General features: G+C 44.1%; 1 protein-coding gene across 2 annotated transcripts; it reads left to right on the plus strand.

Moving 5' to 3' along the window:
* The first annotated feature begins 52,702 nt into the window (after positions 1–52,702).
* Positions 52,703–118,711, plus strand: SPRED2 (sprouty related EVH1 domain containing 2). Of its 2 annotated transcripts, none has more exons than XM_074922145.1 (6): positions 52,703–52,865; positions 90,695–90,872; positions 92,182–92,350; positions 95,196–95,260; positions 114,666–114,815; positions 115,238–118,711. In XM_074922145.1, the coding sequence occupies exons 1-6, from the start codon at positions 52,819–52,821 to the stop codon at positions 115,886–115,888; spliced, it is 1,260 nt and encodes a 419-aa protein (XP_074778246.1). In that variant the 5' UTR covers positions 52,703–52,818; the 3' UTR covers positions 115,889–118,711. The 2 variants fall into 2 exon arrangements, with proteins under 2 accessions (XP_074778246.1, XP_074778332.1); XM_074922231.1 differs by lacking the exon at positions 52,703–52,865 and adding an exon at positions 81,152–81,190.
* The last annotated feature ends 3,185 nt before the right edge of the window (positions 118,712–121,896 follow it).

The following is a 121,896-nucleotide window of genomic DNA, read 5'->3' on the forward strand; positions in this document are numbered from 1 at the left end:
TGTGTAATACTACTCTTTACAGACACAGCATATCCTAAAACAGATGAGCCAGCAGTATTGTTCCGTGGAGCTTTCTCTGCCCCCCCAAAAAAGAAAGAAACCACTAAAATAAACCTAGCAAGCCATGGAAACTGATATTATTTCCCAAGTCATCCAAAGGAGTGAAGACAAGATAGATACCCCTGTGCTTAAGAAATTATGTTAGAATAAGAGATGAGTTCAGCACCCCAAACTGGAAAGAAAAAAAAAAATGTACAGTTCCAAACTGTTTTCTGTTCATCTCATTTGCAACCAGACAAACCTCATTAGAGCTGAATTTCTGCAGAGCATCACAGTGACATTCAATGGACCACTTGCAAAGTGTGCATTTCCTTCAAGTGTCCAGAACAAACTATGTGGACCTGGAGCTGGGGCCAGCTGTTTGTTAGAAAGCCAAGCTTCGGGCAAAACAACCTTCCAAGCTTCCACACTTGCTCCAATTTGCCAATTAAACATACAAAGCAAATAATGGGGAAGGGGAAGAAGGAGGGGGGGATCACAGTGTTGCTTTGCCAGAAAATGTCAAAATAAGCCAGAGATAGGAGCCAGTAGAGCTACTTACACCACATTATAATATGCAGAGCATTGCCTGCCTCCCAATCCTGATAGTAATTTGTCATTATACTGAAGCCTCATTGCATTTGTTTCCTTTAAGGGAGCCAGAAGTCTCACACACCACCCCTCATCTTTGAATGAATGTGGTCAGGCTGCCTATCAAGACGTTACAAGGGAAGGCCAGGATCTGTGCTTTGGAAAGCAAACAGTTTCTGTGCCTGTGAAGAAACCTAACAGACACAACGTAATGTGGAACAGTCTGTCCCAGCAAAGGGCTGAACTACTAATCCTCTCTGGTACCGGCTAAAAGCAGCAAATGCTCCTGCTCTGGAAGTGAGATACAGCTCTCAGCCAACTCAGGCAAGCAGTCAGCTGTGCAAAGGATGCCTTGGGATGCCTCTCTAAATTTCAGCACCTGTCTTCTACCTGCACCCTGAGGCAGGGAGCCATGCACTTGGCAGACTAAAGACAGACCTGTGTAAGACCTTTATATTAGACTCATCTTGAGCTCCGATTTTGTTTGTGCACCATGAACACAGAACTGGACACCACTCTGAAAAAGAACAAGGATTAAATCCTCTCATTTTATCCACCTCTCTGGTACTCTGAGGAACATTTCTGGCTGGGAACTGTGACTTATGTTGGGTGTCAAAGCATACTCACTATGATAGCTCAGGTCTCTGTGCAAGCTAATCTACCCTTAAGGAGAAGCCTTATCTCAGCCAGAGTTGGCCTGAAACAAGGTTGCCCTCCCAAACATTCACTCCCCTCTCCTGCTTCTAAAACATAACCTACCTGCCTTGAGCCAAGACTCCAGCATTGTGTGGGTTGCCTCTCTACCCTGTGATTCCCCATGCCTCTAAATGCAGAACTCAGCTCTATTTGCAACCCTGTCCTTCCTTTTCTAAGTTGTCTCCCTTTTCAAGCATCCAATCCCGAGGGAAAGGTTCCACAGTAGCTTGAGCTCAAGCCTGTTTTGATCCCATCTTCATCTCTGTAATGCAAGACACATAATCCAGCCTTCTTCCTTGCACTGTTATTGGTGGTCATACATATAGACCAGTTTAAGGAGCCAGCACAGCTGAAAATAACCCACAGCAAACTGAGAAAAAAGAAGTGATTAAGTTTCAGACAGATCAGTCTTCTGAACAGATTCACTGCACAGGAATGGAAAAGGAGGGACATGGAAAAATGTAACAAAGCACTGTGGACCTAGTACTGTAGAACTGTCCCTACAGGCAGTAGCCAGGTGAGCAGTGAACCTGATACTTGCTAAACGCAGGAAGCATGCCTGTGTCAGCTGATGGGTCATAGCTTAACAAAATGGGGGCAGATGGACAGAAAGAAAGGAGGAGAGAGCTAGGGTGGCTTCAGCAAGCTCCATGCACTTGAAGGCCAGCTCTGAGCTCTGCACTGCCCAGTAGCTCTGCACTGCCCAATAGCTCTGCACTGCCCAGTAGCTCTGCAGTACAGACATACATATTCATCGATCTCAGAGATTGCAAGTGAAACCATCATCAGTGACCCTGATTCATCTGTAATTTCCCTTTCTAGCTCCAAATGTGCCCTATGAAACTGTTCAAGAGACTCTATGATTTAGGAAATACACCTACTTCGCTTCATTCATCTATTTCTTTAATTATCAGATGCCCATCATGTAGTTAGAAAGCTTATGACTGCCCTTAAAATATAGCTGATATCCACATTTTACTACAAGAAAAGCAGCAATCCTTAAAAAAGATAGATTATTCCAACTCACCATCATGTTTTAAACTATAGCAATGAAAAATGTCATTGGTAATTTGGACGGTTGTTGAATATGCCAATAGGTTTGTTTTGTACTCTGAAAGGGAAATCAGATAATTGCTTTGGCAAGACTGCACATTACTTATTGTACATGGTTACTGTAAAACCTCCAGCAAAGGTATATTTAAAAAAAAAAAAAGAAAAAGTTTTCAGAGACTCTTAAGCCTATCCTCTAGCCCCTAGCACCCTCTTGTTTTCCCACCCCAAAATTTCACAGCTTTACTTTATGCCTGACTGCAAAATCAGCATAAAAAGTAAAACCTAACAGGAATTGGGTGAGCCGTTTTTAAGTAAAAGCGAAACAGATTTAAAAGGATTTTGGTCATTTTTTGAATATTTAAAGACTGCAACCACAAAATCAAAGTTTTGTGTTTCAGATACTTTTATGTACTGGTCTAACCAAAACCAGCCTTGTATAAAAATACAGTTTTGCAAGTCAGCCCACTTCCATAAAGAGAACTATCCCCTTAAGCTTCTGCTAAAAGGTCATTTGGCCTGCAGGACTTGCCCCCTTCTCTCCTACACTCCAGCTAGCAGAATGGGAATGACCCAACATCCCATAAACCTCTAAACCCTTGAAACACCAGAGGCACCCAAGTCAAAGAGTAAGAAAAGCCATTAATTTGGCGTTCATTTCCCTTTTTAGATGCTTGGTGAGAGCTGTTTCTGGACCTGGATCCTGCAAAGGCTCAAACACAGGTTTAGCTTTACACACTGCATGGGGTTCCATTTACTTCAACAACTGCAAACACTGGGAGGCCCAGGGACTTACAAACTGGAAATCAGGCTCCACTATCTCTTTAAAAAGGATCACATCTATCTGGAAAGCTCATCTGCATCTGGGGGGATTGGGGTTGTTAACCTATTACAGTTAACATTACACCATGATTAGTCCAACTGAAAGAAAACAGCAGGAAGAAAAAAAAAAAAAAATAGATCCTACTTCCTCTCCACTCCCAAGTTAGTTTATTATGTGTATTTGATGGCCCTTTCACGAAGAGGCAGTAAGACCCTGAACCTGCAATGACCCCTGTTTCCACACAGAACATATGGACTTCAGTGTAGGGGTTTGCCTGGACAGGGCTTATTGTCAGCTGAGACTCAAACATCCCCAAGCAAGCAGAAAAACAAAAACGTATTTTAATATTCCCCTTAAAAAATAAGCCTAGCAAATTCTGAATATTCTGTTTCTATGAGACACTTCCTATCCTGTTGTTCTACAACGAACACATCACTATAGGTGCTGTGTTTGCACTATTTATGTGTAAGGCACCATTCTGCAGCATCTTGAGCTGTGTTACGGAGCACCTTCAACTCTTTCTGAACCCCGCTAGAGTTGAGGGCACTCAGCCCCACTCCGGATGGGACACAAAACTAGTTTACTTCAACCTTAAGTGCTGGAATTGTTTGTGATTTCATTGAATCCTTGAATTTATCTGTTCCCCTAACATTTGCAACTTCACTGAAAACAATACATGTAGAAAACACTAGCATCACACATCCTGCTGAAGATTAAGTTAATTTACAGAATCTAGCCTTTAAAACACAAGGATTTCACAACAAATCTGTTGCTATAGCAACAGAGTAAGCTTATGTGAACTTCAGGCATTCATATTCATAGAAACTCCTGAAGCAAGACTGACTGTTGGCCATAACATCCCCACTCTTGCCAAGTTTCAAATAGTGCATGAATTATGCCAAAAATAAATGGGTGTGACTAATACAAGCACACAGAACACCGAGGGAAAAAGAAACACCCAAGCTTTTGCCTCTAAGGCAACATTTGTTGATAGAAAAGATGGGCATTTGGAGAGCATGCCTTTTCCTTCCCTCTATCTTTTTGCTTTACTTGCACTTCATAAAAGCCCCACATGCACATTTGCCTCCCATAAATTGTACGACTGCTAGTAATCGCACATCTTTGCAGTCTATAGAACAAATCTTTTTTTAAAGACTTGCTCCCTTTGTACTCCCCTGGTATTTAAGGAGCACGTGTGTGCTGGAGGAGGAAAGTCAATCTGTTTTAACTCATACCGTTCTCTCTCACAAAGCTGCAAGCAATTCTTTCTGCAGCCTCTGAAAAAAGCATACCCAGCCTTAGCCCGTGACAAGCTCTGCAACATCAAATCCATCTCTCTCACATCCTCTCCCACCCGTCTCATCTCTGCACCCCAGCACAGCCTGCCCACTCTCATTTACCGAGGTCAGACTTTTCTAAGGGCCAGCCTGCATATAACGTGCTGTATCCAGATCCAGAAACTTCCTGCTAATTACTGTGGTCACACTTCCTAATCCAACAAGCATCAGACTGCACAGTAGTCTCTCAAGTGGAATAGGTCACCTAGCTATCTGCTGCAGGTCATTCAGTTGCCAGATTTTTCTTGATGAAAGACAGTTCTGCAAGGTAGCTGTTCCAACATGAACAGCAATCTAGACTAATTACATGTGATACACCTACTCTGACTCATGAGATAGCACAGAAGGGAGGGAGGAAGGGGCAGAAGATGAAGAGAAACAGGAAGAGTAAGCACAGTAAGTCCTTAACTCATCTAAGGAACAGAGGAAAGTTTCACACTTCCCACTCTTCCCTATGGAATAGAAGGGTTCTGCAAATTTTGAATTCCAAGAATTTATTCAAATCGAGATTTTACCCCTCTTTCTCTACCTGCCCCAGCTCCTCTCCTTGGGCCGTACAGCAGCTCCAATTCCCATTATGATTCCACCAAAACCAACATCTCCTTCTCAGAACTCAGTAACTGCTTTGAGGTCTGATAAACTCTACAGAGGCTGAACAACACATTATTCAAAACAAAGATGAAGGCAGTGGAAGCATCTCTCTGGCTGTTATTTCACCCCATGTTCCCACAGGCAATTTTACAGTCTTTCACTCTGCCCAAATCCTGATTTTTGCTTAATGACGGAATTAGCCCAAACACATGCTGTGAGAGAAGAATGTGAAAAGATGGAAGGGCTCAGGAGACCAAAGTAGACCATGGAGCAGAGGTTTTGCAGTAGGAAAACATAAGGCCCGTAAGATTAACTTTACAGCTGATTTTGAAATTCAGTGTTGGGGATATGGAAGATGGATTGCATGCATTGCCTCAACATTCAGTCCACCATCTCAGATCAAGTGTTAGGCCCTGAACTCATGTCCTTTCACAGTGTGTTTTGGAAAGAATGGTGGCTTCCCACATGACTCCTGTCAGGCATTATGTCAGTGTGCCTTCCCTCCTTTCAGGAGTGATGACATCCACAAAACTTCAGCTCAGCAACTAAATGTGGACAGAATTTTATCCAGGCCTTAAGATGATCACCTCACATCCCCTGTGAATTTATTAGCATAGCTGTTTTTCATTTATCTTGACAGCAAATTTATTTCAAGTGATTTGAATAGTGTTCATTACAGAGTCTGAAGAGAAACTGATAAAAGTCAGCCAGGTCAACAACTGAATGCAAGAACATGCCACCTCTTCAGAACAAAAGAGCTAGGTGAGATAGGTTAAGTAAGATGCAACTTGTTGCAACATGGTTGCTTCAGGAATGATGCCACTTGGCTGGGTTTCCTTGCATGTGTCCCATTGTTGGTGGAGGTTATAGTGATCCAGACACTACGTTGCATTTATTGTTTGCTGCTGCACCAAAAAAAAAGGAAGCCACCGATGTGTTGCTGGCTATTTATAGTATCTTCTGTTAGGATGGCTACAAATGTTCAAGAATGAAGAGCTGTGAAATACAGTAGGTCCTTTTGCCTAGGGAGGGTGAGAACACAACTTGCTGATCCATTTTGGCAGTCCATTGACAAGTCCACTTGTGCAGGATAGAGAAGGCTACTTGCAGTTTTCAGGAGCTAGGCCTGGAAGTTTGGAGATCTTGTGTGAAATATGAAAACAACAGAAAAATAAGGGGGAGGGGAAGAAGGTGAGAAATCGCAAAAGCCACTCACGGCCCATAGATTACTTAAGAACACCTGTGTTACCTGAACACTTGACCTTGCTTTGCCCTGGATAATTCATAATGCTGGCATTGAGTCACCACTTGCCAGGAAAATCGGGTTGGGTTGGTTACTCACCATCACATGAGATGGGCCTGTCTCCAAACAGTGCAGATTCAACCAATGCTGAAAATCGCACGTATTCATAAGCCTTTGCCAATTGACTGCCTATTTCCCAGCCATGAGGGTTTTGGTAGTTTGCCCTCCAGCCTTGCTGCTAACAGCACTCAACATAATAACATCTTTTCCGAGGATGGTGGGGCACTAGCAAACACTGTAAAGCCAGGTCTGCCCCTCAGGGCTTGCTCAGAGCTCTTAGAAAAAGCTTACCTTGGCTAACACAGGTCTTGGGTCAAACCCACTCCCCCATACCAGGCTACAACAGCCAGCAGTGGGGCAAGGAACAAAGAAGTGGACTCACCCACTAGATATTACACCACCAATCATGGTTGGTGTCCTCTTAATTTATGTTAGAGGTCACTCCACTCTAACCAAGGCCAGTCATCTCATTCTGAAATGTTGGCTATGGATTTTGTCTTCTTGTTTCACAATCACATTTTGCTCTTGATTGATGAGTTCTTGAACTCTCATGGAGCGCTTTCGCTTCCATCTGGTCACAGTGTAGTGTTGTACCATATTAATACATTTTCATTTCAGAGTTATAGTAAAGGGCTTCTGCAGGATGCAAACCTGCACTCCCTCAGGCTTTAAACCATCTGTTCTTTCAGTACTATTAATGCCAGCACCCGGGGAGCAATACGGACAGTCCCTGGAAAGGACTAGCAAGAAGATCTAGAACTTGCTTTTATTTCTACCTGTTACACATCTTTGGTGCCCTCTACCCTTTGGCAGAAATACTGAACTACCAGAAAGAAGCAAATTCCTACAGCTGTGCTGGCTGGCCAAGTAGTGCCCATTGCCTTTAAACGGATTAATTCTATTGTTTGGAGAAGCACGCAAGTGAGTCTTGGCAGAACAGATTTCAGAGTGACTGTCCTATAATAGCAGTTTAGCTTAAGGAATTACAGGAGTTCCAGATGTGGGCCACCATGTTCAAACTGGTATTCTTAATACCAGTTCCCAGAACAGCTCAGGACTTGTAGCTCCACCTGTGATTAGTTGACTTCACTAAAAACCTGAGGTTTTGTCCCAGTCAAGCTCACTTTTCCATTTCTTCCCTCTAGAACAGATAAATTTATTTCTACCTGTTTTAACCTATTGTACTTATTACTCTTTTCTCCCAGAAAAATGTTGCTGTTTCTAGACTGCAGGTTTTTTTGAGGAAAAGAAACACTAGTTTCAGGTCAAAAAAAGCATGCATGTCAGTCTGTAGTTGTTATAGCCAGGAAGATATTGCTCTTCTGTGAACAACGAAAGGACAGTCTCCACAAAAGTGCAGAATGTTCTGGACACTGCTACCAAACTGCCCACCACGTACACAGCTGTGTCAGAGGCAGCCTGTCTAAGCAAGAACAGTAGTCTGGGCCTAACTACCCCTAGGGGAGACAGGTTTGGGCTTGGGTGCCTCAAGGCTTCCCTTTGCTTGCAGTGCGGGCAATATCCAAAGGTCCTTTGATACTTTGCTCACAGGTAAGTTCCCAAATACTTCTAGGAATTAAGGAGTCCTCTGTAAATTTGCCATGTCATAAGTATGAATGACAAAGGACATGCTATTGCTTGTTCCCATTTTCCAGTTCGCGGAATCCAAAAGGCCGTGTACTTTTAGTAGAGACCACACTGACCTTACCATGAACTACTTGGGGCCAATGTAAAAGACTCCCACAAATATTCATGGATGTGAAACAGAGCCACTGATAAGTGTTTGTAGAAGAATCCTATTTCTTGCACTAAAGGAGCTTAACTACTTGTAAAAGAGAGGAAAGAAACTACATTCCTAAGTATTATTTTAAATAACTCCAGTGCTTTAAATAAGTGCACTAAATATCTACTGAAGTGTCAGATTCAGAATGACTCTGCTCTTGGTAAATGAAGGCTTCAGTTTTCCTGGTAGCAAGATGGAGAACTGGTGCATAGAGATGAAAAACATTTCTCTCATTAATTTCAATGGGTCTGCCTGGAGACCCAAATCTTAAGCACATGCTTATGTACTTGATTGAACACAGAAAGGACTTAAGCACATGTTTAAGTGTTTTGATGAGTGTTGCCATATGAATTTCAACATGGATTTACAGATCTATGGCTTGACTGACAGACTCTACCCTTTCAAACATATATTATCTAATTAGTGCCTGAAGGAAAAGGCCTAGATATAGAACATTTGTCTTTTAGCACACAACTCACACAGCATTTCATGACGTCTTGACACTTATTAATTGCATTCAGTTTGAATATAAACACTGTCACATGATCCTTAATCAAGAATTGGCTGAAATACCATAAATAAAGGATTACGAGCAGAGAGCAGGGAGGATGTGTCTCAGGGGATGCCATGGGGAATTTTGGTTGTGTCCAGTCTTGTCCTCAAACGATAAGTAAAATAGAATTAAAAACAAGCCAGAGTTTGCAGATGGTAGAAAACAGGCACGAGAGGAGCTACAAAAACAGAGTACCTAGAAATGTTTGAAACTTGGTGGAAAGAAAGAAAGGAAGGGTTATAATAGGAAGAAATAAATTTCTATCTTCTTCCTCTCAGCTGGAACAAAGACAGTATTCTCAACACCTTCTGTTCAAAGAGGTAAAAAGCTCCATGGATGATCCAAAATATGCACAGAGCAACAGTAGAAACAGTATCACAGTATCATACAGAGCAATAAGAATGAAACACTGTCTCCAGGAAGAAAGTCAGAAGAACGATTCTGTAAAACTACCGTGTCCTCTAAAAAAAATCCTAGCAGCAGGAGTGACACCAGTATAAATCCCCTTCCCACCTCCCCTCTCTCTGCAAACCTTCTTTCCTGAGGCTATTCCAGCTTTGCCATCTCCAGGTCTATGGACTTCAGTCATCCCAACCCCTGTTACAGGCTGGAACTTGTGACAGAGGCAGGATGAACTGCTTTTCCTAGCTCGTCATGACATCTGGGAAATTCCTTCCTTGCTCTAGCAATCAGAGCCTGGCACCAGGACGCGACTGCCACCAACGGGCAGTGGAAGAAGTGGATGACACAAAAGCACCTCTGGGTTTTAGAGTCTCCTACAGGCACATATGATTTTGCATGTGTTCACAAGAGCATTAAAGCTCCTATGGGATTGCAGGATAAGAGCCTAGACTTTCACTGGAAACCAAGAAGAGGGCTGCAAACTCTGGTACCCTCTTTCTGTATGGATTATGCTCTATCCTTAAGCTAAGAGGAAGCAAAATCCTGGTGCCTGCATTCTGTATTTGTAGAGCTGCAAGAAGTTAGCCCAAAGACATTTTTTCACATTAGTTTGGCATTTGCTAAAAGCCACTACAGTTGCGTTTATAGCATATCATTTTTCAGATGACCAGAAGACTTATTTTCATCTGCTTGTCAATTAATACATTTATCATTCAGACCTTTCCTTTAAGTAAAAGTGTTCTCTCATAACTTTCATACCATTGTAAATTTTTACCATGTGGGGGTATCAAGTAAAATTCATCAGAGCTTTCAGTCAATGTGAGATATATAGAGATATATATAGAGAGATATATGAAGAAAGTGCAGCAACAGTATTAAATTTCAGAGTAAAATCATTTATTCTGCCTAACAATGAAGCTGCTATCTAGAAACAAGACTGATTATTCATAATACTACCCACTGCTATTACCAGAACTCTTTACAGCCCCCGATAAGCTTTTATCCAACATGTTTAACATGTCAAAGTCAATTTTCCTTTCCACATGTATATTTCATAAGGTTACTTAAGTATACAACCAGACACCCAAGTATTAAATAGAGTATACATTTGTTTGTATTTATTTAATATTACTCTAGCTCTTGACAACTTTAAAAGAACACACATCTTAGAATAACTGAGGTTTCTTTAGGAAAAGATCTGTCATGAAAAGTTATGTTTTTTCTAAGCAGCTTAATGGTAGAGGGTTACTATTTTAAAATAGGAAGAAAGATTGTGTAATTCTGTATCTTTATAGTTACATATTGCAATATACAGTATAATTTACATAGCTAGAGTAACAAAGGACGAGGATATCTCCCCTAACGAACACCCAGCAATGGTGAGCTCCAGATAATGTGAGAAGTAAGGGGTACACCAGGGAGTACACAGCAGACATACTGACCACACACATTCAACTCAGATCCACCGGGCCTCCTGTCCCCTACACCACCACCAGTTCCAAGCCAGCTACAGGATTCATTGACAATGCACTGTGCAGGTGGGGCTGCAATAGCTCAAGTAAAGTGACAGTACTTAAGACATAGATCAGGTCCTCCAGTACAGTCAACACTGAATCAGACTTTTCAGCCCCCCTGACACCAGGGCAGACTGTCTCTGCCTGTGCTCCCACTTCTGTCAGCTAACTGCTCAAGGGCTGCTTAACAGCAATGCCACCACTTCTGGCGTCGAGCTACTCCTGAAAGACATAACTGTTCTTACTTACTCCTGCATCTGAGCCAACACACCCTGTGTCTCTGCACAGCGCAAGCTTGGGTCGCCCCACAGCCCAGGTATTATAACCAACAACCCAGCCAGCCACTCAAAGAACCTGACAACATCCCGCACAAAGCCTCATCTCCCCAAGGAGCACCACAGCTTCATCTGAAGCACCCACCAAGATAACACCCACTGCTTCCTCCTCCCACCTCCAAGCCCACCCTCATCAGTTTCCAACATACCCACTGGAGTTAACAACAGATCACTCACCCTTCAGAGAACAGCTTCTGCTGCCTGGTAACCTCAGGATGCTGCTGCACCTCAAACGCAGGGCCCCATCTCCAAAACCCTCCTTCCCACAAGGGCACAGCTCTCCCACGCCACTCCAACTGAGTATCTTTTTATAGCCCAGCCTCCTCATGCTGCATAGGTCTCCTAGGCTGAGTGAGCGCCTTTTAATGCTCCTCTGACTGGTGAGGGTGGGAATGTGCCTCCCCACACTGCTTCACAAATACTGAACAACCTCACATAGCCTCTGCAGGACAAAGAAATTGTCATGTCCCCAGTGGGGAAACTGAGACAAGCAGCTTGAGCATCATCCCTGTTGACTGGCAGCACCAAACCTGTGCCTTCCTTGCATGAGCGCAGTAAGTCAGGAGTAGCTGTGTAGCCCATAAGCAGATCAGCTCTTCACACACAAAAAGCCTGTCTGAAGTGCCCAACACCAATGAGCTCTGAAGCTGATTTCCACAGAGTATGAGCAGGGCTCTCTTTTGGATGAAGCACCTTCACAGCCAAAAATGAAAGCCTGAGGAAAGCTTATTATCCATGAAACGCAGACTAACCAAAAAAATACAAAAACCCTTGGCATTTTGAATTTAGCTTACCTTGGAGCATCCCTGCTAGTTTAGTGGAAAGACACATAAGCATACAAACACAGAAGTACAGGTTAAGAACAGCTAGCTGAAACCTAGAGCCCAGTTTTCTTACTGTTCACAATTCTAAAATAAGCCTGTTTGGGGTGAGGATGTTCCTCTGCTTTCATATCACCAAAATCATGAGCAAAATCTAAACTATTCCTGGTAAAATACTTCTGGAACATTCAGCTTTAAAATACATGCATTTTTCCTTCACGCTGTACACTGAATATACCTGACAGCACAAGACAAAATGCAACTTTTTTCTGTCTCTTTTGTGTTCTTCTGAATAAATACAGAAAATACTGAAGATTTTCCCCTAAGTTACTTTGGAAAAGCTCCCGCAGTCATTCTTGGAGCCTACTGAGCTATCCCCCTAATAAATGCAACACCCAGAAAGATTGAGTTCATGTCACAGAGACACATCCTTACAGCTGAGAATCATTTTCAGGCTTTGAATCCAGCTAGAAAGAGACACATTAGCAAATGCAGATGACACATTACTATTTCCTTTTAAATGAGGTTTGGCCAGCACACATGATGAATTCTGAGAGCCTTACATGCTATAAATAAATAGCTGTGATTTTTTTATTATTATTATTTGGAGAATCAGGCAAGCTTTTTCAGTTTGAGATTTAAACGAAAGAGCCCACGCTTCTTCCCATTTAGAGTGTATACCTTGGACAGCGCTGACAACAATTAAAATAGGGTAAAAAGGCTTTCCAAATGCCTTGGCTTTGTCGGGATGACCACTGAACTTTAATAACAGTCTCAATTAATTAAGACAGGAAAATACCAGAATCATAACAACAGTGTTATTTTACTGGCAGGCTACTGGGTGGTAAAAAAAAAAAAAAAAAGAGGATTCATCTGTTGGCCAGCAATAAAAATCAAAATAACTGCAAGTAGCCTCAGGGCTAGAATCTGCTCTTATTTACACCATCCAGGTAATTCCATTTATTGCAGTGGGATTACTCCAGGCAGATACTGTGGTCATGCAGCTGTTTAACACCTTGTGCAGAATAGAGCCCTTCAAGGAGAATTTGGCTTTGTACATTTACGCTTTCTATCAGGCACATAGCCCTAAGGGGCCATAATGAAATGTTAAATAAATAAAGTAAAATAAAAATAGGGACTTCTGGCTCAGGTTTTAACTCTGCCCTCCTGCACAAGGTTCCAACTGATTTACCAAGTTAGTATTGTGCCTGGGAGGCACAGAAAAGTATGAGGGGTAAAGAGCTCATTTCTCCACTACTAATTCCTATTATCGTTAGCTGGAGTCAAGAATAAGGTGGTTCAGAGTGAAGATGTCAGAAAAAAAAGATCAAATAACACGAGCAGGCAATAACAGCACATTGACTAGCTACAGCAGCTGGATTACAGGTGGTAGTTCTTCCTCCCAAAGAATAGCTGGCATAGGAAACAACTTTCAGGGTGAAACACAGGACACTGCTCAGGAGGGCAAGAGAAGATACAGTCTTTGAATGACTTCTTCACTGCAGCAACCCTGAAGTAAGATATCTTCCTAGAAGGAGGAAGACAGACTTTATATTTTCACATGCTCTATGTTTCCTTACATTTCTCAGTCACTGTGGAAGAAGTGTCAGTTGATGATGAATGTATTGCTGGAAGGTGAGTGATATGGCTGGGGATCTATCCCCTGCAAAGGGTCTTTCTGTCAGGCTACACATGAAGATGCTGTCTTTGGTTGAGGCCAGTGCACCAGGGAAATGTTTGTGCTCATCAGTAGTTCAAAATGGTGTGACCAGGAATAACAGAAATTCACTCACTGCCACCAGCTCAGGCAGCAGAGTCTTCATCTGGGTGACTGTTTTTTCCTGACCTTTCTCAGTTGTGGCCCACTGGTGAAGCATATTAAAACAGATGTACTGCCTTCATCAGATCCCTTCAGCTCCTAAGTAGGATCTTGCGACCTCATCATAGTAAACTATGAAACAGATGATCTGCAATACAAAATTACTTCCAACAAAACTGATTCAACTTCACAGGTCTTTAAGGACCAACTGCTTAAGGGCATGATTTCAAGAGAATGTACGCAGATGCTTTTAATTAGACACAGAAAGAAGTGCTTTGCTAATGTGCAGCTGTGAAAGAGAAAGGTTGGCTTGTTAAGTGTAAGATTTCTCACATACCTGGAATAATACACCTGCCTAAGTTTGAGATCAGTAACTGTTTTGTATCTGCAATACTGTTTTGTACATGCACTAACTGCTGAAGGCCAGGCAACAAACTGTCTTTTGTCTGCACTGAAGTTGCAGAAAAGTCTCAGGCAAACAACTTAGCAGAGAGAAGACAGTGTGTTCCATCGCATAATACAGATGACATTTTTCTTTACAAAACACTGCAGGTTGATGGCAGGGTATCAGCACAGAGAAGTTATCTGTACTTGGTGACTAATTCACCTTTGGAAGGTATTGCTCCTACAGCTGACAACAGACTCAGACAGGAGTCCTGCCCCTGAAATCATTTCCCATCAATCTCAATCACTCTGAAAGGCTCAGCCACCAAAGGTTCCCAAGTCAGCTGGCACATGAATGTTCAGAGCCTGCCAATATTTTGTGATCCACCTATTGTAAACACACAGCTAATGAACGTTCATTCCCTTGATGATTCTTTTGGAAGGTGGAGACACACCTAAGAGTGCTTAGGACGTATGTAGTACTCCAAAAAATTGATAAATATTCTGACACATCCTAAAAGAGAGGCACCAATGCCTTCAGCCAAATAAATAATGCTAATATTATATAAAGACATGAGTTATCTCAGGAGCCTCAATATATTAATTTCAATATCACTGAACATTGCAGTTGTTAAATATTCTGACCCCATAGCTTGGAGAAGGATGGGGACGAGACTAATGCAGATGAAAATTGTTAGTTGTTATGGAAACCTTTGAATAATTGTGATGGCAGTTTTGTGTCAGTCGGTGGATTATATATTTCTGCCATCAGCAATGGCCATTGCTAACCCATAACGTTCACTTAGCAGGATCTGAGACTGTGCAGTTCTTCCAGCAAGTAGGATGCCCTGACTGTGGGAGAAATGCTGACCTGCAACTGAAAATGAGATGTGCCAGGGCTGCTGTCCACCTTCCCACTGAGCTAAGCTATAACATGGCAATACAGTACCAGTAGCCTACAGGAAGACTTGAATCCTATTTGTCTTGATGCCTAGAGGGACTGCTCTTCTAAATAGCTGGGCACAAGATAAAAATTGTGGTATAAATACACTCATGTGCACACAGACATGCATACACTTAAACAGAAAATTGAACATTATGTTTTAACAATATTGTGCTGAGAACCATCATGAAAAAAATTTATTTGACTTGAGTTTCTCTTCACTACAAATCCCTAACGGTAGATGATGGGACCCTTTAAACACAGTAAGAATTTGGCAATATGAAGCCACTTGCAGATGTTGTGTCTGACACAGCACATCTCCTGTAAGGCTGTACTCACTGACCGCCATCTTAGAAAGCTTCGAGGCATCAAGGAAGTTGAATGCAATCTTCCGGTTCTCTCTGTCCTTCCAGTGTGGCTTCCACGGAATTGAATAAAAAACCTGCCTCTGTGTGTGATCATGTTGCCATCTAGTGACCGCAACCTAGAGAAAACTAAAGCCCGAACACTCCTACACACAAGCGCAGACAACGCTGTTCTTGAAGCAACAGGGTCTTGTATAACCGAGACCTCAGAGGAAGTCTAAGCTGTTGCCAAGATATACGGGATTATTTCTCCTAAAGTTACAAGTCTCAGTTAAGCAGAAACAGCAAATTCCTTGAGTAGGATAAGGAACTGAAAGATCACAGAGGTTGTAGCTCTTGCAGTATCATTTTAGTGCCACCCTTCAGCTCTAGGGCCAAAACGGTGGTTCCCTTTCCTGAATTCACATGGAGAGTTGGCAAGACCAACCACGATAGTCAGTCATGGCCAGCTGGTCTCTGCCATTCCTGTGAGGTCTGCTCAACTTTTCCTGTTAAGCACAAAGAAGAATAAAATGTCCCAGTACAGGTATTGAACGGTGCAAGGCCTCTTCCACTGCTTGCGGCACCTGGATTCAATGGCAGATTTTCTGGGACAGGGAAAAATTCAGTTATTTTCTACAACCCAAGGGATGTAGGTACCCAGCACTCTTTTTTAAATGACCAAGATATGTAGGCAAATAAAATGTGGGGATTCCACATGCAGGCACTTCTTGAAGTGAGAGTTGAAATGGAGTTGAAATCCACCTCTCACTGCTTTTTAGGCATCTTTCACCAGTCTTGGCCCAAAGACACTCAATCTCCATAAAAGTTGTGTGAGTGTTTTTCAAACTTAGAATTATGGTAGCACACTTCTTTTTTGGCAATTTGAAAAGGCACTTTCTTTCATAAACATGTATGTGCTCAGTCCATTTATATGTAGATAACTGCACATATGTGTGTGTGTGCATACACATGTGCATGTATAAATACACATATACACACACAGAGCATCCTCTCCAGGGTACAATCTTCATTTTTTTTCCCTATATACACATTGCTACAAAGTCAGTTGTAGACAACTGGCCAAAGATACAGAGATGAACTTATATGTGACTTTCCGCAGTATCTCTTGGCAAGTTTTTCACCCTGCCTAAGCACCAGACATTACCATCCCAAGTCTCTGTAGCCTGAAAATGACTTCTCCCCACAGTATCAGGTTTTGTGCGATTTGTCTATGTTTTTCCCCTTGTTGAAAGAAGACCTTCTGTTTCTGCTTTAACAGAGTCACACATCAATCTGGATCAGTATCATCTTGTTCGTTCTGTCTATAAACATACACACACACACAGAGTAACAAAACCAGCTCAGTTTTCTTCCTATTATTCTCTGTATTATCTCTTTCTTTTGCTTTGGGATCTGAAAAGCCAATGATTTGTTTTCACTAAAATATGAATAAATTTTAGGCCATATATTCCTTGATCAAATACAGACAATGGAAGGCTAGTTTCAGCATACTTTTCTCCTTAAACTGTTATAGAAGTCTCAGTGTGGTTTCCTGAGAGATATGATACACACAAGAATTGCTAGCAGATATAATTTACTGGCTCCAATTTATTAGAGATCAAAGAATGGGGAAAATAGGCCTCATCTTTCTTGTTCTTCTTGGCAGTGGAAGTTTTAGATCACTAAGAAAACCAAAAGACTAGAGGAAAAGAAACAGCATGAAGATATACAATTGCACTCGGGAGAAAATCATGATCATACTGAAATACCTAAGGGACCTAAGGATGGCTTCCAAAAGCCTTCATAATAATTAAATGCATAAACCAAGTCAGATGCAGATTACCAAGCACCATGGCTCTTATCCTCAACAGCCATAAATCAATCCTGACGTAGCTACTCTAGTGTGAAATAACTGAAGCACTTCCTCCACTCTGGTGATGCTCTAGGGTTTGGGATGGGATAGGTCCAGTGGAATATGGAGGAGAGGATGCAGCTACATACATCCCTGTTTGGGAAATAAGGGAGTCATAATCTTTTCCATTAAAATGAACTAGCTGATGAAGCCAACCTCTGCCACTCATGTGAGATTTGCTCAACTTTTCTTGCTAAGCACAAAGAAGAAAAAAAAAAGGTGAATCAGAATGAAGGATGGTCATGTGCAGCATTGCTATTTTTGTTCTATTATGCTATATATGATTATTCATGTAGTCAATTAATTTTTCGCCAAAATAACTCACTAGCTGAGACTAGATTGAAATTTTGTTCTATTCTGTAATACGGGAACTTATATTCCTCAGGCGATTCCTTAAAATCAGATTTTCTTTCAGTCTTTAGCAAAGTGCTCCCTTTCCAGAGAGACCACCCAGAAGAAAATAGGAAGTTTCACAGTTTCATATTCTTTGAGGAGCAGAATGCTGAGTTCAAGCCACATACTTCCCCAGCCACCAAGGAGTTAATGTGTTGAGGAGCTACTTCATGTTCTGCAGCTATGTATGTACAGTGTATGTACAGATTAGCAATGGCTGGAATGAAAGAATACAGCCCAAGGAAGGCGGAGCATTCTCAGAAACAGCAGTCTCGCAAGAAGCTGTCAAGGGAATAGATCCAGAACTCCCAGGAAGAACGAGATGGACCGACTGGGGACAATTAAGAAAAATCCTTCCATTCTCTATAAAGGGGAGAACAGAGCATCTTCCTGAAGTTGTGGAGTCCCTGGAAACCCCCATGAATTTAGGATACAGAAGGGACTGAAAAACCAATAGACTGGACCATTCATAATCTCTTGGAGGATAACAGCAAAACCCCTCACAAGAAGAGTGGAGTCTTCCCCAGCATTGTTTCCCTATCAAATGTGCTCCTGATGTCAACAGTGCTTCTGGAGCAGATTTCACCCCAGTGCAAACCAGACAGCCACTGGCTGCTTGTTTTGGGGGTCAGACACAGTAGTTGTCTATTACTGCCTAGCTATGTAAAGTTTCAAATAGCAAAGCAAAATACTTCGATGGTAGTGGCCAGTCTCTCCACTCAACACTTACCTGACAAGAAGCTGTGCTATGCTGCTAGAGAAAGCTACCCAAAAGGCAAAAGGTAAGAGTCCATCCCCAAGCCCATTAGTTCTTTGGTTACTATTGGCAGTGCTAATGATTAGCAATGACTATTGAGAGATGTATGTTTGAACTGGCTGATTGACTGACATTACCGGCTCCTTTTAGGCAGACACCTGAACAACCCCCAGCCCCACCTAGGAACTTTCTTACTGAATCTTACCCAATTCCAGCTCCGGAAGCAGACACAAGTAGTCATCTCAGAGAAAGATACAGGACACTAAAGATCAACAATAATCTGTCCTCCACCACTGTCTTTGGACTTTATCTTGATTCCATCAGGTTTTTTATACTTATAAAAAAACACATTTAGCATAAACTACTGTGAAACTGGTTATCTTAATTATGCAGACAAAGAGGATTTCTTCTGTCTCTTGCTGAGTTTTGGTCCCAATGTAATTGAGCGGCAATGAGTTTCACAGACTAATTCTATGTTATGTGAAGATGCATTCCCACAGGGCAGCTGTGATCCCCTTCTAGGAATCAGCAACTTTGAAGTTTTTCTGTTACAGTGAGCACAGCCTCTGCAGCCATCTCTGCTTCCTCCTTTCTTCTATGGGCCCTCAGAGGACAAGAGCATGTTCTGGCTGGACCAGTGTCACAGGACAACGATCACAATACAATAGCTCCCCTGCAAATCACTTTATTAAAACTATTAAATGATCAGCAAGGAGCAGGTCTCCTTAAAGATCAGAGCGCCAGCTGGACCAACGTTTCAAGCTGGAGTGAGGGCAGGTTATATAATAATAAATTATGTTAAATTAATCAGTGCTCTCTCACAAAACAGGAGTGAATGGGGGACTGAGTCATGAAAAGTGTGAGACTGGGATATCTGATGGGAGGGCATAATGTGCAGGGACTCAAAGATATTACAGAATCACAGAACCATCTTGGTTGGAAAAGACCTTGAAGAACATCTAGTCCAACCATTAACCTCACACTGACAGTTCCCAACTCCACCAGATCCATCAGTGCTGGGTCAACCCGACTCTTAAACCCCTCCACGGATGGGGACTCCACCACTGCCCTGGTCAGCCCATTCCAACACCCAACAACCCCTTCTGGAAAGAAATGCTTCCTAATAGCCAGTCTAAACCTTCCCTGGTGCAACTTGAGGCCATTCCCTCTTGTACTATTGCTTGTTACTTGGTTAAAGAGACTCATCCCCAGCTCTCTGCACCCTCCTTTCAGGGAGTTGTAGAGGGCGATGAGGTCTCCCCTCAGCCTCCTCTTCTCCAGCCTAAACCCCCCAGTTCCCTCAGCCGCTCCCCATCAGACCTGTGCTCCAGACCCTGCACCAGCTTCGTTGCCCTTCTCTGGACACACTCAAGTCATTCAATGTCCTTTTTGTAGTGAGGGGCCCAAAACTGAACACAGGAATCGAAGTGTGGCCTCACCAGTGCCAAGTACAGGGGTAAGATCCCTTCCCTGTCCCTGCTGGCCACGCTATTGCTGATAGAAAATTGTTAGTTCCACTGCTACTGTAGAGGATGTACCAGCAAGTTATGTTCTACAGATGAGGGAACAAGGAGAAAATTCCTGCCATAATTCCTACACTATTCCTTATTTGGGGAACTTTATCACATCCCACCTCCTTTACCCTTGTAAGGCACATTAATCTGTTCTACAGCAGTGACTTCCTTCTGGTACATGTGGACTAGTAAAGCTGAATGCACAGCATGACCTCAGCACTTGTGTCAAGAACTTTTGTGCCTATATGCCTCTTCTGGGGATGAAGACAGGAGCAAAGCTTGTGATTTGTATTCTGTCAATCAGCAGGTATTCTTCAATTCCTCTGAGCATAACATGCCTGGGTAGAGCAAAAAGATTGTCCCATTTTCCCAGACTAATATTCTCAGCCCTGGTGCGGAAAAGCCAGGCAAATACATGGCCTGACTTTCAGACGCGTCACAGAATCACATAATAGTTGAAGTTGGAAGGGACCTGTGGAGATTATCTTGTCCAACACCTCCAAGTAGGGTCACTTAGAGCAGGCTGCCCAGAGCCATAAGCCTTGCTCCTATTGTTTTTAGTGGGACATACTGGTGCTTACAGCACCTTTCCAGGACAGATCTCTCTTCTTAGGCATGAATTTTATTATATAACAATATATAGATGAGGAAAGCAAGTGGTGATATTTCACAGGAAGCAGTGCTATTTGGAATGGAGATGTATGCTGATACAGAAGACTGTTTGTAAAGCAGCTATTTCTACATACACCAAAAGAAAAGCAGAAAAGTTTAAAATATTTATATGCAGGATTAATTCATGGCCTGTAAAACTCTGACTGTAATCTTACATCAGAATGAGCCACCTGCTTATTTATCCATCTTAGTAAACTGAAAATATAGAAATAGCAAAACTGCACAAACCACCCCCTCCCCTGAAACAAAATACATGTTGCTAACTCAACACTGAAACAAAAAGAAAAGCAATCATCTTTGCAAATTATTTATTGAAATTCTTAAAGAACGCATTGGCAACAGTTGTTTAAAAATAAGGCTTCTTAGGCTGTGGAACAATTCAGTAATGAGAAATATTATTCTCTTTGAAAGGTCTTGAAGCGCTTTGTAACAGACTGCTATTGACTTTATAGATGGGAAAGCCAAGGCCTTGCAGAGTGATATGATTTATCCAAGGTCATTTTACCACTCAGTAGTGGAATGAGGACTATAAACGAAGTTTCTTAATCTTTAGTCCTCCACCAGCTTCCCTTAGCCTTACTCTATCGCAAGTACGACTGGAACAGCAGCTGATAACTAACTTGTTTACTTGTGGGCTCTCACACTGTGCTTTCATCAGAATCCATGTGGAAATCTGGTAGGATGTAACAACACTGGAGGACACACTGCCACAAATCGTTCTTCCTTAATGCAATTAAAGACACTAAAATGCAACAGGTACCCACTTCCGCATGAAGAAAAGCTAGTGCAATTTCATCCTAGACTTGAGTGGAATGACCTTGGGTAGGAAACGCTGGGGACCAGCTTTGTGCAACTTGGTCCCAGTTGACTAACCAGAGCACTGCCTCTCCCTCTCTAAAGGGAGCCTCATCGAAATCAGTCATTAATTTGCCACCTCTTTCTTGCCTCCCATCACGAGTGGAACAAGCAGGTGCAGAGCTCCCACTGTGGAGGGTGCTGCCGTTGAAACCCCTGCCAGATTCCCACTCCTGTTCCCTTTGCAGGTACGTCCATCTTCAGACACGTTAAAGCAGCCCCGAGCAGAGGGGCCTCAGCTGAAGTGCAGCCACCCTCCAGGTAAGAACGACCCGGCCGAGGAAATCATTGCCGCCAGAGGCTCAGAATTACCTGTTCCGCCCGAGCAGACAACCCCCGAGGCCGAGAGAGGGGCGGCGGGAACCGAACCGATGACCCGCCGGCCCCGGCCCGGGGCCCCTCCGGCCCCGCAGTGCCACAAGATGTCGCCCTCCCCACAGGCAGGGCCGGGGCCGGCGGGGCGGCCCGGGAACCCCCCTCAGGGCCGGAGCCGCCACCGCTCCGGCGGGAAGGCGGCGGCAGCGGCGGCGCAGTGGGGGCTCACCGGAGCTGCCCCAGACCCCCCCGGTCCTCCACCTGGCGGCGGCGGCGTCTAGCTGGCGCGGAAATGCGCCGCCGGGAGAACGGCCGCCATGTCGCGGGGCCGCCGGAGGGCCGCCCCGCTGCGCCCTTCCAAGGCCGAGGGGGAGACGGCTTTCGGGGCCCGCTGGCCTCTTCGGGGCCTGCCGCCTCTTCCCTGCCGTCCCCCGCGCAGGTCCGAGACCTCGGTACCGCTTGCTGAAAAAGGGAAAGTTTAGGCACTCGGTTTGGGGACCGACAGGGCCTCCTGAGGCGCAGGCTGCCTCCCCTTCACAGCGGTGCATCCTCCTGCGAAGCCGCCAAGCACTTCAAACGGGCTGCCACTTAGCACCCAGGGCTTGGGAGGCTCCAGGTCTGGGAGCCTGATCAGGGGCCTCACTCCTCTGCTTTACAAAACTCTTCCATGGCCAGCTCATTCTGCTCTGCTCCTGTGACACCGCTTAAGCCTGACTTATTTTTCACTCTTGTCTTCTTAGCAGTGAAAAAAATCCAAATCCAGCAGTCTAAGAGGATGACTGTTATTCCCTGTTGCTAGGAGCATGCAGTAGCATCTATGGTGACTCAGTGTTAAGGTAAAGCTACCATCTTTACTAAAAATCCTCATCTGGACCAAACATCCCTCCAAAAAATTACTAAATCCAACAACTTGATCCTAAAATGGGTCTCTTGCAAGGCTCAGCAGCCTCCACTCCTGTTCAGTTGACTCCTGGAAGGCAGTTACAAGTTAGGACTAAAAGACCTGGCCAGGATGCAAAACAACTGCTCTGCTGAAGATTCATCCACCTCACACTTACTTGTCAGCTCCTTCCTTCTAGAGGGTTACCACCTTCCAACTCTGTAGATGGGATCACCTCATCTAAGTGCTGCCTAAGCCACTTCAGGCACAATCAGACAGGCTGGCTCAAACAGCCTGAATTGGTGGGCTGAGGTTAGACAGCAGATTTTCGTTGAAGCCCATAGTGCTAGATGGACAACTCCATCAAAGTGACAGCGGTATTATCTTTCTGTAGGTCCAGCCTTCTGGGCTGTCAATCTCCGGTGGCTTCCCAGGCTGAACGACTCTTTTGAACATACCACTAACCTTTCACTAAAGATGTTTTGGTGATCCTGGAGGAGGCCTCCTCTCCCTGCCATATGTTACAACTAGATCCAGCCCAGACCACATGCATTAGTACTCCAGTTCTGAGTCTGAGGGGCTCATACACATGTGAACATAAGTGTGGAGGAGACGGGAAGAAAGAGGTCACCCACAGCAGCCTCTGAGCAATTCTGTAATGATGGCGTGTAGTAAATGACGTAGGAGGGTTCAGAACAGGAATCTGCTCTCAGAAAATATTTGCCCTCTGTGACCCGAGGAGTCCTGCTGATGTCAATGAAACAGGAGTGGCAAGCCCTGGTCCTCAGTAAGGAGTCAGATTTCCCCTTTTTTTATATATTCATAGGATTATTATGAACATCTGGTAAACAAGTTCTTTCTTAACAATTGACAAGATTTTGACCATTTCCTTTCAAGACAGCTGGCTTAATGTAGTTAAGACGCAGACTGTAGGGTTTAGATTCACTCTTTTTTTTCATATGTAGCTTCTTTCACACAAGAACCAAACAAAGTTTCTCCTTATGCATAATTGTATCACCAGCAAACCGTAACTGCTGGGGAGAAAGTTTTCCCTAAAACTGCGTTTAAATCCAAGCATCCCCCTTCCTTTTCAAGACAGACACAGTGGTACTAGCTTTGTGTGATCCAATCTTTGTTTGGTACCTCTGGAAAAGAAGTTTTAACAATCCTAACTCTGTGCAGGAAGTTAGAGAAAAGAGTTACACAGTAATTCAATGCACAACAAGGAGATAATTAAACCTGGCGCACAGGCGAATCCTTTGTAATTGACTCCCTGGATCAGATTTTGCTGGCAACCCTTGGAAGTGAAGATTAAAAGAGTTTAACAGCTTCCATTTTCAAAAAGTGATTTTTAAGAGGAAAATACCATACTTCATTAAGAATTTTGTGGAGCTGCCCTGAATTATGTTCTAAACAAGACATACTTCGTCACTTTCTTTGCTTACATTAGTTCTATAGATTCAAGTGCATTCTAGGGGAGGTTATTTTTTGTTACCATGGTAAAAATTATTTTAACTGTATATGATCAGCATTGCCCCCTCTGTTTTGCTCATAGTCTCTTCTACTCCTCCACTTTCCCCTTCCAAATATATAAGCTTCAAGATTTTTTCCTTCTTCCTTTCACTCACATAGGTAACAGAAAAACAATTTCTCAAACATATCCAGTGACGACATCTGTTTATTACCTGGTCTGGATAAAAACCAACTCTCTTTGTATAGCTAAGTATTCAAGACAAATCCAAAATTTTTAATAGCTAGAAGTTAAACGCTCTTTTTTTAGCCTGGCTTCCTAATGAAATGAGGCTAATGTGATCCTGCTGTCTGTTTTCCTCTCCTTTCCCACCCTCCTCCCCCATTCAAATGCTTTTAAACCTGTTGGCCAATTCCAGCTAAATTTGGCAGAGAGGTAGGAAAGTAATATCTTTGCAGCCTCACCGGGCTTAATGAAAATCAGCACTGGGCTGAGAAGAGATACCCAAATGAATGCCCTTGTTTTAGGAAAGACCATGTAGTTCCAGCGTCACCTGTTTGGCTCACGGGGTGACCCAGCAGCGCACACACAGCAGCCAGCCTATACGTTGGTCACTGGAGCTTTCCCACCGCAAGCAGATGCTGCTATAGATATACATATATGTATAGGAAAGCAAGTGGGACTTACATGATGGGGTGAACTAGAGGTGGTGTGGGCTGTGCAAGTCATTGGGTGAAGCTGTAGTTACAGGGTTGTGTACACAGAGGCATGGGATAAAGATGCATAGGAAGCAGCTTTCACGGCATCAGCTGCTCCCAGAACAACGACTCACAGTGACTGATACTACCCACTTGGTAATAGCCACCTTCAAATAGCACAGTAATCCAAACTGGCACAATTCTTTCCCCATGATACATTTTGCTTTTCTACAGCAGTTTGGGTAGGACACGTACAAGAAGACTTCCTGTGCAAAATACTGAACGGGAATATTTCTTATCTTCCATAGCCACTGCCTCCAGACAACCTATATTATGCCCTTTTCATCCTGGGTGGGAGCCAGGACTGCTGGAGTGATGAATCAATAACATCCATAAGGAAAATGAAATGGAGAAGGCTCTTACTCAGTACATTTCTCTTTTGTTAATTGTTGCTGTATTTCATTCCAGTCGCCCATCTTTCCAAACGGCTGGGACTGTGACTCAGCTTCAGTAGCTTACATGCTCAGAAAAGAGAGAAGTCACTCTCCTGGGGCTGATTTCACTATTGCTCCATGAGTTCCATTGCTTCTCAGGTTTGTCCATCACATGGATCCTCTTGCAGGTCTCAGCCATCCCACACCCCGGATCCCTGTCTTGTCCCAGGCAACCAGCCACAACAGAGGAGGACAAGGACAGCAGCAGGGACCAGCAAGATAATCCTGCTAACAGGACAGCTGCATAGAGAAATGCTGGCTTTCCTCACCTGGTACCATTGGCCTATCCTCATCAGCCACATAATCTAAATGACAGAGCATGAACTGAGCCTAAAACCAGAGAGAAACAAGACCCACTGTGGCAGAAATGCCAGCACCGGATGGACAGCAATGCCAACTATGAAGGGCAATTACTTCTTTGGCTGTGGCACTTAAATCCAGTCAATTTGTTTTGTCAGTCATGAGTCAGCTCTGAAGCAAGCTTGTGCCTTCAAGGTATGGTATAGATGCTTCAGAGCTGACACCTAATAAGTCATTCTGTACGTATGGAAAGCTTAACACTGCTGTTCCTGGGTAGCAATTCCACTAGATGGCAGGTTGGAAGGAGGGGTTTGTGTAACTGGCAACCAGAAAGAAGGAGCCAAAATAAAGTTAATGAGATTTCTTTTTAAGATAACTGCTGTGTCCTCCTCAAAATAGATCAAGGCCCCTTAGGTGGATACTGAGGGAAAAGCGTAGTAAAAGCAAAACAAAAAAGCAATGAATAGCAACAGGAAAATAAACTAGAAACATATGTAAAACAAAGACAGAGGCAAAACAGACGGGCCTTTCCAAGCCTCACCCTTTAAAGCCCCAGGTCCTGGAGCCAGGAGATTGCATGCAGTCCCCAGTGTCATTAAAGTTATTTTCTCCTTCTTGCTATCCTCTGCAAAGACTTCAAAAACACAGCATAGATGTGCTTTAAAGAAAAGCCAGAAAAGGCACCCAGATTTGGCTAGCAAACACTGGGTCTTTAAAACCAGAGTGACCTGGTAATTCTTTGAGATTTGCCCCACAACTTTTGAACAGTGATGAAGTGTTCAAAATGCTGGTAATACTGCATGGGTTGGATGAATTAATAGTTTGGGCCCTGGAAACACTATACAGCTATGCTGCCTTCTGGCCATAATGAGACTGTTTTCATAAAAAAGTGTTTATGTGCAAATATGTAGTTTCAGGTCAGAGAGAAACGTGGTATCAGAAAGTAAACAATGAGGACAGAGTTGTCTAGAGACATGCTGAAGCCTGTAAGCTCTGTATTTTAGAGCTAATATTTCCAAGTGCATCTGGAGATGGTACATTTATATTGCTAAAAAACCCAGCTCACACCACAATGACAATGGGACACTATAATGATATTGGTGGGACACTGTAATGATATTGGCAGCTGACTGCAAGTCTTCTACTGCTAATGTTTTAGAATAGGTCAGACACCACAAGCCATATTTAGAGCATGCTTTTCAGAGACACTGGCCACCCACAATTCCTACAGGGCTAGGCACAGACATCAAGCCAACAGCTGTAAAGCTCTTACTTCCAATGTTGCATTTTCAGTCAACACACGAAGCTTAGGTAGGGAACATATTGTCAGGAATGTCTTCTGGGTTTGTCTTTTCTTTTTTTTTCAGCTTGTTTCCCAGTTAGTCTTACTGAGGAACAAGAAAATCAAATGACTTGCATGGAGGTCACAGAGTGAGTCATCAACTCAGCCCAGTGACGGTCAAATAATGCTTATTTGTAAAACTATAATTTTATAGTGCTCTACTGCATAGCTTTAAAAATGAATGTATGGGAAAAATACACCCACATATGACAAACGTACTTATACTCTCTCCGCTTTGGGTGGACGTTCTGTTAGTCACAGGGAAGCATCTGTGTAAAGCTTTTTTTGTTGCTGCTTTTTGCTTCTCTAGACATTTCATCAAATGGTCCCTGAGTCAGAAGAAGTGGGTTTTGCTATTAAAGTCTGTGTGGAGGCTGCATTCCAAAGCTGTTGGAGGATTCAAAGATAAATATTCCTACTTTGGGGAAAAGGAAAAAAAAAAATCAAACTTCTTTCATTTTAAAAAAACCAACAACAACAGCAATCCAAACTGAATTTAATGTTTACAAAGACAGCAAATAACTAATGATCCTGCCTGATAGTCACTTTGGAACTGAAACCCAAGAGGAGTTTCATTAAAGTGCAAGTTCCTTTAAAATTGCTTTCAATCGTATAGCGTATGCACCTACTGCGCTAAAAAAAAATGGTATTGATTCATATTGAAACTAATTCCAACAGCAACAAAATATTAGCCAGCAACCTCATACAGCCACTGTGCAACAAACAAAGCTCTTTGGAGCAGGAGCCATCTCTGTTCTGTGATTTGTATTTTGTGTGGTAAGGGCGGAATGCAAGCCTGTAATAAACTGTCTCAAGAAAATATTTGGGGGTGAGCATATAGGCTACAGCTCTTTTGGCTTGCTACTTTGGAAGCCTCGTGTATCCTTTCAGATAGACAGCTTGCATGAACAAAATGAGGGAGAGCTGTGTAGTGGAAGATGGTCAAATCACCCCATCCTGTGAAAGCATTTCCCATACACATCTAAAACCTGCAGCTGCAGAATGCACCGGAGGTGTAATACAGGGAGGGCGGACTTCAACTTAAATCTAGGTGCATTGCTCAAAGCAGCACCCCTGCCTTAGTTCAGGGCAGCCGCTGAGCGGTACCTTCAGACCCACAGTTCTCCCTGCTGGTCTGCCACGGACAGCAGAAATGACAAATAAGGTCTATGCTCTCCCTGTGTAGTATCTGTCATTATGCCTTCTGTGGAGGTACCATAGGCTGGATGGGCTTGGAAGGATTTTACCCTCCTGCCTGAGGCAGAAAGAGTGTTTTCTCCCTTTTGCCCTGGGTGCGCTGACATGCAGGAGGGAGGGACTGACTTGTTCAAGGATAGGGAAACCCACAGCAAAGCTAGGCCCAAAGGCTGAGGGCAAAGCTGAGTTCTTACCCCATCCCACTTTGCTTATATCCAGCAATAGCCCATGGCTGGGATGATCTACTTCATACTGAAATAACGCCCTGGATGATGGGAGGGATTTTAAGAAATTCATCTAGCCTCCCTCCCTCCTGGAGCTTTAACTCTTTCTTGCTTGTCTTTGCAGTGAACAGCTGAAGAGCTCTGCTTCACTGGCTCTTCAAGGTGGACCTGGACACAAGGGGAGGCGATGAGCCTCTAGAAGTGAAGCTTTGCAGAAGGAAAGCTGTTGAGTGAGACTGCACAGGAGAAGGGGACAATTTTCTTTGAGCTTGCCTGGTCCCAGCCTCACATTGCCATTGTGATCACGACCTAAGGAAAAACAGTCCTCAAGCAACATTGATGAGCCTGGTACACCTCATCTCCAATAGCCAGATCACCAAGACAGTTATAGCTCATGTCCAAGAAAAGCTAAGAAGATGAATGAATAAAAATGTTGAAATATTAGATCATCAGTAAAACAATGAAAACCTTAAACAGATACAGATAATGTTATTGCCTTTTTTTCTTTTTTTTTTTTTTTTATCTTCAAGCTGAAAACCTGTTTGGGCCAGAATTCTTTGGAATTGTGCTACTGAATGTGCCTATAGTTAGGAGATAAAAAAAAAAGAGGCGTTAAAGCTGCTAGGAGATGTGATCATCACAATAAGGGACTGGTTGCAGCCTGCAGGAACCTGAAAAGAAACTGGTGAGTGCAGGAGTTAGAAGGCATTGCTATGACAACAAAGCAAACCACCCCTGAAGAGAATAGAAAATATGTACAGCCATGCCAAGATCATAAGCAAAGAAATGTATATTCTAAGAGGAGGCAAATGAAACATTGACTTGGAAAACAAAATTACGCCTTTAGCATGATTTCTTCTTTATACGTGGCACCTCTTTGGGAAAAGCATGCATTTAGCAGAGGGAGAGAAACTTTCATCAAAGCACCTCTTTGCCCAGTCCTTACACTTTGAGGAGGTAGCAGAAAGATCTTTGCTTTATGTTTGCACTCTCAGATTTCAGTTAGCCGTGGTTGTTTAAGCTATCCATAAGGTGGTCTCTATGTTTTTTCCAACCAACATTTACTGTGCTTGTGAACAAATTTAATTCTAACTTTCTTACATTTTCCTCCTAATAAAATTAATCTCATTTACCAGAAGACGACTTTTTACTCACATTCAAAGCCTAGGATAATGTATGGAGGGTCAAACCTAGAAATTCCTCTAGCATTCTGGCAGAGAAGGTTTCCATGTTCTTCTACAGCTGCACATAAGTCATTAACAAGATCTGTCCAAGCAGTTTTCTGGACCATACCTAGCAGAAAGCTCCCTGGTGACACTGATGCTTGATGACAGTCAGCTCTTGAAATCAGAGCCAGCATGGATGTTGACATAATGGTCCACACTTTGTGTGCTCAACTAGAAGGGGGAAAATCCTCTGGTTCTCAAAGTGAAGGAGCAAACAAGCAGGCTGGAGGAGTGCACTATGACGAGAGTGTGCTGAAGAGGTGGTGAGCAGCATCTAGGGTTTGTTGAGGAGAGCAGAGCTGGGAAGCTTTGTGCCGCGGGATTGTTCTGCATAGGGCATGTCCTACACTGAAGAACTGAATAGATACTGCTGGAGACAGAGTAGCACCAGGCCCTACCTGGATGGTCTTTTGATGGCTTTTGAGATTGATCTTCTAATTTAGCTCTGGAATGGTAGGAGAGAGAGTGTTATATGCACAGGCTTGGGTGGGTTGTCCTCTGTCGTTACAAGGTCCTCATGATGCAGACCCCTGTCTCCTTCCAGCAGACCTGAGCAGTTCTGCACCACTTTCTGGCATAAATACTTTCCTACTTCAGCCTCAGAGATTTTGTTCCCCTACGGCACTCCTCAGCCAGAGACTGAAACACAGAGCTCAACTGTCACAAATATATGCTGTACCCCATAATACATCTGGAATATCAGCAAACTAATGCCTGAAAAACATTGTCCAGGGCTAGGAGATACCTTGCAGTAACAACAACAAAGGTGTAATTGTCCTTGCCTGTCCTGCAAAAGCTACAGCCGTGCAACTGCATGGGTTGAACCTCCTAGCAGAGACACTGCCTGTGCCACCAAAGGGAATTTCAGCCTACGGCAACGCCACCTACGTACCCAGACACGCTAAACTGTCAGAAACACTCATCTGTCAGCATAGCTCTGTCTACACCAGTGCCTTGCCAGCAGTGGGGGAGTTGATTTCTTTCCACACCCTAGAATTACACTGGCAAACTCTGTAGGTTACACTAAGCCACAGAGTACAGGCCACGTGTGCATACACTTTATTGGCCTTCATTTGATCCTGTGCATTAAAGGCAGCTGGGCTTCCTCTCTTTCCAACTAAATAATAATTACACCTATTGTTCCCAGTGGGCAAAGAGACCCTGTTCACACATATCCAGAAAGACAAGGCATATAATTAACACCTTGCTGGGATAGAGAGCTTTTGTTCAGGTTACTTATTACATGTCTTGCAGCCTGAAAACAGTGTTTCTTACATTCATTTCAGTTCATTTCCTCCCTGCCTCAGAGCTTAAACTCCCTGCTTCTTCCCAGGTCCTTGTGCACGAATGGGTCCAGCAGCAGTGCTCAGTAAACTGAGTCCAACAGTTTAATCCCAATGTCTGAGCAGGGGGTCCCAAACCATCATGTGCATCCCACGTTCCTGCGTGCAGGCAAGTGCTGTGGATGTTGTTGCTGCTGTCAGACCCATTTGCAAATCAATGACAAAGGTCTCCACCAAAGGTGCAAGGCAGAGGACAGAGCTCTCCCCTGAGAAGAGGGTGAAGTTCCACCAAATGGATATGCTTAAATAACAGCTCATTGCTCTCCTCTTCCTCCTTCTTCTCTCTTTGCTTCCTTTTCCTGTTCCCATCCTCATTGCAGCTCTCATTTTCGCTCTGCGCTCTGTCCCTTCCCTTCCCATGTGCTGGACTCCACCCTTGGTTGATCATGTGGTCAAAAAATCTCCTTTTTTTGTATGCATGGATTTAATTTTTTTACTTTTTTCACTTGGGTTTATTTTTTCAAGCCTCTGTCTCAGTGCATTCAACTGAAGGATCCCAAACAGGCTGAAAACTGGCACAAAGTGGGAAGCAGAATACTCACGGTTGAGAGCAGAAAGGGTGTGGACAGGGAAAGGCAGGATATACTTCCTTCTTCTAGCAACAATCTGCCATTAGATCAGGTCAAGCTGTCTTCTGCAACTTTGTCATTTCTTTTACCAACACAGCAATATGGATTGTGGTAACCTACAAGGAGGTAGGAAGGTCAAACTACATCATTTTGTCAGTAATAATGTTGCATAGGTACAGTTACAGCAGCAAAGAATCAGTTCATTTCAGGGCCAGAATTTCATAGGCAAAAGCATTGTATTGCCAGAGTAAGGTCTATCATTGTGACATGAGCTTCCCAGGAAGGCAATTCTCAAACCCACTTTTAGACATGGTGCTGCTCCCCAGCACCCTGAAAGCCCCCCCCCCCCACACCCCCTGTACCTGAACTACTGACAAGCCTGCTGCTTGCACTTATAGCCACCAGCGCTCAGGAGTAAAGGCAGAGAGCAGGAGCTGAAGAGCAGAAGCTACATTCAAGCCATGAAGAACTGGAGCAAGAGCAGAAACCAAATGGTTTGGCACAATCAATGCAGGTTTTGGCCATCGACTGACAAAGGAGCAACTGTGGCTCCTGCCTTACAGCAAGAGGCCCTGGCAAGCAGTGGGGTTACCAACGCCCAATCAACGGGCGTTTTGCGTAGTGAACATTTCATCACTTCACTTCAAGCTCGCTCCAGCTGGTGCTACCTGATTTGGCAAGGTCTCTGCAACCCCAGGGTAATGTTTTGCCCACTGATAGCTTTAACTGCAAATATCCAAACCATCATACCAATACAACCTGAATGAGGAGGAGCACTTACATCAGCTTAAAGACATCCAAGTACCAAGTTCCTTTGATGGAACCGCTCGCTGCTGCCTATCATCAACATGAAGCAAGGGGTCAGCTCTCTATCAGAGCACTCCCAAAGCAAGTGGATTAATTTAAAACCCCTTTATCAGCTCCATAAACGAACACGGTGCACAGCTGGGTTGGTAGCATATAACATCTTCACAGCCTTAATACACATAAAGCAGCACTGGTGCTTTGAGAATAAAAGGTCCAAAAAAAGACCATTTCACACCTGTACTAACTTAATAAAGACAATAATAGCTGTGTTTTGTAAATGGAAAGTGCAGCCACACTCATGCCATCCTGGCAGACTAAAAACTCCTGTCTTCTTTTGCAGTCTCTAAATGCAATGGCATCTGGTGCCTTGGGGTTTCAGCCCTTCTAATTAACTAACAAGCTTTATCTCCCACTGGTGCAACTGAAAGGTGATTCTGTGATCTCAGGAAACATTAATTGCTCTTTTTTTTCCCCTGTTCTAATTTAAATAACATCCAGTCCCACCCTACCAAATAGCCATTGTAAGGAGCTTTTAAAAAGTCTGTACTTAGCACAATGAGATTGCAGCAGCCAGGTAAGCAATTAGGCAAAATAAGCAGCAATTTCTTCTAATACAACAGCCATGCAAAGGTACTGCTCATTTCCTGTGACAACTACTGTATCTAAATGATGTAGGATGTTTAAATAGATTTGACACATAACATTTTGCTAACGATCTCTGGTTTCAGACCTCAGGTTATGAAGCAGCACGAATGTCACCTATCTACATATCCCACCAGAACTGGTAGGACCTAGACAGGCATGTAAAGCCACCATGACAGCAATGTCCCTACACATGGTGGTATTATTGGACTATGATTTGAAATGTTATTGTTAGAATCAGCAGTTTAAAACCTGATATAGCAAAAAACCCAACCCAAAACAAACCAAACCCAAACAAAAAAATCCAGCCTCAGCTTCAGTTCTCCTTTTTTTCCAATTCTGTGCTCAACTATACTTCAGCAGCTGCCTCTCGAGAGGCTAAAATATCCCCACAAGAGTCAGGCACAGCCAGGAGAAGGACACAGGGTGCTGGTGGTGGGCACTACTTCCCCCATGCCATGAAGTTAGACCAGGGCAGCAGCCAAAGGAGTGTTTTTTCAGATTCTTTTGTTAACAGCAAGTCGGGAGAGTTCAGCAGTGCCCAACAGGCCAGGCAGAGGCAGAAAAGGATTTGACTCAGCTGCCCGGGACACTCCTTTCCTACTTCCCATGGGAGGTCTCTAATCTGCTTCTACTGCTGGTGGCTGGAGATAATAGTAGCTATACTGCCTTGGGCATTTTTTTCCAGGATCTCATCCGGTCCCCTGAATGGGGACAGCAGATGCACTTCCCTAGGTTCCCAGTCCGTTCCCTGGATTAAAAGTTTTCTACCTTGCCCGTTATCTCAGAAGGAGGGCTCTGGGAAGCATGGTTTAGCCCTGAAAAAGGTCCTGCTGTGAGGAGACAGGGGGAGCGTGATTAAAAACAAAAGCAGCAGCAAAGCTGGACCGCAACATCTGATTGAAATCTCAGGTTTTACTCACAGCTTACTGAAAATCCCCCCCACTTCCAAATTTTCTCATGACAGAATGAATTGCTCTATCAACAAGTGTAAAAGGAAATGATTAATTTACCCCTCCCATGCAAACTGATTACCAAGACTTCCATATCTTCAGGACCTGAGTAATGAATGAGTTTCCTGTGATTATAGCAAGGCACACCAGGAGGGCTCTGGTGTTAGCATTCACGCCTCTGGGTCAAAAGCTGTAAGGACCACACAGCGTATTTGTGCTCATCAGAGACAGCAGCAACTTTTTTAGCAGAGCAAACAGTAACTCCTGTAGTCTTTGACCTTCTGCACAGTAGTAATCTTGTTCAAAAAAAAAAAAAAAAAAAAAATCTCTGTTTCACACCACACGATATGGTACATAGAGCACTAGGCTAATGAGAAAATGCTGGAGTCCTGGTTTCCCTGCCATGCAAACCAGAGCAAGGGTAGCATGCCAGCTTGGACTTTCTTTCCGAAATGTGAGGCTCAGCTTGCTGCAAGAAACACAAGAGGAATCGGAAGCTCCTATGTCTCAGAAAGACAAAATGCTGCCAGCAATTAATGGATGGTATCTTGCTTTCTTACATGACAAGCCTCACTCCTGGTGAGATGGGAATTCAGCGTGAGCTGGAAGTTGCAATTTCTTACAGTTCCTTCTCTTGTGGTGGCATGGTTCCCAGTTGCTGATCCTACTATGTGCCAGGCAAAAATCTGTCCTCCTGCTATCTTTGGCCTCCACACTACCAATGCTGACCCTGATTCAGAGCTGCGTTGGTCTGAGTTAAATGGCATAGCAGGGCTTCTCTGCACTAATGTGCTCCCTGTTGCTAACAGCGATGGGAAAACCAGGCTGGAGATCCAAGTGGGGATGTGATGGTCACCCTCCACTGTTCTGTTCTTCAGATCAGATATTGAGCCAAAGCCTCTTCTCCAGATGCTTTCAAGGTAGAAATTACAAACTGTCACCGTCATTCTCAAAAAAATAAAAAACAAACCTCAGCTTTAGCGCACAGGCCAGCATTCCCCCTTCCCCCTGGAGGAAAATGGTTTCTGTGTTAAACTTTCACAACTAAACCTGAAACCCAGTTATGTTTGTTTTAGGTTTTGTTACAAACCTAGAACACAGGCCAAGTTTGGAAGAAAAAAAAAAACAAAAACAAAACCAACCAAAAAAAAAACCCATGGGCAAAGTTTCAAGCCAATCAAGACCGATTTATGGTTTTGAGTGGAAACCATACTCAATTCACTACTTTCACAGGGGTTTGATCTGAAACCAGGCACAATCTGGCAGCCTTAAGCTGATTTTTGCTTCAGGTTAAACTGAAAGCCAAAACCAGCACATGTCTCCAAGTATCCAAGTGTATGGGGTCCTTGCAAGAAGGAAGGATTCACAATCACAGACACTCCAGGTATCCCATAATTGCACAGCAGTACCTACACACCAGTGTGTCACTCCAGTCTCATATGGGCAACAGATCTACCTTCAAGACAGTACTGTAATATATGCTGAGAGCTTTCAGTATAAAATATGTCATATAATTCAAATTCTGGCCTGTTTCATCTGTTGGGGTTTTTTTCCTCATTTCCTTTAATGGTTTGTTTTGCTTTTAATCTCTTTGCTGCTTTGGTACAGTTGGCTTTTTATCAGATTGTAGACAAAAATTCTGGTGGACTTATATCCAAGGCCGTAAGTTGTTGCAGTAATTGAGAATGCTGTTGCAGCACTGATAGTAATTCACCCATTTTAGTGAGAGATAAGGTATATGCCTTACTATGTGCATGTACTGCATTATCTCTGAGCTTTCTCTCCCTCTGCCTAACATTGATACTTGTGTACGTTTTAGGCCTGCTTTTGAAATATTAAACAAAAGTGTCCATTTGAAAAAAGTGATGGCAACTGTGCCATTGCTAGACATACAGCGCAGGAGTCAGCGTTTCACAGAGGCAGAAGGAAGGCTGAAGTAAATAATGGACAACCAAAGCCATTATGTAATGATCCTGTGCCTGGCTTCTACCATTATTTCACATCGTTAAATGTAACGTCTTGCCTCTCCCTGCCAGCCTTCCATTTTCCAAGTCCTACTTAATACCTTGTAGATCCAGACAGTGGGGGTTTATGCATCCCTGAGTCTGATGAGACGCTCCAGACATACAAACATTCACAAGGCGACAACCCTAAGTCAGCACATCAGTATTAGGGCCGTGCAGTCCGTGCCTCATACAGTGTGTGCTTGACTATACGCTGGGAGTAGACTTTCATGGGATTAGCCACTGGGAACATTAAGTGCATGCTTAAGTTTTTGTGGGACTGGCAGTCCTATCTATTAACAAAAGAAACAGATACATAAATACTACTTTGCACGTATCCAGCCCCCATCCTAATTCTTTGTATTTTAATCAGATTAAATTTTGCAGAAACATATTATTTCATGACAAAAACGCCAAAGGAGCAATCCTTTGTACAGGATATCAAAGAACCATCTTGAGACATGGTTCCAGTCGAGTTGGCATGGAAGAGGTAAAGCATCCCCAGCCATGAATCCACCCCAAGCCAGCAGGAAGCCACAGGGAAGTTTGTGTGCTGGAGCCAGGCTCCTGGAAATGTGCTGCTCTCTGTAGTGGTTTCAACAACAACAACAACAAAAAATCCGATAGCGAGTATGATGGACTTAACATACGAGCTGCTCCCCATGCAGCCCGCTTGATCCACTTCAATGGGTGCAGGAGAATCATTTCATCACCACCTATTTCCCCAGGTCCCTGCCAAGATGGGCTTTGCCTCCCAGGCGGTCCTTTCCCAGCCGGAGGATACAGGTGGAGATATACATCCTCCCCTGGCTGCAGCTGTGCTGGCTGAGTCACTCCCACTGCCACTGTCCGTGCAGTTCTCTTGACCTGCTCCCTTCAAAATCTGATCTTTAAACTGCTTATCAGTCTCATTTTCACCTTGCTGTGACAAGCAACCGGAGACAGGCTGTGAGCAGCAACCATCTGCCCACACCCTCACAGGCACATCTCCCGCAGGCCAGCCGAGGCCTGCTGGAGTCTTTGGCTTCCTGCTGCGCGACACCTTGAGCCGCAGCAAGCTGTGACAGCCACCTACAGGCACTCCTCGGAGCCAGGGGACCAGCCTTCAGGTTTTGCCCACCATTCTTCACCTCTTCATGGACATAGCAAGGTTAAACTGAAGTAGGGAATAGCCCAACACTGCTAAGAAACCTGAGTAACCCTAGTCCTTGCCAGACAGAACGCAGTTTGGGTTGGTATTCCTTTATTTATCCTTCCCAACTTTACCAGGCTATGTGATCTTTTCAGGTGTAAATCACCTGAGGTGACTAAGGTTAGGAATGGATTCCTAGATGTTAATAACAACTGCCAACAATTCCACCATCCAGCTTGTGCACAGTGCTGCCAAGTAGCAGACCAAATTCCTCACTAATATAATCCCAATGAAAGGAAGGTTATTCCAGCAGGGGTAATTCTTACTTCTTCATGCTAGACACAGACGACTTCTTAAATCCAGTTTTCTCTTTACATCCTCCTCAGAAGATAAGTGAATCAGGGAGCCACCCTGTCTACTAAGGCTGACTGAAAAAATGAAGAGAAAACTAGTCCAGCTGAAGCACAGCTGGACAACTTTTCTTGTTCTTCTTATTTGATGCCCTTCAGGATGTAAAGAAAGTCTGTGCTCCATTGTTTCAGTGACAGAATAAGGCCTGCTGAGACCCCACCACTTCATTACAAAACTTTGCATGCTGAAGCAACCACAGAAGGCCACAGCTGGCCGGCTATGGGAAAATCAGAAAAAGAGTTTGCTAACTTAAAATGGCTTGAATTCAGAATTTCTGTCCCCTGCTAGTTGACACAGCATTATTTGTTGGTCTGGAAGGAAATGCCTGTCACCTATGCTGCCAGTTAGCATACATCTGGTTTTAAAGGGCTACCGCCTTCACATTAGATGTTATGGCTGGAAAAATAAGCTCTAGGATTTGACTGTCCACTGGAGATGGTAGTGCAGCTGTGGTCCCCCTGGACCAGCTCCCGCCCACCCATGCCCAAGCATGCCAACAAGTCAGGCAAACACTCGAGCTGCAAACCACATTTCTCTTCAGTCAGTTGCTCGGGATGTTTCTCTCACGCCTATCAGCATCACCTCTCTTATCTGGAGTAAGCACAAGGCATTTTGCTCCTCCATACATACCCAGCTTGCCTGCTGGTGAGCAAGCTAGCCCCCAGCTTAAGCGGGGAGGTAGCTCCAAGTGCACCTCCACACCCGTAGCCCTAACAGGGCAAACCCACTGAGGGAGAGAGCCCGGCAGAACCGCAAGGAGATGGGGTGCGTACTAATAAAACTAGTCCCCAACGCCTCTTGGGTGACCCTATACATCTCCCCCTATATGACCTGCCAGCAAACTGAGAAAACCTGGAGTTCATTGGGACAAAAGGCTGGTGCTGGTGATCTATTTGTTTGAAAACCCACCATCTAGCACCATAGCCATTTAAAACAAAGCGCTGTAAAGCTGCATGCATCCATCCCCTGTTGCCTCAACTCTCTCCTTGCTGCTGCTTCTTCAATAGCTTTGTTGGGAAATAAGAGGGCACTGGTAATGCTGCTGTCTTCAGCCATAGCCAGGACTCTGCCCCAGGCACTGATGTGAGCTCCGTCCTGTGCCCTGAAGACACAACCAGGAGTTGCAAGCACTCCTGGGGCCTTTTGCTAACATGAGCTGTGACCTCCCATCCCCAAGTTACACACCTCCCTCTTCTTGTTCCTGCAGAAGCAATTGCTCAGCAGGAATTGAATGAGACCAAAAACTCCCCAAAAATGTCTAGGAAAAAAAAGACAAACCCAAAACATGCAATTTTGGAGCTGCCAAACTGAATGAAACATGGCAAACATTTTCAACTGTACCCAAAATATAGGGGGAAAGGACATACATATCTACATTTCTTGAAATAAATGGTTTGTTTGGAAAATGCCTCAGCATTCTATTTCAATGCCTCTTAAACACAACCCTTTGATTTGCTATTTTGAAGTGGCATTTTCCACTCAAAAGAGACCTGAAATAAAAGAAAGTGTGAGAAGCAAGAGGGGTAACTAACCTCAAAACGAAACATTACATTCAAAATGCAATTTGGGTTGACCCAAAATAACACGTTGGGGTTTTTCTCATTTCCCCTGAACAAAAAAAAAAACCCACAAAAACGATTATTTCTTTTGCTTTGACCCAATCCAATTCTTTTTCTCTCCATTCTCCAGCTCAGCCCCTGAACTGAGGCAGCTATTATTTTCCCAGGTCTTTCCAGAGGGCATTATTCTCTGCTTTGTGCCTCCCTGCCATGCGGTGCATGGGCAAACACAGAGCAAGCAACAAAGCTCTGCTCCTTCAGGGCAAACCAAACCCTCAGGTGCCTCATTTTTACTCCATCTTTACTTCTACATAAGAAGTGGGTTGATATTATCCAGGCTGCCTGACTCATGAATTTCAGGAGCATCTAAAATGCTCAATACAGATACAGTCTTTGCATGAGTGCGTGACACAGGCAGCGTAGGGGGAATCTGTTCATATTTAATCTTCTTACTAACTCTGTCACACTTACTGTGTGGCTTTGTTAAGCTGATTTGCTCCCATGGCTCGGTTTCCCTGAGTCCAGAGCAGAAATGAGCTTTATCAGCACAGCAAGCTGCTGTGCCTGCTGATGGGTGCACTGTCCTGAAAACAGCACGTTAACAACTCCACTGTTGTGTAGTGAAATTTCTTTCCCTCTCTTTCAGCGTCTAGAGAATACCAAAAGTTTTTAATGGTCTAAACTCATGTGTCTCTTTTGGGATGTTGCTCTGCTCGTGAGGGCAGCCAAGATCTGAGAAAAACAGCTTCTTCCCTCCACCCCTTTCCCCTTTTCACTTTTTTTTTTTTTTTTTGCATCTTCCTCCGTGGGTTTCCGGCGGTTCCTTCCAGCCCCACAACAGACAGCTGTGCTCACTGTACCTGTGTGTGTGTGTCTGGCTTTTCCTCCCCGGGAGATTTGCCTAGAAGATAAGCACAAGCTTGCGGAAATCCTGTGACACTGATCTGAGGGCAGCTCTTCAGAGTGGGGATCCCAGTGACATTTTGTCCTGGAGGTCCCGCTGACAGACACATCCAAGCATTTTGCACCCCCTGAAAATCTGAAGTAAAGATTTGGGTGCCTGACACTGTCTCCGCAAACACACAAGGCTCCATCGCTGCTTTGCGGTTTTGCTGTGGCCAAGTTTACTTTCATTTTCACATGATGGCGGGGAAAGTGTCATCTGGGTTTTGGTCAGGGAATCCTGCATCGTGGTTCTACACGTTGCACCCTAAAGACACAGCACGCATGAGGATGACCCCTCTGTCTGGGATCGACAGGAAATTTATCCCTCGAACGGGGGTATAAATGCACTGAAGTTATGAGGTGATTAGTTGAGCGATGACTCTGAAGGGAGAAAGGAGCAGTGAAGGGAGGAAGAACTGGGGTGGGTGGTGAGATGGGTCAAGCAGGTTTCTCCTGTGTGGGAGAATCCTGTCATCTTGGCATGGAATAACGTCAGTTTATTGTATATTAAGAAGGGCTTGTTGGGAGAAAAAACATATCCAGAAAAGAAAATCAGGACAAAACAAGGTGCTTGTTAGGACGCCAAGTCAGACCCAAGCTTTGGACATCTGGTTTCCCTGAGTCAGAGAGAAGTGGGGTGCAGAGCCCCCGCAATTTGACTGAGGGTGTAGAGGAGTTCAGGGGCACTCAAGGGCAGGCAGCCAGGTTTCAACCTTTCCAAAGGACCACCTTAGTGCCTGAAGTAGCCACCTTCTCCTTAACATCGTGACAAAATTTCCCGAGACTGACTCTAAAATAACTGCAACAAAGACACACAATTACACATAAAATGATGAGGCCCGGCTCTCCTTTCCCTGAACCTGGCACTGCGTACAACATATCAGTGTTTTCAGTTCCACTCCAACTAAAGGGGTGTACGCATGCATTTTTTTTCCTAGTTTAGAAAAGCAAAAAATATTTCTTGGGCTTTTGTTTCAAAAATCACTACCCTGTGACATTTTTCAGCAAAACATTTCAATTAGGGTTTTATTGTTCTTTGGTGGGGTTTTTTTTTTCAGTAAGACAGATTTAGTATCTGGTTTCACAGACTCAGCAAGAGAGTAAATTGGACTTTGTAGGAAACGGGGAAGTCCCAAGTGGAAATACCCGGGTACAGAGCAAAGATTTAAGACTTATTTGAGGACATGGAAGTAAAAAGAACAACAATATTTCCTTTGGGAGGAGCGGCTCTTGTATTCATGGCTTCCAGTTTAAACAGAAATGTCTTCCCTCAGCAATTTCACATCACAGGCAACTTGGGAGATGTAGCGCAACTGGAAGAGGACAGGGAGGGGAATCCCTAGGACGTGATGACAATGTTAAGTAATTCCAGAGACTCTCCCACAGGAAATAAAAGTCAAAAGAGGAAAAGGAAAAGGTCAACAACACCTTCCAGTTAAAAACTCTCTGTAAGCCATTGTTTTGCAGGTGAAAATGTCAAGGGAGGCAGTGTCTTCTGGTGGTGAATATTCCCATACTTCCTCTTCCTTGAGAGCTTGGCTCGCACTTTTGTGTCAAGCCTGGTAACCCCACAGGTGGCTGTATAACATTTACTGCAACGTCTGAACACGGGAGAGCGCTGTGCCTCCTAAATTAGCCCAGGATACTCTCCAACCTTGACACTCTAGGAGAGGGATTGCCAATATCTGAATCTTGAAACAGACTGCAAAATCTTTCCCCGCAACAGTGAGTTACGAGTAAAGACTGCCATCGAATAGAGCCAGAAGAGGAAGGCTGGAGTTTGGGGGTTCCCTCTCTATACCTGCAGGCTGATGGAGCCAATGGCTGTCTGAAGCTACCCATTCGGCTTCTGGGAGCCACGGGGGTGAAGAACAAATTTGGCATCAATCCCATACAAACTCAAAAAGGAAGACTCTGGTTCTGCAGGGGTGCACAGCCTGTGGTAAGGTTTCCACAGCTGCATACCTTCAGGGAGCTGTGTTAAAGGCCAGCTGCTGGTCTCACCATGGTATATATATCCAAAATAAAGGTGCCAGTGATATTACTTCTGGTCTATACCACCATACTGGAGAGAAAAAAGTGTTCTCCAGTAGTCTTAATTAAGAGAAAGACACCTAGAGCTAAACAAATAGTTCTTTACACTGGGCATGACCTGCCTTTCTCAGCCTGCAAACCACTAAGCAAAATCTTCACACCATGGGGAGCCACCAGTCCCTGACCCCTGAGCCTGAAAACCATGGGGAGGAGGAGCTGGGAGACAGATCGGGGGAATTACCCCATCCCTGAGCTCTGCAGATCCCTGGGTCGCATGGGGTGACTGGCCACAGGGGTTCCTGCAGAGGCTCACATCCTCCAGGCAGCCGGCCACCCCTGATTCAGCACTGGGCTCAATTTTCAGTTACACACGTCTTCAAACCAGTGGGAATTAGAGGCTTTATGATCTGACTTCCATGATTCAGAAGCTTGCAATTCTGCGGGATGTGGGTGCTTCCCTTGCGTGGGACATCTGAAAAGCCAAGCCTTGCTCATCTTTGAAATTACTTCTAGTGTTTGGCTATCTTTCATGTCACAGTGCAATTTCCAGGATGAATGCATATGCTGCACCCCTTTATGGTAAGTGTGTTTTAATTTAGGCCTCTCTGATGTAAGACCCTGAAAAGTGCATTTAAAATTGAAAAGGCAGCTGGTCCTCAACACTAAAGGAACAAATATGATACCACAAAACATTTTCTGAAGGGTGCGCCTTCTTCAAACACACCTTCATTAGAAAGATTAAAATTCAGAAGAGAGACAGCATATGTCTTACAGTCATTATTAAAAAAAAAAAAAAAAAGTCAGGGGAAGCGTTATAACTAAGAATCTAAGTTTAATTCTTCATCCAAGTTACGTGTTGGCACAAGTGCAAACTAAAGGGCTCTTGTTGAGGCAGCAAAAAGTACTTGTAGTTGAAAACACTTCTTTGGAGGGCGAAAAATGTGTTTCATCTGTCGAGGGTTATTTTGAAACTGGGAAATCAGGGTGTAAAGCATTTTCCTAGGGTGGAAATGCACACTAAAGCACTTTTACTCAGGCCACACTGGGCAAACCCTTACAATCACGTTCAGTTTGATGGGGCAGCTTCACAGCAGCATTTCATTTTAATCCATGCTGATATTAACTATGAGAAGAGAATAAGCAGTGTGGTATTTAGGCTTGAAGCATTTAACTTTACTCCAAAATTCTAAGTTTGGAGTAATTCTGGTATGTCTCACCAACATGTTAGAATTTATTTTTGTCCTTTATGATAGTAAATTATAGGGGAACAGAGGGCCTTAGGTGATTTAAATACCACTTACAGACAACCAATTAGACACACGTAAATAAACACGGAGAATTAAGCTCAAGTGGATGGTGTTTACCTGTCCTAGAAGACTCCCAAGTACTCCTGAATCTGAGTTCTCACCCTGACACCTGGGTGTCTCCTTGGGCTGGGATTTCTTCTGCTGTAAGGGAAGACCAACGCTCTTCTCCACCCTTACAAATGACTGTGAAGGATACTAAGTAAAATTATTATATAAGACCAGACATGATTACACAAATGCACTAACTATATCAAAAGTCATAATATATCATTTATTATCGGTGTGATTGTTTTTTTTCCAAGATCTCATGTTCCTCGGTGATTATCTCCCTCTGATACTTGGAAAATGATTATGAGAAAATTCTGTATAATGAATTGCTATTGTTAAAAGGTCAAAGCTGCTTTTGAGGTAATGGTGTGCAGTGAAGTAAGTAACTGAAAAGCTTCCACTGCTTTCTGATATAGCAGATTCTATGGTCAAGTAAAGCTCTGGCCATGATTTTTGTGACAGCTTTATAGTAGCAGCATGAAGTCCTTTCCACTGTTAATATTCTTCAGAAAGCGGAAGGCAGCAGGCTCTGGTGCCCTTTTTCAGTGGGTGCCTTGCTCATCCTGTTGCTAGCAGAGATAAAGTCCATCAGCAGAGGGGATAGACTTGACCTTGAGTTGCTACAGCAAGGTGAAAATCACCTCTGCTTTGCACCCTTCCAGGATTTTAAAGCAAGACAGATATATATCTTTCTTTCAAGAAGACAAAGACTTATCCTGGTTTGCCTGTGACACCAAGAGAAAAAAAGGGCCAAAATTCAGACATCCATCTCCCAGGCCTTTGATCAAGTCTCATAGGGAAGCTTTTACGTTTGTAATTTCCTTAGACTCAGAAATGTCAAAGAAAAGGCCCAAATCTCTTTAGAGCTGAGCAGGAACCGATTTATAAGCAGCTTTTCAATGTCACAGTTATCCAGATCAGTAATGCACTAATAAATTAAATACATGTAGTGTGACAATGGCTTTGGTATGAGGAGCAGCAGTTATATGCAAGGTAATGCATACGGGCCATGACGTTAGGGTAACTGTCACTCCTCAATAAGTTTGGGACTACATTGAATGGGAAGAACAGATTTGGTGGGAGAGAAGCAGAAAATGAAAAATAAAAGAAGAACTCAGACTCTGATGAAGAGTCTGATGAAGACAAAACTAATGACATTAGAAAAAAACCCCAAATATCAGTCACCAAAAGTCTTCTTCATAAGTTCTCTAGTTTCCTGTTTAAAAACAAACAAACAAACAAAAAACAATCAAAAACCAACCAAACAAACAAACAAAAAAAACAACCAACCAAAATCAATAAAATGCTTAAAAAGTCAGGCAGTGCTGCCAAGCTGAGGATGTATAAGAAACTAGGTGTCTGGATACTGCTAAGGATCTTGTTCCTTGTTCCCCCCAAAATTTAGGGCAGTTGAGAACCCTTCTGAAGCTAGGCTCATTTTTTTGCAGAGATTCCTGCCCACATTGAACACACATGACCCTGAAGACATGCATACATGTGTTCCCCATGTCATCAGTGGGACCTCTCCAATACATGAAACCAGGAGGCAGGAATTTGCCATAAGCCACTGAAGATACATAATGGCTAAAATAAAATATCTCTTCTGGATGGCCTGATCCTACCGCCAGTGCCTTCAGTGGGGCTGAATCAGGCCATTTATCATCAGTCCCATGTAACTCCTCCTGTACAAATCACCCCTCCAGCCATACTTAGTAAAGCTGCAAACAATTATAACGTGTTAAAAGTATGTGCAGGAGGGGATGAAATTCTCGCCATAAACACAGCTTTCAGCACATCCATTTAGGTATAAATGCTGGGGTTTATAGACTCGAGGAGAAAAACAGAATCAAAGGCAAATGTTTACCTGCCATGGATCAAGGAGGTTTCTTTCACAGTCCCCGCAACATAATCGAGTACTCCTGACTATGGAAATGAAGCTTATTTTCCAAAATGTCTTCCATTTGCTGTTTTCCAGCACTTTCTAAATAATTATTTTTTGCCACAATAAACCTTAAATTAACCCCCACTCCTCTCTGCTTGCAGTTTTAGCACAATGGTATTAACCGTAGAATGAACAAAAAAAGCTCTTCAGCTGCCACTTCAGTACACCCCGTATCTTGGATGGGTTTTACTTTCAGCTTTTAAGGTTAGAACATGCACCCAGCAATAACCAGCCCTATTTTTATTTTTTTTTTACCTAAGAGACTGGAGAGGCTCCTATATAAATCAAGGGAGTTTTGTGAGCAGGCTGCGAGCTCTGGAGAGGCATGCCCGTGCTTTTAGCTTTGCAGGCGTGAAGCTCTTATAACCTGGTCTTGCATTTCTTGGCTTTGTTAACCCTGGCAGCAACTGCTGCCGAAGATGTGGCTGGCTGTAAGCACATGAGAGGCCTTGCACCCAGTTTCTGCAAATGGCAACGTCTGTTAATAACTATGCACAGAACAGGGCCGTGCGTCTTCATTCCCTTCTAGACAGAGCTGGAATTCATACTGCAGTATATATACAGTCCCAAAAGATTTATGTGGGGTGACTAATTACTTTTCTCCTTAGAAGTGGGCAGGGAAGCACAATATGTTTGTGATTACGAGGACGTAAAAGGAGCATATGATTATTTTCCATGGGAATCCTTGGGAAAAGCAATGCAAAAGTCTTGGAGGATGGCTGTCTAAGGTGGTGCTCTCTGCAGGACCATTAAACTCTCCTCCCAGGTTCTTCATCCTGTGCTGCAACTTATCCCTGGCAGAACTATCTAGTGATACATGAGGTTAACCATGAACTTTCTTTAGCTCTAACTCCCCACCTCCGAGTCCTTCCAGGACACTCATAAGCCATGTGCTGTATTTGCCGTGCTGAAATTGTTATGAGGACGTTAACACGAGGGAAAATATCTGCCTGGAGAAGAGGGTGGACTGCTACCCTTTGAAATTAAATATTGTAGAGCATCTGTAAAGAACCGCATGGGTCAGTGTCACTGAGCAGCCCTGAAGCCGAGAGCTCAGTTAAGGAGGATACAGGCAGCAAACATACAACGCTCATTCCACTTGTTTCCCCTGTGTACCACACACCACTAAATGCATGACTCAGCTGTGTCCTCATTTCCGTATCTCAGGAGCTTAATTTAATTCTGGAAGTGTTTCCTGATCAATACCTGTGTGTGGGGAGGTTTCTGCCACAGTTGGGCCTGGACTGGGTAAACCCACAACTGTAACTGCTCAGATACTGAACTAGGACCCTCTTACTCACAGCAAGATGCTAGGTGAGGAAAGCAGGTCAAGCCACGAAAACTGGTTTTGCCAAAGGAGGTAGTCAACAGTTCATCCTGTCACCTACTGAGGCTGACCAAAGAGCTTCGCAATAAAGGAGATATGGGTGTTCAGAAGGGACAGTCTCCCATCAGCTGTGCAAGAAAGGGCAGAACACTGGTTATTGAGTGAACTTTGGGTGTCGGAAGGCAAGTTTCTTAAAATAAGAGTTCAAGCCTAGTTCAAATAATCCCCAAGGAGGGGAGAAAAAGGTATGCACAGCTCCAGTGTTTTTCTCAGATCCATCCACTTCTGTGCTCCCTGAAGTAAAAACAGATTATTTGGCATCTGTTTATTCAACTCCCATGAGGCCCTGGAAAGAGCTGAATCAAAAACACAGAACCTTTCAGGGGTGGAAAGGCATCTTCAGGAGAGAGCAGACCTCCCCTCATGCCAAAAGTAGCCCACCTTTAGGACTAAGCCTGCGGTTGCCACTGGCTGAGTCTGTGCACATTTATTTTTCGATCTGATGGGCCAGGGCACACTCTGAGCCAGGAACGCAGAGAAGCAAAGCACTGCTGGGGAACCAGTGGTGATATGTGAAGGTTCTGTAGCAGTTTTTCCTTCCAAGCATTCAGCAAAAAAAGGTATGCAAGAAGTTCAAGAAGCAGCTGTTCACCCACCTCTCGTCGGGTCCATGCCAGGGACTCGGCTCTAGCGGGACACCCAAAAATGTCATCTTGCATCACTACATCTGAAGGAATAGCCCCCACCAATGTTGCTGTCTCACCAAACCTGCTAATGCCACCCTGTCACCAGGGTGAAATTTGGAGGGCAAGGGGGAGGCTGAAGCACTGAACTCAAGTTCAGAGCATTTTCCTGCTATCTGCACCACAAAGACAATGTGTCATGTGCTTGTGAGATTACAATTTAGGTTTGTTATCATCCCTATATATCAAAAGGAAGTTATGCACACAAAGGAAACACCAAACCATCATGTCAGGAGGGCTAGAAATCACATACTGCTAAATATTAAGAGGATATCAGAGTGCCCAGTAGGAAAGCAGGGGTTTTGAAAAGCCCCCTTTTCCTCCCAATCCCCTGATTTCAATAAACTTTGCTTTTATTTTGGGAGAGGGTGAAGGAGAGCGCGTGGTTTTGTGAATATACCTACGAATGAAACCAGGTTTATCCCATATGACTCATGGCTGACTGCCTGTGCTGGTCAATGCCTTCCCAACCATTGGGACATTGCTGCTGCCCAGGTGGATTCCATGGTGTCCAGAGTGGGCTGAGCTCCTGCTCCGCCTCTGCTTTCAGCTGAAAGCAGTGAGCTGCTACTCTAAACAGCCATTTATTCTCTTTGAACTGGTGGGCACTGGGTTGTTTTGGAGATCTCTATCTCTCCTTCCCTGTTCCTCCCTTCCCCTTCTCCCCCCCGGCCACCAGTCCCAGCATCTCAAAGTCATACAGAGGTGCACACACGCAGTAGCAAAGAGATCCTATAAGCTTTGTTGCCATTTTCATTCCTAGTAAAACGCATGATTACAAAAACCAAGAAATGGAGAGAACAGCCAGAACTTGGGCAAAGCAGCCCATCTGGCAGTGAGGGTCCCTTTCTCCTTTCCTGCTCTGGTCTTACCGTCCTTCAAAAGGACATCCTGGGAAGCCTGCGAGGAACCCTCCACCTCCCCTTTGCCTGGCAGTTGCCCAAAATCCTCCCAACAATTCTCCAAATCGCATGCTGAAATCCCACTCCTGCTGAAAAATCCCTTTGTATTTCCAAACTCCGTGACCTCCCAAAACGTGTCAACTCTGAAAGCTTTCAAGATGACTGCAAATGTTGCAGATTGTTTCTGTAGCCCTTAAATTCTGAGTGATTATAATGGGGGAAAACACAGATGTAATCATTGCTTTTAAAATATGATTGCTTCTTGAAAGAATTATCGGGGAGGGGGGTAATTGTCTGGAGGATGGCGTGATTCAGGACTGCTGACTTCCACTCCTCACTCATTCAAAGTCACCGAGTGAGTCAGTGGAAAAGTCATTGAAACTAGCCCAGTCAACAAGGTACCAATATTCATATTTAGGTTCCTAAATCAACAGCGTGGAAGATCTCAGCTCAAAGGTACGGGTTTTAAAAGCAGGAGTAGGTAAAGGTCAGGGGCTACATTGCAAACCTGTAGTAAATGCCATCCTAGACTCTGCCACTTCAAACTCCAGTCCTTCTCGCCCCAAATAAGTGCTAGCTAAAGGTGTAGCAGCACTTGAAGAAGTCCATTTTCAGCCCAAGGAGAAACAAGGTTCATATACCATGTTCTCTGCAATGGCTAAAGTATTACTCTGCAAAAGAAACATTTCTCTTGAATATAAAATGCCGAATAATCATAGCATGCAAATCATCAGTACGCAGAAGCTGCTGTCTTGAAGCTCTGCCACCAATGGCTAATTAATTCTAGGTACCATAACGATCACATCACAGGGAAGCGCTATTTTGTGTGTAAGCAGGAGCTCTGTATACAAACAGTACAATGCACAAACAGAAATCGCACCTCTGAGAGCCTTTTCATTCAGAAAAAGTTAGTCATCTTGAAAGTGCTACTCGCAAGAACCAGCACGGTAACCTGAATATTAGAAAAATAAAATTCAATATTTATCGTTATGAAAGTAATAGTAAGAGGGTTGTGCAGTGAGAGAAATCATTTGGAGAATAAATAGCTTAGCAGCTTCCAAATTAGGACAGTGAAAGCAGAGATCAAATGCGAGATCTTGCAAATCCACAGGAAATGACTCAAGAAAGTAGATCGAGTAAAACTTCAGCTTCCAAGCCTCACGCAAGTTTGCTTCTCATCGTCGGGGCAAAAATGCACATAGACAACACAAATACATAAGAATACATCCAGATCATACGGTCAAGCTCTCAAGCATTAATCAGACAGTGATTAAGACCCAGTCCTCCTCAGCAGTATATGCATTATAATGGCCTTTTAATTACATGATTGTGCCCATGGTTTTTCACGTGGCCATAACTCTCCCCTTATTCTGGTTCTGAAGTAGCCAACTGCTAAATGCCACGCTTCCCACTTCATGTGCATTGATGCTCCTGCTGACCACAGAAATTTTTGGCATGAAAGATTTTAAGGATGTTAAACGTCTGTGCAATCTCAGCATTGTTTAAGGGGAAAAAAAAAAAAAAAAAGACATAGGATGGGTTGAAGTGTGTCAAATCATTACATCTGGTCTTTTATGGTACAGCAGCTGAAGACGTTCCTGCCATTTCCTTGCCCCCAACTGCTTACTCCTGCCCTGACACTTCCTTTGGCTGCCAGCTGAGCTTTGCCAAGATGTTTATCATGCCATTCTGCAAGCTGGATCCTTGAATAACTTTCCAAAATAAAGAGGTATTGGGGGGTATTATTAGCTGGCACCATTTAGTAATCCAGCAGTGTGACACCCCAAGAGGGGGATGCATTAGCACAGCCGAGGAGGCTGTCAAACTGTGCTTTGTGGAGGAATGACTGGGTGGGAAGGGGATGGGGAGAGAGGCAGCGCTGCCTCCCGAATGAGCATGCTGCAGCCTGCCAAAGGGAGGGAAGCCGGCTTGCGCTCTCACACATTATCTGGTGTTACGGCCGAACCTCTAGCAATGACAAGTGTGTTACTAAAATATTGAAAATCCACCAAAGCTGTGGATTCTGGTACCATCTCCAAAGGATGTGCTGCTTCTCCCTGGGGACAACCTCCCATGAAGATGACCTCAAAGCTTTCATCAGCTCCTGCCTCCATTGCATTACTAGTAGTCCACAGATTTTTCTCCAAGCTTCCACTTTTGCTCCTGAAAAGAAAATATACAGCACTTAGAAACTGAAACCCAACAGAGCAGAAGCACAATTTCCACCCCAAAACCTGAATGCCCCTTCAAGACTAAATCCCATAGACTAGACTTGAAAGATAAAGTTGGTAAGTGGCTTCCTTAGGAATTGCAGCCATACGGGGTCTGAAGATCCCTATGCAGCGAGAGCAGAGAGGGGACATCTCTCTGCCTGCAATGGGAAAGAGATGCTGCAGCTGAGGAGGGAAGGGCAAGGTGATGTGTTTGGGTGTGACAGACAGATTTCTTCTCCCAGGATTGCCAGGTCCCAGATGACCTGACGGAGAAAGCAAAACCAAAACTCGCTGCTAGTTATTGAACTTCATGGGCCAAACTTTCTTCTCAAAAATCAGCTCCTGTCACCCCCTCCTCTGTGGGCCAAGCAAGTTTCCAGGGCAGGAGAAGATGTCACAGTGTAGCTGTGGACACACCACAGGCTGGGAGAGTGTTTACTGTTACAGCACTGCTTGTTGTAGCTAAAAACATTGAAACTGACCTCCGAAAAAAGCTGCACAATGCCATCAGCATACCGGTGCTCACTCCGTAGTGTTGCTGAGCACGGTTCCAAGGGTTGATCTGAGCTCTCACAGAGGGTGGGATGGGGTGGGCAGAACACAAGGGTGGTGAGAGACCCAGCTGTGTGGGCAGAGGAGCCCCGTCACCTCAGGACGTGGCTCTGTGGGAGCAACGCTGCTTCCCTGAGCTGTTAAAGCCCGTGCTGCACACACGGCATTGCGCCAGGCACCTACGGGAACTTAAATCCTTCCTACAGGCCTTGTCAGCCATGACAAGGAGCTGTGTTGAGCCAGGCTGGCTTGGGTCAAACCCAGCTGAGCTGGGCTAGATGGGGTTGGGCTGGACTCAAGCAAGCTGGGCAAGGTCAAGCTGAGGTGAGCTAGGCCTGTCAGGACTGAGATGGACTAGATCGGGCTGAGCTGGGCCTTACTAGGCCAGGCTGAAGAGGACTAAAGCAGGGCTGGGTGAGGCTAAACCCAGGCAGGAGAAGTTCTGGTGAGCTGAGAACCCAGCCAAGCTAAGATGGACTGAGCTGAATTGTACCAAGCTGAGCCGAGCCAAATAGAGCCAAGCTAATATAAGCCAAGTCAAGCCAAGTCCAATCAGACTGAGCCAAGCCGAGCCGAGCTGAATCTGACCAAGCTGAGCACAGCCGAGTCCAATCAGACCAAGCCAAGCTGAGCCAGGCCAAGCCAAGATGGACTGAGCTGAATTGTACCAAGCTGAGCCGAGCCAAATAGAGCCAAGCTAATATAAGCCAAGTCAAGCCAAGTTCAATCAGACTGAGCCAAGCCGAGCTGAGCTGAATCTGACCAAGCTGAGCACAGCCGAGTCCAATCAGACCAAGCCAAGCTGAGCCAGGCCAAGCCAAGATGGACTGAGCTGAATCAAACTGAGCTGACTGGACCAAGGTGAGCCGAGTTGGACTGAGCCGAACCAGCCTGAGCCGAACCACACCGAAATGGACTGAGCCAAGCCAAGCTAAGCCAAGCCGAGCTGAGCTGAATCGGACCAAGCCGAGCGCGGCTGAGCTGAGCTGAACTGGGCTGAGTTGAGCCGAGCTGAGCCAGCCCGAACTGAGTTGGACTGAGCTGAGTCGAACCGAGCAGAGCCGGGCCGAGGCGAGCGGCGGCGGGCGGGGCGCGGGGCTGCGGCGCGGGGGGCGGCGCCGGCGGGCGGAGGCGAGCGCGGCGGCGGCCGCACCCCGGGGGCTGCGCCGCGGGGGCTCGGTGGGCCGGGCCGGGCCGGGGCGGGCCGCGCCGCCGCGGGGGAGGCGCCACTGGCAGCCGCGTCTCCTCCTTCCTCGCCACCGCCGCCGCGGCTCCCTCCCTCCTTCCCTCCCTCCCGGGTCCGGCGCTGCCCTGCCCGCTCCCGGCGGCCGCGGCCGCTCGGCAGCGCCGCCGCTTCCTGCCGGGGCTCCCCCCTCCCCGCCCCCGTCCCTCCCCCCTCTCCCTACGTCTCCCTCCCTCCCCGCTCCGCCGCCACCCGCGGCGCCCCGCCATGGCGTGAGCGCGGCCATGGGGCTGGCCCGGCGCCGCCGCCTGCCCCCGGGCGCTGCGCCGCTCCCCCGGGCCCGGACCCCGCGCCGCCGCCGCCGCCGCCGCGCCCCGCCGCGCCCCCGCGGCGCGCTGACCGCCGCCTCTCCTCCTCCTCCTCCGCCTCCGGCCGCCGCCGCCCGGCGACGAGCGCGGCCGTAGCCCCCCTCTCGTTCCCCTCCCCCCCCCCCGCCGCCGCCCGCGCTCCCGCGCCGTCGGGCCCGGCGCGGCCGCCAGCCCCGGCCCGCCGCGGCGCGGCCTCCCCGCCATGTGAAGCGCAGGAAGATGCGGAGGCGCAGCCCGGCCGCCCGCGGCGAGGGATGAGCCTAGACGGGGAGAAGATGACCGAGGAAGCCTACCCTGACGAGTGAGCGGGGGCGGCGGGCGGGCGGGCGGGCGGGCGGGGGCCGCCCTTTGTTGCCCCGGCGGGAGCCGGTGCGGATCCCACACCCCCCCACACCCCTCCCCCCCGCACCCCACACACGCAGACCGCGGGCGGACAGAGGGACACGGACACGCGCGTACGTGTGCGCGCTGCCCGCCCGCGCGTCCGCCATTTCGCGCTCCCCCCCGGGCTGCGCTCATTTGCATACCGCCTTTTCATTCATAAAAACCCCCGGGAGGCAGGGGGATGCCGGGGTGCGGGGAGGGGGGGGGGGAGAGAAGGGGGCGCACCCCTGGACACCCCTCGCCGCCACCTCTCCCCGCCCCGGCTGCGGGGTGAAGGGGGGGGGGGGTGTCGGGGCGCCCGGCGGGGGCGGCCTGCGGCGGAAGCGGGGCGTGGGGGACCGGCGCGGCGGTGCGATCCCCTTTCCCCGCCCCGCACCCCCGGCGCTGGATGGAGGGTCGGGGGGGGGGGGAATGTGAAAGTGGGGGGGGGGGGACACACGACACACACGACGTCGCGGATCCCCGCCCCGGCCGCTGCCGTTTTGTGAATAGGAGGGCGGCCGCCGCCGCCGTCACATGACGCCGCATTCATAAACCCGGTCACCGGCGGCCTCCCCATTCACCGCCACCCCCCCACCCCCACCGCACCCCGCGGGGGGCCCCGGCACCCCCCCACCCCTCCGCAAAGGTACCCCTGTGCGAGAACCCTCCTGCAACCTCCCCCCCCCCCCCCCCCCAAACCCCCCGAGGGGGGGCCGCACCGAGACTTCCAAAATGCCTGACCCGTGCATTTTAAAAATTTTTCTTCTCCAAAATAAAACTTAAAAGATATTACAGCGAATTTACAGGAAAGGCTTTTACAAGCCGTGCTGGCCTAAACGTTGTTCCTGGCTATCTCTTTCTGGGTTTTGACAGTCGAGAAAAATGACTCACTTGCGTGCAGGACTGGTTTCGTGCCAAGCACCATAGGATGTGCTGTGCTTTAAAATGACTTCTCTCAGGGCTTATAAAGCGGCGTCAGAATTGTGCGAGTTCTCAGCTCGGTTTTAGAGTCCGAAAAAATCATAATTGGTGGCATGTGCTGCACTTATATCTTTGTAACGTCAAACTTATTTTAAGGCCATTTACTGGAGAAATGTGAGTGGCAAAGGAAATGGCTTCTGCCTGCAACGTGTGTGTTAAGAGGAATTGTTATTTTGGCACTTCTTAATGAAGAGACTATAAATACATGTTTATATGCAGCTTCTGAAATTGTGGTTATTTTGAAGTTGGTATGGTTCTTCAAAAAAAAAAAGTTGAGTTTCTCTCTCATGGATTGCTATGACCTAACAGGCTGGAAAACTGTGGGCAACCCATTCCCAATAAAAACCCACCGGTTCTTGGTTTGGTTTTATGATTTAATTTCTCAAATTGGACAAGAGGAGGAGAGGTGGGACCCAGTCTCTGGGTTTGGGAGTGCAGGAGCAAACCTAACCCAGTTCGGTGGATGAAAGCTGATGCTCACCAACCTTCCTCTTGCAGGAAGATGTTGCTCCCAACACCTTTTCCTGAAGGGCTCAGTGTGGAGGTGAGTGTCGGTGTAAAACAGTGAGTGCTTGGCTCCCATGGCTGGGGTGTTGGTTTTTTTCTTAACTGTAGGCTGCAGCTTGTTTTGGACTAAATTCTTCTTCCATGGGCCGCTATGCTGCCATGCCGAGGGAGGCTTTGGTTAATGGGTTTTGTGTGCACCCTGCCTGTGCTGGGGAGGGAGGCTCTCAGGTCACACCACCGCTCCTGGGGATCACCAGTCAACCCAGTAACGTTGTGCTTCGGTTCCTGGGAGATGGGAAGTGCTGGTGGCCACGGGGAGTTGGTACCCAGCCCACTTCCCAGGCCAGCGTTAGCTATTTTCTTGGTGGCTGGATGGGTTGTTGGCTTTCAGGGCAAACGATGCACCACGTGGTCCTCACCCCGGTGCATGTCCTGAGCAGCTGTTTGGGAGGCTGCAGTTGGGCTTGTTGCAGTTTAGTCCAGGCCTTCACCTTGCAGGGCACAGTGAGGTGTTTTAAGTAAGCCATGGTTTCCTCTGTAAGCTCTTTGCTTCCAGCCTTGCATTGATTGATAGTGTCGCTAAAGCTGGTGACTCATGGGTTGTTTTTCATTTCAGTGATGGGTGAAGTGATTTGATTTCCACACCCCCCCCCCCACACCCCCCCCAATATATATGATGTTAAAAGCAATAAGGGCAGGCTCTCCTGATAAGTTTTCTGAAGCTGTCAGAACAATGGTAGTATAGCGTGCTATTTGCCCTAGATATCTGGCTTTAATTTGCATAGCTATTCTCATTTCACTGAGTGTACTGTGAGCAAATGTTAACAGCCAGATTTAAAAATAAAAGGACCACTGTCAGGATGCATTTTAAAACAACCATCTTCAAGTAAATTATGAGGGGTTTTCCCACTGTTTTGGTTCTTTTTTTTTCTTTTTTTTTTAATTCCTTGAGAACAGCTCGGTAAGATTTAGAGTTTTGAAACAATTTATAAAACCGAGGAGGGGAAAAAATAGGGCTTAGGATGCTGGAAAGTCATTGGTCCCTTCCTGACTGCACCATTTCGGATCGATACTTAGAGGTCAATTTGTCATTGCAAAGCGAGTGCTTCTTTCTGCATCTCAGCCTTTATTTCTGCTTCCCTCCTTGCACCCCCCATTGCTGCCGTGCTTCTTGTTGACAAGGCGGGGGGGAAACCTGGGACGCCCGATAATACTAAATCAGAGGCACGAAGCTGCGGTGCTGAGCGTAAGTGGTGGGAGAGTTTTGGGCAGCGCTGCCTGCACCCAGGAGAGGGGCAGCTGCCCACCACTCGCGGTGACCCTCTCTGCAGCCGACAGCTCCGGGGTGGGCTGTTGGCCTCCTTCCGCTTGCAAGTAGGAGGATGGAGCTGAACCCGTAAAGCGATTCCATTACACCGGGAGGCTGCCGCCTCTTCGTCCCAATGCACGCTTCCAAGAAAGTCACAGGAAGTAATTAAATGGAAAAGGTCAGAGAACGAGGAAGTGTTGGTCCGCAGCCTTTTGCTGCTTGGGATGGAGCCGCGACGCCCTGCCTGGGCCAGGCAGCATCTGCGTCTCCGGCGTGTCCCCATCGCTCAGCAAACGTGCCCTTGGTTTATTCCAGCGAGCCCAGAGCTAGTGTGCCAAGTGTTTGCAAATGGGACTGGTCCCCCGGAGGTTTTTAATGAGCTGGGTTAAGTGGGATACGGTCTCAGGCAGTGTTGCTGCAGTGTCACACGGGACAGCAAAATGTGGCGAGAGATCACAGTCATGGTTCGGGGTGATGCATTTTTCCCAGTCCAGGGAAAGAAAGTTAAACTTGATTTACAGTCGTTCTGTCATTTCGCTGGTCCCAAAATCCTGCTTCTCTCCATTGCTGAGCAGGCACTGGCAATGCTTGCTCTGAATAGCGCATTTATCAATATTGCAGTTTGCCCTTTACGCTGAAAAATTCTTTTTTTTTTTTTCCTTAATTTTCACTTTTGCCCAATACTGGTGATTTTTCTGTAGGTGTTATAACCAGCTCATTCTGCTAAATTTTTTTTCTGCAAGCTTAAGCCGGGGAGGAAGGCATGGGACACACTGTGTGTCATGACATTATTACTTGCAAATAGGACAGGAAATGAAAGATTGCCAAAATATAACTGTTTATTTCTTGGCCTGAAAACATGCCTCTTTAAAATATGACATGTAAGTAGCTGCTTTGTTCAGTTACTGGGAGAAGTGGCTGTTTATAAAGGAATAATAGCTCTGTTGGATGAAGGAGGGTAAAAAAAAAAGGATTTACCCTTTCAACTTCTGCCTTGGAAATGCCTTGGATAGGAGCTGTAGGTGGAAGACACATGGAGAGGGCATTTGGTTGGACAAGTGGAAGGGAGACTTGTGGGAAGAGGGCTGCCACAAGTGGGAAAGAGCTGGACTTGAATTTCTCAGCATGTTAGTCCACGCTATGGCTGTGGGCAGTCCTTGGATAACCCCAATCCTATATGGAAGAGGAAAAACCTAAACAACCCACTTTTGGGCCAGAAAGTAAGATTCTTCAGTGAGGCTCCCCTCGGTGGGAAGCAGCAGTGGTGGTGCGGTAGTGGTAGGACTGTGTTCAAGCGTGGTGCACATGCTGCACTCGCAATGGGATCATCTTTGGCCTGTTTTTGCAGCCTGTTTTTATCTCACTGGGGCGCACCCTCAAGCGTGGGTTAAAAGGTAGGCTTTATCTGCCCATTTAATTAAATCCTGAGGCTGCAAACAAAAGTACGTTGTGCAGCAAGGCTCGCTCTTAACATGGACTCGGTTCACTGGTAGCTAGATTTAAACCACAAAATTGTTTCCTGTCGGCCACCAAACCACAGGGAGATGGTGGTAATTGTCCTTCTTCTGGACCAGGCTGGAAAATAGGAGCTGAGGACTGAGAGACAACTTAACTATTGGTTTCAATCCCTCCTTTTGCTTTTGCTTTCTTACACACTCTGGCATGCTTGAGGAATCGATAAATTCAATTTCCTTCCCTCCAGCAGAATAAGAATAAATGATCCTCCAGAGGTATTAAACCTGGGAGAGACGTGCTCAGAAAGTTTGAGTTACCGAAAGGGTGCAGGCAGTCGGCCGCATCCCAACACAAGCGACTCTGCGTATTGATCCAGCCCGTTGAATGGCAGCGCCCCGTTTCTGCAGAAGTTGAGATCTTGTGGCTCATTGGCAAAGGTGCACATCTTGCACCAGCTTTGGCCGTAGGAACTGCTCCCTACGACAAATGTGTTTTGGTTTGGTTTTATTCTTTCCCCTTTTTTAACAGTAGAAGGTCATCTTGCAAGAAATGTCCAGGAGTAGAGAAAGCGCAGAGATCAGTAAAACTAAAAGTACAGCTCTGGAGGCTGCATTTTTGATCATTTTGAAAATACCACTCTGCAAAGCGGAGCATTTGATTTTTGGAGGACTTAAACTTCTGAGGCAATGCAGAAATTTAGAAAGAAATAAAAAAGGTCAGTTGACAAAAAAAGGCACAGATATACTGTGGAGCTGACTGATGGCAGATGTGAGCTGTAGCAGTCCCCATTTCTGTGGACTACCAAAAACATGAGAAGCTGTTGTCACATAAATCCTGGCACTGATAAGAGAGGTCTTCTCCGAGCCTGCCAGCAAGCAGAGCAGTGCAGCATCTCCCAGCACCTTGCTTGCACTGACCCTTTATTCCCACCTTGGCTGTGGGTAAACTCAGCTGATGGTTTCTAATTCCTTTTTTTTTTTCTTTTGTTTCTTTTCTTACCTATTGGGCTTTTGCCAAGATTTTGTGAGTTTTCTTTTGCTTCCTTCCCTTTTCCATACCCATGTCCACCCCCTTTCCTTGTCAGATTTCCTTTAATGATTTATTTTTCTTGTTCTTGCTTAATGCTGAAAACCTGACCCTCTGAAGCTGCGGAGAAATGCAGCTGGGCTGCATTGGCCGCCCTCTTGATGCCTTCCCTTTGAGCCTAACCCTCACCTTTGGTTTTGCATCAGCTTTTTGTAGCAAAGGTTGGGTTTGCCCGCGTAGTTTCTCATGCTTTGCTTCCTCGTGTGACAAGGCTGGCCATCTGCCAGTCCCCTGCGCTGGGTGAGTCGAGAGTGCTGGGGTGCAGAAGCAGCACCGGGGTGAGGGAGTGAGCCCTGCTAATGCAGCCAGAATAGCAAAGCAATGCCCAAGTACTGCACTTCTGCCTGCTGGCACAATTGTTTTGGGGGGTTTAGTAATACCAGTGTGACTATCGGTGCTGGCACCTGCAAATATCGTAGTGATGCTCCTCACCTTTTTTCCTACTCCAGCTTGATGTCGAGAAAATGTTAGGTGGGCAGGGGAAGGTCATCTCCTTTCAGTCCAGGAGGGTGTCTTTGCTCTTTCTCACTGCTGTCCCTCCTCTAGCAAAGTCACCAGTGGTTCCTCCCTCCCCTGCCCCGTACCCATTACACCCAGGGCAGGGGGCTTGCCCTGACGCCCGCTGGCTGGCTCTTTGGCACAGGAGGCATAGCTTTGCCTCCGGCTGAGGCTTGGGAGCAGCTCTACATGTGGAGCCGATGAGGGGCTGTTTCCCCCTTCCTCTGGGTTTCTGCGCTTTCCTGCCCGCTTTCTCTGTTTCGCTTCTTGTTTTGTGCTCTTTCATTTCCTTTCCCCTGCACTCTTGGGTGTTGGTTTTTTTTTTTTCTCTTGCTTGTTTTATTTCTATTCCTTCACATATCTCTCTTGTCTGGAAGCAGGACTTCTGACATTGCTGCAACTCCTGCTGCAAACCAAACCTTGCTGGCAATATTTTCTCCCTAGCATGAGAGGAAGGTGGTCTGGAGTGTACACCTGATGTAGCTGTTGGAGCGAAACGCTGTCCGCTTCATGCAGTAGAAGTAGATGTTTCACCTTAAAAGTAAGCTGTGTTTTATCAAAAGCAGCATAACAAAGTGTGCTTTCAAGGCTGTTAAAGACCTTTCTGCCAATAGCTGTTAGGTTCTACCTGTTGCAGTAGGTCTAAGTGAGATTTAACCCAAATCATTATTTTTGTCTCTGGATTGCTTGTTCTTAGGCTCTTTAACTTTCTTTGACTTTCTTCACTTGCAACTCACACTTCAAGGACTATGTTTTGGGTTTTTTGGTGTTTTTTTTTCCTCCCCTTTGTTCTCAACTCCTACGTGTGCTGTAATCAGAGGAGAGATCTTGAGTCTATCAGCTGAGCCTGATACCTTATGGCTATTCCATCTAGGAAGGAAACTTCTTACTGGCAGGCGTGGGGAGGAGGAGTTACAGGGCTTTCTAACAAAATAACTTTATTTCCCTGTCTGTGGTGTTTTCAGAAGTGAGACTGCAGAGTAGCCCACCTTCACAAAATCCTTGGACATTGGCAGTGGTGCCTGTCAAGGAGAAAAGCATTTCATATCCTGAAGACTAAGGTGGTGGTGGAGCCCGTTCCTTGCTAGCTAGTGCTTTCTGGCTGAGGAGCTACAGAAACTAGGCAAAATGCAAGCTAAAAATAGCTTATTTAGTGAACTATCTACACAGTTAAATGGATTTTTTTTTGCGTGTGTATTAAATGGCCTTTCAAAAGTAACATTAGGAACAAAAGTGTATGTCTCTTTGAGAGCAACCGCTACCCCCCTTTTTTTTAATAGGAAAGTTGAGTTGGTTGCTATTACACCTCTGCTGTTGCTCTTTGTGAGACTCGCAACAATGGTGCTGGGAGATGTGTTGTAAAACCTGATAGTGTCTTCTGATCTAGTGTATGGGAAACACGTCTCTCTGCTTGTAAGGACCTGTGCTGCCGTGCAAGGACAGAAGCATGTTCTGCACGTGCACCCGAGGACGTCTGGGAGTGCTTAGATTATTTTTTTAAATAGCATTATACATACGTCCTGTTTGGATAGTCACATTGCTGCTTTTTTTGCTAGTTAAAAGTGGGTCTGAAGGCTGAGCAGCTTCCTTTCCCTGCCCTGTACATTAAAATGTTTAGCATTGCTTGCCTGTTAAGTGAGTCGTTAGGAACAAGATTAGTTTCCTTTGCATTAGCTGAAATACACTGAAGGTGTTTGCACAGCAGTCAGAGTTTCAAAACACTGTGGGAAATCACGAAGCTTCTTCCCTAAACACTGGAGCCTGTTGCAGCACCACAGTCTTGCCTACCAGCTCCTTCCTCGTCCTCCCCTTGCCTGCGGAAAGACAACATTTCTTAAATGATGTGGTTTTATAGGGATTAAGTCCATGCTTAGGATTAGTTGATGCCACACTAGTAGCAATTAGCATCTGAGCTAAAGCACATCTGTGTAATTTTTTTTTTCTTTTTGAGTCTCTAGACCATTTATGGGTTTTATTATTTATTAATTTACATACTGGTGGTAGAAAGCATTTTTCAGGGAGGGAATGTGAGGTGAAAGAAGGCTCTCCCATAGCCTTGTGTATATCTCTTTCCAGGTGGGGGTTCCTCCCTTTAAATATGAGTAGCACTCTTTTTTTTTTTCTGCAGCTGAAATGACTCCTCACCTGTAGACCTTGAGTAGGTCCCTGCAGTGAGGGGAGATGCTGCCCCAAAAAGTACGCGTTGTGCTCACCCCCCTCCGTCATGCGCTTGTGCTCGATGCAAGCCAAGAGCTCAGCTCACCTCCACTTGCTGCATTTCTTCTGCTGACATGTCCAAACACTCCCACCTGGGTTTTTAACGGCTTGGAAAGCAAGCTGGCTGTTTACGTGGTTTTTAAGAGTGGAAAGGTATGCCCCCAAGCTGATATAAGGTTACTAATGCTTCAAGTTGCAGCATATAGGGAAGCGTGTGCTTTACCTTGAGTTGGAACAAAATGAGGTGTGTGGGGGGTGAATAGCTGGGTTCTTGCCCTGGTAACAAGTGACAGCCCAGGCAGCCTGTCATGTGCATCCTTCCTCCCCTGCAGGCCATCAGCTGGCCTCTGGGCTGGGGTGCCACCAGAAGTGTACCACTGGGATGGTTATTCATGGGGTCTTTCTAAGATCTCTGAGGTCTGAGGAGAGAAAATATATCCAGGTGTTAACACGTGAGAGCTACTTTTTTGTTGTTTTCCAGAAGTCAAAGGGATGCCATGAAGAGCTGCTGGAAGGCATCAGCAGAGCTGGCGAGTAGACTCAGCTGCTGCTGCAGGGCTTCTGGGTCTGGGGTTGCAGGTTACTTACAGACAGTCCTGTTCTTAAAAATTACGTAGAGTATCACCTGGGCTAATTAAAAGCATGCTTGGAGTTTTTTCAGCTGTTTAACATAGTTTTTGTTCAGTAGCACAATTACTGTAATGCTTGGACCTTTCCATCTCTATCGTTCATCGGCACTGCATGGGGTGGGGGTGTGAGGACAGCAGCACGATGGGGAGATGAATGCCTAATTTTGCCTTAGATGCCCAGTGCAGTGGGTCCTCACAATGCCAGCAAGCTGAGAAATTCATCCTCCTCTGCCGCCAGGTTGGCTGTTGAAGAGCTGCATGGGAGAGCACATTGGTGAAAGCAGGGGCTAGACCTACCTTCTGCTATCTTCTCTACAATTTTGACAATGCAACCACCTTATTTGACTACATTTCCTAAAACCCCAGGTGCCTGATTACTTAGTACTGATTTTGGGGTACTATTTTAGTTTCTAGTTTTTAACTTTTATTAAAACCCACACTGACTCAGTGGGGATGGAGAGCCAGGGTACAGCCACCCTGTTAGACCACAGCGTAAATCCCTGTATTTCAAACCTTGTTACACTCCATGTATTTAAAGCCACTGATACTTCAGCGGAGCATGCTTGCACTTTTTTTTTTTTTTAAATACTGGTAAAATTACAGCAAAAACTTTATTGCTGGAGATTTAGAGTGCTGCCAACATAATTCATCCTTGACTGAAACTTGGCATGGGAGGTGTTAAGCTGATTGCAGCCCATCATTGCTTTACATGTTGTTACTGGATGTATGTAGTTTTGTGGCTGTAAAGATAGGAAGGTTAGGAAATGGTACAGAGTTTTGTTAAATAGTAATTCCGATACTTGTGTTGCTTGAATGACCTTGTCTTTTAGAAAGGCATCTGATGTTGAGTTGAACTAGAGGAAAAACTTAGTGCAGAGCTTGTTTTGTGTGTTTATAAAACAAGAATAAAAGGCTACAGTACACTTAAACCACTAGAGCTGCTTCAGAGAAAAATTTCCTGGGTTTTTTTAATCTGTAAGTATTTAACATTTTGGTATTGTTATACTCCATGAAAGCCCAAATGCTGAGCGACTGGAAAGTTATTAAGCTGGCGATCAGCTTCTGCTTGTTGTCCGAAGGAAGTGAAATGTAGAGTTAGCTAGCTTGGTTAAAAGCAGTAAATGAAGGGAGTGATAGGAGAGGGGGAGAAAGGGAACTAAATGCATTTTAAATATGCAGTTAAAAACCTAAACAGCATTATGTGTTATATAGACAAGGATTACTTGAAGATTTTTCTAGGAAAAAAAAAATCAAGAACTGTAATTTTCCTGTATTGTGTTCACCTTAGTGACTTGGAGCCCAGTGACTGCGGAACCACAGGACTTCTTATGAAGCATCTATATCCTCTGTACTTCTAAGGCACTGGGTGTAAATATTGCAGACAGGCAGGCTGGTGTGGAGAGGATCTGGAGGCAAACGGAGTGCACAGTCTCACAAATGCAGTCAGGAAGTTCTCGAAATACCCTTTCTAAACACTGCATCCTACAGGAAGAACCTTAAAGCCCAAATAAATCATTTCCCCCTATGCCTATGTATACACAAACTCTGCTGGTTTGAAAGATCTTATCAGCTCAGCAGTGTGCCTTTTTACAGTAGTTCCTAAAACAAGTTATATGATAACTACTAACTGGGGTTTTTTTGAGCTGTTCCATCAGGTCTGTCTGTGCTTTTATCAGTTATTAAAAAGCCTGTATCTTCCTTGCCCTTACCAAGAAGTCATAAACCTTTCCAGATCAGTTCATCTCGATAAGTGACCATTTTTGGTTAAAATCCTTCCAAACGCAGAGATGTGTGGATGGGCAGAGGCAGAAGGAGGGTGGGTGGTTTCATCCGTTCAACCTGATTGGGGAGGGGAGACTCTGTGTGTGTCTTCACCCACCTAAAAGTTGTACTTATATGTATGTGGTATCTGTAGCAATGATCAAGCAGATAAAGGGGAGGCAGAAGTAGGCTTATTTTGATGCCTTGGATTGAATTCTGAAATAGTTTGGTGGTCCTGGGATTGCCATGGCCATCCTGCATGATGACACTGGGCTGGACGATGTTAAAATTTGTATGCTTGCAGTACAGTGGTGTTTTTACACAGCTTCTCTCCTTTGTTTATGTATTAAAAATCTTCTTGTTTCTTTCCCAGTTTTATTATTAGGTCCCAGAAATGCTTTTGTACCCAGAGGCCCAGATCTAGCTGGGGTCTCCCAGTTCTTGGGTGTGGAGCTAGCAGTTGGTATGCCTGTTGACCTCAGCCCTGCCGATCATCCTTCAGCGAGTGGTTAAGGAGCTCTTTGAAATCACAGTCTATGAATGAAAAAAAAATTTTGGCTTAACAGAGTCTGCCACCAACTACTCATTGGGTTTGGTTCTGCATGCATGCCTTCAAACAAGATCCTTGAAATAAATTTCCAGGGCATGCAGAAAAGCCCCCACCCCAAACTCCCATAAGCAACGAAAAAGACTGTTCCTTAAAGTGAGCAGCCGAGATCTACAAATTGAAAAACAAAAAGCCCCGTCTGTGGCATTTTTATCTTGGATGGTAAGGGTTTGTCTGCGGAACACTGAAATTTTGCAGTGCTTAGTGCCTCTGCACCCATGTACCTCTGTATTTGCTTGTTCAGGAAAGCTCTAGGTGAATTTTAAATGGTTAATTTGTTGATGTAATTCGCTGTCCTGTACAAAAATAATTAAAAAAATATTTCTAACAGTTGTTGCTTGTGAGGGTGTTTAGGAGGGGTATTTTTTACCTCCTTCCCTTTACTATATCTCTAAGGAAGTGTGGGCTACCTTTATCAGAGTATTGGTGGAATAGCTTCCCCAGCCTTTCATAAGGTCGAATAAAAAAACAAACACTCCTCCTTATGGGAAGGAAGGGATGGGAAAGAAGGGTGTTTGTGAACACTTTCCCATTCATGTTTTAAAAAGAAAAAATATAAACTTCTGGAGCTGGTGCCCTGTAACTCATGCGATTATAGGAGTTGAGAGTCGGAAGTTTGGTTTGCTTTATCAGCGCTGACTTAAAGAAACAAAACTGAAGGGCAGTAGCAGTGAGCAGGAGACCACTTGCTGCTTTGGTTTTGCCTCAGTTGTACAAAATGCACTCCCAAGTTCTGCAGTGATTTAAGCAATAAAATCACTATTTGTTTTTGCAAATCAGTTCTCTTTGGATTACAAATGTATCTAGGGTTTGTGTGTTGATTTGGGGTAAGGTGATACAGAAGAAAATGTATCCTTTGTTCCAGCACTTAAATTTTGATATTTCAGTAAAATACATACCTATTGTGCAAACTTTGTATCAAGAAAAAAGTTAAAATGTTTCTAGACGATTTCCCTCTTCTGCTTCCTCTCTGCTGCAGGAATAGGAGGAATAATTTTTCAGAAGACCGTTTACCAGGTTGTGGTTCTACACGAGTCTGGTACCCTTATGAAAATCTCAACTGCAAGTAGTACTTCCCTATATGTGATTTAAGAAGGAAAAATGTGCTCTGTTCTCTGTGCTTGGGGCATGAATGGTAGAGGTGGGACTAAAGATGAGCATCGCTAGTTGGATCTTCTCCAGATGATCATCCACCTCGTGTACAGCGGTGGTGAGCCCTGGCTCCCTACTCATGGTGTAGATGTTTAAAGCAACCAGGTGCCACATTCGTCCAACAGTAAAGCAATCCCTGCCCTGTAAGCAAGGGTGGAAAAACTCAGCTGCTTTGTGAGTGGCTTCTGGATCTGCTGTTTCTGACCAGTTGTCTGTGGAACAGTTGGAGACAGTGTATAACGCATGCTGTTTGTTGCAGTTAATGCTTTAAAGGACTCATTCAATGAACTTCCAGGGATCTTGCTGAAAACTGCTGCTGGTGGTTGCAGGGCACATGCCTGTGCCTGGAAGAGGTGGTCTCTTCAGATGGTTAACGTTAGCTGGCCTTCAGCTATGAAATGAGCATTAAAGAGAGATCCTTCACATCCCCTCTCATCTTTTTATGAAAGTGACAGTCCAGATATTACAATGTATTAAAAAATACTTGGTAAATAGCTACCAATGTTGCATTTGAATACTGTTAGTACTGGATTTTTTTTTTCAGTGTCTACGGAAGCAAACATTCCTCTGTGTAATGGGAGCGGTGGGGAGAGAAGGGAAGGATGTGATGGCAGGGAAATTTGTTGACTTAATTGGTGATGGGTCAGCAGAAAGAATACTAATGTTTTTCTGTCCTGATTCATTCCAGTTTGTGGTTTCATAAACTGCCACAATGTGAACATGGGCCAGTTGGGTCACCCCTTGCTACAAGGGGCACAGGAAGGTGGTGACTGTATTTTTCTTAGAGTAGTAGAAGTAAATCTTCCTTCTGTCTGCAGACAGTGTCTTCCAGTGTCAGATGGTGTGCATCTTCCTTGGCTTATTATCCAGAGGTGTGTTTCTTATCAGGTACAGAACACCTGGCTTTTTTTCTTACCCATTAAGCCTAGTATCATGTCTTACTTTCTGGATTCTGGCAGAGTGCAGATGCATGGCAGGGTGGCAGAGTAGCAGAGGATGTGCTCTTGGCTGCAACCCCAACTGCTATTTTAAGTGTGTGTGCTGGAGGTTCATCCTCATTGTCTTGTTTGCTCAGTGTCACCCAGATGCATGATGCCAGTGTAGCTTCAGGTGACTCCAGAAGTGCGACAGCAGTTCTGTGTATTTGCCTGGTAGTGCCGAGTTGCTGTGATGTTTAAAGAGGAAAACCCAATTCCACTTTCTTCCATGAAGCAGCGGGGAGCACAAGATCATACTGAGCCCCTGTTTGCAAAATACCCCAAGAGAGAGGGATGTTTTGGGTTTGCAAGTTCCTTAATTGAAAAAGGCTCCCAACAACTAATGCCCAACCCTCTTCTAAGCTGTCATTTCCTTAGGTGGAAGGAGTAAATGCTCAGCCCCTTTCCTCTACTTCTGCATGTGACTTTTGTCAGCAAGAAACTTCTGCTGCTCCCTGAACTTCTGAGTAAAACCAGCTCCTTGGGACAGAAAAGGGAAACTCCTTGAGAGCACTGTCCAGCGTTGAAATGCACTGTATAAAAGCACATTTGTACATTTTGTTATGCAAAGGAATTCCTGGCCGTACCCAGCCCTAAGTAAATAGCCAGGGAGAGGTGACTGAAGCATGACGGATGGCTGTGGTTGGCAAGGAAAGACGCACAGTGTGGAAGTCCACAGTGCAAAGCAAATGATAAAGGGAACCTTGCTGCATTTTATAGAAGTGGTGTTGTGTTAGGAGAAAACTGTCTGGTGCCTAAAGCTGAACTCAAGGTTTCTTGCAACAAGTACAGAAAATGCAGAAAGGTTTTCTTCAATCGATAGGTAAATTTTCCTGTTATGTCATGCATTTCAAGCCACTTGAAAATGCTAAGGCTTCATCAATGAAAGGAAGTAATCCATTGGGGTGTTTTTCTGATTTGATGTTTAACTTCAAATTCTGGACAGAAAAAACCTTTGGAAGTTTAAAATCCTTTTCTAGAGGATGCACTATATCACATCCAGGAAGGTCCTACCTATAGATTGCCTTAGCTGCCCTTGCAGCTCCCTAGGTTGAGGTGGCAGAAGACCAAGCAGGGTTTTCCTTGGATGGCTTCAATAGGTATGTGCCTGGCTAAGCACCTGGTTCAGGCATCTCTTGCTGTGTAATTCATAAAGGGGAGTCAGAAACTCCCTTGGCAGCAACGGTAGATTTTTAAAACCCTGAGAAAACTTAAGACAGGAGAGAGGGGAAAATATGGCTCATTGGAAGGTGGTGTGTTGCAGGGAATATTGCATGCTGCTGTGCGAGAGTTTCTTTACTTACTTGAATAAAAGAAGTTGAAAGGATTGTGCATGTTCACAGCTTGTGCACATTCTTGGTATTTTATATTTCACTACTTCTGAAAACTTAGACTTAAATATGGGGAAGGAAATACCTAAAAAGTTAAATCCAGTTTCTGTATTTTCATTTTATTTTGGAAAATCTCAAATATAGGAACTCTTCTGCAGGAATGTGGCTTTATCAGTCATGATCTAATTAAAATGCTAAATATACAAATATCTTTTGTGCTTAAGGAAGATATTTGCTTCTGTATGTGGTAACTTCCCTCTACAGGATAGCCTTTATTTTGTCAAGAGTGCCTTCTTACAAAGGTCAGAAGACTGTTACTGTCTTCCCTTTGATCAAATATGTTCAGGCAGACATGGAAAAAGTATCTCTGAGATTGGTCTTTGTGTGGTTTTTTGTACAAAAACACACAATGACCTGACACAGGAATACGTAAACTTGAGAAACCTGTTTATATATAAAGAAGGTATTTCCCATGTGTTTGGTGACCGGGAGGTGGCTTGAAGATACACTCTGCTACCCAAGCATGGCCAGCAGACTCTGCAAGGCCATGGCTTCAGTTGTAACAGCTCAAGCATGAGGTTTGTGATGGGCTCCCTCAGTGTATTGGTGCAGGCGTGCTTGGGAGCTTCAGGGGTTGTGCAGGCTTTCTCCCCACGTTGCATAGCACAGCATTCTTGTCTTACATTGTCTGTGACTGTAGCTCTAGTTTTGTGAATGCTTTTTAGCATTTAGTTCTTCTTTATGTTATGGATCATGCATTAATAGTCAGTCCATGTCATGGAGCAGTATTGTGGCAGAGTGGATTTTTATTTTATTTCTTTAGCTAGGCAGTGTACTGGATGTGTTCTTCCTTTTGGCTAAATTTAAACCTTCTCCCCAGCCCAAGCTGCTCTCCCACCCTTGGACTTCCACTACGTGAGGCATGAGAGACATGCAGAGCACACCGATGGTTGGCGAGATGTTTCAATTAACTATTAAATTCTTTAGCCTATGATACGACCTAATTAAGCTTGAAGAGCATGCTTGCCCCAGGTGAATAGAAAGCCTGCCTGAACAAGCATTGGGGCACCGAGCAAAAATTACTTCGTATCAAAGGAAAAGCACAATTTTATTCCTACAAATCTAAATGGGATGTAGCAGCTTCAGCAGTTCATGGATGTGGGTTATTGCATTGCCAGCTGTTAGCAGGTTAAAGTTAATAAAATTTGCTATGTGGGAACAGTGTGGGTACCACCAGGCTCCTAAGGGCCATCCGTACCCATTTCACAGCAGTGTTTCAGGAAAGCAAGCGAGGAGCCTCTTTGAGCTTGCAATGCCACTTGCTTGGCAGAGAGTCACGAGGAAGTCCCAAGTGCTATCCAGGAGCAGGATTTTTGGAATAGTGCCCATACCATCCTCCATACTGGCAACAGCTGGTCATCATAGGCATGATGGGCATCTGGGGTCCCTGGCACCAGAGCTCAGCCCTCTCTGTTGCTACCTTGGTTGGCAGGAGAGTCCACAGCCTGTTAAGTGTCATGGAAGTTTTTAAACTGCTTGATTATTTTTTTTAAATTATTTTTTGTTTTATTTCTGATGTCATTGGCATGCATCTCTGATTTACTGAAGTACTCATGGACCTTAAACACTGGTTGTTTTAATGGATAAGGCAAAAATGCCCCCTGCAGCCAGGGCTGTGCAAAGTCAGGAAGCCATGAGATGCCCCAGAAGATATGTTTGATGCTTTCAGCATCAGCTGGCTCACAGCTGTCCTTGTGCACTGTGTGCTCTGTAACCAGGTCTGTCAAAGCTTGGAAAGCTGCTTTGGACAAGGCAACGATCATTTTATTGTAATTTTATTGTTACTTTATACTATTTTTATATGCTTTCAAGAAAGGGACTTGGAGACCAAATCTGTGACTCCTGAAAACATCTCTTGGTTATTAGCAGAGAAGGGAGAAAAATACTGTTGTGTTTTGCTAGCTGGCTCACACTTGATGAGCTACCTTAATGGCAGGAGTCAGGGTTTCCTATTTTTGTGGAAGTATTATCCAGGTTTTGTTGGTAGCTCGTCCTCCACCTTCATCTAGAACAAAAAAGGAGTGAAGCCAGAATAACTGGGTACCAACTCAGGGTTAAAATGACGTTTGTGGGTGACATTTCAGGATGCAAAGCACAGGGAACCATGGCAAATGCAATATACGCGTGCAGCTTCTCATGGCCACCTCACATACTTAATTAGCCAGAGAGTGTGAACTTGAACAGTGCTCTTGATGGTGATTTCCTAGAAGCCAGTGTTCAAGGGCTCCATCTGTGTCTGTTGTTATTCCAATTTCTACTTGTAATTGATGCGAGTTGTTTAATTACCGATACTGTCAGTTAACATGAGGAGCTGCGAGGTGGTGTAAAACATTTCATCACACAAAACCCTGGTACACTAACACACGTGGGAGACAAACTCAAAAATTAGAAAAGATTAACAGCTGGTGTACTTGGATCTGCAGTAATTCGGCAAGATTTTAATGTAAGTAATCCCTTGAAAAGTGAATGTGAATTAGCATAAGTCAGATACCCTCTAGCAAGGCTGGCTGGCTCAGGTGGGCTTTTGATCACAGACCTTTGTTTATCCCACATCTGCATGTTGATGTGTTCTTATGCCACTGTAGCAGCATCGGCATTTCTATAGACAGGAATAATTTGTGTGAACTGAAATTTTAGACTGTTTCAGAGTCAGATCTTTGTTTCTCTGATTTTACTGCAGTTTAATTGACCGTACTGTTATAGTTGGTTGCTGTCCTAGTTGGTATGTACAAAACCAGAAAACATGTGGCTTGGTATATTCTGTGTCAGACAAATAGCAAATGCCTAATATTTGATACAATATGTAGATATTTATATATTTGTACGAATGTTCCATACAGTAAGCACACAAATAGCATCTAGGTTTTCACTGTAGTTGTGGTAGAGGTCAAATCCAAGTGGAAAGCTGGGTTAATAGGACTGTACTTGGTGATTTTTATTTAACATGGATAATCTTCCCCCCATAGTTGACTAATATCTGCTAACTAATGTGGAAATTTAATGATATTTCCTAAGCAATGAATGCCCTAGTTCAAAGGGGTTGCTTCTAGTGGGCAAAAATAATTCAGCTATATATGGTACTAAAGAGAGAAGTGATGAGAACATGTTAGAAGCATAAATATTTAAACATTTTTTTCAGGTTAAGTTAAACTTAATTTCTGTACTGATGGCTTTCTTTGCTCTGCGAATCCTGCAGACAGGTGTGAGCTTAATTCAGCTCTTAGGGTAGCATTCAGTACATGTCCGCAGCATTGGTTGCGATGGGAATGATCTCAATTTCTTGCAGGCTTTTGCAAGAAAGAGGTGGAGAAGTTGCTTCAAAAAGTTCCTAGATGAGGACAAATTGATTTGGTGTTCCTGTCCCCTACTCTCCCCACTTACTTTAATAGCAGAAGACCCCTGGGCAATGCTGTGCCTCAGCCTGACTCATGTGAGGAAGATAACTTATGTGTAAGACATCACATGAGTCCAAAGGCTCCTTGTGATGTCACTGTGTGCTAGCATGAGACATTTCCAAAACAGAAGAAAAGGTTAGTGCCTCTGGACAAAGCAGTGGTGTCTGTTCAGCTTTGATGACTTATGATGGTCCGAAAACGGTTGTGCCACCAAGTTGCTGCCGAAGTGGTGGTTGGCCTCAGCACATCGCTGCTGCATCCTTGGAGGGACTGTAATTCACAGTAGTGGCTGGTTTATTTTCATTTGACCAAAACCCAAGGCAGGAGAGTCCAGAACAGCTTTTCTTAACAGTTTCTGTTTGTGGCAAAACCCTTCATTTCCAACAAATACTACCTTGGTATTGAGTATCACAGTAGATATACCAAAATACAAATCTGGAGGGAGGGCCTTTTCCTGTGGCTGTAAGGGGAAATGCAACAGCAAAATAGCTTGATTTATTGGTATCACCTACAATGCATTGTCTACACAGTGACAGCCCTTTCAGTGACTTGTAATGGCTTTAAATGAGGTGAAAACTGAATAACAATGTTGGCTAGGGAGACAGCTAATCCATAATGTGCAGGATGGCCTCCCCAGACTGACAGCTCTGGGGACCTGGATGAGGAAACTCTCTGCAGCTGCTTTTGTATAGAGAATAGTGTGACCTGCAAATGGAGGCTTTTGCCGGTATCTTAAGCTTCAGAAAAACAAATATTCCCTCAAAATAATATAAAAAAATAAACTTCCACTTCTTCCTGTTTTTCTAGTTCGCTTATTTCCTCAGTGTCATGGTTTTGTCTCCAGTACTGCAGATTATTAATCTTCAGAGGATCAGGACCTTCATAGAAGTATTTCCTGTACATGTTTATCTGTCTTTTTAACAAATTAGTATCTACTTGTTCGCTTCTGAATATTCCTGCAAATAATAGGAAACTCTTCCTCAGTAATAAGGCTTTTTGCTAGAAAAAATATCTAGATGAATCACTGCCAGGGGTTAAAGTACCTTTTATATGACTTGGTTGATGGCATCCTTCAGGACATCTGCAAGTAGCCCCAAATTCCAGAGGTCACTGTCTTTGTGTTGGTTTTGGCGAAGCATTATTTCAGCTAAACTTCTTTTATTTGGTTGTAAGTGCATCTGGAGGTCTCCTGTCCAACTGTTACCTAGATGTTGCCATGTCTAGAGCTTGTTTTGAGATGGCCATGGATTTCCACCTAATTTATTAGCACAATGAGCACTGGCCGTTAGTCAACAGAGAAGTGCCTGTTTTCTACATCAAACTCCTGCATTGCCTTGGAGCAATCTTTTCAGCCACTACACTACTAATTTTTGTTACTTTTAGATAATCTCAGCTCAGTTTTTGAACACATGCATTAAATATGTGCCTTTAAATATATTCTTCCTCAAACATACATGCATGCATGTGGTCAACGGGGTCTCAAGTCCCAAGTTCTCCATGGACTCATTAAAGCCTGAGCACATCTGCACAGACTGAAACGAGGATGCGTTTTTTCCCTTTTGCGTCAAAATTGATGGTATGCATCATCCATGCATCTCCAAGGGAGGGTGCTGGATTGGAATGAGTAGCTGGCTTTCCACCTCGGCTTTCTATTTTGGATGGAGTTGTCATCATCCGACTCCGTCACTGAATTCACTGAAGCTGAGACTGTTACGCCACCCATAACTCAACGCTCGTGCTGGCTCTGCCTCGGGTTTCTGTGGCATGGGCTGGATTGTGTTGATACTCAGTGTCTTCACAGCATTGGCAGGGTTGCTCCATAAGGGCTGTCCCCATGGTAGAAGAAACATGGGTTGGGGACCTGCTTCCTGCTAACATTAATAAAAGGCACCCCTGGATGAAGAAGCGTCTTGCGGGTCCTTCAAGGCATAACCTTTTCAATTTCTCCTTGACCCACCTTGCAAATTAAACTGGAAATAGCACTTGATCAGACTCAGAAAGGCCAAGGGGGATGGAGGGTTCAGTTTGGTTTTGATTGGGTTGGTTTGGTTGTTTTTTGGGGTTTTTTTCAGACAACTTGACAACTTGTGATTTCCCATCATGGTGTGAGTTGTTTAGCAAAGATTGTATTCAACTTGCTTCTGGGTGATGCATGCATATTTCTCTCCCATAGCACATGGAAATGCTGTCTCTGTTTTCTCTGAATATTAATTTCTAGCAGACAACAAGGTCTTGCAGGACAGTCTTCACATGTCATGCTTCTGCCGCTGTCTTGTCTGGGAGCCAAAACATCCCACTGGAGTGCTGGGTGTGGAACTGCCCTCCCTTTGCATGAATGCAGTGGAGGCACATCTTCAGACCAAGGTTTTTCCTTTCTAAAATTCCTCTTGCTCAAAGATATTAGTGGACATAATGGCAGAGGCAGATAAATCCTAAGCAAGGAAGTCAGAGATAATATAACTGGATGAAACCGCCTTAAGGAAAATGAATTCCAAATTTGTAGATGGGGTGTGGAAGGATAAACATGCACCTCCTATTGATTTTGCGTCCTTGGTAAACAGGAACTAAAACACCCTAGATAAATTTGAGGGGAGGGGGCGAAAAAAGCCATTTTGGATTGAGATAAACGCTTGCGGTTCCATTATCATCTGCTGAACGTGCGTAGAGTGTTGTAACCAGCTTGAGACAGTGAAAAACAAGTAGGAATTTGGAAAAAAAACCCAGGGTATATATTCTTCCTTCCTTCTAGCCATAACCTTAATTTATTGGAGGTGGGCAACGTATAGTATTGACAGGGCTTTGTCCAAAGACAAAAAGTAAATGCTTTCTTCTCACAGATCTCCAGCAAGAAGATAGTGTTGCTTTTCTTCAGTAATCATTTTTTGGTGTTTTTAAGCAGTGTCATAGCCTGTTAAATGAATGGACTTGCATAAGCTGTTACTAGATATTTTCTAAGCTTAGCAGCTTTTTTGGTCTTGTGTGTGGCCTTGTTGTTCTGCTATTCCCCAATAAAACCAGAAGATTTGAGGTTGCAGCTCCTAGCTGATAGAGAGTGCACCAAAAACCCCGATTGGGAACAAGGATGAGAAGCTCCTTCACTACCTATCTTCAGATATGCCAGAGGGCTCTGGCTGTCCCAAGGCAGATGTACACAAAACTTAACCTTTTTGGAAGGAATTGGTGTGAAAGCACGAACGTGCAATGTGTTGAACAGCTCATCCTCACCCATGAGAATATAGGATGACCCCGAGGTGATCTCCCCTGATTGACTTCTCTGCCCTATGCAAACAAAATTGCTCTTGCTGGTGATACATTCAGCAGGCACTTCACACCATTGTATCTTCTAGATGTAAAAGATCTGCCTACTCAAACAGAGCACAGGAAATATAAGCTGTTAAATGCAAGAGACACTTGTGACTGGGTGAAGGACTCTGGTAGGAAGAGAGGCAAAGCAACTGCCTGCACCTTGAGGAAACGCTTGTTTGTGTGTGCTTTTTCCAAAGCCCTTCAGCTTTGCAAGGGAAGCCGGGACAGAGATGTAAACAGGAAAGCTGGCTGCAGGGAGAACAAAGTAGAAGTTGGGAGATGCACACAGTTGCCTGGAGGAAACTGAAGGTATTAGAAACCTTTGGCTGCTATAGGACGTAAATAATAACATCAGAAAGCTGAATCATTGTTAATGCTGTATGCCCTAATACAGAGCAGGCATGGCAAAGCTTGAAGTACTCTGTGCAGCAGGGGAAATTTGCCCCGTATCATTTCTGTACTTCAAAAGAGTCAGGCTGTGGATCACTATTCTAAATGAACAATAAAATAATTCACATGCTACTAAAGATGAAAGCAAAATCATAAGCATTAGCCACCTTCCTTTAAGTCAATAAAATAGCAGCTTGTTCCCACAAGCACTGGAGAGCTCAACAAGGTACATTTTAAGGGCAAGATAATGTTTTACTAACACAGAGAAGCAGAGTGATCTCGAAAATTTAAGCTGACTGACTTAAGTCAAAACAGGGAGTTGGCTGAAAGGAGATGCAGTCAACATCAGCTTGAGTGTATGGACTTGGAGCTGGTCAACATGGTTTTATGGAAGTTTTCAGCAGATTTAGAAATCCAGGTTGGTAAAGGTTTTGTAGTGCTTGTCTCTTGGTCTGCTGTATCTTGCTGCCTTTGCAGGTGCTTTGAGCATGGAGTATTGAGTCCTGGCATAAGGGCTTTTGCGAAAGATATCACCAACCCTCAGAAAAAGCAGCAAAGATGATTTGAAATCTAGAAAGATGAAATTGGTGAAGACAAGAAACTGGATATATGTGGCCTGGGGTACACATAATTAGTCTGAGTGTACTTGCATGGAAAAGATTTTTATCCTACAGAAAGGGAAAGAAAAGATGCAGTGGTTAGAAGTTAAAAGAAGATTCACGCTTAAAAAACCCATATTTTAGGGATGTTGTGGATTCTTCATCACTTGAGATCTTATGCAGTAAAGCATCTTTTATACTAGGCAGTCTGGATTAAGGCTGAAATGAAACAAAAGTTTGATTTAGAAACAACCAGCAAAGTCAAGCTCTTCAACCTGTGTTGTGAGGGATCAGTTTTCTCAGGGGATCAGAGGTGTGAATCCATTTGTGGCAGTGATTGATTTGGGATCATAGAGGCAAGGAGCTCTTCAGGCAGATGATGTGAAAGAAGTGCTTGAGCTCTGCCGTCTGGCCAGTCTAGGAGATACTGATACTGGTGCAAGAAGAATGCAAATTCAGATGCAAACTGTGGAGAGGCAGGGCATCAAAAGCACCTCTCCTTTGAGCTAAGTATTTAAACATCAAAAAAAAGGGGAGGAGGAAGGTCTTTCCTATTTTTTACTAGCTTTTTTTTTACCATTTTTTTTAATCAAGGAAATGATAATTTTCAGTCTGCTCTGTGATGATCAAGTCTGTGTCACACAAGTAAGCAAAGTACAGAGTTAGATTTCCTGGACTATATTAACAGCTGTTTGTCCAGGTATCAATTAGGAGCTATGGAGGAAGGGTTTAATTAGAAGAAAAGCACATGAGGCTTTTCCGGTGTGGAGGAGCTCAGTGCATGTCATTTGTGTAACCTCTTTTCTGGTCATGGATGTTTATTTGGAGTAGAGTAAGACGCTCTCAGCAGTTTTCCTTTGATCTGTCTGCAGGAAAATTAAACCCACATGGCCTCCACCCAGAACCTTTGTGTGTCCTGGATGGAAATACCCATCTATGCTGGAGTCAATTTTTATTGTCATCCTTAAGTACAAATGTCCATTCATCTATGAGAATGACATGTCTGTCCAAGGCCTAAGCTTTAAAACACCGAGATAAGAAAAATGCTTCTTGCAAGCTGTCAAGTCACCTGGAGATGGACTTATTAAACAGATACATACATACAACAGAGTTGCCTTGGTTTGCACAGTTTGAAATGGCAAAGAAATGCTTCTCCAACTTGCCATGTTCATTTAGTATCATTAATTTTATAAATAGGTGTGCCTTCGCTAGGGCTTGGGATTGTACTGTGTGTAATGCTCTGGTGCCAGAGGGATAGCCTGCACTAGTCCAGCTGGGATGATGGCCTCCCAGCCTGGGCCCTGAGCTGCATAGCAATTGCTGTTGGGCGTTAATGCAAGGTGCTCCTACAGTCCAGAGCCAACTGCAAAAAGGAAAAGGGATGGATCCTTTCTATTTTGGATCAGTGATGTCTACAAAAAAATAGATACTGCAGCTTTCCCCTTTCCTTCGTTTTACTGGAGTACTCAGGGTGTATTTGTGTTAGGAAAGCATCATGCTCAGTGATGCTTAACTTCCAAGTGAAGTCTATATTGAGAAATGCATAAGTAGAAACATTGTAGAATCATAGAATGGTTTGGGTCGGAAGGAACCTTAAAGATCATCTAGTTGCAACTCCCCTGCCACAGGCAGGGACACCTTCCACTAGCCCAGGTTGCCCAAAGCCCCGTCCAACCTGGCCTTGAACCCTGACAGGGAGGGGGCAGCCACAGCTTCTCTGGACAACATGTTCCAGTGTCTCACCACCCTCACAGTGGTGAATTTCTTCCTTATCTAATCTAAATCCACCCTCTTGCAGTTTAAAACCAGGACCCCTCATCCTATCCCTGCACTCCCTGATAGAGTCCCTCCCCACCTTGCCTGTAGCCCCTTTCAGTAGTGGGAGGCCACTCTAAGGTCTCCCCGGAGCCTTCTCTTCTCCAGGCTGAGCACCTCCAACTCTCTCAGCCTGTCCTCACAGGGGAGGTGTTTCAGCCCTGTGATCATTGTTGTGGCCTCCTCTGGACCTACTTGAGCATGTCCCTGTGTTTCTTATGTTGGGGGTCTCAGAGCTGGACACAGCACTGCAGGAGCAGGAGGGGTCTCACAAGAGTGGAGCAGAGGGGGAGAATCACTTCCCTTGACCTGCTGTCCATGCTTCTCTTGGTGTGTGATGACCAGAATCGAGCTGTGACCAGAACTGATCCCGCATGGGATTTTATGGACCATCTATCCCCCAGCAGACTGCTCAACTCCTGAAGCACTTTTAATAGTACATTACTTTTGTGCTGGCAGAGGTATGCAGGATGGGAGAGCCTTACTCCAGTTTCATGGAAAACGGGAAAGTGTGGTAATGGTATGTAGAGAGGAGCATTTCAGTGCTTCTCAATGTTCAGCATCCCCAAGCACATCATAACAAGTTTAAAGTAATTTCTAAGGATCAACTTTTCTGCCCTTTTTCCTATTTATGCTATACTTTGAGCTCTTCCCTACAATATGACTCAAATTGAATGCTGTATTGAAGAAAACTTTGTGGGCAACAAGGACAGCATGAATGAACTGGGTGTCTGTGAAGTGCTGTATAAAAAGCTGCACTGACCATGTCTAGAAGGTCTTTTGTTTAGTGTTTTTTTTTTTTTTAATTAAAACAAAAATGGAGGAAAACAACCTTCTTCACCCCTCACAAGATACAGTAGGCAAAGTTTAGGCAATATTGCTGTAGGAAATCTTGAATGCTATACCAAAGGTAGGTTCCCAGGTGATGAGACCTAAGTTTCAGAGTGTCCTATATGGGCCTGGGGTTGCAGATAACTCTGAAGCCTACGCTACACTGAAATTATGTGCTGAAGCATCTTTTTGCCTGGTTTACAAGCTGTGAGAGCTTGGTCCTGTGCACTGTGTTCATGCTGTGCTGCAGAAGTTCAGCCCGTTAATACAGCTGGCATTAACGTGGTGACTCAATATCATTGTCTTAATCACAAATACTTCAGCAGCTACAGTGAAAATGGGCTTCTCTTGTTCCAACCACAGTCTCAGCTCTTTGAATCGTGTTTGTAGTTGGCTGGCAGGCAGCAGAAAGCTGGCTCTCCAGTTGCAATGTTTATTTTAGATTTTAAATAGCAAAACCCAGTGGCAGGGTGCATCCCGCTGGAAACTGGGGAAAATGTTCATGTATTAGAGCAGCCGCTCATCAGTCCCAAGCTAGGAAATGCACAAAAGCTCTGGAGGATATTTCACAGTACCACCAAGCTAGTAGGGATGGGGGTGCAAAGATAGACTGGACAGGGCAGTATTTAAGGGGGAAAATAATAATAGTTAGAAACTGCAGCAACATTGCCAACCCTGGAGATGAGGTTTGCTAGCTTAGCCTTAAGTTTAAAGAACTTTTGCAAAAGCAGGAATCCAACCAGTGATTCGGTTGATGCTCACAATTACCTGGTGAGTTGATATCCACCTCCCTTCAGAGAAAACCCTTGGTAGCAGGGCTTGAAGCCAACTCAGGTGGTGGTGGTTCTTCTTGACGGATACAACAACTTGGTGTAGACTGAAGGCCAGGGCTTTATTTGCATCCATATGGATTGAGCATGCTGTAACGTTTATAACAGTTTTTCCGTGTCTTGCATTTTCACACACAGAGCATTTCTCCTTACCTGCCCCTGATTCCAGCACACCAGCAAACAGGAGACTGCAGAAAATACCCAGGTCATGGCTCAGCCCAGCCATGTGAGCTGAGAGCTACCCCGCAGCAGCTGTAAAATTGTGTTAGCTTTACAGCGTGATGGCTTTTCCGTGTAAACCCATCTTTTGACCTGTAATGCTGGAATTGTGTGTTGATGCCGCTGCTCCGTAAGCTGCCTCATGTCGATGCTCAGTCCCAAGTCCTGCTGTGTGCTGTGCCTTGAGTTTCTAAAAGGACCAGTGGTGGGATGGTATGTGGAGCAGTGTGAAAGCAAGAAAACAGGGAAGCTTTGGGGAAATGCAATAGCTCAAGCTGCTGTTTCAGAAACAAGATTACAACACAACTTATTCAAAGATAGTTTTGTCTTACATTGGGAGGCACATTTCATCTTCCCCTGTCCCGTGGGAGAAAAACTTTAGAAACTGGAATTGCAGCAAAAAGAGACAGCATCTTTCTTTAATTTTTCTGGCTGACGTTGCTTTGGACTTGTGTGCTGACTTCTTGCCGGAGACAGCTGAGGACAGAGCTGATGGGTGCTGTGTTAAGTGTTTGAGGGTAAAAGCAGTGCTGCTGCAGAGCTTGAAGAAGGCGGCAAGGCAGCAAATCCTGGTGCATCAGGGTAGGACGAGTTGTGGACTGGGGATGTGCTATTAAAAATTTTAATTACTTGGATGGCACAGTGCTCTGACTGGCTAATGAGTTACCCAGTGGTTGCAAATGCACTTCTACCGAAACAGACTACCCTTTGACAGTTAAATTAAGGACCTTTTTATATTGTATATTGAAATTGGGTAAACGTAGCTTCACCTCATCCCACTATAACAAACTTAAAATGCTGTCTGTGGCCTTCAGCATGGCTTTGGGCTGTAGCTTGATTCGAGTGTCATGACAAAATCTAGCCAAGCTGTGAATAGGTACTTGCAACTACCACCTGCACAGGTCCTCGCTGGATGCTGGAGAGAAGCAATGAACAAATGCTTCTGTCCTTGTGACTCAGGATGTCCTCAGCATCCTCTGCAGCCTGGTGTCTGCACGCTGAAATGGAGTTCAAGCCTCGGTGCTCTCAAGCTTGGTGTTTCTCTGGTCCAAGCTTGAAGTTTTCAAGGGCGTGTGTGACTTCAGGTTATTATGTCTGTAAAATGGGGATGCAGCTTTCCTAAAGGGTGCTTTCAGGCAGCATCACCTTGGCTGCTGTTCTACATTCTGGGAAGAAGGGATTTTTGCCCCAAATCAAGGTTAAACCAGTTTGGATTTAAGGAAGGCAGAATCAGCTGAGCCTGGAAACACTTGAATTAGCTTTCTTCGCGGTTCCTGCCTGATCATCAGTGTAAATTAGTTCAGAAACTGGGGAAGTATTTTTAGCACCTGCTTTCAGAGACCCAATGTCACAATTTTTATTCTTTTCGTTGGTGCCAAGGCAGCTCTTGAGCAACATTTCTGCTTTAAAAAAATTAGAGGGCATTTAGGGATGATCATATAACTTTGGGAGGGGGACACAGTGGCTGAGCGAGGAGTTAAAGCTGTTACGAAAGTTGTTGAGTAGCAAGAGAGCGCTTGAGACCAGCTGCCTGAAATGAAGCTCGTGCGTAGGGATGTTACTGTGTTGTCATTTCGGTTGTGTGAGCTGCCTGCAAAGGTATAGTATACCTATATGTATACCTATAGCTGATATTTATAAATACCAACTTGTTGAAAACTGGAAGTGTTTAAAATCCTGTTAAAAGCTGCGATGGAGATAGGCAGGTCTGGAAGCTGAGTGCTTCCCTGAAGGCTGTTGAGTTGTTTGGACTGTTGGTCCCAGCGCTGCGTGAGCAGCTTTTAGGGAATAAAGTGCAGCCGGGGTTACCGGAGATGACGCCTGCTTTCAACTTTGGACCTGTTTGCAGTCCTGGGTGCGCGGGCGACAAGCCTGCCGGTCTGCTGCAACCTCTCAGCAGCGCGTTTGCTCCGTCAGCCGCAGCTGAACACCCCCGTTATTAGTTTATGGCAGCTGTATCGTAATTTTTTTATTTTTTTTTTCCAGCCTATAACCGGGGTGGGGAAGCAAGGATCTTTGGTCGGTGCATGTGCTTGTGCTCTCGGAGCGGGGAGGATGTTGCGAATGAGTAATGGTCGGGCCAGGGCTGTAATATGCAGAATACCTCTGGGATGACTCACGCGGTACAATGCAGCACATCCCTCAAGGAGACTGAATCACGCATGGGGGGAAGCCGCTCGCTTGCTCGGCAGCAGCCAGCTGGGACGGGGGGCAGCCAGCGCTGGTCGGGAGGCTGGTAGTGGCAATGACGGTAAAATGGAGCAATCGGGGTGTAAAATGTAGAGGAAATGGCATCCCCCAGCAGGTATGTGTGTGTGTTCTCGCGGTGTATAATTTCATATTTTTTTACTCTTGCTTTTTTCCTCCACCTGCCCCCACAGCCTTTCTGAATCTTTTCTAAATCAGCGTATAATTTAACAGTGAATATGTATGACTTCTTCTGTGAAACACGCGCTTTCTTTTATGGTTACATATACATTTTTTTCAGAAGTAATGGTTTCATGTGCACCCTCTCAAATACTGAGAGGAAAACAGATACTGCCTGGGAAGCTACTGCATTTGATGTCCCTCTCCATATGGACACTTTGTGGATTTGGGGGGGTTAAAGTGAGGTGGAAGGCAAACTCGGTGTGCGTGCTGGTTTTGATGTGGCTAAGAATGTCTTCTTTTATTCTATTCTTTTTTAAACACGTTTACATGGGAAAAGATAAAAACATTTTAGATTTAGACCATAGTTATCTTGCTTATTCCCTGCCCCCTCATCTGAAAGAGATTCAGCTGGAATTGAGTCACAGAAATTTTTTTTTTGTTTGCAAAATATTGTTGTCTAGCCTTTGTAGTTGTATGGTACGTGTCATGAAGGATGTTTACAGGGGGATATATATATAGTTGTATTCTACACTCATCAAAATGGAGGAGAGTGGGGGAAAGTGCAAACTGTTTGAGTTGAGCAAAGGGTTTTGGTGGGTTTTTTTCTTTTCTTTGTAAATTTCAGATTTTTCAGAAATACAGTATATGTGTATACACAATAATTTATTTTTATGTCCTGGAGTATCATGGATTCTGTAGCTGAAGATAAACATGCCTTGCATTATTTTCACTCAACCTGCAATATGGCTGCATGAGGACAGGTGGCATTTAATCTGCAAAATATGATGTTATATGGGAGTAATGGGATACCTCGTCTGGCTAACACCTTTGGTGTCATTGTGGGCATCACAGCGGTCTACAGCATGACAGCAGAAACTCATTGGATGGGGCAGAGGGTCACGTGGAACAGCATCATCTTGTGAATTGAATAGATTTCTCCATTACATTCCTCTGTAATTTTTGGCGAGCGCTATCGAATCTCTAGTTTCATTTTACAAAATAAGGAGGGTGATAAAACTTAGAAAGCTTCAATACAGTTGCTGTGATGGTTAGTTTTCTTATGTTTTGCTAAATACTGGCATTCCTTAGATAACAGGGTAACAGTGACAGAGTATTTATGGTCTGTATATGTTGGAAAAAACATTGGGGTAGAAGTTGGCTGTGGCTTATTTTTAGGAGGGATGGAGTGGGAAATCAATTCAGGATGCAGATCTCTTGCAACTACCTGTTTGGCTGGCTAAGCTTTTATGCGATTTTTGCTTATCTGGCGTGCGATATAAAACAAATACCATCTGTCATGCAATAACAACTTCCTTTCTCATTACAGTAAATGATAGTACTAATTAGCTTTTCTTGAAATCTGTTAATATTTTGTACCCTTGCACAAAAATAGAAGGACTTGAGTGTGCAACTCTTGCCTGTACTGAATGCCAGCTTCATGAGCTGCTGCAGGGTAAATTATTTAAATTAATTATTTTATTAAACTGGTTTTTTTTATTTTGCTGCTTCTTACAACTTTCCAAGACATACTTACATGTGCTGCTATAATGATTTATTGCAGAATTGATCCATTAAACAGTTTTGAAGAAAAGTTTTTTGTGGGTTTTTTTTGTTTTTTTTTTTTTTTTTTTAATAAACGGCAAACCTCTAACTTGAAATCACTGACAAAACAGTTGCCATGCAAAGCTGAGAGGGGACTGGTCTGAAGTAATTCATTCTCCAGTAAGAAGGATGTTCACTGGTTTTTTGAAGAAGTTTTATTAAATGGTTGCTCATTAAGAGTTTTGTTGTTAGCATGCATCGGTGGTGTTGTGGCTGTCTCTTAGAGAAAAATACATTTGGGGGTGTTTTTCTGTCAACTTTTGCAGCGGGTTGTGGTAGCTCTAACACAGTTTTAACAATATATCACATAGATGCTTCAGTACAGCTGCAAGTAGTAAATTAATCTTCCCCTGATGCAGTTAAACTTTAATTTTAACTCAATATTGTTTGTGTAGTAAGCTAATTTCTGGGAATAGCCTTTAAAATCTGTGTACTTGAGCTGTGTTGGTGGATCTTCACTTGTCTGTCAGCATGTTTGCAAGCCTGCTTTTTTCCCTGAAAAGCTGCTTACTGGTTGGTTTAGGGTTTTGCCCACATGTACAGCACTTTGTGGGGATCACAAGACAAGCCTAGCACAGGAGGAGAGGTTATGCTGGCCAAGAAACCCACCTAGCCTGTGCAAGACCCTGTCTTCAGTAGAAAAGTGCTTTTGTCCCCTAGTTTGGTGCAGCCAAATTGGTTGGGACATTGCATTGTAAAAATGTTCTAAAAGAGTTACTCTCACAGCAGAAACTGATGCTTTTGTGTGTTATTAAAAAAAAACCCCACAAACAAACCAAACACCAAAACCCAGAAAAAAATATATAATATAAATATAATTTTATCTTATATTGAATTTTATATTCTATATAAAAGAAAGGAATATATATAAAATAAAATTTGCGTAGCTATGTGTACATCTATTATGTATATGTATATGTGTGTGTGTATATATAAAAATATATATGAAAAATAGTTTTTCATGTACTTCCCGAAAGGATCTAAAATAATTATGGGATTATGAAATCCTATTCAAGTGAGTTAGGATAGAGCTGTTTCTTGTAAACTCAATAAAATCAGCCTTAAATGTTTAACAAGCATTTTGGTGAAAGGGTTCTTTTGTTCATCGTTGCCTTGGTGTTTAAGGGAGTTGTGGAGGCGGGCAGCTGGATTGTTGCAGGTGTCTTGGTTTTTTGAGAAGTCCTTTTCCTTCTGAAAGAACAAACAAACAAACCTGCTGTTAATCTTTTCCTACTGAGGATTTTCGGATGGGCTACAGCGCTGGAAGCAAACCCAAGCACTGGCCATGGAGGACCAGGCCCCTCTTTCTTTATTCTGCTTTTGGGGCTGTTCTAGACCCAGAAAGGCATAGAGGAATGAAAAAATTGCAGTCAAAAGGTGGTACTCTGGGCTTACTTCAACCTCCTGGAGCTGTGTTCCTTGCACGAGGCCATATGTCATATGGGAAGACAAGCTTTTGAGGGTCAAAGACATATGAGCCTCTGAGTATCCCTGCCACATCCAGGACCCTCACAGTCCCATTGAAGCGACCACCCTGCTGGGCTGGGTTTTTTACTGCCCACAAGATTTTGAGCAGCACTCAGCCAGCAGGAAAACCCCTAGCATTGAGTGATCTTTGTGCAGAACTACTCCTCTGGGATGCTTTATGGGATGTGCAGGTTAGGACTGTGTGTTTCTTAAAACTTAGCAGTGGTGGGCTCCAAATTCTGCATGAGCACTGCAGTGCAGGATTTTCCTCCTCTACCATCTGCGCTGCTGCAGCTAACAGTGTCCTGGAGTTAATACAATATTTTTTCCCCTTTTTGCCCCTGAAATGGTCAGCATACAAGCTGAACGCGTGCTGCCAAACTCTGTTCAGCAACCAGGCATGAATTGGGAAGTTGGAAGGGAAAACTCCTTTCCGTTTTCAGAGGGAAGCTGGGAGGAAATGCTAAATGCCAACGAAGTTTTTTTGTTGAGACAGAGAAATGTCCTGAAATTGAGCTTGTAAGGTTAATATTGGTTTAAGATGAAGTGCCCCAGGACAGGCACATTGCAGGACTCAGCCAGCATCTCTGGAACAAGACATGCGGAGCTTGAACTCTCTTGTATTTACTCTGACCGGGTGGAAACCAAAATTTTCCAGATGCCTTTTTATTCTGGCAGTACTGGATTTGAAAGACAGAAAAATACAGGTTTCAAATTTATTATACTAGAGGTGGGTTGCAGATACAGTGGTTCTGTGTTCCTGGTGTGCTGTAAAGGTGAAGACAAGGAAGACTTTTGGGAGGTTTTCCATGGTTTTCTACAGGTTACATTTTAACATTGGATCTGACCAGAGTGGTGCAGGTGGTGCTTTTTCATGCTGATACATAATGAAAAAGCATCAAACCTACTAGAAATCTAAATAGCATCAGAATATCAACTTTATTTTGCTGTGGCTCCATGCACTCATGAGTTTTCTTTCTAACAAAGAGGTAAGTTAGGGTTTTGAAGAAGAAAATGCTGGTTATAATCTGCAGGTATTTTATCCTTGCTAGAAGGTTCATGAACCAAGCATCAGGTCAAGAAAGTGGGGCTCCAAAATCAGCAGTTTTTGATAACTTCCATCAAAATGCTGCTGCTTTCTGGCTGTGGGATGAACTCTGGAGAGGATCTTTGCAATATAATTTGCAGTGAACACCTGGGCAGAACGGGATGACTTTAACTTCAGTTGTCAGAGTTGCTGGGTCAGGGCCAGAGGGCAAAGTAAAAGCACCATGAAATACATCCAGCTTAGCCAAAGACAGGTTATGCCCCAGTAATCGTAAAGTTAAATTTGCATGGATCCACTTTAAGTGCCCAATATCTGCAGTTCAGTTCAGCTGAACAGTCCGACCTTGGCAGCTGTTGCATTCTCAGCCTCTTGCTGTCCTTTCGGCTCTTCCCTGAAATCTGGGATCTGGGAACACTGATGTATTAAAGACCTCAGTTTGTAATTTTGAAACCCATTATATGCAATTACCTTTCTTTCTGAGACCTGAATCTCTCCTGGCCTTGTAAGCTGCGAAGTTGAGAAGGGAGGAAAATACTGAAATGCTGTATGGCTGCTTTTGCATGGAAGTTTGTAATTTTTTTTTGTCACCTAGTCTGGCTAGAGGGAAAAATACTGTTGAATTATGGAAGGCGTCTGGGAAGGGTTTTAGATGCTAAATGTGACTCAAAGAAAAGTAGTAAATAAAAAATACTTTTTTTTTTCTTTGCCCCTTGGGATTTTTAGATATCTCAGATGGTATTTGCAGTTGCTGCATTTGAAGCATGATGGGTAAGAAGAGTGGAAGGAAGCTGTGGATTTTCACCTTCCTCTTGCAAAGACACTGGCAAAATTAAAGCCTTACCTAACAAAGCAACTATTTGCCGTTTATTCCTGGATTCAGGATTGTAGCCATAAACCCACGCCAGGTGTACAAGGCTCAGGGCTTTGTCCCCCGTTGGTTTTGCTGTGTTGTGGTTGCTGTAAGTGATGTGGTTCATGTTGGAGAGCACTACATTTTATAATGTAGTTCATGCATGCTGGAAGAAAGCACTTTTATCCACCTTAAACATCATCTATCTCTTAGCCTAACTTTTACAAAGCATTTGTGCATCTATAAGTAACGCACCCATAGTTCAGTTATTGCAGAGGTAATCATTCATTCACTTCTTGTTTAGGAAAATTCTCAATATCCTTCAGATACATGTGCACGCACTCCTTTTTTTAAAATATTTTTTAATAGATATATATGCACACCCACGAGCTATAATTTTTAAAGGGCTCTCTTTTCCTTCCAATAAAAACAGCACGTGGCTTTCTGTGCTACCTTTACTCCCCAAGTTCATTATGGTTTTTTGCTCAGGGTGGGGCGGGCAAACAACCTGAATCAGCCCTGGAACACACTGGCTGGCTGCCATGCAGCTGGGTAATCCCTGCAGATACTTTTCTTCCCAAGCTTTTAAGGCTGTTGAAGACAAATCTGTAGGGTAAAGATAGCAAAGTATTCCATTTAAAAGTGTAATTAAGAGTAGTTTGCATGAAACGTGTAGCACGTAGGCCATAAACCCAACAATTAGAGTGGTCTTAAAGTTTTAAGAAGCCAATAAAATGAGGGGAACTAAAGCTACTGTGGGTTTTTTTTCAGCTGTTTCATTTTTAACTATATGAAAGGCTTCAGTTATCTAATCTTGGCGGCAATCACTATCTCATTAATGGGACTGGACCAAATATTTTCATGTACCTCATTAACCATTTCTGCTGGAACAGTCAAATTGCATAGTTGCTCTGATAAAGGTGCAGATGGATGACTTGAACATAGTTGTTTCGCTGATTCAGTGCACTAAGGTCTCAGCAGTGACATGCACATGGGATCTGCAGATCTCTACTTCGCTCCTGAGGATTATGAATGCTTGCAACCAGCCAGACCCTTGGTGCAGTCGCATAAAATTAAATAGCAAAGAAAATAAACAGCTTTTACACCAAGGAAGCAAGGTCCTTATATGGACCTGAAATATTTGAGTCCCTCCCAAGTTTTATCAACACTGGCTGAGGGAAAGAAGCATTGCCTATTCTAGGCTTGTGGATGGAAACAGCAGGCAAGTTTTTGACATAGAAAACTGAAGGAAGCGATGCATAGCCTTGAAAATTCAATGTGCAGCTTCTGAGTCCTAGTCCAGTGACTAAACCAAGACGTCAAGCCCTAAAACGTCTTAACCACCTTCTTTCCTTATTTCTTTTCTGTCTCTTTCCTAAGTCCCTTGGCATAGGTTGCACATTGGGAGACATGTGCCTGTGGCCGAAGCCCAGTGGGAGTGGAGATGGGGCTTTCCAGGGAGTGCAGTGTCACCTGTGACTTTTAATCATGAAGGGGAGTGTGCCAAGGGATTGTATTAATGAAGCCAGAGCTCTGCTTACCTTGTCAAAGGTGAACCCTTCTGCTGGACAAAGTCCTCTTCTGATAGGGGAGCAGAGGCCTTCTTGCTGTTCTAAGGGTATGGAAACTAGGTTTTCTGGCTTGATATATTTAAGGAAGTAGCTCTTCAGCATGGGAGAAATGCAGTTTATATGATGTTTGCTTGGGTGAAATCAGTGGCCTTGATGACAGAGGCTCTAAGAGCCATAGGTCACAGTATGGGTCTGGACATGAAATGAAAATCACGTGGCTAGGTGCCCCACCAGATTGTGATTATAATTGTCAGGAATAGTAGTCAGGGCACCTAAATTTAGTGTGTATGCATCCACTAGTATTCAAACATAGTTATGAGCCTGGAGAGATCACCGATATATGATGGAAAACACAGAAATAATCGGTAGAAATCACAAAGTACTGAGTAGCTTTCTTAGTTTTCCTTTAAGTGGGCGATTCCTGCAGCAAAGTAACTGAAGATGACATTACTTTTGGGACAGCCAAGGGCTCCGGCTGCTGCCGTAAAAGTGAATAGTAAATCCCGCAGGAAGCTGTATTGCCAGCGGCAATTTTCAAGTGTGGAAGAAGAAGTAGCAGTTTATGTGGTTGACTTTTGCAGGAGGATGGGAAAGGAAGGTCATGTTGAGCAGCTCCAACTTCAGAAGAGATCTTGAAGTTTAATGGGAGTTCCCCAGAAGTGAGAAGTTAAAAATAAGTCCAGAAAGGATCCTTGGGGAACAGGAGAACTATATAGAAATACATAGTTGGCTTTAGTTTTTCTTTATCTGTTAATTGCTAATCCTTATAGACCATGTGGGAAAGGTACAGAGAAGAAAATAAAAATTGTCTTGAAGGGAAGCAGCAGCTCAATTTTTGCACAGTAGGAAATTAGCTGAAATATTTTTCTTAATTTTGAGTATCAGGAAGCCAAGAGATTAAAGTTGCCACTGGTAAAATCTAGAAGTGGGTTTTCATTAGGAAATAAAAAGCTAACTGGATCTGTTTATAGACATGCTTGCCCTGTTTCCTGTAGCAGGATGCTGCTTTAAGGACTCAAGAGCAAAAATATTCTTAAAAATGTTGTTTCTCGGTTGAATGCCTTGCGTGTGTCAGCTGTGGTATGAACCATGTATCTGAGTATGCTGAAAAGCTTTTATCAACCAGTGCAAAGTCTTTAGAGCAATAAGGGGTGAACCTTAAGCATCTGTATACTGCCTCCATTGTGTAGGTCTGGCGAGAAAGTTGGTGTATCTCTAAAGCCTGTGAATGGAAAACTCTAGCTGCTGAAGAGATTAGCTGCTGGTCCAAGGCACCTCTGCCCAGAAGATGCTTTCTGCCTCCTTTGGTCTGTCCTCAAAACTGCCTTCAAGTAGTATCTGTGAGGCTGCTTTCTTAGGTATTAAATAAAATCTGGTCATATTAGAGAAAGCAGAACTCGAGCTTTAATTATTAGCACTTGGATTACAAAAGTGATGCAAAAATAATGTCTGAAAACAAAAGGCAGTTTTACCTGGTGCAGGATGAAGAAAGCTACTGCTACTTGTAATATTGGATAGAAAAGGCCTGTTGTGTTGTCATGTTGTGCAGGATGCTGGAGGAATTTCTTTCCCTAAAAGATTTGATACCTGTTGTTTTGAAAGGCCTCCCCTGGAGCCCTCTCTGCGTTGAGCTTCCTCCTCCTGGTGAGCAAACCTGGTGGTCTGGAAATGAACAACTCCTGGGCAGTTTCCATTGTGCATCCTTTTTCTTAGCTCCTGTTGAGGTTCCCAGTTTTGCCCAGGTTTGAGTGCCCTGTGGCGCTTTTGCAGGTGCTGGTGGTTATCTTGGCAGCTCTGCAGCTGACAGTGCTGAGGTTGTGCATAGCTGATGTCTAACCATGCTATGGTGACCTTCCTGTGAGGGCATCACAGCCATCAGCGCTGTTCCTGAGCGGTCACTGGGTTAATTGATGTCTAAAACATGACAGGTTGCACCAAGACAGGACTCAGCAGCAGCGTGAGGGCAGAAAAGCCAATTTGGGTATTTCTCAGCAGCTCTGGGGTGGGGGCAACCCATTTCAGCTTGGAGTCTGTTGCACATCTATGCAAGGTGCACTGCTTTTGCTTTGTCCTGTAGTGGCCTTTCTGGTCCCAGATGATGCTCTCCCTGGTGATGTCCCCAGCAGATGCTGGAGCAACTGCCCTGTGGAAAGGGTACAGGAGGAAGCCGGGGGTAGCGGAGCCTCCAGCTGAGGAGGCTTTTTCGATCCCTTGTGATGGGCACCTGGATTATCCCCCAAATCTCAAGTGCTTTCAGAATAGCTTCTTGTGGGTTATCATATGCCTCATTTGAAAGCCCCTTAAAATGCTGGTGTAGCACTTTTTAGGGACTTGGTGTGGTCCTGATTACCTGAACTGAGATGATTCCCATCTCCTGTCATCTGAGGTACCAACTGGAGCCACACTTGTGGGTTTTTTCCCATAAGGCTGTCCCAGTTGCAGAGGAATTTTGAGTGTTGTCTTCCAGAGCCCACTTCGCTAATTTGATCACAGAAACTTTAAAACACTTTATTCATGGTTTATTTGAGCTCCACATGTTCTCCCAACACTTTGGAGACCTGATGCCCCAGTGCATCCCCTGTGGGTGGTGGCCTTGGGGTGCTGCCTGACTCACCCCACTGTCTTGGGCCCTGTCCCCAGCTGCATGAGGGACCATGGGTTGTTTGATCTGTATTTTGACATCTGGCAACCCAACAGCTTCATTCCTTGCTGTTTGATGGATCTCTTTGGTGGCTGGAGTGGTTAAGGCCATCCGTCATGGAGGTAAACTTCCATCTTGGGCAGAAACTTTGTGTTGAGGCCAGACCAGTGCTGTCTAAGTACCGCCCTCAAGAAGAAATGCTCTGATGAGACTGTGCGATGCTCACAAAAAGTTCTGTTTTTGTTTTGTTACCATTGCAGTGACAGCTATATTGTACGAGTCAAAGCTGTGGTTATGACCCGAGATGACTCCAGTGGGGGATGGTTGCCGCAAGAAGGAGGCGGTCTCAGTAGAGTTGGCGTCTGCAAGGTCACGTACCCGGAGGGCAATGGAAGAAGTGGATTTCTAATCCATGGTGAAAGGCAGAAAGACAAACTGGTAATAGACCCTAATTCAACTTTTGTCTGTTCTTATAATGAGAATTATCCCACTTCTATTGCTATTGTATTCTTGCACAAGTTTTTTTGAAAACATAAAAAATGCATGTGCAAATAGTACCAGATTGGACAAGACAAACCTATCCTCATCTAGAATTGCCATCTTTTGCTATTTAGGTTGGCATGCTGCCACCTGGAAGGCGCAGGTAAATTTTTGACATCCATGTGCAAAAGACCCCCTTTTGATGATTGAAAAAGGGCCTGTGTTTTTTTTCTAAGTAGCAGGGGTAAGCGAGAAGTGAAGTGTAAAGAACCCATGAAGCCAGTCACATTGCACTGAGTAATGCAGTGCAAGCCTTTAAAATGGCCATGAATTATTTATGCTGTGTGCCGTTCAAGGTTTGAACGAGCAGAGTGAGAATATGAAGACAAGTTGTCTCTTATGAATTGACGCACTCGGTTTCTCCTGGTAGCTCTTTATCTAAAAAGGAGCTCTCTTCTTTCCTCACACATATCAAATTAGTAAAGCCTTTTCCATATTTCCAGGGTCCATTTTAGATGTTATAGTTTGTTATCTTGTTTCTATATATTTGATTCTTCTGAAATTTGCTCCTGTGAAGAGATGGGCTAACTTGAAAACAAACACTTCCTGCACAGGCTCTGCGAACTCAGTGCTTGTGGAAAAAAAAATTGCATTATTTGAGTCAGAAATTATCTTGCTTTCAAAAAGACTGCCTTTTAAAAGCTGTTTCACGTATGGTTTGTCTATTGCAATACTGTTTTGCTTAGGATACTTTTTTGATGCTATTTGGGAGCCATGCTTATGGTTTTGGAGGACAGAGTAAGACTAACAAGCCATTCCTGTTCTCCCTGAGCATCACCCTAGAGATGGTTTTTGGCACAGCGGAGCTTGAGATGACTGCCTGGCTGGGGATGAGGGAGGAAAAAAGGGTGAGGGGAGTGTAGAGCACCTCCTAAATCTGCTTCTGGCAGATAAAATTTCTGTTGAGTGAAATTATTGAGAGAAGAGATTCTTCCTCCACCTGAGCCCCTGCTAGCTGTCACCTGTGCCACGTTGGGCCTGAAATAGGCTCCTGGGATAGGGAGCAAGCACCTACTCAGAGCTCAAGAAAAGGATGAATGCGCAGTGGTTATGAGAACATTTACAGTGTCTGGTGTTTATTAGTCATCGTTTGGTAGGGAAGGATATGCCCCTGCGTGAGGTGATTTGGCTTGCTTGATGGTACCGACTATGTCCTTGGGGCAGGAAAAGTGACTTTGCTCCTCTTTTGGGGCTCGTGCCCTCCCAGGTGGTGCTGGAGTGCTTTGTGAAGAAGGACCTGGTGTACACAAAGGCGAACCCCACCTTCCACCACTGGAAAGTCGACAACAGAAAATTCGGGCTCACTTTTCAAAGCCCCGCTGACGCTCGAGCCTTCGACAGAGGAGTGAGAAAAGCCATTGAGGACCTCATTGAAGGTACCACGGCACACAGCGGTGGCCACTTCAACCCTTGGAAGAGTGGGGAAGGGGCTTTGAGTCACGGAGCTGGGAAGAGGGATGGGTTTAAAATCAGTTCTTGGGCTTGGACATCTCTTGTGCACGTGTTCTAGTGTAGCCAGTACTTATTCTATGCTGAACAAGCCCCAGCTTACATTCAAGAATTGAGTTGTCTCATCCCTTAAGGAGAGAAGGGATTTCAATGCAAGTATTCTCCAGTCCTCTCTGACCTGCTTTGTCCAGACTTTCCCCCTTAATTATTATCAAGTCTGTTAATACTGCTTTTTTTGATAGGCTTGGCTTTCACACTAGCGATGGCAACTCAAACAGCCCAGGCTTTTTATATGTAGCCGAATCTCGTCTTACTGAGTCTTTGTTAAATCACAATATGAATTCCTGCCTGGAGTTGAATAAAACTTTGTTTTGTTTTTGTTTTTTTGCAGTAATTAGTTTTGTCTGCGTCCTCTTAGTTGAATGGTAGTTCTTGAAGACTTTGTTGTGTTCTTGGTTTTTTTATTTCTGTAAAAAATGCATTTGAATTGCCTGTGCTTTGAAGTTGTCATAAATTTTTCCTTTTCACATTTCATTGCAATCAGGCAATCATAATTCAGCTATAATTCAGTACTTTTAATGAAATTTCATTCTTCGTGGGAGTTTTACTTGATTTTTGATTTTTTTTTTTTTAACTATGCCACTTTATATAGGGACTTGGTGGTCCAAAGCCTTCTTCCTCCTCCTCCCCCAGTGTGACTGGGATATTTTTGTACACAAATGACATTATTTTCTGAGGATACTAGCTCAGATATATGTGTATATATATATATATATATATACATACAGATGTGTGTTCTTTTTGAGGACATTAGCTCCGTAAGAGAGCTTAATGTTCTGGATGCCCTGTCCTTGCTTTAACATGGAAATGGTAGATACTGGGAGAGAATTAATCCCCCAGGGCTCTGTCCTGGTAAATACCTCATCAGTTAGAGGAAGGATCTTCTCAACTGCTTTATTCACTGGCTTTTTGCTGTGCCATTAATGTGAAGAAGTTACAACTAGGCCTTCCACTTTTTTCTTGCTTGCTAAAACTGGGAAGCATTTTGAGTCATAAATGTGATGTTTTATGTAAGTGGCCTGGGATTGTGCAAAGTTTCAAGGAGGTGATAACTCAGCTATACTGAGTAGTATGTTGAAGATGCTGGTATGTGGCAATTCCTATTCTGCTCTGTCTGATCCATTTTACAGTGGAGGTATTTAAAATCAAGTTCTGCTGGATCTCAGATACTTCAAAATCAGCAAATCTATATTTATCCCATTAACAGCACAGACTGATCCTCATGAATGTGTTCCTCCTTAACTTCCAAATAAGGCTTTCTGAATGAAAAACAATAACTGGCTTGTGCACACACAGTGTCGAACAGTGAATTTCATTTATCACTCATTTTTTATTCACGTGGTTGATCAAATTTAGCAGGTAATATTAAGGACAGCAAACCATGTGCGTTTGAAACTTCACTTCATGAAATTGCTGCTTTATTATTATTATTATTTAACTGGTAGTTTGTTCCCTGTAGCATCAGAAGCATAGAAGTTTTGTGCACAAGTACAGTAATCCTGTACAGCTCTGTAGAGCGTCTGGATTTTTTACTTTTAAAGCTAATGTAGCAAATGGCACAAATGTTTTCACGTTACTTAGTGTTTTAAGTGGGCTTTCACACTTAGCTCTGCACATCTTTGTGATGATGCAACTGAGAGCAGCCAAGGCTGGTGTGGATAGCATTACATAAAGCACATTATTTTAAAAAAATTTCCAGAATGAAGGTGGTACAAACTGTTCAACTATTTTAGTTAGGGATGTGATGTGGCCCTAATTCAGTATAACAGTGGGCTTACATCAAAAAAATGACTTTGACTTGGTGTTTCTCCCCCCATCAGAGCATCGTGCTGCACCCACCCTCCTTGGCAGCTTCATGGGGGGTGAAGCCAGCTGGGAAGGGGATCAGGATTCTTGACCAGGGCTAAGGAGAGGGGTCACCCCCTTTTAGCCACAGCTTAAATTTACTACCACGTTAAGCAATGGCATGTGCCACCCTCCCCACTGCCCTTCTGTGATGTGGGTGCTGACCAGGCTCTTGAGCATCTCCGGAGGGGAACCCCTCCAGGACACAGAAAGAGGTTGGAGGAAGGCTTTTTTAATATTATTTCCCACTTTTCCAGATGATTTGCATGTATTAAGTGAGAACTGCACCCCAGTATTTTGCTCTTGTCTATGGTTTTACACATTTCAGCTCCATTCAAATACTTTGCTTATGTGGGGCAAGGTGCTTCTCTGAGAAATAGCTGATAACAGAGAAGACCTTTACAATATATAACAACTTCCAAAATTAGAAGAAACCCAGTCTAACTATTCATTGTCAAAATGAGGGTTTTTTAAATAAAAAGTAATTTTCCCCCGAGATCTAGGGAACATGTGAAGAATAACTCGTATATGCTTTCTTGACAGCTGAAGATCTAGTTTCGAGCACTGATTAGTACATAGCTTTACCGTTCTTCAGAAATGAAAGTCTTCTGTAATTGGAAATGGTAACTGCTATTTTTAACATAGTTAATTAGCATTGGCAGCCATGTGGTTCTGTGTCAAGAAACACTTTCAGATTTTACCTTTCCAACCCAGCTACAAGTAGATGGCTTTTTCTTCCTTAATTTAATCCCCTCTTTTACACATCTACAACATACAAACTTGTGAGAATCCAAATGTTTGCCAGCCTAATAAAAGAAGTTTTATATATATGTCATGTGTTTAAAAAGCTGTTATTTTATTACCTAGGGTCAACGACTTCCTCGTCGACACTTCACAACGAGGCTGAGGTCGGCGATGATGATGTCTTCACTGTAAGTACATGTCACCCAAGGTCATTCTCCCTTTGAATTATTATTATTATGCTCTGGTTTACATGGTCAAGTTGGAAAGGGTTTTTCTTTTTATGCCTTGGGGTTGGCTTCCAGCTGTCATCGTGTTTGACCAGTGGGTGTGTTCTATTTGATGGAAGTATATCCTCTACATAATGGGTTGGGTTTCTGATGGCCTCCTGTTGCCACGTGAAAAGCATGGCAGAGCAGGTGTTGTCAGGGCTAGAAGTGAGGAAATAATCACCCTCAAATTTCCTATGGCTTAGTCTGAGCGTTGCACACATCTCTCAATACCTCTCTCTGTCCTTGAGCAGCTTCCCACAAACTCAAATAGGTGGCTGCTACTCGGATACATACTCAAGGATATAAGATTTTGAACTGCAGTTAACAAAAGCCAACTTTAAAGGTTTCACCTATGCATGAAATGTAGAAAGTTCAAGCAAGTGTTTTTCAAATGGAGGAAGGTACAGTAGCATGCCATCTGCCTAACTAGTGGTGACTTAAGTAGGAGTGAGTTGCTCGTATTTAGTTTGTGGTAATGTCTAAAATGTGTTTTGGAGCTTTTCTGAAACAGAAGAAACTACTGTCCCAGCTACATTTGCATACTTTAAAAGAGGGGAAAATAAAAAATTACGTTGGAAGAAATCGTAATCCGATCATGGATATTCCATGAGCTGAAAACAAGATACTCACATCGAATACTTTGTCTATTAAATTTATTTGCTCAACTCCGATCGCAAACCCCCACGCACACATGTATGTGCGTTAGTTATGTTATAAATGCCCTCCTTGTCCTACGGCACAGGTGGGGACTGGATGGCAGGAGGGTGGAACGTGAAATGTCCTCAGTGCAGCAGCCACAAACTGAATTAAAGTAGCCTTTGGGATGCTTCCCAGCATCTTTAGGGTGAATGAGGGAAAACTGAGGACTGACATTTTGAAGATGGGCACTGGGAAGCACTCGAAGCCAAAAGGTGTTTTTGAGGGTGATGTTTTGCTGGTATGGGACCAGGGCAGGTTCCCTGCTGCATTTTGGCCAGATCCTCCCAACAGCTGGCATGTTGTCCACATCTGTCCTTTTGTCACAGCTCCGGGAGACAAACAACAGCAGGCAGGGTTAAAAGGTGACTTCCTGCGCTCCACAGCAAAGCTATCATTAGCAGCTGCTTCCCAACTACCTGCCAAGAGTGATTTATAGGCACTGGGATGGAATGGACTGGGGGGAGGCACCACTGGAGCCAGAGCAGTTTACTGATTTGTACTGTTCTGTCCCCAAAGTTGCTGGGTGAGCCGTGCTCTGCTGAGGATGGGTGGTTGTGCTGGGTGTGCGTGTGGCTCTTCTGAGCTCGTCAGAAAGGGGATCACTGTTGAAATGTGCCTTGGGCGGGTGTGTACCAGCTCTCACTGGGTTAGATGTGGAAATAGTGTTAAAGCAGTGAAAAGTAGCCTGTGGAAATAGGAAAGACTTTTTTCTAAATCCAACCAGCTGACGTTTAGTGACCTGGGAGCGCTCCTGAATTTCTCCACAAGCTCAGTCTTGTGGTTGAGTGTTGATTTTTAAACTCGCAGGGTGCTTTTTTTAAGAAGTTGTTGCCTTTAAGGAGGTCTTGCTTTACATTGGGAAAGTTGGATGAGTGGTGCTCCAGCTGCATCAGAATCACCCAAACTCCTGCATTTAAAGCGAAGAGCCAAAACTGCGAGAATTTTTCCCCCCTACTTGACCCCAAGGAGGTGACAGATAACCCCCTGCTGTGCAGATATTTATGGGTAGGATGCTTGGTGGAGATGGAGGAACAAGCTACTGGATGGGATTAGCAAGGAGGGAAACCTCAGCTGCGGTCGACACCTTGTTGGGATCCAGGGGGATGTTCACACCTCGAGTTGTGCCCTGCCTGGCAGCTCTCGCTGCATGTTTTGTGATCTCCAGAGCGTGAGAGGGACTTCACCAATGATGGTAACTCACGTGGTGCTGTTAGTCAAGCTGTCACATCAGTGCAGCTGTGTTGAACTCCAAAAATTAGGCTTTGGGAGCATCTTTTTCCCCAATATTTCTTCTTTACTTTCCCAGGATGAAGTCTCTGCTTTTCCTGCAGTCCTTAAGCTCTTTGAAGCTCTCAACTTCCCATTTATCTGGTAGGTGATGGTGGAGTATGAAGTCTGCATAAGCCAGAAATAAGAGACTGAAGCATGGAGGGGTTTTAAACTGGAAGAAATTGATAGGGCTGTGATATGTTTTATTTTTACCTTTCTGTTTCATTCTTTCTTTACACTTCTTTTTGACTTGTGTATCATAGTCCATTTGGTCATCCTTGCACACTTCTTTACAACTTTCCTGTAAACTCTTTTCCCCAGCCACAGAAGTGGATTTTTTGGGTTTGGGTTTTTTTTGCTCTGTTTTAAAGAGAAAGTACATTTGTTCTTTTTTATTTCCTAAGGTAGTTATTAAAATCTTCACAGTCCTCCCCTTCACCCACACATGCATGAATAAACTTAACTGCGTGCGGCAGAATTTTCAAAAGCATCTGCATGATTGAGTCATTTAATCAGTCATTTACCCGTCTCTGAAAATCCCAGCCATTGCTGCTACACTGCTGCCTCAAATATTTGGCACGAGGTCCTGCCTCTCCTTGAAGATGTTTCAATCTCTTCAACTACAGAGGTCCAAAACTTCAGATTTCTTATGTCACTTTGCAGACAGCCACCCCAACTTTGTCTCGCACATCAGCACTGATGTTTGCACCAATGTAATGGTACTGGCTTTAAAACAACCAGCCTCCTTACTTATAAGCACTGACCCTGGTATGGCTGTTAGATATTGATTGACACAGGGCTTTTATACTGCCCCTGATCCTGTTAGCTTCAATACTGCTTCGTGGGACGATGACTGCATGCAACTTGTACATCATCAGTTTTGTTTATTCGTCAGCCAGCACGCAACCCTTGCGGGCATCCAGCAAGTTATTTACATGGGGAAGAGAAGGTTTGCCTCAGAGGTAGAGCTCTCCCTCAGGCTATGATCTTGTTTGGCTTAATGGAGGATCATTTACTTGTACCAGAAGGTGGGTTTTTTTGTTTTTAAGGAGGTGAATTATCTGCAGCTGTGGATACGTGAGCATTTGCTTGGGAAGCATGGCTGGTGTCTGTAGCCTCATCTCCTCCCATCGCTGTTAACTTGCAGTGCCAAGACCAAAACTTGAGCAGCAGTACCTTGCCCATCCCTATGGTGTATGCTCCCCACCCATTGTTCTGAAGCATGGGTTATATCTTTCAAAACAAGACTTTGCCATCTAATGATTGTTCAGTGGATTAGACCTACAGAAACTATATGAATCGATATGAACCTCTGTTCTGCCTTAACAGGGCAGAAGACAAAAGTATATAGAAGTAAATGTCACTGACTTGAGGGGAATATGCTTATTTCTTAAATGAAATCTCCATTTAGAAGTTTTAACAGTATGTAGTTGTGTTTCTTTAATTCCAGATCCTCAGTAGAGCCCATAAATGTTTTCCATATGTTAGCAAATAAATTTCTCCTGTCTTGTACATTATAAATCGTCCTCTGAAGAGATGCAATCTGAGTAAGACTAGCCATCCGTCTGTCTCCGCTGGGGGAAACACTGTCTTTGCAGCAGTCTGAGATTGTTCTGTTTGTCTCCATCCATCCAGCCTGCATCTTCAGCCTTCTTTAATTAACATGCATTTCAGAAATAACGTTTAATAAGGACTGCATATATTCTGTAGTTCCTCAGCCACAGAATTTGCCGTTATAGTTTAGCTCTCATGCAAAATTTTTTCCTTAATCTACAATTTTACTTTCAATTACAGATAATAATCCCACATGACCATGAAGTGAAAAATGTGAATTGAGTCCAAGGAAAGAAAGGTCAATGTCTTCCAGAGTCTGCAGAGTGCCTGAAATGGTCTCTTTTTAGCAACCTATCCAAAAAAGCAGAGGTGTTCATTCTGAAACCTTATGACCAGTTCAGCTGAAATGCCACTCATATGTTTTTCAGATAAATCTGCAGCCTTGTGCTTGCTTTAGTGCTAAAGAAAAGACACCCACTGGCAGGAGGAGCGACAGCTCCCATGTCTGCTCTGGTTTGTGAACCTAAAAATGACGGCAGTCCTGCAAGGGAGAAAGCAACAACCTTACTAAGTTTGATATGCATGTTAGAATCATAGCTGTTTCGTGTAATCAGTAATAATTTTTTAAAATCCTAGTTTTTGTTCAAAATGAGATTTGCAGAAATTTGCAGGTAGAAGAGGCATAATCTAGGGGTGCATGGCTGGGCTACAGTAGGGCTGTGTTTTAAGATACCTAGGCTCGATCCATTGCTTCTCTTGCAGACTCCTGGCTAAAAGCCTGTTTGCCTTGGTTCTTCAAGACAGGGAAAATGTTCTCCCGCTTCACTAAGGTGATGCGGACAGATCTCGCTGCCACCACTTTTCTTCTCTGTGCAGGGTCCTGGTGATGGGATTCACACTTGCACTACCAGCAGAAGTTGTCAGACTCACATTTTCACCATGAAGTCATGTGTTTGGAGCAATCCTGCGCCCCTCGTGCCTTTTTCTCAGCGTGAACATGTACTCCTGTGCTTGGGGATGTTCGAGTTAGGAAGTTTGTCATGTGGCTTGGACGCTGCTGACAGTTGTTTGAGACAGACACAACTACCCATTCTCTGCCATAGCAGTGCAGACTGTGGCAGATGTTAACGTTACAGTCCTCCTTGCATCTCTTCTGGTTTCCTAATTAAAAAAACAGATTTCTCCTTGCTGCCTTTCCATGAAACCTTTTCCCTACTTTCATCTCCCATGTGGGCCTCAAGCGTGTTACAGCCTCACTATTAAAATTTATAAGATTTATGTTAGTTAGATAAACACTAAATCTAATTTTTCTTGCTGGCTTGCTCGTTCCACATTCAGATGGTTCTTTTAAAGAACCACTGTAGCTCTTTTTCTTTAAAGTGCAAGTGTAGAAAACCCAGTCCAATTCCTTTGGAATATATTTGTAAGTTCTTTGTGATGCTATAGCATCTCTTGTCCCATCCTTCCATGGAAAACAATGTTGCCGAGTGTTTGAAGCACTGAGTTGCAAGATTTATTTCTTTCACGAGTTGTGCTGAGGGATTGAGAAGCAGCAAGAGCCTGCAATGTCTTTTTCTTAAGGCTGAAATAAAATAACAGAAAGGAAAAATGCCTTTTGGAGGAGCACTGTATGGGGATGTTGGGGTGTGTTGCTTAGGTTGTCACCGTGAGCAAGTCCACCTTATTTGCTCTGTGAGGCTGAGCAAAGTGATTAGAGGATTGTCCCAGCTATAGGACTAGATGGCTTTACCTATGTTATTTTTCCTGCTCAGCAGCCAGCTGTACTGTGCATGTACGGCCTAAGGGTTCACTGCTGCTAGTCACATCCTCTGATGTCTGGATTTTGGGCTTGCATTGTAAACCACAGCTATTCTAATTCAGATTTTAAAAGAAAGAAAAAGCCCTTGCCAAGAAGAGAGAAATTCACACACAGAAGCCAGCAGGCTCAAATCCCTCCCTCAAAAAAAAAAAAAAAAAAAAAAGGCCTTTCCTGGCTTTGAGCAATGAACTGGATTAAGATTTATTTATAATTTTTTTTTTATAGTTGGCTCTCTCAAGTGATTTGCAGTGGTCTGAGCATCCCCATCCTACACTTGAACAGGCAGTGCAACAACAATTTAGCAATTTTTTGTTGTGTTTGAACATTGCTTTTACTCCTCGCACTTCAGTGCTGTGAAACCTGCCTTGATTTGTTCCAGCAGACTAACTACTAAGGTAGTCCCAGAGTCTGAAGTCATTGGTTTATGTGTAGTTTGTTTTTTTTCTTCCTCCTTCTTAATACCAGGGTGTATCAGCTTCTTGGTGGAATTCTTCCTGCTTTTATGCCAGGGGTCAGGAGGCAGGAGAGATGCCACTGAAATAGTAAAAAGGTCCTGAATATGCTGCTATTTTAAGTCTAGCTTCTTTTTCTTCCCTTTTTTTCCTGCCTTTCTTCAGGTTAACTTTGCCCATTAACAAATTCATGCCACTCAATGGGAATGGATCGGGCTGTCAGGTTTTTTTATAGTGTTGTGTTTCTCCCTTTTCTTTGGGACCTCCTGTTTCTTCTAAGTGATGCTGGAAATTAATGTATTTATTTTTCTTACTCTTTCTACCAATACAAGCAAGCTATACTCACTGATAATTTAATACAATTGTCACTGAGACGGATGTATTGCTGCTGTCATCTGGGATGACAGCTGCTCTTTTCTTTTAAGTCCTTCAAAACTGTAGGGGCAATTACTACCTACTTCAGTCTATAGATTTTTTTTGTTCACTCGCAGCCTGTCTGGACAGAAAGCAGTACAAAAATTACTGTGGTGTGGAGGTACACAGAACATAAAATCTGTTTATTCTTGTGTATATAACAGATTCGTGAGAAGTGAGTGAAGTGAAGAGCTAAGGGGAACTGATTGGAGAGAGCGCCATGGGGTAGATGTGAAGCTTTATTTGCTTTCTTTAAAAGAAAGGAGGGGGAAGTACAGGTCTTGCACAATTTATGTATTGTTTTATTGTATTTATCGTATTATTTTTTTGCTTTTGGGTTAATCTCTGGTGGGAAAAGCAGGCTTTTCATGCTGCAGATCAGGAATATGTAATTTAGCACAATTCCCAAGTGCACTGAACTTTAGTTGCTTTGGCACTTTTTCAGTCTAAGGCTTTCAAACAACAAAACCTTCTTTTTTTTTTTTTTTAATTTCCTTTTTTAAACCGAGCTATCAGTCTGATTCTTTTACCACACACAGTCTTCAAACTTCTGACTCCTTGGCAAGGATGGGATCACCCAGCCAGTACTCCAGCACTTCCCAAGGGTCCGGTAGTCACTGCCACGCTGGCGGGGAATTTGATGGGAATGTGGTCGGAAATTCGGTCAGTCATGGGCACCCACGTGCACTTTGTGGAGGAGGCAGAAAAGTGTTTGGGACCCAAAAGAAAGGATATGTTAGTTTTTTTTTTTTTACAGGAAGTGGTCCTTTTGTGCAAATATCAGCCTACTGAGAGCTTGGGGTGTTTGAGGTGTCTGTGTGAAGACAAGGTGAGGAGTATCTGTCATTTGGTAACAAATTATTAAGCTGAAGATATCTGTATTGCTAACAGATATTCCAAGTCTCGCTGTCGTGTAGTTTTTATGTAACTAATTATAGCATCGACTTGGACGTGTTGAGCTACTTTGCTAAGGGTAAGCAATTTCTCTTGTCACAATTCTTCCTCTCAAGGCCGTTTTTTGTAGTGTATTTTCTGGCTCTGTACCATTCCCACATACAAACACAGTTGGTCCTGCACTGGGATTGGGATATATCCTGCAGGAAACTGAAATTTGATCTTCTGCTGTGATGGAAGTTTCCTTATAGCTGTATCTTGCCAGAACTTGTAAGTGTTGTAATTCGTGCACTGGTTAAGTATTGGGTTTTGTTCAGTTTGCTCCAGCAGTTCAAAGGAGATTTTTACCAGGGTTTTTTTTGTTTCTTTCTCTTTTCAACACCCATTTACTCCTTTCTGTGTGCTTAAATGATGATATGGTGGCATATTTTAGTGTGCTGGCTCTTTCAGTTTTACGCTCTATACAATTATTTTGTTATGTATAACCAGACTTGCATTCATTTAAGTAATCCTCAGATTACTGAAAGTCTATTTTCTTGTAATACACAGTCACCTGAGGCTTCGGGATGAGAAGGATCACCGGCAAACCTGCCTGTAGGATTCCTTGTCCAAAGGTGAATTGACTGGTGACTCTCTAGCTGTAGTTTCTAGCTGATGAATTCGTGATCTGAGTGCATTGTAGCACCATTTCACACTTGCAATCAGCTAGCTGCCTGTTTATCTTCTGAAAAAATAATTTGGCTGTGTAGTTATGTACTTAAGCTATGCGATGAGTTAAAGTGTGAAGCTGTTTATGAGCGTGTTCCCTTTTAATTCATCTGGAGCTGAATGCTTTAGTGCATTTGTGTGCTTAAGGCACAAATGTGTCAGAAACAAAACAGCCAAGATGAAATTGCGCTTTCTTAGTGTACAGTAAAATGGAGGGGGAAGAGATTTTTTTCTTAAAAGATTATTTTTTAACCTGGATCAGCTTATTAGTTGGACTCAATGCTGGCCCTGCAGGCAATAGCAGCAGCCCAGATAAAGGGGGGATGTAGGAAGGGTGAGCACCCAGAGGTGGAGCCCAAATTTCTGGCCGCTGACAGAAGCCATCCCTGGGATCCCTTGCTGAAGGTGGGCTTTGCTACTCCTCCCCAAAAGCAGCCACTGTAGCCCTTGCTGTTTCCTTTGACTAACTCTGATCCCTCCCCCTCAGCCAGGAGGAACGTTTGTAAGTACAGCTCATCTTTTCTGCGCTTGCAGTGTGGCGGTTTTGCCTACCTCAGCTTGTCAACAGAGGTTCACAGGTTGGGTTTGTGGCCTTCTCGTTTTGGCCTTGCTTTTGTTTAGCTGTGGTTCCCCGGGCATTTCTTCAGCATTATGTAAGGGGGACCTGATTTGAGGCAAAATGCCTGTGAAAAGCAAGTTATTTTCTAGCCAGCTTGGTTCCCCCCCACCTTGCTTTCGCTACACAGCCGTTCCAAGAGCAGAGCTGGTGTGGGGGAGCAGGAATGGGGTTGCAGAGGTTATTTTAGTGCTGTATACAAAACAACAGCCAAGGGATGTGACTTGACTGATGCATCTTTAGCCTCAGCACCACTGAGAGCCAGCGGAGTGGAGAGGGGCTCCTGCCATCCCCCTTCTACCAGCACAGCTGACCCCATGCTGAGCCAGCCCGGGGAAGTGAACCAAACACTAGCCCTATAAAAGAAAACGAATACTTTTCCAGTAGTTTAGCTCCTCGAGCCAGCTCACTGTAGGGCTGAGGAAGCAGAAGTGCTGGCTCAAGGGAAACCATAACGAGTGATGGGCTAAGCGGGCAGCAAAAATCCTCCACTACCCCACTAATACTCATCGTGCTGCCTGAAGTTCATTGTGTACCCCCTGGCCATGGTTACACCTTCTGCAAGGGAGCTTCACTGCATACCTTGTGCTTGTGCCAGTCATACAAGTAAAGTGGTTCTTGCACTTGTGGCTGAGCCTAGCTTAATATTTATGGTATGTTCCTCCTTCATGTTGCTACTGTGAAATTCATCCTTCGATTGAGACAAGAAGGAGACAACAGGATATCTGAGTTGGTGTCAATGGGAGTGTGTTATAGCCAAATGTTACACTTTTACACATAGTTGATATTACTTACAGTTTTCCATTATGTTCCTTCTTTAATCTGGGCTATGCACTTGACCTTTTAAGCGTCTAGTCCTTTCTTTTGGCCACAGGGTGCTTGAAAATTTCACAAAGACAGAAAATGGTCTTTTCCTTTATTTTAATATTCAACCTGAGGAAGTCGCTTTCAGCAAGCAGCTATATTTGTAAGCTACAATCTCTCTGGCTGCTGCATTTGAACAAAACGCATTGTCCCAGGGCACTCGTGGGAGGAGACCGGATCTGGGGTGTCTCGCCTGGCCCCGGGCACTGCCTCCGAAAGTAACAGGCAGAGCGGACCCTGCACAGGGTGTAAACACGGTTGGAAAGAGGCAGCCTTGGCCGGGAGACAGAGCAATGATTGACAACTTCCCGCGCCGCGGCAGAAGGGATTAGAGAAACTCCGCCTGGCACATAAACCAGCAGCGCTGGTGGGGCCGGAGGGATACAGATCTGCAGCGAGAAGGCAAAGCCATGTGTGACCATAACATCCCAGCCTCTCTGCATAATTTAGGGGGAAAGACATTTGGCTCCTGGTGCCAAGCTGGAGCATCCGTCTTGGTGTTGATATGAAGGGGCTTGACTTGAAACTGTGGAGCAAATTGCTATGTTGCCCTGCTCTTCATGATGGAGCCTGTAATTTCCACATGCTGTTTAAACACTGACAAATCTGGCTTGAATCTGTTGTCTCAATTAACAGGTAGAAAAGAAAAAAAAAAAACAAAACACCACTATGTTCAGGAAGCTTGGAGTATACACCCGAGTTTTGCTAGTCTAACATGATTTGGTTGCATCCTCTCATGTTTGGGTTGGGTTTTTTTTGTTTGGCATTTCTCTTTTTAGAGTTTGGAAAGGAAAATGAGGAGTTCGTTAAAGCTAAAAAGTGAAAGGTGCTTTTACAAGAGGCTTCAAGAATGATTTTCCTTTAAAGTGGCAGGTTCCCCCTTTCACCCCTTTAACAAAAAAAAAAAAAAATAAACAAACCAGCTTTCTGGCTGAAAAAATACTGCAGGACGGTGTTCCCTCTGCCCCATGCATGTGTTTGGTAGTAGCTGAGGACGAACAACAGAATATAAGAGTCCAGGGAGCTCAAAATGGACCTCCGCCCAGCACAGAAATGCATTGTAAACAACTGCATCTAAATAGCCCTGCTTCCTTCCCTCACCTGCCTTATGCATTTTGCCAAGGGTCTGCTTGTTCCTTATCTCGTAAATATTTTATGAAAATTAAATCAGAAGTGATTATAGGAAGCAGTTCATCTGTCTCGGTTCTGTCTGCAAAAGGGAGAAGGAAAGGCAAAAGTAAGTAAGTACCACTGCATTTTTAAGCGGAGCCTGACATATTTGCAGTGCATGTGAAGACGGTATTTCAAAAGTTTGCATCAGCTGTTGGATTCTATTTTGGTGATTAATTCCAGCTAAAATAACGTGGATGCTCATAACTGTGTGAATAAATGACCCCTAACTGACTTCTTAAAATATCAGATAAGTCTGCTCTGGGAAGTCTGAATTTAACTGTTTTTTTTTCCCCCTCCATCTGTAAGCTGGTGCATTATATAGGAGGAGCATGCTGTTGAATTTAGAGGCTGAAGTGTTGAGTTTGTATATAGCAAAGACATTAATGATGGATTAGGTGCATTGATTCTTTTATTTTAGGTAATCTCATTTTCATTAACATTTTTCTTCCTTCCCAACCTTATTTTCTTCCCCCACCCCCTTGGAAATTTCTGTATAGATAAGCTGAGATTCAGTGGTGAGTTATGTGGAGCCATCTGTTCCCGGCTGTGCTCAGCAGCAGCACAGGCTCTTGCTGTCCCCTGTGCATGTCCAGTGTTTAACACCCCATGGCTAGACATATCTCCTTTTTTTCCTAGCATCCCTTGTCTTCCAAAAGGAAAGCTTTTCAGCAGCATTGGATGCGCTGAGTTCCCTGTTAGCACCTTAAAATTAGGAGCTAGCGCTTTCCAAATTAATAGCAGCTATGCTCATGACAAGCAGGTCAAAGATGGAAGACTTTAAAGAGGAGCTTGGCACCCACCTCACTCTCCAGAATGCCCCATCCCTGCCCCCTACTTTGCCTGGAGACCCTCCCATGCCATCAAGGCATAAGCTGCTATGGGTGGTCAACTGGGGTCAGGGAGCTGATAGGAAAATTATTTTTGGCTAGATTTCTGTGGTTTTCCACCCAAGTATGCACAAAGAGCAGGCAATGGGACTGGTAGAAGGGAAAAGCAGGGACTGTCACCTCCCCAGAGCGGCACGGACCTCAGTGGTCATCTCTCATGGCCTTAGCAGTGGACAGCTGTGGTAACATGGCTAATATTACTTGTTAGAGGAGAGAGACTTTGCTAATCTTTGCAGAGCTGTATGAACACAAATATTGAGCAGCTGATCATCCTGACAATGCTGTAGTCCACACTGAGATGTCATTTCCAAGGCATAAACAGATTAACGGAGCTCTTTATGCAAAAAGGAAAAGCCTGCCTCTGTCCCTAGGTGGTTTTAAGCAATTAGTTGGTTTAAACAGTTCCCAGGTTTTGGTAAAAAGATCCCGCTGCAGCCATGTCGCTCATCTCAGCGTGGAGAAATCCAGTCAGGCCACAGCAAGGAGGAGTTACAAGAATGAAGAAGGAAATGTAGGAGTCCTGGTAAGGAGAGGCTCCCCAGATTGACAAGGACATGAGTGCCTCTTGAGTAGGCAGAGGCATCCCACTCTCACCACTGTACCATGGGATTGCTGTGCTGCCTGGGGAGCAGCCCAGTAACATGGGCTTGTGATTTGGGATTTTTTTTCCCTTTATAGCATTCTGGTTTTTCCTTATGAGTACCTGATGCAAAGACCTTTCTGTTGAAGCGGTGCTCTAGCCAGTGGTGCAGTAAGGGCAAGACAAGGGGTATTGTATGGGAAGAAAATGTTGTGTGGACCCACTCACAGCTTCTGGTCCTGAGCTAAATCCGAGCAAAATGGGGTACTATCTGTCTTCAGTCCTCCTCCGACTTTTGCAGGCGTTTCTCTTCATATCTGTTCAAATGCCTGCTTTTGCAGAGATGTGTCTGACACCTTGTATCACCAGCAAGCAGTGAAACAGGAGAATCTCACTGAGGTTTCCCCCTTCCTACATCTGAGTGTTTGCTGTATCATTTAACCATGCCTGATTCTCATATATTCTTTTTACTCCTCGAAGTGAGCCATTAAGCCACATCTGTGGTCCACACAGAACTGACGATGATGCCAAGAGTGGGTTTAGCATTAGCTTAATGGAGATGATCTTGTGCACCGAATCCTTCTAAATGTTCCTTGAGTTTTGCTGACTTTAGAGAGCACAGCCACCAGCATCTTTCTGGCACTAAAAGCTATAACCACAAAACCTAAAAATAAAAAAGGTAGCAGTAAAACAAGCAAGCTTTCTGCACTTTATATTGGTATTTGTGTAAGTGGTGACTAGGAAACAGTCCAAACATATGAGAAATTATAGTCCTGTTCTGGTTTTGGAAAAATCTGAATCCATGCTTATTGTAATGGTTGTGTACAGCCAATTTGTCTTTGAATTGTACTGGAATATGATCTAACGTGAAGCTTTTCCTTCAGATTCTCTGCTAGGGAGTAAAACTAGATTCAGCTCCAGCAGTCTTCAGCGGATGAGAGTGTCAAAACGTTTCAAAAATGTATTAAAGCTATTTTCTTCAACACAGTTTCTGTTTTGTCTTCAGTGATAGGAAACAAACAGAAATTTGACAAAAGCATTTTCTTCCGTGACTTTATCTTGCCGTGACAAATTAAAAGCTTGTGTCTAGGAGACAGGAGTCTCAAAAGATTTTTCACACTTGAACCTTTTTCTAATACTTAGATAATCTAAGCCCCATCTGAAGTAGGCTGTCCTGAGTATACAGGGTGCACTTAGAGGTGGGTGGAAAATGTCAACTGTCTCCTTTTCTAATTTTCTTGAATAGAGAGTAGAAGGTGTTTTGAGACAAAAATTGGGATTTTTACTGTTCCTCTCTCTGTAAAATTCAAAAGTGCTATATCTCTTTAGGCTTTAAAATAAAAAAGCTGGAGGGGAAAGGAGGGACTTTCTGGCAAGACTAAGCTGAAGGAATTCTTGGGAGACTATATTTTATCTTAATTTCTTTGGAAAGGTGGAATTTTCTTTGCCATGAGTCCAAAGTAACTCAGACTTCCTCTTTGTGAAGTTCATAAACAGCAAAGGCTCTGCAGATAAACTTCAGATTGGTGCTTAGCTCAGTATTGCTTGTTTGCTGTATGGTTTCACCAACTTTATAATTTTTCCTTTCCGTGTTGATGGCAGAGCCGTGTTTTCCCTTATTCTAGTGAATAAAAAGGGCCAAGCAAGGAAGAGCTGGCTTGTGCCAGGGCTCCCAAGCGATCACACCTGGGCAGAGCACACAAAGAGCAAACAAAGGGCTCTGGCTGCGTGTGGGGAGCTCATCACACAGGTCTCAGCCAGAGGTGGTTGTGCTACAGCCTGGGGGATGTTGCAGTTTGCTGACTGTCATTTTTCCAGGCTCATCCTCAAGCTGTGAATTGGTGAGGGAGCTGGGTTTCTTGTCCTGGGGATGCGGGGATGTCTCTCCGGATGACAAGATGGTGATAGGCTCCTCTTTAACATGTCCAGGCTTCCCGAAGTGAACACAGGAGCTGCTGTGGGGTGGTCTGGCCATTGCAGAAGGCTGCCTTGATAAAGATGACACCTTGAGCCCCCACCAAGTTTTGCATTTCCGTGCTGTGTGTCAACAGTCCCCCTCAGATACGGGTGATGCAGTGAGCAGCCTTGCACAGCGGTGGGAGATGAGCAAAGTGGAGCGTGGCAATAGAGAGCAGGTCGGCTTGTGTTTTGCGAAGGCAAGGCTCTCACAGGTTTTCGATTCCTTTAAGACAGTTACTTGAGAAACTTCTTGTTCAACATTATGATACTTGTGTTTTCCCTTGTCCTCGCTGCTTCATGTAACCATTAAAATCCTAGAGGGAAAAAACCCCATCCTGTCTTGGCTTGACCTACAATTATTTTGGACAGTAAACTTGCAAATGCCTTAGCTGGCTGAGAGCACTTCTGGAAGTTACAAGTGACAGAGCTCCATAATTTCCCTCTGGCAACCAATTTCTGACAAGCTGCCGCAGATTGTATTGCTTTATCATTTTGAGAGGAATCTTTCTTCTTTTTCATAGTCGCCCTTGGGTGTTGCATCACACAGGGTGAACCTGTTCTGTAAAGCCATTAGAGACAAGGTGATCAGTCCAGTTCAGGAGCAGCAGAAGGCTTCTTTTTCTCATCAGTTTTTATGATAGATGCTTATCTCCAAATATTACTTAGGCACCTGATGAGCTGACTGATTTTGTGCAACAAATCCATTTCAGTGAGAAGTAAAATGCAGTAAATGTTTCACATAATCTTCTTTAATTATGACTGGTGGATTTTAATTTAATGTGTCACTTCTAAAAGTTTGAGGGGGAAACAGGGACACTTTTTATTTTTTAAAATGATCACAGTGCAATCATTTGCATGTAGAAGTGCAGTGTTGTTTCTCAGAATGGCCATATCACGCACATGGTATGTGTGCTCACTCAGATATGTACAGCTCACTTGCAAAAGGAAATGTGTTGCATAGGTTTTATAAAATTACTATTATGGTCATGATTAATGATTTTGTTATCCGAGCAGTGAAACCACAAGACTTCACAACCGCCATAGCAATCACAAAGCTCTAGTACGTGCAGCATGAATTTCTCTAATTGAGCATTTGAGGGCATGTTGAAACAGAGTTTCTTACCGGACTCTCTGTTCCAACAACTCTAGTTTTGGGTTCATTTCTCTTATGTGGCTACTGGGCATGTTTTCAATAGTTTCCTCCTCAAAAACAAATACTGGGGCTGGATTGGTTTCAACAGGCTTTAGAGGAAGACAGTGTTTCTCTGACAGACTCGTGGCTCAATGGTTTAGGACATGTTTTTCCATTGGTGAGATAGCCTGCCTCTGGAGACCATGTCCTTTATAGATGTATTCCTGTAGGCAAGTGTGTTGTATTTGGGTGACCTGCAGCAAACCTCTCACGTCTCCTCCCCTTCACCATCCTCCCCAAAATTTTCACTGCTATGCTGGTGGTAGAAGATCCCAGCCAAGATCCATCTTGATATGGGGAACAGAAGTTGCTCCCTGCTTCCATCACTCACAAAGGCTTGCCATCATTTGTTCATAGTGGCACTTGGCTGAAGATGAGAGTGCCTCTTATTTGAGAACATGCCTGATTTTCACCAGTCACCAAGTCCAGGTTCAGTCCCAGGGGAGTGGTACAGTATGCTTCTGAAGGCCTGAGCTTTATCATGCCTTTTATCCTTGGTCACTTATTTTCTTCTGAGCATTCCATATAGCTTCTTGAACAACGTTTTAACTATGGGCTCTGTCAGAAATACTTCCTTCTGTTTGAACCTTATCTGAGCCTGTTCCAGTGAATACCTTGTGATCTTCTTTTCTGAAGGATACCAGAAGAATAATACCTTCTTGCTCATGTTCCTATGGGACTCATAGTTCAGTAAACTTCTCTTCCTATCTTCATGGTACCTTCCATCATCTCTTTTTCCAGGCAGGAGAGACCCAGGCTATTTACTTAGCTGTTGTTGGGAAGCTGTCCCATGTCCTCGATTGTCCTGACCGTGGGTCTGTGAACTTGCCATGGTGGAAATACCGTTTTATTGACACAGGGTGAGGAGGGTGCCAGAACCACAGACAGATTGGGGAAGCACAACAGATACATGAAATGCCTTGATGATCATCTTTGGTGCTGCTGCCTTTATCTGTTGCTGAGCCACCAAGCTGACACTGTCACAAGGCTGTCTGTTTTAATCCCAAGACCTCTTCCCTGAGCAACAGTAGCTGGCTCAGAGTGCATCATTGTACATGTCAGATCAAGGTGTTTCTATCACTTTGAATTTTAGGGGTAATTTATTTTTTTTTATTAACATCCAGTCCCTCAGCATTGCGAGATTCTTACATTTTCAGGGTCAGTGTTCATTTTTACTCCCTTGAATAGCTTAAGTTTCTTTAGAAAACTGTAATCTTGTTCACCTCTCTTCAGATCATTGATGAGTATGCTCACTGGCACAGGTGAGGACTCTGTGGGATTCATTGATGACCTTCTGCTTGGGAGGGGGGTATTTTCTACCTTTTTTCCCCCCAGTTTTCAAACTGTTCATGCCTATATGTCAAGAGCCTTCTCTCTTCTCCTGCAGAACTTTGAAGCTTCAGTGGGGGACCTTGCTGGAAAGCAACAGTGCTTATCCCAGCCCGATGGTCAGCAAAGTAACCCTGCAGATACTGCATTTGTCAACCATTGCCCTTTAGTGTCACCATCCAGGAGGCAGCATGAACTTTTTCACGGACGAGTGAGCGGAGACCTAGTATCGGATAGCTTGCTTTCTCCCTTTCTGAGTGCTTAGAGTGTTTGTGTTGGCAAACTGCCCCTCTAATCTGAGGACATTGAACGTGGAAATGCAGCAATTTTTAATAAGGTGAAAGCAGAGGCCAGAGCCACAGCCTCTGTGGTATGCTGCAAACAGGTTTTGTAGCCATGTCAACACATGTGGAGGAGAGGATCGTTGCCCCGATGGGTCTGAAGGAGAATAAGGTGTGGAGTAAAGCAAGGGTAGTTAAGAATCAGGCAAGATAAAAATCACTACAGCCTCTTTTCCAGTTGCCTGTTGCAGCAATACTGCCTTCCCCGAGAGCAGCAAATAGCATGTTGCTTGGAGGGCTGGGTATAGCTCCCAGCTGCACTGCTGAGATTATCTAGCAGTTATATTCATTTTGGGATTTTTATTTTCATCGAGGAGGGTGAAGGGGGGTTGCAGGCCAGTATGTGCAACCTTCTCCAGTTGGGTAATTTTCCCAGGCTTTGTTATTTTGACCATGAGCACCCATGACATTTTCGGAGTGTATCGACAAAAGGCTTGTCCCAGCAGGGCTCAGCCTCAGTTCCAGTGAAGGTGAAGGGTCCTGCTGGCTGGCACCGGCACTGTGTTATGGCCCTGCCTCCTTTTTGGTTCATGCCAGTCAAAGTTTAACTTCGAGAGCATGCTGCAGGCTGAGGCTGCCCAGGCTATGGGGTGTATGCCTTTCTGTTGTTGTTCTGAGAAGCTTAAATTACAGCTCGTCACCTGGGTTTGCGCCGCATACAGCACTGCGTAAAGGTACTCCTGTGAGGCGGCTGTTGTAACTAAATCGTAACTCTTATCAGGTTTTCCAAATAGACTGGAAGCTTAATGTTACTATGAAGTACTTGCTTGCAGAAGCTGCTTCCTTTCTTTTGAAATGTCCCCAAAATGTGCTAGATGTTGTAGGACCTAAAGTTACTGGCACAAGAATTAGCTTTGAAGGATTTAAACCCCAGATTGAAGTGCCTTTGTCTAAGAAGTTAGGAAGACTTGGCTGATGAAACTGCATTTCAAAAACAGCCTGAATATCCATTTAGTTACATTTTAGAGGCGATGTTAACTATCTTAAGAGTTGTTCTGCTTCTAGGTACTTGTTTAAAAAAAAAAAAGCCGACCAAAACAAACACATACATTAAAGGTCTGTTCCTAATGGGTGGGTCAGCCATTCAAAACTCATCCTGCTTGTTGTACCTCTCAGATAACCCAGCTTGGCTTTACATCACATTGCAAATAGATCTGTATATTTGCTTTCAACAAAGTAAATTGGGAGTTCAGTGCTTTTAAGTGCTATACTGGTTAAAGAGGATCGACATCTATTTTGTGTTGTAATGCTTTAAGTTGCGCTTACTGTTGGACAGAGTCTTACAGAGTGTTGTTTTTCAGAATAAACAAATATCCACAATGAGTATTCTTGTATTCTTGGAGTAAGAGATGTGTCTAGTACAATTCATTGGAAAATAATGTTTAGACAGTGCATTCTTGACAAGGAGAGGAGGTTTTTCAGGTAAAACCAGTCTTCTCCCACTGCCGATACAACTTTTCTCTGCTCTTGAGGTTGTGTCTCTAGCTGACTGTTGTAACAAATGGAAACCTTTCATGGTCATCGCTGCAGCACAGCTTATTAGTTAAAGGGGGATGGAGACTCTTCTTAGTTCAAAGCACCAGTATTTTAGGCGCTTGCAACGTTACAGCTCTTCTGCTCATTGTGCATGGAGGCTCTTTTTCCTGCTTCTGATCTGGTAGTGCATTTAATAGCTCTCACCTGATATTCATGGTAAGATGAAAAAGTCCAACCAATCTATGAAAAGAACTAATGGGCAAAATCCTGAATGCCTAGATACTGTATGGAAAATACTTTGACCGAGGATGGCTAAGACTGGTACCCCACTGTGTATTTCTCCAGGAGGAGAAATACATGTATGAAGAAGCTGTATGTATTGGCAACAGCATGTTATTCTTTTCATGATTGTTGTTGTGTAATGACGTAACTAATTAACCTAAAGAAAGTGCTCACCGTGAGACAGGAATGTATAAAAACACAAGTAGCATTCATTGCACTTTAGAGATTAGTGACAAAGCAAGAGGAAAAAAACCCAAAGTGTTTAAAGGAAAACTGAGTATTCAAGTAGCCTGTGATGAACTGGAGTTTGGTGAGTGTTCAGAGAGGAACATGTGAAGGAGTTTTTGACTGAATGGGATGCCTGCAGGTTAAGAAAATTGCCAGTATTTTTGTAGCCCGGGTAACTAGTGGGGTACAGCCTGAGCACACAGATGTGCTGCTGTTTGAGTCTTCATTTGACGGAGTTTGACTTTGCTCTTCAGAGGTAGCTTCCATAGTGAACGCTCATCAACCTGCAATGCCCAGTATAACAAATAACATGCCAAGCGAATACGAGTGGTGTTGGTGAATATGTCATGAGTAGGCTATGGCATATTATTTTTCCATGTGTGTGGCGACACCTTTTATGGCCTGGCAACAGATCTGCCTCTTTCAAGTATTTTATGTGAAAGTTTATGAAGCTGCCTGCTGTCAGGTGTTGCCAGTATTGCAGGTGTGCACGAAGTCAGTGAGTGGCAAAACATCTCTTTTAATACAGTATGCAGTAACAGCTGAATGTATGATGATTTTCCCTCCCCCCCTTTCCATTTAAAACAGAATGCTACAGATAGCTCCTCTAACTCCTCTCAAAAAAGGGAACAGCCTGTGCGAACTCTGGCTTCTCCTGCATCCTGCGAACATCGAAGAATTTGCACTCGTGGACACCTTCACGACCATTATAGCTCTGACCACTACCATCTAGATCAAGTAAGGTTTCTTCCCAGCGTTGCCACCTAAAGGGCTGTGTCTGCCATAGCTAAGGCTGGTGGTTGGTTTTCCCCCTACATCCCTGAAAGACCCTCTCTTCCTTTCTCCCCCTTTCCTTCTCACTTAGCTTTAAATCACTTCCAATGACTAAAAAGAAAAAAAAAAAAAAAAAAAAAAGGTTTTACACTGTGATTTGATATGATACGTTGTACCATGTGCACACAGACCATTGTGAGTCTGTGACAGTGGTACTGATTGCCAAGCCAAAGGCTGAAACTCTGTGATGGGTCATGGTGAAGGGTGTACAAAGAAGGAAAGACAAAATTGTTAAATACTGACTTTTCACTAAGCAAGGAGACAGTGATTGCTGAGTGAGCTTGTTTATCTTTTCTCCCTCTTCATCTTCATCCCTACTTCCACAGTCAGTACCACGATCCTACCGGCACGTCAACTTTCCAGACGATGATGAGGAGATAGTGCGCATCAATCCTCGGGAAAAGATTTGGATGACTGGATACGAGGACTATCGCCATGCCCCAGCACGAGGAAAGAACTTTGATCATGATGACATGGACTCCTATGTACGTTTCGCCAAAAGCGAGGCCTCAAAACACGAATACACTTACCCTTACGTAGACAACTCAGACTTTGACCTGGGTGAAGATATCAAGGGTGCTGTGATAAAGACTCAACCTGTCAAATTCAAGCCCAGGCGGAAGGAAGATGGTGAGAGGTCACGGTGCGTGTACTGCAGGGACATGTTCAATCATGAGGAGAACAAACGGGGTCAATGCCAGGATGCTCCAGACCGCGTCAAGACTTGCATCCATCGAGTGAGCTGTATGTGGTGCGCAGACACTATGCTCTATCACTGTATGTCCGATCCAGAAGGAGACTATACAGATCCTTGCTCGTGTGACACCAGTGATGAAATGTTTTGCCTCCGGTGGATGGCCCTTATCGCCTTGTCTTTCATTGCTCCATGTATGTGCTGTTACTTGCCGCTTCGGGCTTGTTACCACTGTGGGGTCATGTGCAGGTGCTGTGGTGGAAAACACAAAGCTGCTGGATGACTACAGATGCATTCAAAGTGTTACGTTTTTCCTGTAGTTCAAAGAACACGTTGGTTTTGGAGCATTGAGATCACTTATTTTGATGCAGCCACTGTGCCCAACAGCATCCAGAAGCCACCAGTTTGGATCACTTTACATTCAGTCGTCTGGGGCTCACGCTGCATTGATTTGCTCATCAAGTGTTCTAACTAACTAACCTACAGCATAGACTTTTGTATTATTAATCTGTAATCAAAACAGACTGTCTTGTACATGGGTTTTGGGTTGGCTTTTTTTTTTTTCAGTTAAAAGGAGTTTGAGAAAAGAACTGCTTTAAATGGTGGTGGATCGTAGAACATCTCCAGGTTGTGTCCGTCTTGCCTCCGCTTGTGCGGTACCATCAGCGTGTTAACAAGCTTTGGCATTTCTAGAAACGGGGTGGTGTAGTGAATGAAATCTCACTTGGAAGATATTTTAACTTGCCGTCAAGTTATTGTGTGTGTATAGAAGGTGTGCTAGTAACAAACTTGTACCACAACACAGTATTTCTGTCACTGGTTTTCTTTGGGTTTTTTGTTCTGTTTTCCAAAGCCAAAATAGCCATCTAAGCTGCAGTTCCTCTTCTAGAGTCCATCGTCATTTCCTTCAGCAAACATCTTAAATTATTTCTCTGTTCATAAAGCTCTGTGAACAGAAAGCAAGGCTCTGTTACCATAGTCACATAACCATTGAGAATCTGGTAGTTCTCCTTACCTGTAATCATTTCAGACCACTACGTGAAAGGGAAACTTAAATTTTAGGGTTTTCTTTTTTCCCTAAATAACATTGGAAAAATAAAACTGTCTTTTCTGCCCAAAAGAAAGGGAACTTCTTCATTAGCCAGCCATGTAATGATCCGTGAATAAAACACTAAGGTTCCAGATGAGGAAAACTGTTGTTATGCAAAGAATTTTTAACAATGCAATGTTAAAAGCACTATCATGGCAATTCTGGGGAAATGCTGCATTAAGTGGTGGATTGTATGGAAAATTGTATTTGTTTGTTTGTTTTCTGTATAAAACATGAGCATGAGAACATATGCGTCCACGGTAGAAACTACATTTAGCAATCTAAACAGGTATTTTAAATCAAGAGCCAGGATGTTAACCACCACTTCCATTTCCTGACCTCCAGATGCTTACACGTGTCTTGACGTATTGCACGTGCAACAGGCATTTCTGTGAGTTTGTGTCTAGGATTAAGCATGTGAGTCTTTGCAGGAGCCAGACCGAAGCAACTCCCTGGCTTTCCCCTCCCCAGTTCACCACCCAGATTTATCAAGTGGATGCAGAAGGTGCATACAGCAGGATAAGATTACTTTAATTTTTTTAATTTTTTTAAAATGTCATGTTGTCTTGTGTACAAGGCTTGTAATTAGCTTGGAAAAAGAGTATTTTTCTAATATATTACAAGGAATAGCCAAATAATTTTTATTAAAAAAAATAAAAATGATTTAGCGCAGTGAGCTCTAACTAGCATAGTACAATCCGAATACTTCGAGGCAGCTAGGGATTGGCTTGTCAAAGCTGGCACTGCTGTTCCTGCCATAATTTCTTTCTGCAGTAAATTGCCAGTGGGCGCATGTCCTTTCCCTCCCTCTATTGCACATTGACATCAGTCTTAAAAGAGAGGATTTTTTTTTTATTATTAATTTGCCAAATAAATGTAAAAGGAACACTTGCCATTCTTTCTTGGTGGAATGTCCCAACGGTTCCTCTGAGAGTTAATCACAGCTTTTTAGTCAACCATTAATTAAGTATGCAATGTGCTTATACACTATAGGGTTTGGTAGGCTTAATTCATAGCAGTTGCTGGGGATTTTTTCGGTTGGGAAAAAGAAAAAAAAGAATGATAATGGAAAAGGGATGGAGTGTTACACTCTGGGTGATGTGTCTTGGTTTGCTGAATGAAATATAAATATTTTGTGCCTAATAGCAGTTGACAAATCTCTCAATGGTGTCTAGTAAACATCAAGCCAGCCTCGGAAAAATAAATAAATTAATGGAAAAACCTTTTCCTTTTATTTCTGTTTTCAAAGTTTTTTCATGTAAACAAACATCTGTAAGATCTTCTCTCTATAAAGCACAACACTACAAAAAGATCTTACAGCTTTTTGTCCGGTCTTGAAGTGCCCCTATTTATTTAAGTAAAGTAGACATACTCCAAGCCTTTCTGTATGTCTGGAAATAAAAGTTTAAAAAAAAAAAAAATCCCTCTTTTTTTTTTTTTTCTTTCTTCCCCTCCTCCTTCCTCCCTCTTCTCTTGGGTTTTTGTAATACTTGTAGATTTTGCTGCGTGTGTTATTTGGTTTGTGAAGGCAGTGGTGTAAGGGCACAATGATAGAAATGGGTGTTTTTTTGTAAATATTTCTCCTTAATTTCCACACTGCTGCTGAACAGTGTGTAGCGTTCTCCCAGTCAGCTTTGCAATACTGACATCAATCATTTGAGAGAAAATATTCAGATTTTATTTTTGTATCTGTGGTAACAAAACATTAACCAAATTTTTTTTTTCCTGTTGTGGAAAGTTTTTTCTTGTTTTTTTTTTCCAAGCTATCGCTCACGTTAACAAATTAAAGTGCCTGAAGCCTCATCATTATTCTATCTATATACTAAAAGTTAAAACTCTGTTGTATTGATTTTTATAAGCCTTTTTACCTCTGTGTAAAAAAAAAAAATATATATACAAGTGTATGATGTACATTTTAGTTCTTAACTTCTTTTTTTATTGTTTCTAATATGTATGATCAGTGTAGCTATTGCTTAAAATGTACCATGTAAATATAAATACATCATATCAAAATGACACTGGTTGTTGTTGTTTGGCTGGCTGGAAAATGAGGGAAAAACAAAATGGTGCTGGGAAACACAGGGCCATTTCTGGAAACACATCCTCAAGACCTTGGGATTTCTGAGTTTGTTTTACATGATTTTTTTATGGGTTTATTTTACATTTTTCACTGGTGAATGCTGCTAACCTTGGGCACGGGCCGTATGCGACCAAATGCAGTGGAGAACATGAGAGGAGGTGTTTTTTCAACTTTTTTGGGGTGGTTTTCAGGTGTTTTGCACACTTTGGAGGAGGATGCCCCCGGGGCAGCCTGGTCTGGCGGTGCTGTGCCCCAGAAGGCCCTGGCAGCTATGTCAGTGGCCGAGATTCCCCTCCTGCCCTCCCTTCTCTTCTCCCTGGGCCCTCAACCCATGCGCTGCTTTGGGCTGGGCTAAATATGCTGTGGGGACTTATTTTGTTTTGGTTCACTCAAGCAGAGCAGCCCCAAAGAAAAGGGGAAAGCGGAGAGGAAGGCTGCCGCGTGAGGGCCACCTCGCTTTTTGAGGTCATACGGTGGGAGTTTGCAGGGTTGGCTGGATGCCGCTGCCACCACTGAGGAGAGACGCCTGGGGTGGCTGGCACTGCTGTCCCTGCTCAGAGAGGTTTGACTTGGAAGATGGAAAAGGAGTGACCCAGTTAAAAAGGACACCAGGCTGAAGCTGATCAACAGCAAACCGGAGGAAAAACAGTAAGTATATCTGAATTTTTACAGTTATTTCTAATGGGAGCTAGTCAGGCCACTACCACACGCTTCTGAGAAGCCCAGTTTTATTTTTCTGTAGGTAAGTGATAACACAACCAAGATGCTAACACAACCAAGCTGTTGCTCCTTTTCTTCTATGTGCTGCTTTTTGTTTCGCTGCTGAACAATTAAGCTGCATCGAGCAGCATGGAAGAGGGGAGACACACACACCAAACTATACATTTCTTATAAAAGGTTTGCTCCATGCAATGGCAGGGCTTTGTGTGATCTGCACCCACCCAGCACATGGGGTGACATGGTTGTTTAAGTAACCTCGATGTTTAATTCGCCACAGCTTTACTGAGATCCTGAGTCCACATTCACTTTTTACTGGTTTATATTTGTATTTACATATATCTAGAAATATTATATGCTTATACAAACAGATTTCTGTTTACATTTATTATACAACTGTATGTTTGTTACTCATTTAAAAGACTTTGCAGGCCTCATGAGAAACACGTGCCCTGTGGGTGGGTCAGGTGTTGTGTTCAGGACTCTCATTGAATAATTATGGTAGGAAGACTTGAACACTCTTCCCTGGCCATTTGAATTCTGCTTGTCCCACAGAAGTCCTGGCTAAGCCACATATCTTCCTGCAGCCTACAACATCATCTTGCTTTCATGTGTGAATCAAAACGGTCACTTATGCCTGGAGATTTCTAATCTGAACCAGTAAGTGGTACATTTCAGCCCTGGATCAGTGGAAAATGCAAACACCATCAAGACACAAGGCACCGGGAAAGGCAATCAACCTTCTGCAGCCTTATCGATGCAGAGGTCCCGGACTTACTCCCAGGGATCATCTGGGAAGGGTACTGTCATTTTGGCAGTTTGCAACCAAGGATACTGAGTTTGCAGAACACACAGATACTGTAAGCTTGCAACCACATGAAACAAGGTTGAATATTTTATGGCTTTAAAAAAAAAAATCTATTTCACTAGTAAATGTAATACAAATTGCATTTTAGAATAATGTCCTTTCACCAGGCTGAGTTTTGGGCGCTGACAAATGCAGTTTGGCATTTTATAGCACAGAGACTTGACACCAAATGTGCTGCTACCATTGCCTGGGTCAGAATGGCTCTCCCGGCCTGTCCTTTCCTGGCTGTGGCAGCAGGAGCAGCACTGACCCAGGTCACCCCCAGGCCTTTTTCTTGGGGAGGCATCCTTGGGTTCAGACCAATGTTATCACAGCAGTCCCACCTGTGTGAACTTTTCTCCTTGTAGCCTGTGAAATTGAAGAGACGGAGGGCAGGGAGAGGATTTTCTTGGCTGTGCTCACTCAGGAAACCTGCAGATACTTCCAACAAGCTTCCCCTCGTAAAAGCTCAGGAACTGCAGTGGGAATGGAGGGCAACTGCAAGGGATAGCCAGCGTGGGGGTCTCAGCTGCAACAGCTCTGCTTTCCTGCAAGGCACTACAATAACAGTGTTGAGCATTTCTTGGGAGTGACTACAGCTACCCAGCATTAGCTTCAGGGGCAGAATTTTTTCATGAGGGTTTACCCAGCCTCCTTTAATTGCTCAGTAATAAAAAGGTTTTCTCAATCTTCTCAGAGAGCTGATTTAAACAGGCAAAACTGATATCCTTGTTGTGAAAATGAGTAAGTCCAGGAAAGCTTGATTGACTTGCATAACGTCACATGGGGAATTTGTAGCACAAGTATCCTGAGCACAAGTCCACCACACCACCATCTTCATCCAAAGGTGCTCTCTCCTGCCACTCTGTCTGAGGACCAACTGGGAGGTTTGGGCTTCTACAGGAGCCTCGCTGCATGGAGCACAAACCAAACCAATCGGCCTAATCAGCAAGGAATGTGTAAATCTCCTTTCTCTGCTAATTCTACCTAGAAATGCAGATTGGAAGTAGCTGTCAGGATGCCTGGAAACAAGAGGTATCATTGCATGTGTTCCCAATGCTTAGCACAGAGAGAACTTGGCTTCTTGTACAGACCAAATGCAGCCTTTTTCACAAATCATTTGAGCGAGCTTGCGGCACTAGCAACTGGAAACGCTTCCCTTTCTTCAGCACACGATGCTAGATGAGTTAACATCCTCCTAACACCTTGTCCTTTTCCAGGATGTTCAGCCTTCTGGTATTTTCTTAACATTTTGAATTAGGCAATTAAATTCCTTAGTATCTTGGTGGCATACGTGGAAATAAATAGAAAAATGTTTGGCTTCCACCCAGAGACAAGATATTTAAATGGTGGAAAGTATGTGTGTATTTTTGGGGTTGTGTACTTAGATCTCCACAAATATTTTTAGTTGCTTCCCTGCACTCATGCACAACCATCCCATGCCATTCATCTCATTCCCCCATTCCCCACTTGTAAATTTATTTAGGAAGAGTTGACAGACTTTGGTTTGGCTTCTGCTAGATTTTAAGGCTGCTGCCTAATGTCGTGTGAGACAGG

The sequence above is a fragment of the Athene noctua genome, chromosome 1 (assembly GCF_965140245.1).
Source record: "Athene noctua chromosome 1, bAthNoc1.hap1.1, whole genome shotgun sequence".
Classification (NCBI taxonomy): domain Eukaryota; kingdom Metazoa; phylum Chordata; class Aves; order Strigiformes; family Strigidae; genus Athene; species Athene noctua.

Excerpts from the sequence above, each read along its gene's own strand:
- SPRED2 (XM_074922145.1), top strand. The coding sequence starts at position 52,819 with ATGAGCCTAGACGGGGAGAAGATGACCGAGGAAGCCTACCCTGACGA. Across the intron at positions 52,866-90,694 it reads GAGGAAGCCTACCCTGACGA|TGACAGCTATATTGTACGAG; the intron begins GTGAGCGGGGGC and ends TTACCATTGCAG. Across the intron at positions 92,351-95,195 it reads CATTGAGGACCTCATTGAAG|GGTCAACGACTTCCTCGTCG; the intron begins GTACCACGGCAC and ends TTTATTACCTAG.